The sequence below is a fragment of the Stenella coeruleoalba genome (assembly GCF_951394435.1).
Source record: "Stenella coeruleoalba genome assembly, chromosome: 16".
Taxonomy (NCBI): domain Eukaryota; kingdom Metazoa; phylum Chordata; class Mammalia; order Artiodactyla; family Delphinidae; genus Stenella; species Stenella coeruleoalba.
The window spans coordinates 14,009,255-14,151,686 of NC_137162.1; the positions used below are offsets into that span (position 1 = coordinate 14,009,255).

The following is a 142,432-nucleotide window of genomic DNA, read 5'->3' on the forward strand; positions in this document are numbered from 1 at the left end:
AGGGCTTGGGAAGCACCCTGGGGAGAACTTCAGTAGGTCTGGAGCCCTGGAGGGAAGTCCAGCCCTGGGTGTAGAGGTGGGCTTCCCTGCAGATAGACGGTGGAGCCTCCTGAGTACTGGGCGGCAGACAGTGTAGAGGGAGGAGAAGAAGAGAGGTGTGTGAGTATGCAGAATACCGTGGGAGCCTGGGGATGCGGGGCAGTGTCCTAGGTGTCCTTGGGCTGATGGCTTTGGACTGGGCCCTTGAAGGATGTCTGGATGTGGGCAGGTGGAGGAGGGAAGTGAAGGGGGTGCCAAACGTGGAGATAGAGGCAGCTTGTGACCATGGCCGAGGAGGGCTGGTGGAAGAAAGGCTTCTTGGGAAAGAGACTACAGAAGCGGAAGGTTGGGCTCACTAGTATTGTGAAACGTGTTGCATGTCTCTCTGAAAGAGTCAGGGCTTTTTCCCATAGATGAGGGAAGCCCAGCATGGTTTTGAGTACAAGAGAGACTCAATCAGAACCATGTTTAACAAAAAGCTCTTTCTGGCATCACTGCCTAGGCATGCGTCCATGTGACACTGATGCTCAGTGGAGAGAGTGCTGGTGACTGTCCCTGCCCTCTCATATTCCACTCCAGGGAGCCTCAGCCCGGCCATCTTCACGCAATGGAGACATATGAGCTGAACCGGGAAGGCAGCTCTCGGGTTGATGCGGGGCCAGTGGCGGCCCTTCTGCTCTTCATCCTGAGCCTGCTCATCCAGGTTGTCACCTGGACAGCTGCCTCAGCCCTTCCTCTTGCCTGTGTTTGGCCTCCAGACCATCTCCTGGGTCTGCCTCTGAGCAAGCAAGCCACCTTGGTAAGGAGAGGGTGCTCTGCAGGAAGACACTGTTCTCTACTCTGGAAGCCCCCCCTTCCATATGCCCCTACCGCCCACTGCCCCACCCAACTGGCCATTGTCCACTTTTTAAAAAGCTTATGACTTAATAATATCTAATACTTGTTGGACTGCATATCACACGCCAGACCCCAAGTGAAACATATTACACACATCATCTCATCTAGTCCTCTTCAGTCTTAGGAAGTGGGTTCTCCTGTCGTACCCATTTCACAGATGAAAATATTAAGGCTCGGAGAGGTTAAATAACTTGCCCGTGGTCTCACACACAGTCAGAGACTGTACATTTGGGATTTTTAATGCAGGCAGATAGACGACAAGTTCATCCTTTTAACTCATCACCCAGACCATTACCCTCTGAGCAGACCCCAGTCTCTGGGCTCTCCCTGTAGCCCTCTGCCCACCCCCTCTTCCAAAAACGGGCTGCACGATTACACCTCCCCTAAATGCCTTTTGGAGTTGTGGCCCATCTCAAGGCAGAGGGAAAGCTGGTGGTTTTGACCTAGGTGGGGATTCCAGCCTGGGCAGTTACTTGCTGTGTGTGTTCTTGGAATCATCACTTAACAGCCTCAAACCTCAGTTTTCTTATCTGCAAAATGGGGACCTGTGGTCCCCAACTCTAAGAGTTATTCGGAGAAAGTGAGATAAGGCTCTTAAGCTCTTAGCATAGTGTCAGGCACAAGGGAAGGATCCAGCGACTGTGATCATTAGAATGTTATCACGGCCCTGGTTGCCTCTTTGCACAGCGGACTCAGAAGCCACCTGGCCAGGACCGAACAGGTGCCCATGGCACGTGTGTGGTGGAGCCAGAGGACAGGGAGAATGAATCACTGACCTCCCAAGCCCTGAATTATTAACGTCGTTATTCTCAGACTTGTAAGGAGGGCCCGGGTGGGAGCCCATATATGGAAGGCTCCACGCAGCCTCCGCAGCAAGCGCCTCCCGGGTCCCGAGTTGCCATGGAGTCCGGCAGGCGGCCTGGAGGCGGACGCCCGCGTCGGTGCCCACAGCACCGCCCCGGCGCAGGTCCTCGGTCTGCGGCCCGAGCGCTGGCCGCGCCGGGTTCCGCCTTTGCGCGGGTCCTTGACCGCTCCTCTGGGACCCTAGGGGAGAGAAATAAACTGGAGCGGGCGTCCTCTGGAGAGTGGGGTGCGTGTGCAGTGCTTGCTGTAGGGCTTCAGCCCCCGGCCGTTCCAAAGGTCTGGCGCGTAGCGGGGCCGAGGGGGCCTGAAATCCAGTCCCCGCCGCTCGCCCATCCGAGCGCCCTGTGCGCGCCTGCTTCCGGCCGGCTAGGGAGCCCCCGGGCCCGGGCCGCGCCACCACCCGGGGTGCGGCCGCCTCGGGGGTGAGCCCTGGAGAGGAGGGGCCCGGCTAGGCGCGGCGGGTCCGGGAGGGAGGACCCGGGGCTCTCCGGCTGGGCCGGACGCCGCGCCTTCCTTCCCAAGCGGGCCGGCTGGGCGGGGCGGGGCGCGGGGCGGGCCCTGGAGGAGCACGGGGAGGAGCCCGAGCTGCGGCGGCGGCCGCGTCAGAACAGTGCTCCTGCTACCCGGCGGCTCAGACCCGGCCCGAGCGCCCGCGGAGAACACGGACAGGGACCTGCACGGCCACGGGCGCTGCGCCGGAGGCTCCTCTCGCGGGCGGGGGCTGCGCTACCATGGCGGACAAGGAGGTCGGCGGCAGCGACACTGGGCCCCGAGGTGAGCGCAGCGTGCGGGTCCTGCGGCTGCGGCGGGGCGGGCGGAGGAAGGGATGAGGCGCGCTCGGCGCCCCGCAGTCCCCTCGCGGGCCACGGAAAAGTAGGCGCCCCCACTCCATCCTTCCCTAGCAGGCAGGGCCGGGGTCAGCACCGCGGCGGGGCCGGGAGTCCAGGGGGCCAAGGGTGGCCCGCTGGTCACGTGCTCCGCTCCCAGCTGGGGTGCGGACACTGCGGCGAGGACCGCAGCCCCCGCCCGGACACCCCACTGTCCCCGCCGCGGGATGTCGCCTGCGGCGGGGGCCCAATGCACGTCTGGGTGAGGACCCTCCCCCATGTCCGTCCCCTGCGTGCTATGCGGGGACGCCCACGCTGGCCATTTAAACGGCCGGCCTCGGGGTGACCCGGTGTCCCCAGCGGCTCATTTTCGTGACTCAGCGAGGCGGGGGTGGGCACCAGGGGGAGTCAGAGGTTTGGACCTGTTCTCTCACCCGGACAGATGCACCGGAGTGGCGGCTGTAGCTCCGGGCCGAACTGCATCTCACTCTACATCCCCGCCCACCCCCGGGGATTCTCTGGGCTGAGGAGGAGGGAAGCGGCGGGGGCTCCTCTATCCCTTCTTGCCCGGGCTTGGGGGGAGGAGACGGCGCCCAGTGCAGGGGGCAGACGCTCGCATTTAGCAAATGTGCCAGGGCCGCTTTCTTTGGGAAGCGTGGTTCAGGCTCAGAAAGTGGGGGGAGGGAGGGTAAGGAGCGAGACTGGACCTGGGAGTGGGGGAAAGAGGAGGGGCAGCTCTTGGATCCCAGGGCTATAAATCATGGCTTTCGCCAGCAGAGGGGACAGGCTGGCCAGGATTGTGGGTCCCAAGTGGGGAAAGTTGGGCGCACGAAGGATGCCGCGCGTCCCTGACCTGCAGGGCCTTGGCAGTAGCAGCTGCTGGAGGGGAGCGTGGCCCGGGGGCTTCCTCCGCAGCGACAAGGCAAGCCTCCTAGCGGGGACGAAATTAAATGCCTAGGGCGTAAGGGAAATTCGTCCAGGAAAGGAGCGCTCGGCTGTGCGGGGACCCCACTGGAGCTGGGGAAACTGATTCAGGTGGCAGCACCACGAGAAGTGTACTCACAGTCTTGCTGTCTGTGGCCGCGTCCCCTCGCCCTCTGATGAGCTCGGAGTCGCACCTGCCCCCTCCCCAGCCCATTGTTCCTGCGGATCTGGGAGGTGCCTCCCGACACAGCACTGCAGTGGTGGGGGAGTGCCGGGGGGAGGGGGAGATCCTGACAAGGCTCATTCCTGGAAGGGACGTGGAGAGTCCAGGCGGGGCCTAAATACAGCATCTCGAATCTGCCCCCCTCTCCTGCCCTTCCTCAGCTGGCAAACACGGGCAGTGGGCTGGAGGCTGTCTTTGTCTGAACATCACTCAGCAACTGGATTGATTTATCTTTTCCCCACCCTTTAAATTGGAAAAAAAAAAAAGTAGGATGATAGGGAGGGACATCAGAACTGCTAAGGATTGCTAAAGCTTAAGTTAGTGAAGCAGTTTCTTGCCTCTTATGTTAGAACAGTGGGTGGCTATATCCAGTGCAAGGTTGGCCATAGGATTTGTCAAATCAGAAGAGTGAGCAACGATGTGTACCAGCCTCCTCCCCCGCTTTGTCTAGAAAAATGGAATTCAGCACCCCTACCCTGCACACACTCACAGGGGCACTGTGTAGTTGTCTCTTCTCAGGCTGAGAGAGCTCCCCATCCAGAATGGGGAGACATGCGGGGTGTGCTGGGCTACCTGCCACTGCTGCCTGCATCTATTCTAGAGTGTTTCTTCACTTCCAGTGATCTGTGGTTCCAGGCATGCTGTGACAATTCCAGGCACATGGACTTGGGACACAGAGCAGGCTGTCCCTGGCAGCTCACTGCTTCTCTCTGGCCTCCATCTCTTCATCTATAAAATGAGAGATATTAATAGTATCTCATAGGAGCCGAGCCTGCTCACCCACCACCTAACACATCTATTTCTAAGGTTTCCTCATTGCATATTCTGTGCTGGGCAATGAACATGCATTATTTTATTTTTTAAAGCCACACAAGAAACCTGGTACCAGCATTGCCCCTTTACTGGGTAGGAAATCTAAACATAGGTTGAATGACCTATCCAAGGTCACATATCTAGTGAGTATTGATTTGGACCTAGGCACATGGACTTGGGACACAGAGCAGGCTGTCCTGATTCCAGGGCTCCAGCCCTTCACCACCATCCTGCACAACCCCGTGGGCCAGTGATTACCATTCTGTTAGAGACATAAAAATGATTGTTCTTCAGGGGATTATTTCAAGGATTCTCTCGGTGCCAGAGGCATCAAAATGTGATGGGACTTGTGAGCAGTGGGAACCCCGGGTGGTGGGGTGTGCTAGAAGGGATGGCCACAAAGCTATAAAACTTTTCCCAGTAAATCAAGTGGGGGACGTGCCTGTGAAACAGGAATGGCAGGTTGGTAGTCGTTGAAGCTGGGTGGCGGGTACCTGACGGTTCATTACTATTCCATTTGCTTTGTATGTGTTTACAAATTTCGTTAATAGAACATTTAAATTAGTTACTTTATAAAATCAGAAGGTCCACCCTTTAACCCCTGGAGCTTTGGACCAAAAAGGCTGAGATGACCCTCAGGCTTGCCCCCACCAACACCTGAGTTGGTTGACATGTGGAGCCCTAGAAGGATGAGGTCAACTGGGGGGCTGGCGTGGTTCAGGCTGGACTAGCTCCTGTGGTGACCGAGTCAGGGCTAGGTGTGGGCAGTGGAAACCAGGTCATTTGCTCCAGGGTTGGGGGAGGGTAAGGCGAGGCACAGCAGGCAGGGGTTTTGCCTGGGTTGGGGGTACCTCCGGAAGCAGTACTTTGGGCTTTGGAGATGGGATTCTTACCATCCTGGCAGATAATTGTAATAAAAAATAAACATCTTAAATTGTGACGTTTATTGAGGACTTAGTTTGTATGGAAATCTGAGAATACTGAATTATCTCACTTAGCCCTGGTCACATTTGTTATTGGATGAATGACTCTAGGAAGGGGCACTTTCACCCCTATTTCACTGAGGAGAAAGCTGCCAGGCCAGCGTGGCACATCTGGAAACGGGCTGAGTGAGGGTTAGGAGGTGGTCTCGCAGCATGTGCTGGGCCCTCCGGGAGTTGTGCTGAGCATCTGCATGAATGAGTGCATGACTAATAGAGCGTGGCTACCCCACTTTCCTGTGGCCACTGAACTCCGGATGGGCGTGGAAGGGTACTGGTTGTGGCTCCCAAAGGAGCCAGGAAAAAGTCGAAGTGATGCTCTGGGTATCGCTAGTTAGGGCGGTGGCCATGGGATCCACTTGCATGTCCACACCTGCCTTGCAGCTCTGTCCCCTGTCACCGTGATGCAGCCCTGTGCGTGTCTCCTGCGTTTTCCATCTCCTTCGTTTCCCAGAGCCCTGTCATCTTTTGTGGCCCTCATGCAGTTCCCCCTGTCTGGAACATCCTCACTTTCTCTAGCAAACTCCTGCTCATCCTTCAAAACTCAGCTCAGGTATCACTTCTCAGGAAGCCTTCCTGGACTCCTCCATCTGGATGAGATCCTGCCTGTGTGGGGCAAAGCCTTTGGTGCTAACCATGGCTAATCCCAACTAGCGTTCATTCCAGTTTCCTATGGGAATATCCCACTGACTCCCCCAACAGCCCCATGAGGTTGGTGTTATTATTACCCCATTTTGCTGATGCGGCAGTTGAGGCCTTTGAGAAATTTTGTAACTTTTCTCAGCCAATGAATCTCTTCACCCAGCCAATGAATGCTGGAGATGGGGTATGAATTGGTCATGGAGCTTAAAAGATTGTGCTCTTTCTCTCACTCACTCTTCTCCCAGCAGGGGCAGGGACTGTGTCTTGCATTTCCATACTTTTAGGGAGGCACATAGTAGGTGCTCAATAATTGTCCTACTGTGTGTTGAGTGAATCTCAGTCAGCAAACTGTGAGGGAGTACAGCAGTGGGGAATGGCATCCACATCCTGCCCACTCCACAGGGAAGTGGCGCTTCTAGAAACGCTGATGCTCAGGAGTGGGCGGAAGCTGGAGGGGGAGGTGGGTGGGGTTCAGTCAATCGCTGAAGAGATGCGACTTTGATTCCAACAAGGCTTTGAGTGACGACTCAATCTTGTGGGGGTGAAGTGCTCTCTTCGCATAAATAAGCCTCTTTGGTGAGAGAGAAAGCTTCTTTATTATCGCTGCGCATAATTAGAATGGCAGGGAGGAACCAGCGGTTTAATGAATAAGCAGCATGTGGCAGGGAGCGATCGCCTCCCACCCGGGCCCCCGCAGCGGGCTCTGCAAATCCCTGCTGTGTTATGTTTATTGCAAATGACTCCCAGTCCTGCTCTTGGTCCAGATGTGCACTAGAGGTGCGGAGGGCTGGAGGAGCAAAGTGGCTTTGGAGCCCAAAGACTGCGGGTCAGCTCCACCTAAGGTTTCCTTGCCTGGTCTGTGAAAGGGGTGCATGATGCCTGCTGGGTCTGTTGTGGGAACAGTGAAGATAACGGATGGGCAGGAAACTGTTTTGAATGCTTTTGAACACCTTTCCCCATCTTTGCAGAGTCCACTGGTGGGAAGCAAGAATGAGGGCAGCTGTCATCCAGAAATGGTCCTGGAGTGGGTGGTGTCAGGAGCCACACTTTTTTTGTTGTTGTTTTTGTTTTTTTGCGGTACGCAGGCCTCTCACTGTTGTGGCCTCTCCTGTTGTGGAGCACAGGCTCTGGACGCGCAGGCTCAGCGGCCATGGCTCACGGGCCCAGCCGCTCCGCGGCATGTGGGATCTTCCCGGACCGGGGCACGAACCCGTGTCCCCTGCATCGGCAGGCGGACTCTCAACCACTGCGCCACCAGGGAAGCCCTAGGAGCCACACTTTTTGGCCACTGGACATTCCCTGGGGTTAGTTACCACAGTGGTTCTTAATCCTGGCTGCCTGTTAGAAGCATTTGGAGAGTGTTTTAAAATTCCTGGTGCCCAGGCCTCATCCCAGAACTATTATATCAGGACCTCTTTGGGAGAGTGGCCAAGTTTGAGAATCACTGAGTTTTCACATGTCTGCATTTCAGACTTGGGACCTTAGCACGTGGGAGTGGAGGGGAGGGAGCGGACACGGTCCACTCCCTGGTGCTGGACTGTCTGAGTCACCGGGGAGTCTTAAGCAGCAGCCCTGTGTTAAATACTTCACCTGTCTCATCTCATTAAATCTTCACAAGTACTCCACGAAGTGGCTGATTTTACACGGGGGGAAACTGAGGCTGAGTGGAATTAAATGCATCCCCCCGGGTGACCTAGCTCTTGGGGCTGGTGCTAGAACAGAGCTCAGGGCTGTCAGGAAAGCCTCCTCAGGCACCTCTTATCCTCAGGGAACTGCTTCTCCGTCTGTCTTTAGCTACTTGAGGTTCCCCTTTTTTGTACCGACCACCCAAACTATAATGTATTATTTAAAAAATTGACCTACTGTTTTTCTTTAATGCACTTATTTTAAGAGTCTTATTTATATCACTTCCATAAATAGAAAACCTGTATCATTTCCACAAACAGAAGGTAACCATAGCCCAAATGCATGGAACCCACATGAAGTTAGTACTTTAGACAGATCCTGCTGCCTGCAGAAGGTTTTCTGCTGAGGCTGCGCTCTGGGTCCAGAGGGAGACTAGAGCGTTTTAGAGGAGGTCAAGGACATGGGAGCAGCAGACTCTTTCACGGAATCAGGCTCAAGAGGGTCTTGAACAGGAAGGGAAAAGCTTTAGGAATCACCTGGGGGGAGGTCATTAAAATTCTCATTCCCAGATTTTCTGGAATTAGGCCCATCAGGGAAATGGGGCCTGGGGATATATTTGCAAAGCCTATCAATGAGTCTTATAATTGGTCGAGAATTAGTGTGAAACGTGACTGCCTGGTCCCTGGTCCACCAGGGGAATGGGACCCTCCCTCTGGGGATCCCTGCACTAACTAGAGTGCGCCGCTCTGGGTTGGCCAGGTGGGGAAGAGAGAATGTTCCAATAGGATTTTACAGGGGCACTCAGCTTGGATTCCAATCCTAGCTTCACTACTTATCAGCAATGGGATTCTGGGCAATTTACTTACTCCCCCCCCACCTCAGTTTCCTCATCTGTAAAGTGGGAATAGCCTATGCACCCATCCCAGAGTGGATTTTATTTACTCCCATAACCCCTGCTAAGTGCTGAGTACACTTCCTGGCTCATGGTGAGTACTTGCTGTTGTCCACTATTATTGTTTATTATTATGAATGCTGTGGATGGAGATAGGGCAGTTTTCAGAGGCTGCATTTCGTCCAGGAGGCTCAGAGGAAAGAAGGGCTGGACGAGATCCCACTGCTGGGAAGGGGCAGACACAACCTGAGCCTCAGGCGCCCGGGTTCTTGTCCAGCAGGCCCAGGTCTTTATTTAATTAATTAATTTATTTAACATCTTTATTGGAGTATAATTGCTTTACGATGGTGTGTTAGTTTCTGCTGTATAACAAAGTGAATCAGCTATACGTAAACATATATCCCCATATCTCTTCCCTCTTGCTTCTCCCTCCCACCCTCCCTATCCCACCCCTCTAGGTGGACACAAAGCACCGAGCGGATCTCCCTGTGCTATGCAGCTGCTTCCCACTAGCTATCTAGTTTACATTTGGTAGTGTGTATATGTCCATGCCACTCTCTCACTTCGTCCCAGCTTACCCTTCCCCCTCCCTGTGTCCTCAAGTCCGTTCTCTATGTCTGCATCTTTATTCCTGTCCTGCCCTTAGGTTCTTCAGAACCATTTTTTTTTTTACATTCCATATATATGTGTTAGCATACGGTATTTGTTTTTCTCTTTCTGACTTACTTCACTCTGTATGACAGTCTCTAGGTCCATCCACCTCACTACAAATAACTCAATTTCATTTCTTTTTATGGCTGAGTAATATTCCATTGTATATATATGCCACATCTTCTTTATCCATTCATCTGTTGACGGACACTTAGGTTGCTTCCATGTCCTAGCTATTGTAAATAGAGCTGCCATGAACATTGTGGTACATGACTCTTTTTGAATTATGGTTTTCTCAGGGTATATGGCCAGTAGTGGGCTTGCTGGGTCATATGGTAGTTCTATTTCTAGTTTTTTAAGGACCCTCCATACTGTTCTCCATAGTGGCTGTACCAATTTACATTCCCACCAACAGTGCAGGAGGGTTCCCTTTTCTCCAAACCCTCTCCAGGATTTATTGTTTGTAGATTTTTTGATGATGACCATTCTGACTGGTGCGAGGTGATACGTCATGGTAGTTTTGATTTGCATTTCTCTAATGATTAGTGATGTTGAGCATCCTTTCATGTGTTTGTTGGCAATCTGTATATCTTCTTTGGAGAAATGTCTATTTAGGTCTCTTCTGCCCATTTTTGGATTGGGTTGTTTGTTTTTTGATATTGAGCTGCATGAGCTGCTTGTATATTTTGGAGATTAATCCTCTGTCAGTTGCTTCATTTGCAAATATTTTCTCCCATTCTGAGGGTTGTCTTTTTGTCTTCTTTATGCTTTCCTTTGCTGTGCAAAAGCTTTTAAGTTTCATTAGGTTCTATTTGTTTATGTTTGTTTTTCTTTCCATTTCTCTAGGAGGTGGGTCAAAAAGGATCTTGCTGTGATTTATGTCATAGAGTGTTCTGCCTGTGTTTTCCTCTAAGAGTTTTATAGTGTCTGGCCTTACATTTAGGTCTTTAATCCATTTTGAGTTTATTTTTGTGTATGGTGTTAGGAAGTGTTCTAATTTCATTCTTTTACATGTAGCTGTCCAGTTTTCCCAGCACCACTTATTGAAGAGGCTGTCTTCATTGTATATTCTTGCCTCCTTCATCAAAGATAAGGTGACCATATGTGTGTGAATTTATCTCTGGGCTTTCTATCCTGTTCCATTGATCTATAGTTCTGTTTTTGTGCCAGTACCATACTGTCTTGATTACTGTAGCTTTGTAGTATAGTCTGAAGTCCGGGAGCCTGATTCCTCCAGCTCCGTTTTTCTTTCTCAAGATTGCTTTGGCTATTCGGGGTCTTTTGTGTGTCCATACAAATTGTGAAATTTTTTGTTGTAGTTCTGTGAAAAATGCCATTGGTAGTTTGATAGGGATTGCATTGAATCTGTAGATTGCTTTGGGTAGTACAGTCATTTTCACATTGTTGATTCTTTCAATCCAAGAACATGGTATATCTCTCCATCTGTTTGTATCATCTTTAATTTCTTTCATCAGTGTCTTACAGTTTTCTGCATACAGGTCTTTGTCTCCTTAGGTAGGTTTATTCCTAGGTATTTTATTCTTTTTGTTGCAGTGGTAGATGGGAGTGTTTCCTTAATTTCTCTTTCAGATTTTTCATCATTAGTGTATAGGAATGCAAGAGATTTCTGTGCATTGATTTTGTATCCTGCTACTTTACCAAATTCATTGATTAGCTCTAGTAGTTTTCTGGTAGCATCTTTAGGATTCTCTCTATATAGTATCATGTCATCTGCAAACAGTGACAGTTTTACTTCTTCTTTTCTGATTTGGATTCCTCTTATTTCTTTTTCTTCTCTGATTGCTGTGGCTAAAACTTCCAAAACTATGTTGAATAATAGTGGTGAGAGTGGGCAACCTTGTCTTGTTCAGACCCAGGTCTTTAGAGGAGAGCTGGTGTCTCAGGATGCTGACCCTGCTTGGCTCTCACTTAGCCCTTTGCCGAGCCTCTGAGCTCCACGATGGATTTCTGACTTGGGCACCAGTGGGGTTCAAGGTCTCTTTGCATACCTGGGCTCTATCCAGGGCTGCCCAACCTCTGCCCTCAGTGGACTTCCAGTCCACCATCGGAAAGACTTGGCCCGCCGTGATAACACCCCAGATCTGGAGCTTTGCAGATTCTGCTCTGAGCTCTGCCAGGACCACCCTCCTTTTCCAGCCTTGACGGTGACCTGGCAGCTGTAGATGTCAGGAGGGGCCAACAGCTGCTCCACAGCGCCCCTTCTGGGGAACCGTGACCTGCAGAGTATGCACCTTGATTTTAGTCCACTTATCTTTAGGGTGGCCATGTGTCTGGGTTTGCCGGGACAGTTCTGCTCTATGCCTCTTGCCCCAGTGAAAGCATTAATAGTGACTCCGTTCACTTTCTCAGTATCTCAATTTGGAAGATAAATTATGTGGTCGTGCTACTTATCTCTGTCCTCTTCTCAGCCATCTGGGCCTCAAGTGGGATGAAGGAGGCAGGAGGGTGTGTGGTTAAACTCGAGCTTTTGCTTCTGACGCTTCTAGGTTCAGATGTGTTTAACATCTGGGTGTAACATTGCTGTGCCTCAGTTTCTTCTGCTGTAAATAAGGATGAAAAATAATCCTGCTTCACTGGGGTGTTGTGACTATTAAGTGAGAGACAGTATGTCCAGGGCTGGGCATGAGCCTGGTACCTAGACGGGGCTCAGTAAATGGCTGTAATTGATTATTATCATTGTTGGTTTGATTTGGGAGATGTAATGGTTAAATGTGGGGTCTGGAGTCAGACTGCCTGGGCTCAGCTGTGGGCTGTGTCGTTTACCTGTTCTGTGGCCCTAGCGAGTTACTTAACCTCTTAAAGACTCAGTTTTCTCATCTGTAAAATACGGATTGTAATAGTCTTCTTCATATGGTTTTTGTGAGGATTAAATGAGTTTGTACAAGAAAAGCACTTAGAACAGAGCCACAAAGTAGACACTAAATTAACGTTGGCTGTTATTATTAGCTGTTTTTGTTATACGGATAAAAGTTCCAAGTTAACGTTCTTGTAGTCAGGAGGAATTCTCCAGTGTATTAGTTTCCTACTGCTGTTGTAAAAATGATCGCAAACTCAGTGGCATAAAACAACACAACTGTATTATCTTACAGTTTGGAGGTTGGAAGTAATTCCAAACTGGGTCTCATCCGTCTAAAGTCAAGGTGCTGGCAGAGCTGTGTTCCTTCTGGAGGCTCTAGGGGAGAACCCGCCTCCTCGCATTCTCCAGCCTCTAGAGGTCACCTGCATTCCTTGGCTCTCGGCCCCTTCTTCCGTCTTCAAAGTGCATCACTCCAATCTCTGCTTCCATTGTCACATCTTCCCCTGACTCTGCCCCTCCTACCTCCTCTTTTAAGGACCCTTGTATAAGGATCTCTTATTAGGCCCACCCGGATAATCCAGGATAATCTCCCTCTTTCAAGATCCTTAATTCAATCACATCTGCAAAATCCTTTTTTCATATACTCATGGGTTCCAGGGGTTAGAACACAGGCACATTTGGGGTGGGCGGCGCGTTTTTCAGCCTACCACAGTCAGAAAGATTTAGGTGCGTTGGTTACAGAGTCTTCTGCCTCCCCCAGGAGCAGTGTGACTGTTGGGAACTGTTCTCCTCTGTGTTTTACATCTGTCGGGTTCCTCTCGAACCTGCTGCATGATGCCTTCCTAGAGTTTGGGCTGTTGGTCAGCCCTTGGCTTTTAGTCAATCCTGGTAGGGTCTTTGGAGACACTGCCACTTTTGGGGCTGGATTAGATCCTTCTTAGGGGCCTGTGGAATCATTGAGACCTGAATCAAAGGTTTATTGGCTCCCAAGTGGGGGAAACTATTAAATTAATAAAGAATTAGTGAACTGTCTACAAAATATCACATTGTATCTGCTTCTGCTATGTGAGAAACTATCCCAGGATTTAATGGTTTAAAACAATAGCCATTGTATTTGCTCCTCATCCTATTGGCAGGTCTCTACTGGGTAGGTCTTTCACTGACTTTGCCTGGGGTCACTAATGTGACTGCAGCCGTCTGATGACTCAGCTGGGCTGGAGAGCCCAGATAGCCTCACTCATGGGCCTGGGGGTTGGTGCTGGCTGGCAGCTGGGTTCTTTCTCCATGTGGTCTTTCATCCTCAAGGAGGCTAGCTCGGGCTCCTGCACGTGGTGGTCTCAGGGCAGCAAGAGGAGGAGGCGGGAGGCTGCAAGGCCTTGAGACCTTCCTGAGAAGTCATTCTCCTCCTCGAAGCAATTCACCAGGCCGGCCAGAGGCAAGGGGTGGAGCAATAGACTCCACCTCTTGATGGGAGGTGCTGCAAAAAATTCGGGGCTATTTTTAATCTGAGTCAGCTTGACTCACATGATACAAGTACAAACCTTAAAAACTTGTCGTACGTTTTCAAACAACTTGTAGGCTGGATTTTCTTACTTTTTAAGACGTTCTGTGAGTGCACGCCAGTTGTCCAGAAATCAGCCCTTTGTAAACTGTGAGATGTTACTCACAGTTGAATTTTCTTCAAAGCCACTTCCCATTATCTTACACCTGAAATTATTTGTTTGTTTGTTACAACATGCGTTTCCATGATTGACGAATGGGGGACCGATGTGGGTGTACGTGGAAGCTGTGTTGGCTCAGTGGCAAATATTCCCTGTGTGCTTATGTTTTGGTAGATCAGGATGGGCTTTCTCATGATTAAAGATCAATAAGAATTAAGAAGAAAACGGGAAATGGGTAGATTCACCTTCCTTTAGTGCCAGTTGTGGCCATGTTTTATCTTTCCATCCCCTTAAGCTGTATGGGAAAGCTCAGAGGGCAGCTGAAGGAGCTGGAAGGCGTTGCCCCGGTAAGAAAGCAGTGGTGCAGGTGACATTCAGGATGGGGCTTTTCATTTTGATGAGATCGGTCTCTGTAGGAAGTGAGTGCCCCTGAGGTCCTTCATCTCAAAGGAGGAACAGGAGCCAGTGACTTATTCATGGTGTGGTCTTGGGTCCAGGGCCCGGTAGCCGCTGGACCAGGATATCACTCAAGCCGTTACTGGTTTTGGAAAGGCTCAGGTGCAGGGTTCTGTAGGTGTTGACTGATATGCAACAACCCTATTTTCCCCATGAATCCTGTTATTTTTAATAGGATTTTGCTGAATGTGAAGATTTTCAGGGAAATACCTGTATGTACAGCCCTCACCTAGGAACCATCTCCTGCAAATGACTTATTCGGGTTACTAGCACCATAACTACCTGTAGGAGACAGTTTTTTTCTTTTTTTTTTGCGGTACGCGGGCCTCTCACTGTTGTGGCCTCTCCTGTTGCGGAGCACAGGCTCCAGACGCGCAGGCTCAGCAGCCATGGCTCATGGGCCCAGCCGCTCTGCGGCATGTGGGATCTTCCCGGACCGGGGCACGAACCCGTGTCCTCTGCATCGGCAGGCGGACCCTCAACCGCTGCGCCACCAGGGAAGCCCAGTTTTTTTCTTAATAGCAGTAGATAACTAGTGCAGTCCTATTTTCCGTTCTTTTATGAATTGAATAAAATAGCAGATAATAGGTTTAATAAGACAGTTTTAATGTCTGTCCTTGGCAAAATAAAAACTTTATGACACTTTATTGGGCCCACATAGAGGGGATTTTATTGCTTGGTACATTGAGGCATCATGGAACCAGAATTGGTGGAGATCTGGGGGCAGAGTTGCTGTGCAGATCTGAGTCTTTATCAGCCATCAGCACTTGGTGTGACTTTGATGATCAGAGTGAGAAATGGTTAAAGCTGGAAGGTCCAATTGGGCTTTCAGCACCTATGAGCCAACCTCTTCATTTTCCTGATAAAGAAACAGAATCCTAGAATGTGGCAGTCACCTGAAGAACACACAGTGACCTAGTGGCCGAGTAGGGTCCTGCTGTCCCTCAAGGCAAGCGAAGACTGCTTGTCTGGGTTGCGATACTGAGGATGGGGGAGGCTGAGGATAGGGACATTGGGGTGGCAGCGCCCAGCTTGGGCCCTGGAGGGGACTTGGAAGAAAGGGGATTGTCTAGTCCGAAGGGGAGTGGTGAGCAGTGGTGCCAAAGACCCAGCGAAGACCTGATTCTGTTGGGCTCACTGGGTCCTTCCAGACCCGTCTCAGGACAGGCTGCTGGGAGTGTATGTGTGCGCGCGTGTGTGTATGTGTGCACACGTGAGTACATGTGTGCATGCAGGTATGGAGCGATAGGGAGAGGAAGCAACAGAGGGGAGGAAAGGGAAGGAAAGAGACAGACAGAGGAAGAGAGAGACAGAGACTGTGGAAGCTTCTCATAGGTCTTCCCTTGGAGTTCGTATGGTTCATTCAGACATGAACCCACAAGGACTTGGCTAGTTGTGGGCATTGATTTTTCCCCAACGCTGCATTCCTTGGGCCTTTCCTGCACATTCACCAGTGAGATCCCCAAGTGCTACATGCCGGGGGCAGAGCCTGAGGTTCTCAGGAAGGAAGGTGAGCCCGCGGGATGGGGTTTATCAGGGCACAGTAGGAATGTCAGAATTCACTTTGTCCTACTTATTTTTTGATCTAAACCTTGTATGTTGAATGAATAGTTCTATGGAAAAAACAGACTTCCTCAGTGAGCTATATTATATATATAATATATAGTATATATACTGCAATATATCTATAGTTATGTAGTTATATGTATTATGAAATGGACATGTATTCCTGTAGAGTAAGGCCTTAAGATAGAATAAAGCATGCTGAAGAATGCAGCTGGGGTCCTGTTAACACTGCCCCTCAAAAATCTTAGTGCGGGGGGAGCGGGGGAGGGTGGGGTCACTTGTTACTGAAATACTAGCAGTGAGGTTGAAATGAGCTGCAAACACAAACAGAAGGCGAAAATGCAATGACCGTGGCAGAGGGGTGGCCCCGCGCAGCCTGTGACTCATTAAGAAGTAGTCAGGGATTTCAGTCGCAAGATAGAGGCCCCTCCCACCTCCTTCTGCCAGCAAAGCGCCTCCCTCCCCACTCTTCTCCCCGTGCTCACACTGGTTTTGCCTCACCCTCAGAGAAGAATTTGTCAATTGGTTTCCATCTGTGAAGATGCTTACAATTCAAGGTGACCCCCCTCATGCCTCCCCCGACCCCCAGCTGAACCCTCAGGGCTCAGAGCCCATGGGGGGGCCCTGTGGCCGTCCCATGCACAGTGCCAGCTCCAGGCTTGTTCCCAGATTTGGGGACCGAACAGCAGGACTCCTACCAGGAGGTGCATGAGTAAAGCTGAGGGCAGTGCGGGTTGGAGGGGCTGGAGCCCTGCGGTGGAGCCAGGACCTAGGAGCTCAGGGCGAGGCCTGCGACCCAAGCAGAAAGCCCCCCCCCGCCCCCCCCGCAGGGTGGCAAGATTTCTGTCTCAGCACCAAGAATGGCCCACTTCAGGCAGGGGACAGCTGGGGACGTTTGGAGGGTCGAGTGTTAGAGCCAGAGCAAACCCACTAAGTAGAGCTCCTCTCCTGGGCCTGGAGGAGGCCAAGAGGTCAAGGCAGTTCGAGAGCTCCTTCCAGGTGGGTCCCTGAGCTGAGCGCTCAGCTCTGGAGGGCCGCGTGGTATGGTGGGACCAGCTCAAGTCCCGGGTGCGCGTCTCAGCTCTGCAGCGTACTCCTTGTGAGGTCTTGGGCAGGACCGGAAGCCTTCCCGAGCTTCTGTCTCCTCATGTCTAGGATGCAGCTGAGAGGTACAGCCTCCTCCATAGGGTCGCTGGGGAGGTTTGCCAGACACAGCGTGGCCCCAGGGTGCGGGAGCCGGGCGATCTCTGGGAGCTGGTGGAGGCTGGGGGTCCTGGTGTGGGAAGCAGAGGAGCAGGCAGGGACCTCGGGCAGGACCAGTACCGGGGCTGAGCAGTAGCGGAGAGGCTGCAGGCGCTGCTGGGTGAAGGCCAGCTTCACACCCTGCTCCCCCCACCCTGCCCAGTCTCCTCTGTCCTCGCTCTGTCCTGGGCAGGGACTGGGTAAAAACCAAGGTAACGTTGGTTCTCATGACAAAAGTGCTACATGTTCATCACGGAAAGTATAATCCAAAGGAAGAAAGGAGGAAACAGCGAGGGCCACACCCCTCAGAGCAGCCCCTGTTGACCGCTGGGTGTCCAGCCTTCCAGACTTACCAGGCCAGGTGAGACAGAACCGATAGATGTGCTTTCATAAAACCCAGTGCCTGGGGAAGGGGGTGTTATCCTCCTTGTATAGACAAGGACACAGAGGCTCTAAAGGTGGTGGTTCTTGGTTAAGGCCCCACGGGAGAGAGTGGGGAGGCGGCCTGATGGCTTCCGAGTTTAGATTTTTGTGTTCTTCAAAAACCCTTGTCCTGGATAATTTCTGTAACACTCCCTCACATGCTTTGCCCCCTCGGCAAGAAAGCCACGCCACAAGACCCCTTGGCTCCCTTACACCACCAACCATCCAGGGAGCAGGGTGGGCTGGGCACTGCCCAGGTGCAGGGCTCTGCGCGGGCATGAGAGGCGGGGGGACTGGAAAAGTAACCGAGCTGTCTCCTCCTAGAGCTCCCGGCGGGTGCTGCCTGAGGTGCCTGGGCTCCCAGCTGTGGATGGCTCAGCAGAGCTCTGCTTGAACCTGGACACAGGTGGCCTGGGCCCCAGCCATCAAGGTGCGGTCAGGGGCCCTCAGGTGGGCAAACGGCAAATTTGCCTGGAAGCCCCAGACCTTCTTTTTGCAGGTCCCTTAGTGGTGGGAGCAGCAGGGATCTCAGGAACAGGGCCTCTGGTCCCCGCTGGAGTGTGCGTTCCCAGCAGGCAGGAGGCCTCATTACAGCTGCCTCGTGGGCTCCCTTTAGGAGCGGTCAGGTCCCTTCTCACCGGAGCAGCTTTGTGTCCTTCTGTCGGTTTCCCCGCAGGTGCCCGTGGCCTGCAGAGAGCAGAGCAGGGTTCTGAGGGGCGAGGCTGCGGCTGGGGCAGGTGGGAGGGGGGCGCAAGGTGGCTGGCCGGAGGCCTGTGGACAAAGGTTTGCTCATCCATTTGAACTCTGCCTGTAATTAAAATGGATGAGAGATTTCACCTAAAAATCTGGATTTCTGATTCCTCTGTTGGGTGGACCCAAAGCACGGTCACCCCTCTGGACAGGGCAGGGGGTCTCCAGTGCGCAGCCTCCACCACCCCTGCTGTCCCTACCTTGAGTTTTCTTTTCTCATCCCACTGTTTTTCTCAGAACCGAGTTAGGGGAAAGTTCTAGTACTCACATGGCAATAACAATGGGGCATCAAAGGGCCTCTCCCGTAGCAGGAGTGTTCGGTGACTTGGGGGGCAGGCAGAGCTTGGATTCAAGCTGGCTTTGCCTCCTGCCAGCTGCAGGCGAGGTTTTCTCTCTCCTCACGCCTCCGTTGCGAGAAAGCAGTTGATGGTGCAGGGTGGGTATGAGGATTAAGTGAGATGGTACCTGCAGCGCCATGCCCGGGACGAGACATCTACAGCCCAGGTTATAGGTGCCCTTCTTGTTTGCTCTTTCCTGTTATAATTGGTAGAATTCACATACAGTAAAGCGTACACATGTTAAGTGCGTAGCTCGTGGATTTTACATATGTAAAATCCATATACTTGAAGGACCACGTCCTACTCTCCTGGAACATTCACATATGTTACCTTGCATGGCCAAAGGGACTTTGTAGAAGTGACTGCATTAAGGGATTTGAGATTGTCCTGGATTATCGGGGTGAGCTCGGGGTAACCCCAAGGGTCCTTATAAGGGCAGAGGGACAATGGGAGGCAGGAGGGCCAGAGTCAGAGATTCGGAGGCACTCTGCTGCTGGCCTTGAAGATGCGGGGAGGGCACACAAGCCAAGGAGTGCAGGTGTCCCCTAGAAGCTGGAAAAGGCAAGGAAGTGGATTTTCCCCTGGAGCCTCCAGAAGGAACGCAGCCCGGTCGACACCTTGATTTTTAGCCCGGTGAGACCCGTGTCAGACTTCTGACTTCCAGAACTGTCTGCTCTTAAGTCACTGAGTTTGTGATAATTTATGACAGCAGTAATAGGATGCTGATACGCTGTGTAACCACCACACTAGGCAAGATACAGGACATTTTCATCATTCCAGAAAGTTCCCTGTGCCCCATCCTGGTCTCTATCTACCCCCCCTGTGAGGTAACCATTGTTCTGATACGTTTCACCTGCGATGTTCTTGGACTTCATATGAATGGAACCTTAGAGCATCTGCTCTTTCATGACCAGGGTCTTGTATTCAACACAGTGCTTTTGAGGTTTGTTCCTGTTGTTGGGTGTAGAGGATTTTGCTCCCTTTTTATTGCTGAGTCGTATTTCATTGTGTGGCCATCGTATGACCGTACTTTGTTCATCCGTTCTCCTGTGGATGGGTGTTTGGACTGTTTCCAGTTTTTGGCGATTATGAAAAAAAACTGCTGTGAACATTCTGGAACAGATCCTTTTGGGGGCACGTACGTATTTCTCTTGGGTTGAATCCTGGTGGTGGAGTTGCTGAGTCACAGGGTGGGGATGCTCAGCTCAAGCAGAAATGCTGGGGCTGTGAAGCACGAGCGTGGGTCAGCCTGGCTGGCCTTGGGCACCGGAGGCTGATGGCCACCCTTCTTGCCCACAGTGGTTTCCGGGACGCACACGTGGTGGTAGGGGGCCTCCTCTGGTCCAGGGCAGGGGAGTAAGTGGCCCTCCGGTGGAAATGTAGGTGGCAAACCTCAGTCAGCAGGTGTGCGCTCTGAGCCTCAGAACGGTGGGTGGGCCTGTGCTTCCTGAGTACCTGCTCTGCACCCAGTTCGGGGCTGTCATTTTCTCCTAGGTCTTCCCTTGCCGTCTCCACGCAGCCCTGTGAGGGGGAGCAGTCGTTAGCCCAGGTTGCAGCTGTGGAGACTGAGGCCCAGGACAGAGTCCTGTCTGTGGCAGAGCTGGTGCGGGTGGAACCAGGTGTCCTCCTCCAGCCCAGCTAACTCTGTGTCCTTGGCCCCATTCCCCACTCCTGGAAGAGTAGTTCAAGGCTGTGCCTGGTGGGAGGGCAGCCATGAGGGTCAGCTCCCCCCACGGGAAGGTGAGTGGGACCTTTTCTCCCTGCAGACCGGTGCACGAGAGGGCCTGGGGGATGGCGAATGGCTTCCCAGATGGCAGAGAACACAGCCCAGCTGGTGCAGGGGGTTGTCTGGGGGCAGTCATGATGGGGCGGCAGTGGTGCGGGCGCTAATGGAGCTGTCTGATTGGTTAAAGCGTTAGATCTGATATGAAGGGCAGAGGAGCGCCACAGCAGGTGCTTGAGGCTGGGAGTAACCTGATGAAATTGGTGGCTGTGATGTGATGTGAGCTGGGGGCAGCCGGGAGGGAGGGTGCAAGGCCTCTGGGTAGCTCTCCACACTGCTCTCTCTGTCTTTGCTCGTGCTCTGCCCTCTGCCTGGGGTTCCCTCCCCATCTTGTCCACTCAGCAAACTTGCCCTTCGAAAGGCCAAACAGCATCACCCTGGGGCTGCCCACCCACCTCAGTCCCCCATGGCACTCACCATGGTGTCTAATAAAGAGTTCATGGGCAAGATAGAATTTCCCGGTGTTCTTAATTACAGTATTTAAATTGAAGTCACTTGCTCTGTAGTGGCCTGAGAACTCGTAGTCGGATTCTCATAAATTAAATACCCATGTGATGGATATCCACTAGACAAGACTAATGGAGCCCAGTGGGGATGGGGCAGAGGAGGGTGTGGGCAGGCACACGGGGGGTGGGGGATGGGACCCTCGTCCACTCCGCTGACGGACTTCCCAGGAAATGCTGAAGTGATGCCCTGGGCTCCTGCCTGCTTCCCTGTTACACATTTAGCTTCTGGAAGTCTTCTTGTTCACTAATGCAGACTGTCCCCAGACTTGTGTCCAAACCTTTGGGACCTTCCCAGACTAGGTATGTGGAGAGAGAGGGGCAGGGAGACGAGGCGGGGAGTGCGGGCCCAGGTGGGTGTCCCTGTGACCAGCTGCCACTTTCCCAGCCTGAGGCATTCCCGTGGGCCCCTCCTGGAGGTCACTGCCCTGTGCTCACACATTCCCGGCTCAGCGGGTGGGGCTGTGCCTGGGGGTGGCAGGCTGGTCACTCTGCATCTGGAGCATTCTGCTCTGAAGCGGAGATGGCCCCTGACTAATTGAGTTGCAGACGGAGCTGTTAAGGAGAACCATGAGGCCCGAAGCCCTCGTGCGCACGGTTAGACTTAGCGCAGTGGGCAGGCCTGGGTGCCAGGAGGGACAGGCCCGCGGCGCAGCAGCAATGGAAAGCCGGAGGAACACCGCCCTGGGCTTACGAAGGCCCAGACGGCTTCCTAAGCCCGAGGTTGGGCAACTGGCCATCCACAGGTAGCGGCTAGGGGGCAAAGTCCTATTCCTTGGACCTCGGTTCTTGCTTATCTGGGCCCTGCAGGGGCTGGAACCAGGGGTCCTGGGAGGTCACGTGTCCTGAATACTCATGCACGAATCTGACGCGCGCACCAGGGGGTGTGGGCACCCGTGATGCGTCTGAACTGTCTGGCATCTGGGGCCGTCTGCGTGGCCTCCCTGTGGGCCCTAAACATAATATGCATTTTATTTCCTGCGGTTCATATGGTTCTGAGGCTTGCCTTCCCCACCTCAGCTCAGAAGATTTGGAAGGACTCGCATTTGCTTTTCTGCGTGGTAGGGATGGGAGATACGGGGATTGCAGGGGATTGGCAGGGGTTTGCGGTCTGTCTTCTCTTACCCTGCTGTCGTGATTCACCCCAAGGGTTGGTTTGGTTTTCATTGTAGTTGACTTGCTTGAAGTGCAGATTAAAAAACGGATCAGAGTTTGGTGCTCAGCATCTGCTCGCTCTGGGACAGGAGCTGGGTCTGGTGTGTCGGTGGGGAGGCTCTGCGGGCCTCATCACAGCTGCTTGGCCTTAGGTGGGCCATGGGGTGCTCTGGGGGAGCCTCTGGGTCCTGGTGGCTTAGGGTTTTCCCCTGCTCTGTGGGGTAGCCTGAGGAAGTAAGCACCATTCTCAGGAAAGTACCTTAACGTGGTCTTTATATTCTTTTGGCAAAGGCTTTGAGCAAATTCGGTCCTGGGGGAATTGTCCACTAGTTTGCTTTGTTTTTATCTCCTGTTACTGCTTGGAAGTTAGATATTCGATTTCAACTCCTTTCAAGAGTAGTTACTCTTGAAATTTTGCCATGTATACTTAATTTAGCAAAGTCTAAAGTTAATCAATATCTTAACCCAGTTTACTAATTACATTTTTGTAAGAAGGTCAGTCCATCAGTGAAGGTTTTGATTAAAAAGAGTAAGAACTAGGGAGTTTAAACTCAGTCTTAAAAGTCTCTCAATGGACTTTCTTTCCTTCCAGCTGACATGAAGCCTTCGCCTAGTGTGTGGGGAATGGTCTGTGTACAGGTGTCAGGCTGCCTGTGCTGGAGGGCATTTGGTCGCCCCCTTGGAAGCCTCCCTTCAGGCTGCAGTGGATGGGCCATGCTTGACCTCCCCAGGGGCTCTTTTGAGCCCCTTGTGGCATTTCTCTTCTCTTTTCCTTTGTATTTTGGGAGCAGGAATTTCTCAGGCAGGTTCCTGAGCACCTCCTGGCCTGGGACCCAGGCTCAGGCAGTGGGCACTTGCAAATAATTAACAGAAGAATGTTTTAATGCTGATGCAGTTTGCCCTCCTGCTAAGATGAGGCCGTGACTCCTGCTGAGGGCTAGTGTGGCTAGGTTATCAGGCACCTTCTCCTGACATTTATTCCAGAATCCCTTGAAACTACTTATCCGGGGAGAAGCACCGACAAGCCCCCTGTCTGTAGCTCGCTGTCAGGACGCCTGGCCCTTGGGAGTCTCCTGGCCCTTTAGCTCTGGCCAGCCGGCTTCAGAGCATCTAGGGGAAAAGTGAAGACACAGCTGGTGACCTGAGGCACTGACGCTGCTCTGTGCCCACGCTCTTGTGTTGCTAAAGAGCAGGGTGTCTGGGGACAGGCCCGTGCCAGCTGTTGCCCCCGGCCTAGCTGTCGTCGGCAGCCATCCTGGCGGTGGGCTAGGAGATAGTTGTCCTTACAGTGTGGTTTCCTGCAGCTCTTTGATTTTTTTTTTCTTGAGATACAATTCACATATCATAAAACACAGCATTTTAAAGTCTACAATTCAGTGGTTTTTAATATATTCATGAGGTTGTGCAACCATCCCCGCTATCAAATTCCAGAGCATTTTCATCACCCTCAAAAGAAACTCATATCCATTAGTAGTCCCTCCCTATCCCCCCTCCCTCCAGAGATCTGATTTTTCACTGCTCTTTGCTGCAAGTTTTCCGTGGTACAGGCTCAGGCCAGGCTCAGGGCCCCTGGAACCTCAGGGCTGGAACGTGGTGGAGGGAAGGGACTTGGGCGTTAGAGAAAGGCACTTACTAGCTGTGAGATTTTAGGGAAATGCTTAACCTCTCTCTGCCTTGGTTTCCTCTGCTGTTAAATGGGGCTAATATCTACCGATCTCCTACCTCATTGGGTTGTTTGTAAAGATAAAATGAGACACTGTGAGGAATAATAGCTACACTTGTTAAGACCTTTGCCTGCATTGTTCTTATTGAATCCTCATTAATCTCAGGAGGTAAGAGTTATCATCTCTATTTAATACAGAAGGAAAATTGAACCACAAAGAAGCTTAGTAACTTGTTCAAGATTGCACAGCTTTGCATCAGTTTTTAGCTGCAAAGCATGGAAAAACTGACTTTATCTTGTTTCTAGAAAAAGGAAATTAGTTATGACCATGAATGGGAAGTCCAGAGGTCTGGCAGGCTCCAAGGCAGGTATTAGGCAGCTCATGGACCCACTGAAGGATGGATGGAGGGTCTTTCCATGCTGACTGCATCTTGGGCTGGCGGCAGGATGGCAGCCACAGGTGTTGGCCTCATGGGCTCCCTTGAGAGTCAGGATGTTTCTTTCCCAGGAGCCTCCGGCAGACTTCCCTTCATGTCCCATCAGCCAGAGCTGTGGGTCACAAAGCCATTCCCATGTCCATCATTGGAAGGGGAAGGGGGTTGCCATGATTGGTTCAGACTACTCAGGATCTACCCTGGATCTGGGGCAGGGTCACCCCTCCCCCTAGTCATGTAAAATAGGGTTTGGTTAAGAAGGGAGAAGTGGATTTGGGGTGGATGCCGCAGTATCCACCAAGATCAATAAATAACTGAGCTGGGATTTGAAACAGCCTCCCCAGGCCCAGCACCCCTGCGCTTAACCGCAGTGCTGCACAGCTTCTGCAGCTCCCGGCAGGCAGTGCTCAGTGAATCTTGGTCGAATGCCTCAATCCGTACAGCCTGGTTTCCACTCCTCCTGAGTCCCATCTCCTTCTTTCTGACCCACTGTTGCTCTTCTACAGCTAAGTGATTGCCTGGCCTCAACTCGAACTCCTCTAGTGATGGGGAACTCAGTACCTCTCCAGGCATTTCCTTCCTTTTTTTAGATTATTAAGCGCTATGGCTGCCTTTTATGGTGCTTTTAGATGAATTAGAAACAGATCTTCTCTGGGTGCAAAAATTGGAAAAAGGTGCTCACTCTAGGTGATATAGCCCTTTAGTTCATGACTTGGAAGGGCACCTTTGGGGTAAGAAAACGGCACCCATCCCTAAGGGTGGGTGCGGTCCTGCTTGGGTGATGGCCCTCAAGCAACTGCGCTGCTGTTTTGGGACATTTCTTCCATTAAGACGCTCCTCGGAGGGATCTGTAACGTGCACGAGCCTCAGCTCTCAGGCACCGGCAGGGTGCGGGAGGTTTGTGCTCTGGTTCTGGCTGGGGGTACAAGCGGGCTAAGGGCAACCCTTCCTGCCTGGAGGTGGTACAGCTTTCTCTCATCAGGAGGGTTCAGCTGAAGGGGGTGAACCAGCTGTCTGTGTCCCCATCCCTTATCTCCTGTTCTGCTTCTCCCTCTCCCCTCCCCAGGGACAGATGATGAGTGTTTGGGAGGGGAAAGATCCCGCTCCGGGGGAGACCAACAGGCTGGAATGCCATTGCCCCTGGCTTTAGTCTCAGTACGGTCAGCGCCAGCTGTGCCGTGGCCTCTGTGGGCTGAGCCATCCCAAGGCTGTTCACGGTAGAAATTGGGGAAGTCTAAACCCTGGCCTTCCAGGTGCCTAGGCAGGTGGAATCTTTTCCTTGGTGGGAGACTGATTCTTCATTTACCCGGTCAGTTCGAAAATGTGCTTCATCGCAGAGGACAGGAAAGCCTGAGTTTATTGCCTGGCGCGGAGGGTCACGTGGCTTCCCAGGGTCTCCGTGGTTATTCTGAAAGTGCCCCTGAGGCGAGCAGGTGGCCTGAGCGGGAAGTCAGGGCCAGACAGTCTCCCTCACCCACGGCAGCAAGGCCCTTGTGTTTCCCATCACTGAGTTTTCCTGAGGGTCCCATTTGCCAAGTTTCTGTCTGGTGAGACTTTTTATCCTTGATTAAGCAGCCCAGAGAAGCATAATGTAAAGAAAATGCATTTGCTGCCCTTGTGCGTAAGTGGGAGCTCTGTCCCCTGGTGTAAGCACGTGGGTGCTTTCTCTCAACAGCAGGTGGACCGATGTGGTGATGATGATCATGGTGACAATGATAAATGTCATCTATGATTTATCAGGTGCTCGCCATGCACCAGGTTTTATAGATATTGTTTCATTTATTCATGCATTATTTTACAGTGATCCTATGAAATGTATCACCATCATCATGATTCCCCTCCCCCCCATTTTCCAGGAGGGGTGGGAAAACAGGCTGGAAGAGGCTAAGTAGCTCACCCCAGGGCCTGCCTCTGGGAAGTGGCCATGCTAGGATTTGAGGCCAGGCTTTCCTGACTCTGAACCTCTGTGTTATCATGGCTCCTCCCCACGCTGATATTTGGATTTGAAGAATTATGGCATTTGAAATGGAGAACACTGTGCGGCTTCGGAGCCAAAGGAAGGGTGAGCCATGCCGTCTTCTGAGCCCAGACGCAGAGACAGCTGCTGGGGCTTGGGGGTGCCCTGTGATTGTGATCCCCTGACCTCCCCCGCACTATTTGCCCATCTGTGAAATGGGGATTTAAGTTAACACTAACACCTCTCTCGTAGTTTCATCTTTCAAGAGAAACAATACCTGCGCAGGACCTGGTGTTGGGTACTGTGTGGGGCACAGGCTCAGAGGTGGCGAGCTCCAAATCCAGCCGGGCCGCGTCCTAAAAATGTGGGCTTCTTTCTTAACCTTCTAGGCCTTATGTTTCTCGCCCATCCAGTGGAAGAATGCCAGTACCTCCAGCCCCTAACAGCAGGCTTTCTCAAGCCACACCTGTAAAGCTCTTAGCGTGGCATGAAATTCGCATTCAGTGCGTGCCGACCATGATAGCTTTCCTAATAGATTTCTGAGTTAGTACATTTCTAACAATTTCAAATTAATAATTTGAGTTTAATAAACTTGCAAAAGAGCCTAAACTAAAAAAAAAACATAAATATCTGACCCCATGAAGGAATTCAGCAAATGGTGGGTGAGGGCTGTTACATATTTCGTGATTTTTTTTTTAATGTTTAAACCAATATTTATTGAACAGATACACTAAATAACAATCACATGTAAATAGTTTGGTAATATTGACACAAAGCATGAGCTTTAATGGAAGAACTTGAATTTAGAATAAGACGTTTCTCCCTGGAATGCATAGGCATTTCCAGTTGCCTGAATACCTTCATTTGTGTTTTCCACGGTTACATCAATGAAATACGTTCCACGACAAATTCATCACCTTTATTCACAGACTTACTCCTTTTCCTCGATCCTTTTATCCCGGACTGTTCCATATTTCTGAGGGTTTACCTCTTTTGCTCATTGCAACACAGTGATTGAGGCCCTGAGAATCCAAATTCCCACTTCATGGAGGGAGAAGATGCGCCGGAGAGAGGTGAGGTAGTTTCTCCAGGCTCACAAGCCCGTGTCCAGACCTCCGCTTTCTCCACCTGCCACGCCATGTTCTCCATCATCAGAAGCCATTTTGCTTTCCTTACTTTCCTTTAAGAACTGCAGCTAAGGAGCCAGCTTCAGCTTTGCTCCTGTTCTCAAGCTGCCCCGGTTCTGGGGAGACATGGCCCTCGACCCTGCAGCCCAAGCTGGCTGCCCTGCCTGAGCATGGAGGGTGCTGCGCCTGCAGCCCGGTCCCCTCAGGACACCTCCCTTTCTGGAGGCCTCAGCGTTTGTTCTTTCAGTACAAAGGGTCCCAGGGTGACAGCTGACATTGGCACTGCACCTGGCCATTCTTCAGGGGGGTGAGGAGATGCCAAGGCCTTCACTGAGGCTTCTCATCCCTTCCACGTGTAGTTGGGAGCCCAGCGAGTCTGAACACAGCAAAAAGGGTGTGTCCTGGTCTTTAGAGAAACCCTGCCTGTCTGCAGGGGCATCTCCCCATTTCTCAGAACATGGAGGGATCCAGCAGTGGGTGGGGGACAGCCCCCTGCCTCCTCTGAGGCCCTGGGTTTACAGAGGTGGTTTCAAAGTCTAGGAGGGCCTCATATCTGAGGCTGGGCTGCTGGAGCCCGCCTCAGAGTTGGAGCCACTCAGCTGGTGGTCAGACACCTGCTTTGCTGCCTGCAAGGGGGCCAGGTGGGTTCTGCTGAAACTCAGACTCGTTCAAGAGCTGTCCCAACAGTCTCACCTCCAGAGAAGCCAGCTGAACCTGTACCCCTCACCCACCGGTGACCCAGGTCTGAAACCTTCCCAGGCCTTCAGAGGCCTCGTGTATCGGTTTAAATGAATATATATTCTTACTAGCGCATTCACTCGCTTGACAAATGTCTGGAGCACCTCCCTACCGTGGATGGGCCAGGTGCTCTGATTGATACACAGGACGAGAAAAATATCCTCTTGCCCTCCTGACAAGAGGGAGATGGACATGAAACTGGTACATTAAAACACCGACTCTTTTATCATGGAAAGTTCAAAGCATATACAAAAGTAGGGCAAATAATGGATTGAGCCCCGACGAATCAGTCACCAGGTTCAGTCATTATCAATCTGTGGCCAATATCATTTAATCTCTGTCCCTCCCCTCCCGTATTATTATTATTATTTTTAACATCCCGTATTATTTTTAACATTACTATTATTATTATTTTTTTTTAACATCCTGTATTATTATTATTATTTTTAACATCTTTTTTGGAGTATAGTTGCTTTACAATAGTGTGTTAGTTTCTGCTGTCTAACAAAGTGAATCAGCTCTATGTATACAGATATCCCCATATCCCCTCCCCGTTGCATCTCCCTCCCACCCTCCCTATCCCACCCGTCTAGGGGGACACAAAGCACCAAGCTGATCTCCCCGTGCTATGCAGCTGCTTCCCACTAGCTATCTATTTTACATTTGGTAGTGTATATATGTCCATGCCACTCTCTCACTTCATCCCAGTTTACCCTTTCCCTGCCCTGTGTCCTCAAGTCCATTCTCTACGTCAGTGTCTTTATTCCTGTCCTGCCCCTAGGTTCTTCAGAACCATTTTTTTTTTTTTTAGATTCCACATATATGTGTTAGCATATGGTATTTGTTTTTCTCTTTCTGACTTACTTCACTCTGTAAGACAGACTCCAGGTCCATCCACCTCACTACAGATAACTCAGTTTCGTTTCTTTTTATGGCTGAGTAATATTCCATTGTATATATGTGCCACATCTTCTTTATCCATTCATCTGTCAGTGGACACTTAGGTTGCTTCCATGTCCTGGCTATTGTAAATAGTGCTGCAGTGAACACTGTGGTACATGACTCTTTCTGAATTATGGTTTTCTCAGGGTGTATGCCCAGTAGCGGGATTGCTGAGTCATATGGTAGTTCTATTTTTAGTTTTTTAAGGAACCTCCATACCCTTCTCTATAGTGGCTGTATCCCTAACATCGTACACAAAAATAAACTCAAAATGGATTAAAGACCTAAATGTAAGGCCAGACACTGTAAAACTCTTAGAGGAAAACATAGGCAGAACAGTCTATGACATAAATCACAGCAAGATCCTTTTTGACCCACCTCCTAGAGAAATGGAAATAAAAATAAACAAATGGGACCTAATGAAACTTAAAAGCTTTTGCACAGCAAAGGAAACTATAAACAAGACGAAAAGACCACCCTCAGAATGGGAGAAAATATTTGCAAATGAAGCAATGACAAAGGATTAATATCCCATATTATTTTGATTAAAATCCTAGATATCATATTGTTTCATCTGATAATATTTCAGAATGTATCTCTAAAGGATAAAAACTCTTAAAAGTTACATAATTACACCACTAACAATAATTTCTTCATATTATCAATATCTGGTCAGTGTTTACATTTCCAGTTGTCTCATAAATGGCATAAATTTTTTTGTTCATTTGAATCATGGTCCAGTAAAGATCCAAGTGTTGCAGTGACTGGAGTTACTTTGTATTTTACGTGTCTTTTTAAGGTATAGCCTTTGGGGCTGACCCAGGTGGCCTGGTAACTCATTAGAAATGCAGATACCCAGCATTCCCAGACCTACTGGAGCAGAAACTTTGGGGGTGGGGTCAGCACATTTGTTTTAATAAGCGCTCCAAGGTGATTCTGATCAAAGTTCGAGAGACCCTTTAATCTATAGTTTCCCCTCCTTCTTTCCCCTGTATTTTCCTTGTAATTTCTTTCTTTTTTTTTTTTTTTTTGCGGTACGCGGGCCTCTCACCGCTGTGGCCTCTCCCGGTGTGGAAAACAGGCTGTGGACGCGCAGGCTCAGCGGCCACGGCTCACGGGCCCAGCCGCTCCGCGGCATGTGGGATCTTCCCAGGCACGAACCCATGTCCCCTGCATCGGCGGGCGGACTCTCAACCTCTGCGCCACCAGGGAAGCCCTGTAATTTATTTCTTGATGAAACCTGGCTGCTGTCCTTAGCATTTCCGCAAGTCTGGGTTTTGCCAGTCAGTCCCCAGACACTGACGAAGAAGTTCCTCTCTCCTCTGTACCGAGAGAGTAGAGAAGGCTTTTCTCCCTCAAACAGAGGGGACTGACTTTTGGAGGTGGAGTTCCCCGGAGGAGGGGGTGGAATTGGGGTGCACTCCAGGCAGGGGAACAGTGTGTGCAGGGGTCTGGAGGCTGGATTGAGCACAGATGTTCCAGGGCCTGTGAAAGGATTGGGTGGAGCCAGGGATGGGGGCGATGGAGAGAGATGAGGCTGCAGAGGGAGGCAGGGTGGACTTTTAAAGGCCTGGATGCTAGCTGTGTGCTAGGTTTATCCAGTGGGGGATGGGAATAGAAGGCCCTGGCCTGGTTGAATAACGTGAGCAGACCTCAGTTTTGACCGGATGGCTCTGACTGCGGAGGAGCGTGACTTGGATGGGGCGACTCAGAGTGGGGAGACTAAGAGGCTGTGTGGGAGCCCTGATAAAGGTCAGCAGGGTCTGGACCAAGGTTGTGGTGGTGAGGCTGCAGAGGGTGACTGTGAGAGATGCTAAGAAGTAGGAATGACAGGGCTTGGGAGTGCAATGAGAGGGGAGGGAGAAGCCTAGGAAACCTCCCTTCTGGGAGCTATGGGGGTTGCACCAACCAAAAGGGACATTTGAGGAGAGAGGCCGGTCTGGGGGTGATTTGAGAGCTGATCCCACGTTGTTGGAGGTAACTCAGGAAAGGTGTTACTAATATCCTGACTCGGGGGTTGATGCCTCAGTTGGGAAAGACCTCAGTGACCCTCCAAGTCTATGGATAGTCACTGAGTCCACTTCTGGGCACACGTTAGAAACATCCACCCACCCATCCACCCATCCATCCACCCATCCACCCATCCGTCCATCCATCTACCCACCCAACCACCTATCCATCCATCCATCCATCCACCCATCCATCCATCCATCCACCCATCCATCCACCCATCCATCCACCCATCCATCCATCCATCCATCCACCCATCCGTCCATCCATCTACCCACCCAACCAGCTATCCATCCATCCATCCATCTATCCACCCACCCATCCATCCATCCATCCATCCATCAATCCATCCACCCATCCATCCATCCATCCATCAATCCATTCACCCATCCATCCATCCATCTACCCACCCAACCACCTATCCATCCATCCATCCATCTACCCACCCAACCACCCATCCATCCATCCATCCACCCATCCACCCATCCATCCATCCATCTACCCACCCAACCACCTATCCATCCATCCACCCACCCTACATTTACTGAGTGCCTGTGACAAATCAGGAGCTGAGGAATCAAAGATGAAATAAGGCATGGCCTTGCCCAGATGAGCCCAGAGTCTGTGAAAGAGAAGTTGGGTGGACAAAAGTATCTTTATCCTGTGTATGGAGTGATCTGGTGGAGCCCCTTCAAATGCTGGGTCCCAGTGGGCAGAGGCTGTGTGGATCCTGAATATAATTCATGAAAATTAGTAGGAAGACCTGTTGGTCTAGAAAGCATTTCCTCACCGCCCCCAGCAGCTGCCTGAACATGCATGTTCCTGTGAACCTGTGGTGAAGAGAGAAATTGTGAACGGCCACCACACATGGACTGAGGTTGCAGGAACTCGGGGATCTCACTGTCTCCGGGGAAACTCCGATGCCCCAGTTCTCTCTCACTGGGGTATCTTATCTCCTAATCCATTTAGTGATGGGGACGGTAACTGGAAGTTGCCGTCCAGTGTCAGGATGGGCCTGACGCAGCCCCCTGGTGCTGATGCTGTGGTTTCTGCCACAATAAATGCTCATTTCCATAATTGTTATTTAGCATTTGGAGAGCAGCTATTTTATACTCAGTGTTCTTTGAAGTCAGGAGGTTCTCTCAGTTCACACCAATAAAATTTCCATTTACTTTGGACATCAACCATGGTGATTGAGCAAAAAACCCCATAAATTATTTACTGAAATGGGAGTTCAGTTTACGGTAATAATGCATTAGTTCAGCTAGCCATGCAGCCTGTTATAGGGTAATAAGAATTTAAAATTTTCCTTCTTAAAAGATATTTGCCAGTAACCTACACATGACCTTGAGCTGATCAATTTTCAAAGATGACACTACAGGGAGGGCATATAAGGAGAGAGAAAGGGAGAGCTTTTTTCAAATGGCCTGATTTTAGGCAACTGTCAGCAAATAACCTATTATCTCATGGCTAGCAGGAGAAAAGAAATGAACACATACACTGCATTTTAAAAATCATAAGGACCGGACCTTAAAAATCCTTTTGGAATTGAGCATTTGTTTGATAGAACATAAATCTGAAAGCTAGCAAGGAGGCCTATTTGAAAAAGCTGGGGAGTCTCCATTGTTTGAGACCACCTGTCATTTCACATGAGCCTGGAGCCTTGTAGAATAAAGTCAGCCCAATGGTTCCATCTTCATCTTTTAAAATGTTGTATTTATGGAGCAGGATCGAGTTGATATATATCTCAGAAAGTCCACGATTCTGCTCACGGCTCCTTGCTGACTAACGTCTCCAGCAGAGGAGAGCAACGAGCAAGTTCATGATTATGGCTGTCTCTGAGGTTCTCTTATTAAAACTACTTTTTATTTTAGGAGTGTCTGCTTTGATTAAAGCCATGAGAGCCAGGAGCAAATGAGAATGTGTCTGGATTTTACAAGTCTCACGTTTTATAGCAGGAACCCTGATGAAGCCTGTATTTTAATTATTACACTGTTAAGGCAGGTGATGAGTATTAACCTCACAAGTTCAACTAGTTTCTCCTCTGCTCTCTGCTTTGGGGTCTAAAAAATCCTGTGGCAGGAGACTTGTTGGTTGAATCCTATTTTTACTTGTTCATCTCCTCTACTTGGCTGCATAAATATTTTCATTTATTTATATATCCCTCTTTGCTGCAAAAATTATTTTTTAAATGACTTGGTTGAAGAATGTTTTGTGGGCTGAGTCCCAGGTTAAGAGTGAACCTAGGAACACCTGTATCTATTTCTATATTTACTAAACTAAAAAAGATTATATACTTCTATATAATAAAGATTACTTATTTATATACAGTAAGTATATAAGACATAAGTAATGGTAAATCATCTAAAACGAATGACAAAGAAGACCTGAAGATGATTTTCTATTGGTTTTCTAGGAAGCTTCCGGTCTCTTCCTCCTTGGCTTGATTCTGTGGCTGACAGTTTGCATTCTTGAAGTGTTCCTTGTTTTTCTGATTCTGTGATGTGAGATCATCAAACCCCTCTGCGTTACCGCATTTCAGAGTAACTTAGTGCTTGAAATGGGAAGATGCTTTGAGTGTCTGTTTAATCTTGTGGGAACGGCGGACTAGGTATTTCTTAAAGCTCCCTGATCCGTCGGCTCTGCCCTTGACTACACTTCTGGTAGAGCATTTTCCTTTCATCTCTTTCACCAGTCTTCTCTCCTTACCTCCGCAGGTGAGTATCCCTTTTCTTTTCATCAGCTTCCTTTCTCTCTTCCAAGCCTGGACTCTAAAAATCTCTCTTCTTCTTGGGCTTTTAGCTTTGCCTTTCTCTTCTGCTCCTCATGTGCCCAGGACACTCTGTGTACTGAACTGGAATATCACATAGGCGGGAGCAGTCATGGGGCAGATGTTATTATATTGGCTTTACAGAGAAACTTAAACAGGGTCACAGTGAATGACAGTTGGTGTTTCTTACTGTGGATAATGGCCTAGGTTTAATTGGTAGCCAGGACACACAGCATGTACCTTGTACATATAGACGTTCCATGTATCAACTCTCTCCTCTTGTCTGTTAGCTTAGATCTGTCAATTATCCATAGACCAATAGGTAATATTCTGTTGACCCTGCTGTGTTTATTCTTAATCACTTACCTGTTGAATGAAAGCTCTCAAGATTGGTTGGGACTATACGCACACCAGAAACTTCTCACATCCCGCAGGGGCTAAAGTAGGCTTTTCCATATTCTTTTCCCTAAAAATTTTTGAGCACCTTTTTGACATCTTAAATAGTTAAATAGAGAAATATTAGCTTGATAACAAAGTTATCACTGCAGGCTCTTTATATTTCTGTGATGGGTCAGCGCCCATTAACTGGTGAATTACCTTTGATTTGGGATCTGGAGAGCTATAGATGTGGGTGTGCATGATATGCAAATGTCTATAAAAATGTTACTCCTCCATACCTTCTGTGCAAATCAGTTTTAAATCATCGCACAACGTAGCTGCATTTTAATTTCTAATGGAGAAAATCCATGAAGTTCAATTGCCTCTAGGCCTGGCTGAGTGATCAGCAAGTCAAATGATTTATTTCGTACTGAACCAGAGGCAGGGTGGGAGGGAGGTACAGGGAGAACCAAAAAACATCCTTGGTTCTTGTCTTCAAATTCCCTGGAGTCCTCTGGGGGCCCAAGGCATGTGTTCAGTGTGTGGCCCAACACATGCTATTTTACAAGTCAGCAGGACATGCTCTGAGAAGGGCTGAGTGATGGGATAATTAGAACCAAGCAGACAGCGGGGTGGATGGTTTGTCTGCAGATAAATAGCTTGTTTGCTAATTGCCGGCACCAGATTTTCTGGGCAATTAGACATTCGGTGTCTTCCAAAACCTTCTGTGCAAATGTGGACACATGGCTGCAGGCCTTGCAGGTAGCGGGTGGAGAGAGGGTGGCTCACGGGCCCAGCCGCTCCGTGGCACATGGGATCTTCCCGGACCGGGGCACGAACCCGTGTCCCCTGCATCGGCAGGCGGACTCTCAACCACTGCGCCACCAGGGAAGCCCCGAGCAAGTTTTTTTTAATAAAATTTTTTTATTGTGGTTAAGTATATATAACATAAAATTTGCTGTTTTAACCATTTTTAAGTGTGCAAATCAGTGGCATTAATTACATTCACAATGTTGTGCAACCGTCACTACTTTTTCCAAAATTTTTCATCACCCCAAATGGAAATTCTGTACTCCCCATTCCTCCCTCTAGCCCCTGGCTACTTCTAATCTACTGTCTGTCTCTATGAATTTGCCTGTTCTAAACATTATATGGTATTTGTCCTTTTGTGTCCAGCTTATTTCACTTAGCATAATGTTTTCTAGGTTCATCCATGGTGTATCATGTGTAAGAATTTCATTCCTTTTTACAGCTGAATAATATTCCATTGAATGGATATACCACATGTTGTTTATCCATTTGCCTGTTGATGGATACTTGGGTTATTTTCACTTTTTGGTTTTTGTGAATAATGCTGCAGTGAACACGTACATACAAGCGTCCCTGTTTTCAGTTCTTTTGGGTAGTTACTTAGGAGTGGAATTCTTAGGAGTGGAATTGAGTCTATGGTAAGGCTGTATTTGACTTTTTGAGGAACTACCAAGCTGCTTATCACAGCAGCTGTATCATTTTGCATTCCCACAAGATATATACAGGGGGTCCAATCTCTCCACATCCTTGCCACCATTTGTTATTTCCTTTTTTTCTTTTCCATTAGAGCCATCCTAGTGGGTGTGAAGCAGTATCTCACTGTGGTTTTGATTTCCCTAATGACTAATGAGTGCATTTCCCTAATGACTAATGAGTTAAGCATCTTTCACGTGCTTATCGACCATTAGTGTATGCTCTTTGGAGAAATGTCTGTTTAAGTCCTTTGCCCCACCAGTGGATTCGTGGCCTCTGTACTTACTTGCTTCTGAACCTTTCTCCCAGAGGTTGGAACTGCGCCTTATCAGGAGGAGAGGGAGCATACGCCTGCAGATTGGGGAGGTGGCTGTGCAGATTTGAAGCTTCATATTCACTCTTTCATGATTCATTTTATTCCCTCAACCCATTTGGTGCCCACTGTAATGATGCTGTTCGAGTTCTCACTAAGCAGGAAAAAAAAAAAATCAGTAAGCGCGTGGGATTAACCAAAGTGATTTGGCAAGCAGAGGCAGACGGAGCCACTCCTAGTGCTTCCCTAGAAGCAGACAGGTCTTTCTCAGATACCTCATACCCTCTGGGTTTCCTTGACTACAGGTGTTGTTGTAGCACATTACCCGTTTTTTTCCCCGTCAGGTATTAGTCTATATACTGAATGGAGCAGTATTTGCAGAACGTACTGGATGGTACCTGGGATTTGTTGGTGACCAGGGTCTGGCCAGCACCTCTGCAGGGGGAGCCTGCAGTGCTTGTTCCGCTGCCCTGCAGGCCCTGCCGGTCCTGGGCAGCGGGCAGGGAGAGTGGGTGGAGCTTCCAGCACTGACCAGGGACAGGGCGACTTCTCCTTGGGTGCTCATCCCTGGGGGAGAGCCACGGGGCTCTGGCAAGGTTTCAGAACAAATGTCTGTGCCTGAGTAATTGCAAGAGCAGTAGGGGAATCGACAAAATGCTATTCATGCTGCCTGGCTGTTGGCTCTTCTCTGATTTGATCGCGTGTCTGTTGCAGGGCCCCGACTGGGGGACCCAGGAATGCTAATCTGTCTGTCTTTCTGCTATGTTTTTTGTTTTGTTTTTTTAAATTGAATGTCAAAACCCTTCAGCATCACTGAAGAGAGATGAGTTCCCCTTGTTCTGGCAGGGCCTCGTGCCAGAGGGAGGGAGGAGGTGTTGCATCCACAAAGCAAGGGAATTATTTCTGGAAGTCGCACTCCTGTCCTCTATTCTTACGATTAGGCTTGCTAATCTTTGGGGTGGGGTCCCATACTCCTTTGGGAACCTGACAGCTGCGGATGCCCTTCCAAGAAAATGCATGAAAAATTTGCACATCATCTCAGGGGGCTACAGGCTCCTCTGGTCCATACTGGCGCCTGGGCTAAGGACCAGCTCTGCAGAGGGCATGAGCCAGGTGCCAAGGCGATGTGGGGACTGGGCAGCCTCTCTGCTAAGTGGGAGTTGGTTGGCACATAGGGAGAGTCCTGGTGGTCACTGTGAGAAAAGGAGCGTCTCATTTGGTCAAGTTTTAAATATCAAATACGGGGGTGGACAGATCAGACACCCTACCTTTCTGGCTGGAGTTCAGCCTCGCCCCACGTTAGCTGGCTTTCCAGGGGCAACAGTCCCTGCAGGAGCAAAGCCACCCAGCCCGCATTGCTGCTGTCCGGCTCAGTCCACACCACCTCTAAGGAGCGCACTTGTCTTTCCTTTCAGAAATGGCCCCTACATCTGCATATTCATCTCCAGCCCGGAGTCTGGGGGACACAGGAATAACACCTCTGTCCCCTTCCCACACTGTGGTAAGAAATGTGTGTGTATGGGGAGGGGGGTATGTGTGCTGATTACTTTGCGTTCAGAGGCGCCTCTCACGTGATGGGCTTCTGAGCGGCTCCTCACGTTCATGGTGGAGATTAAGTTGTCCTCGTACCAGCCCCGTGAGCCTTACCAAGCCCCTTCGCCACTGTGGGTCAGCAAAGGCTTTCCACGGTGTGGATGGTGCTCCTGGAGCCATTGGCCTGGGTGTGGGTAACATGAGCAGGCAGGGTGGGAGCAGCTCTTCAAAGATTCAGGGCTCAGAGACTGCGAGGCATCCTCTTGGGAGGAAGCAGCCACTTTGGGCTGGCGGGTGAGTCAGTGAAATGCAGTGGCTTTTCCACTGTAGTTAACCGCCGTGACCAAAAGCTGTGGCTGTAATGGCTTCTGCACCAGCTTGCCCGAGAGAGAGGACCTGGGCAGCGCGGGGGGCTGGAGGCTGGGCATTTGCTCCCACCCTGCCCCTCACTGCAAAGGTGGATACTGTGGGGCAGCCATTCCAGGGATTTACATGTAGCCAACCAGAGAGACGTACCCGGAGGAAAGGGCGGCTTTGTACAAGCTGCTCAGAGCCTCAAAGCAGACCCTGCTGAGAAGAACTTCAGAGCCATCGCTAGGTAGGGACGCCAGCTTGTCTTGGTTTTCCTGGAACCATCCTGGATTCCACGCAAAGTCCTGTATCCTGGAACTCCCTCAGGCTTGGGAAAACTGAGAGGCTTGGTCACCTAACAGCTGGGTCCTGTGGTTTTCAAACTCTGTACCCCGAGGGTTCCCTGTAAAACTTCAGGATAAGCTGAACGGGATGGGGGGCAGTGTGATGAAAGGCCAGACATGTGGGGTTCTCACCCCCTGCTCTAACCAATACTCTTCAAATCCAAAAATTATTGGTATAATTTGAAGTTCTGTGGATGTTAAAAAAAAAAAAGTCTACATTTGCTTAAAGGATTTTTTGGAAGTCTGTCATGGCCTGACCAACTCACTTGACAGATGAGGAAAGGCTCGAGGCCCCAAGGGGGCAGGACTCAGCAGGGTCATATGATGTCTATGGCAGGACCGGGCAGGGTCCCTGGTATGCTGAGCCCCACATCCATGCATGACACGCCCGGGCAGGTGGAGGGGTCACCTGGCAGGTGCACAGGGCACAGCTGAGCAGGGTCTGGAGATCTGTGCAGGGACTGGGGGAGGGCAATGGGGGGCAGAGGGGGGTGTCACTCAGGGAACCACTGGGGTTCCAGCCCAGATGGAAGAGTTTCCGTAATTAGCCACGTTTGTGCACAGTTGATAAAGGGAGTGTTGGGCAAGTGTAGGCAGGGGCCCTCCCCAGTGGCCTGGCCCTTGTTCAGGAGACACCTCCATCTCTCCTTGGGTTGCTCAGGTAGGGGCTGAGAAAGCCTGCCCTCTCCCCAGGACTCACCACATGGCAGCCTTGAACCAGAATGTGCAGTATGCTTCTGTCTACAGTGGGCACACAGCAGGGCAGGGTGGAGCCCTTCTGAAAGCCTGGCTTGACTGCCCCACCCACTCCCTGTACCCCGCTCGGTTATCTGCAGAACGATGCCGACCCAAACGTCTCTGAGCAGCAGACGTTTCTCGTGGTGGTGGCTGTCGACTTCGGGACCACATCCAGCGGCTATGCCTACAGCTTCACCAAGGAGCCAGAGTGCATCCATGTAATGAGGTGAGTGCTGTGGGCAGGGAGGGGCAGGTGCTGGCGCCGGTCGCTGTAACTATGGAGACTTGGGGAAGGGCCTTGGGGGAGGGGAGAGGGATTAGTACAGTGAGCAGGTGAATGGTACGTAGTCAGCGGGTCCTGGATTCTGGCCCCGCTTGGCCCAAACTCACCATGCCACTTGGGGCAAGCCACTTCTGATCTCTGGGCTCCAGGTTCCTGGTCTGTCAATGTGTTGCTTTAATTCTTGGTTTGGGGAAGGACCTGGACAGTATGTTTGAAACCAGGTGATTCCAGCGTACAGCCTGGGCAAGAGGTGCTGACTTTTAAGGTGCTGGTGATGGAGGAGACCCAGGCCTCCACTCACCACTGTGTGACCTCAGGCAATTGCTGAACCTTCTAAAGCTCTGTTTCCTCATCTGTGAAATGGGGATAATGGCAGTACCTGCTTGACAGAGTGTGTGTGCAAATGTAACGAGATTTCCCATCAAGCACTTAGCAGGTAGTAAGATGTAAGCAGGGAAGGTGCTGGCTCTTTCAAGGGAAGTCCTGAGATGACAGTAATTGGAAGTGGGAAGCACCTGAGGAAAAGCAGAGTGGGGTGAATTTCAGCCAACTTCACCCTGAAGCTGCCCTGGGTCTCCTGGGCCACTCCCCCCGCCCCCCCCCCCCCCCACTCATGCACACAGCAGCCCTGGTGTCTACCCCATCCACGTGTGATCAGCTGTCTGCGAGGACCCTGGTCTATCCTGGCACCAGTGCCTGCTTCCCAAGACTGGCTCACGCCTTCTTGCAGGCTCTGGCCACTCAAAGCTTTGGGAACCAGGGATTTATCACCCTGATTTTCCAAATCCAAGGATGGCTCTGAAGATACATTGTGATGGGCTTTGCAATTCCTTCAGCTGGTCATTGTGGAATTTAGTTATCACTCCCAGAATAAGATCTTAGCATTTTTTATAGAGAGTGCCGTTTGAAACATAAGTCATGATAGATGTGATCCCTACCCCACTCTTGATTTAGGCCCTGCCTTTCCTCTGGAAAACTGGGTGTCCTAAGATGCTTCAGAGACCCGTGGGTGTCGTCTCATCAGGAAATAACAAAAAGCCATTTCTAGTAGAGAACCCCGATTGCAGCAGAGCCTTCGGTGTTCAGTCACCACCGAGATTCTGCCTCGGGTTCGTGGGACAGATGCTGTGCGGGTCCGCTCTGCCGTCTCCCGAGGTGGGAACCTCGGAAAGAAAAGAGCTCTGTATTAAAAGCTAGTGTCAACATTTATCAGCTTCTAGTTGTTTTAAGAAATGTTATTTCAAAGGGATAGTCATACAATGAAAACTGAAGGAAAAAAAAAGAGCAAAAATAACTTTGAACTTGCTGGGGAGGAATTCTCACAAAACACCCACAGATGCAGGGTCTCCAGGGACATTATCGTCGTTATCGTAGAGATTTCTGGAGGGAGGTTCTACCTGAATTTTAGTTCAGTCAGAACATATTAACATAACCATGATCCAGACGGACAGAGTTATGAATGAGAAAGTGTAAGTTTTTGTATTTAAATAGGAATGAAGGATTAAAAATTTGAAGGGCAAAACCTCAGGAAGTCCATTACCTACTGAAAATGTCAGTGTTAATAGTAATGGAAAATCCATTTCCGAAAGGTGTGGAGCGCGCCTCTGGCCCAGGCGCCAGTGTCTAGCTGAGCTGCTGCTCCCCCGTGCGTCTCGGTGGGGTCACCACGGGGACTTTGGCTCCCTGGGTAGAAGCCTGCATCCTCATGGGGCTTGACTGGGAAACCGGCCAGGGATGACTCCAGCCTCATCTGTGTGGCAAATCTAGGTGGAGGTTGGCGCTCCGTCTGGACTGTGATGCCAGGGGCAGGTGAGAGCCCATCCAGGAGTACAGCCACCTCCCCAGGAGGGCAGGCCAGGGAGAGAGGTGCGCTTCCTCTCGGGCATGTGTCTCCATCGGGGGCTGCTCGTAGGGGTCGTGTGCTTAGTGGCAGGACCAGAGCCAGCTGCTGAGCCAGGACCTGGGGGGGTCTCCTCGTGGAGCCTCTTGGCAGCCGGGGCGTCTCTGCCGTGGCCCCGAAGGAGGGAGAAGCATCCACTCTTTACTTTTCTCCTTCCTTCTATCTGCGAGAAGGAAGGAAGCTTTGCTGGGGCTCAGCCTACCCTCTGATTGCTCCATGACACCCATCCGTCAGTTCCAGGACGTAATCCCGTCGCATCTGCCTGCCTGTCTGTCTGTATCCACCCCTCCCCACTTCTGGGTCCTCTTCAGCATATAGATGTGCAGGATAGGATTCCTTCCCTCCTCACGGTTCCCGTCAGCACTCTCACCCACCTTGTTGCTGTGACTGTTCCCCCAGTATGGGGGTGCCCAGGTCTGTTTCCTGCCTGGATCTCTTTCTGAACCCCAGGCTTGTATCTTCAAGCCCCTCCTGGGAGTTCAATGCCGGAACGTTCAAATAAAGCTCTCCACGTTTCCTCCTGCCTCCTTCTTGGCCAGGGCTGCTGGCATCTGTGAGGGGCACTGTCTCCTCCAGGTTCCCATGCTTGAAACCTCTGGGGCTCCTTGCACCTGCTCACCACCGAGGCCATTTGGCTCGGTTCTCCGCTGGATGGCTCCTCCCCCGTCGTCCCCCCTCTCTCTTCCCAGGGCTCTCCACCCCCGTATGAGCTCCCTCACCTCGAGGCCTGAGTCTCCTGCTCAGCCACCTGGCTTCCCGTCTCCCGCCCTTTGGTCCAGTTTGCTGCAGTCAACAGTAGCTCTGATTTCTGTCCTGCCCCTGCTCTGAAACCTTCAGTGGTTCCCTATTACTCACTGATTAAATCTCTCACTCCTCAGGGTTCTCTTCAGCCTGGTTCCTACCACCTTCCCAGTCTCGTTTTTCACACATGTACACAAGCACCCTTCTCATTTACACGCTTTCTCCAACCTACACAGTCACTTAGCTTGCCCACCTCAGAGCAGCCTGCAGTGTCCTTCCCTCCTTCAACATCAGGTCTCTCCTGAGCCCTGCATTCTTTCCAAGACCCCAGCTCTGGCGCCTCTGTCTCCTCTGACCCCTCTGGGACATTTCCCTGGGCCCCTCATTTCCATCTGATGAGGCAGGTATTTATGTGTTTGTTTATACCCTACCTGTTTCAAAGAGGATGCAGACCAGCTATCCATCTGCTATTGAGTGCTTGCAAATTAAGGAACCAAAACCCAAGCCAAAAAACAAAACAAAAAAAACCATTACCTACTAGGTTGTGAGTTATTTGAAGGCAGAGACATAAATGTTTCATCTCTGTGTCGCTAGCAGCTGGCACACAGTAGATGCTCAGTAAACGCTGAAAGGATGAAGCAGACTTTGTTACTTAGCAAGAACCTGGTACTTGTCCCTTTCGTTTTTTCTTATTGACTGAAGTTGTGTCTCTAGTCGCTACTCAACCAGCTAAACCAGAGGGCGCCTTTGGCAGCCACCATGGGCACTCACATCTGTAACGGCCACGCACACAGTAGGTGCTCCCACCAGTGCCGCCTGCATTGGGATTACGCAAGAAGGCCCATGACCTCTGCCTTTCCTTGGTGGCAGGCGATGGGAAGGAGGCGACCCTGGGGTGTCCAACCAGAAGACTCCGACCACCATCTTGTTGACTCCGGAGAGGAAGTTCCACAGTTTCGGGTATGCCGCCAGGGACTTCTACCACGACCTGGATCCCAATGAGGCCAAGCAGTGGCTGTACCTGGAGAAGTTCAAGATGAAGCTGCACACCACTGGGGTGAGCCAGCCTCTCCCCGGCCCCACGTCCTCCACATTCGAGAGCCGAGGTTCCTCCAGCCTTTCCAGACCTTGGGGGCCCTCAGGTTTCTCCCAAGCAGAAATGAATGTCCATTCACCTCGAGTTTAGAAACAACCTGGAGCACATGACACTTTTGTGGAACACACAGCACTTTCTGACGTACACACGGGCAGGGAGATATTCAGAATGTTTAGCAACTTGTTTGCTTTGGGAATTGACCAGTCAGAGAGACACTGCCTGGATGGAGCACAGGCATAGGGGGCTGGGAGACCCCTGCTTTGCCAGGAGATCCCCCTTCACCTGCAGGATTGTTGGGAGATCAAGGAATCCTGAAGGAAGGACTCGGGGACGAGGGAGCATTTTGGGGGCTCAGGGTAGTGGTTATAACTAACCGGTTTGGAAGTAACAACCAGCAACAATGGCTCATTAACCTTCTCTGTGGGGAAGGAGGTAGCTCAGGAAGTCAAGGGCCCAATAATTGGAGGCCCAATGCCTGAAGTAGTTCTGCTTCCAACTTGCCAGGGTTTTGTAAGATGGCCAAGTTGATTAGCACCCTCCCCCAAGCTTCATCCAAATGTTGAGCCATAGGATAGAATTTTTTCAATTTAAGCATTTTATCCCTTAAATTTTCCTTAACTCTCAGTACTTAGAGATGCAGGATGGTGATAGTGTTTAAGACCACAGACCATGAGGCCAGATGGCCTGGGTTTAAATCCCACCTCTGACACCTTTGAGATACTTAATCCAAGTCACTTAGACTCTCCTTGCCTTGCTTTACCTTATCTGTGAAATGGAGACTTGGACAGTGCTTTTCTTACGGGGACGTTGTAAGGATTAAAGGAATCAAAATACACAAAGCTCTCAGAACCATGCCGGTCGGTCCTTAGTTAAAGTCAATTGCTAGCGTCTATTATTTATTGCTTTCATATGTCTGCTTGTTAAGTGTTTGCAGATGACAAAACAAATGTTACTGGGAAACGCTGCAGCCAGCACCCTGCCTTCCAGGGCTCGGTGCTCACCCGTGTGTGTGTCTCTCTCTGAAGCACACTGACTTCGCCTCAAAATGCACCCTTCTTGTTTCACCTGATAAGATTCAGCAGTGCCCAATAGGAATCTCCTGCAGGTGGAAGCCCAGGAATTTTTTCAATTTGAATTTTTCAATTCCAAGCTTGTGGCTTCCTGATGCCCGGAAGCCGCCTGGGGGCCACCACCCCAAAGCTGGGGTGTCTTTGCTGAGCCCCAGATGTGGGAGGAGTGAGCATGCGTAGAGGGCTCAGGATGATGGGCAGAGGCCCCACAAGGCCAGTTTAGCTGCTTGATACCCCTTCACAGTCCAAAGGCAAAGACCAAAGGCCAGCCTGGATCAATCCCGAGACCACACTGATTTTTTTCCCTGGCGGCAATGCGTCTTCTGCTTCCAGGAGACTCGGGGGTTTTCTCCTGATTTTTGCTCCCCTCTCTGCCCATTCCCACCCTCTGGGGACTATTTTCATCATTTTTTAATGACCGCAGTCCATCCGGCATCTCACGGAGCATCTTAACGCCCAAGGACTGCACTCAGCAACTGCTGTAGCTTCTGGCAGAGGAAGGAAGGCAATGATGCTGGGCTCCCAGTGGATTAGACCGCACAGTCCTTAAAATAGGAGCCCTTCTATTTTTGTGACCTGGTTGGCAGCTCATCGGGAAGTGAAAGCTTCGTGTCTGTTTAGCACCGTGCGCGTCAGTGATTTGGTATGATTATCTAGGCTTCCATTAGGGGGGCTCCCAAGGGTGACCATATGTGTCATGTGGAAATAGTATGTAAATTGCATCAGGAGTGGCGTCTGCTGCCTTTTTTTTTTCTTCCTGGGCTCTGTTGCTGCCCCGAAACCTCTGCCCCCAGAGGATCCAGGGGAGAGAGGAAAAGAAGGAGGGAGGGAAGGAGGGAAGAAGGGAGCAGTGGAGGTGGGGCCTGAGGGGAGCAGCCAGGGCCCCCTACACACTAAGGGGACATTGCTGCCAGCCCTGTCCTGGGGGACGTGCCGTCCTAGGCTGCCCCTCAAACACCAGGAAACACAGACATGGTTCACTGGGTTCCCCAGGTCTCCAAGTGACAGTGCTTAAAGCCAGAAGGCATGTCTCTCCTTCTTTTTACTATTTCATTCCTGTCCCGGCTCTAGGACCTCACCATGGATACAGACCTGACGGCAGCAAATGGCAAGAAAATCAAAGCTCTTGAAATCTTTGCTTATGCCCTGCGGTACTTTAAGGAACAGGCGCTGAAGGTAGGTACATGCCAGAGCCTGCGCTGGGGGCAGGGGGGCACCTGCCAGCTAGGGGAGCAGGGACAGCCTCAGGGCAGAGAATGTGCCCTTGTGCACTGCTGGTGGGAAGGGAAAATGGTGCAGCTGCTGTGGAGAACAGCCTGGCAGTTCCTCAAAAGGTTAAACACGGAGTGACCATCTGCCTAGCAGTTCCAATCCTAGGTATGTACCAAGAGAAGTGAAAACATATATTCACACAAAAACTCGTCCATGAATGTTTCTAGCAGCACTATTCATCATAACCAAAAAGCAGAAACAACCCAAATGTCCATCAGTGGATGAATGGTTAACTAAATGGGATTCACCCATACGCTGCAATATTATTCGGCCTTAAAAAGGAGTGAAGTACTGACACCTGCTCTGGCATGGCTGGACCTTGAAGACATTATGCTAACATTATGCTAAGTGAAAGAAGCCAGATACAAAAGGCCACACATGATTCCATTTGTAGGAAATGATCAGAAGAGGCAAATGCATAGAGACAGCAAGTAGACTAGTGGTTGCTAGAGGCTGGGGGAGTGGCAGAGGAGTGACTGCCGGGGGGTATGGGTTACTTTTGGGGGGTGATGAAGTTAGATAGCGGGGATGGTTGCGCAACCTTGTGAATATACTAAAACCCACTGAATTGTGCACTTTATTTTATTTTACTTTTCTGGCCGCGCGGGCTTTCTCTAGTTGCGGCGAGCGGGGGCTACTCTTCGTTGTGGTGTGTGGGCTTCTCATTGCAGTGGCTTCTCTTGTTGCGGAGCATGGGCTCTAGGCCCGTGGGTTTCAGTAGTTGTGGCACAAGGGCTTCAGTAGTTGTGGCTTGTGGGCTCTAGAGTGCAGGCTCAGTAGTTTCGGCGCACGGGCTTGGTTGCTCTGCAGCACGTGGCATCTTCCTGGACCAGGGATCGAACCCACGTCCCCTGCATTGGCCGTGAACCCGTGTCCACTGCACCACCAGGGAAGTCCCAAACTGTGCACTTTAAAAAGGTGAATTTTGTGGTATGTGAATTATACCTCAGTAAAACAAACAAGAGAAAGAAAGGCGGGAGACATGCAGCAGCTGTGCGATCTTGGGTGAGGTGCTCGTTCTCTCTGATGCCCACGTTCCTAACATGAAAAGGGGGTCAGATAACTGTGCCTCGTGGGTCGTTTGATAGTAAGTGAAATATTAGATGTTAACTGCCTCCCTGGGGGCTCAGCAACTATTTACTTGGTAAATAGTTGCTGTTGTCCCCCCTCTCCTCCATGTCCCCCACCCCAGGCCCCATGCAAGAAGCTGACCAGGTGAATAAGCCCCCTTGGTTGGCCCTTGCAAAGGTTTGTTCAGTGATGGCCCAGAATTAAGAAAATGGCTAATTTCCGAATGGAATAGAGCCATCCACTCGGTGTCCCCTCGCATAGCGTGGCGATGAGCGGCTGTAGATCAGATGATTCAAGAGCCTCGTGTATTAAACTCTATCCAAAAAGAATTGGGAACTTCAGAAGCATTTGGTATTATGTGATTGCTAGAAGAAATTTAGTGAATTCTAGAAATAGAGTAGAATAGAATTCTAGAAATAGGGCTAGAGGGAGACAAAGAGGTGAGGTCGTAACACTGCTTTCATCCATTCAGGTACCTCTTGTTTTGAGTACTTTTTGTGAGCCAGGTGCTATGCAAGTTCTGGCCACGTGGAAAGAAACCCAGTGCATACAGTCGATGGGTGGGTGTCATGAGGGGGTAACCGTGGGTGTTGAGTGTTCGGTGAAGGCAGAGGTTCTGCCCAAGGGCAGCAGCAGGGAATCCTCCCCGGAGGAGAGGGATTGCGGGCCTCTGACAGGCAGCAGCTGGAAGGGCAGGTGTTTTGCACCGGTGGAACGGCCCAGGCACAGCTCAGGGGAAAGAAAACATAGCAAACCGCTGTGGGAAGCAGGCAGCTTGGAGCAGGCAAAGGGCGAGGCTGCAGAGAGAGAGGGAACAGCAAGCTCCGACGGAGATCGTGTGAAGCCCCAAGGGCCAGGCCAGGCGAAGGAATTCTTCCTGGGTCGTGGGGAGCCCTCAAAGGATTTCTCACATGGGTTGCCATGGCCACAAGGATAGCTTAGAGGAGGGGAGACCACGTGGTCCCGAGGGCCTGCAGGTAGAGGAGAGTGATATGTTAGCACCTCACCCAGATCCTGAAGCAGGTCTGTCCGAGGGCTGAGGGCGAGGCTGAGACTCCAATTGCGGGGTCATTTGAGGAACATGAAAACCAGGGAGATAAAGGTGGTGGGGTGGAGGGAGGGAGTGGTTCCTGGGAAAAAATTCTTCTATGACAAGGGGTGGGGAGAGGATTCTAAGGAAGGAAGTGGGAGGGAGATGGGCTGGGTTCGCTTCAGGAAGAAGGTGGTGACCAGCCAGAGGCAGGAGCAGTAAGGCCGGCGGGGACCTGCGGAAGGGAAGCCGCCATTGGTCCAGGAGACGGCGAAGCAAGAGAGGAGGTGGACCTCTGTCGGCCTGAAGAGAAGGATCTCAGAGGGATGGGCTCAGCTCCTGGAGAAAGATGAAGGCGCAGAGGGAGGTGGGGGTCTCCGGAATAAGAGGAGCAGCCGTGGGGACTCAGGGAAGATGTAGAACTTGAGAAAGTCTGCGACACTGGAGTGTGTTTCAAGTTGGCCAAGAAGAAAGGCGTGAACAGCCCATCTCTCAAGGGAGGGAGGAGGTGGAGGGGGCAGAGGTCAGGCACGGGCGTGGGTAGGTGGGTGGTTGTGGACCTGTCGGCTCAGCCAGAAGCTTCCGGAACCTTCTCTGAGCAGGGAACACGTTGTAAAGAAATTCCATGCAGAAGAGCTGTTTGAGGAGGTGTATAGGAACTAGGCCCTGCATAAGAGGCTGGCTGGTGTTTGAGGGGCAGGTGGGTTCAGTGCAGAGGGGGACTATTGCATGTTGGACCAGAATAAGCTCAAGTAGAATATCTCAGAAATCACGTCCCTGGAGCAGTCTCACTATTCACGAGGGACAGTCAGTGAAAGTGCCTGACGTGAGATGTTCAGTCAGTGCCGGGTTCCTTCCCTTCCAGGCTGATCTCCACCCGTTGGCAAACAAACAGCTCATCAGACAACTTTCCGTACAGCCAGGGAAGCCCATCCTTCACCTTTGAGCCTTTTCCTGTTTAAAGAGCTTAAAATAGCCTGGAATGTTATAGGCACCACACTTAGAATCCCTCCCAACCCATCACATGCTCACCTGCTTTTAAAGCCCAGCGCAGACCTGCAAGGAAATAAAACGTGATTAAAAAAACAAAAATAAACACGAACAAAAAATGGCTCTTTCACCAGCAATCCCACTCCTGGACAAATATCTGGAAAAGATGAAAAGATACATGCAAATTCAAAAAGATACATGCACCCCAGTGTTCATAGCAGCACTATTTACAATAGCAAAGACGTGGACGTAACCGAAATGTCCATCGACAGATGAATGGATAAAGAAGATGTGGTACACATATACAATGGAATATTAGCCATTGAAAAGAATGGAATAAGGTCATTTGGAGCAACATGGGTGGACCTAGAGATTATCACACTAAGTGAAGTAAGTCAGACAGAGAAAGATAAATATCATATGTCATTTATATGTGGAATCTAAAAAAATGATACAAATGAACTTATATATAAAATAGGAATAGACCCACAGACATAGAAAACAAACTTATGGTTACCAAAGGGGAAAGGGGTGGGGAGGGATAAATTAGGAGTTCGGGATTTAAATTAGGAGTTTGACAGTACTATATATAAAATAGATAAACAACAAGGACCTACTGTATAGCACAGGGAACTATATTCGGTATCTCGTAATAACCTATAATGGAAAAGAATCTGAAAAAGAACATATATATATATATATATGTTCATATATATATTCATTCATATCTATATATATATTCATTCATATATATATCTGTATATATATCTATATATATCTATCTGAATCGCTTTGCTGTACACCAGCAATTCACACAACATTGTAAATCAGTTATGCCTCAATTTAAAAAAAAAAAGGTTGTTTCATGTTGGTCTAAAGCAGAGATGTTTTTAAAAACATGTTTATTAAAAAAAAGTTTAGTGAATGTACTGAACCACACACTTAAAAATGGTTAAGATGGTGAATTTTATGTTACGTGTATTTTCTCACAATGAAAAATGAAAAGTTTTTTTTAAAAGGGAAAAAAAACTTACCGATCAAAGAGGAAGTTAGTTCAGTGAGAGGGTGGGTCAGCCCCAAGATAACTATGTGAAACAATAGAGAAAATGAGATACCCATTAGGAAAAAAACCGCCAGCCTATTAATCTTCTGAAACATGTCCCCAGAGCGGACTTTGATGCAGAAGCACATCAGTGTGTGTTTAGGTTTGATTTCAGATTTGTCTGGTGAATGTGGCAACAGGAAGGGGAGGAGAAGGGGGGGACAAGCATCAATCAGAGGTCTTCTCTGGGCCGGATGTTCCCTGTGTGTTCTCATTTAATCTTGCCAGTAACGCTGTGGGTTAGTGTTATTCTTCCCATTCTACCGGTGGGAATACTGAGTCTGAGAGCTATTCTAGAGACATATTTTGTCTACCTGGGCCTGATGGAAACCTCTGATGCTTCCACCCGTCCTGTTTATCCACATGGGTCCCACTGATTTTCTTTTTTTTGAAGAAGAGTTGATTTACAGTGTTGTGCCCGTCTCTGCTGTACAGCACAGTGACTCAGCTATACACATATAGACATTCTTTTTTTTTTTAAATATTCTTTTCCTTTATGGTTTATCCCAGGAGATTGCATATACAGTGGGACCTTGTTGTTTAGCCATTCTAAATGCAATAGTTTGCATTTACCAACCCCAAACTCCCAGTCCATCCCTCTCCCTCCCCTACCTCCCCATCCCTCCACCCTTGGCAACCACAAGTCTGAGCTCTATGTCTGTGAGTCTGTTTCTGTTTTGTAGATAGGTTTTACATTAACTGAAAGTCAAGGGCAGCACGGTTCTTGCTTAGGTCATGTTGTTCCTACCCTTACCATCCTGCCAGGAAAACTCCACTGATGTGCTGGGCCTGCAGTAAGGTGGGTGACAGTGACACAACTCTGCTAACAAATGCTACCAGTCGTCAAGCATTCCTGTGGGCCAGGCACTGATCAGATACGAGACCAAAAGTAACAATTTAGTTAAGACCTTGGCCTTTCAAGTCAAGATAGACCTGCGTCTGGGTCCAAACTTTGGCTCTGCTACTTTCTAGCTGGGCAATCATCACAAAGATACCGAACGTATCCAGGCCTTAGTTTGCCACCTGTAGAAGAGGGGCAGTGCTAATCTCTTCCTAACAGGATTCTCAAGTGGATTAATGGCGGTTGAGCTATGGAAAGGGCTTAACAAGGTTGACACTGGAGCAAGCTGCCAGGAAGTGTAGCTCTCGGGAAATTATCAATCCTCCCAATAACTGTATGAGCTTACTGTTATTCCTACTGTACAGATAAGGAAGCTGAGGCCTGAGAGGTTGTCACTTGCCCTAAGTCACATGACTAGGAAGTGGCCAGAGGCCTCAGATCTGCCCATCTCCCACCTGCAGCCACATCCAGGGAGTGGAAGGAGCTGGGGGCTCCCTGTTTGCTGTATATTCGGAAAACAGACTCTTGTTCCTGACGCTGATAAGTTCGGGGGGGCCGCGGAATAGATGCCCCGAGAGTTCACGGCCAGGAAGCCTGGATTTTCAGCAAAGCCACAGGAGGACCAGCTCTGTCCACCTGACCTGCTGCATTTTCCTTGGCTTTAGGAGCTGAGCGATCAGACGGGTTCAGAGTTCGAGAACTCTGATGTCAGATGGGTTATCACAGTGCCTGCCATCTGGAAACAGCCCGCCAAGCAGTTCATGAGACAAGCTGCCTACCAGGTAAGTGCGGGGCTGGGGGCAGGCAGGGCCCAAGATACACCTGGCGGTGGCTGTCACTCCACTCCAGGGTCCCCCAGCATTCACAGGCCTCCTTGGGGAGGCAGCGAGGGGTCTCCCACAGGTGGGGGGCCAGGAGCCTTCCCATTCCTCAGCTTCCTCCTCGGGGAGCAGCGGGGGTCAGACGGACAAGGGGAGGGGCTGGGCTCAGTTTTCCTTCTGACTTTATTCATTTCCAGGTCTTGTTGCCCCTGTAGGTTCCTTGGGGCTAGGATTGCAAACTGAGGTTCAGAGGTATTTCTCTGTGGGCAAATGGAAGTGAGACCCTCAAGGAAAAGGCTTGGGGAACAAGAATATTTGAACAAGGAAGAAATAAAGACAATGCCGATGGCCATGGACCAGGCCCATCAGCCTGGTGGAGGCCGAAAGCTGCACCTATGCGGCTGGGAAATAAAGGGGGTACGGTTGTCCTCTGCACAGTTCATCTTAGGAGCGACACAGGAGCACGGCATGTACAGGCGCCCCAGACAGGGGAGGGGACTGCTGGACCTGCCTGGTGGAGGACGCCCACAGCGGGGTGAGGGCAGTGGTACAGTTAGGGAGCGAGCCAGTCAACATGGCGCCACGGAGCCAGAACATCCCAGCGTCGACGGCCAGCCCATCCCTCGTGGGTGCAGCGGGCACCCCTGGTGCCAAAACCCCCGTGGCCTCCAACCCTCACGTTGTTTGCGGACAACCTGTGCCACGATGGGGCTCCCATGAGTGTCTGACTTCGTGGCAAGAATGGCAGAGGCCGTCCTGACCTGCTGTTCCGGTCCCGGGGACAGAGCTGGCCCCTGTTGTACATAGTCCCCGGGGTTCATAAATGAAAGCCGACCCTGGGGCCTGGGTCGAGTCTGCGCTGAGACTCAGTTTTCAGAGCCTCCAACCTGAGTGGGCTGGGGAAGATCACAAAGGTCGTAGATGTCCCCTTGTCCCCTGCCACACCTCTCAGGAGAGAGCCACCTTTCCCTGGAGACACACCTTTGATGTTGAGTCTGTGGCCATATGTATAAATATAAATAAACCTTTCCTTTCAAAACGCCCATCTAATCAGCGCTGATCTCTGAACACAGTCAAATGGCCCCAGGCACCTTGGCGTCATGAATTGTCCTGGACGCTTGAGGCTTTACTCCAGGCTGCAGGTAGAGTTCAAGGAAGGGCAGTGTCGTCGTCCCCCCCCCCCCCCCCCCCCCCCCCCCCCCCCCGTGCTCTCCCATTCCCTTCCTTCCCTTCCCTGCCCCAGGCTGGCTCCTCTGCTCTCCCCTTCCTCTGTTCAGCGTGAGAATCTGGCTCAGTCTTTGTGTTTGCCAAAAATAGATTTGTTTTTATAGGGATGAAGGGAGAAGGTGGAAGTTCCAGAAAGAGGCAACTTCTTTAAAAAGGAAGAGACACAAATGCAGTTTCACTGTCCATGGGAGCCCTGGGCATCAGGGAGCTTTTCCTTGGTGTCAGCCTTCAGGCAGTGTCCAGAGACCCAAAGATGGGACACCGGGACATGGCTGTCTGCTAAGACACAGCCTGGGATCCTGAGTTTTCCCAGGAAGGATACTCAAGAATCATGGTTCTGACTTTCATTTTCCAGCCCATGGGAAGACTTCAGCAACAAACACGTGACCCGGAAAGGGGACAGTTCTTAGTTTTAGCCTGAAAAAGAAAGAGGTGCGGTGACTTGTAGATTTGTCGGGGCTCATGGAGCCCTGGGCCGGCTCTTCAAGGACTGTCTCTCTGAGAGGGTGGGGCCGGTGTGGGGAGAGGCCCCTTACACTGGGGAGGCCAAGGGGGAAACCAGGCTGAGGGGGGTGTGGCGTCCTCTAGGCTTTGGCACCTCAGGCAGTAGGAGGGCCGGCAGCTCCTGGGCAGGGCCCAGGTGGCCAGCATAGACGGAGGGGATGGGGGAATTTGCTTCCTGAGGCCCAGAGACACCCTGTGGACCGGCATGTCCTCTCCATGCCGGGTAACGTTTGTCCAGGACAGTGTCTGTGCAGCTTAATTTTGGGCCCTTTGTAGCTCTGATTTGATACTTGTGTTCAGTTTACAGTCACTGGATGGATTCTAAGATGGCAGGTACCATTCATTCATTCTTTGTTCACTCGTTCATTTATTCATTGAACAGCCTGTGCCAGGGGCCTCCTGTGCCAGAACTGTGGTGGGCGCTCGAGTCGTAGGACGGGAGCCCTGCTCTCAAATCACTTGCATCCAGGTGGTTCGTTGAAGCCATCTGTACTTCTGCCAAGGGGCAGGTGGCATATCAGGGCACCCTCTTCAGCCTGTCTTCTGGGAGAGTCTTCATGACAAGATGGAAATAGAGCTTGCTACTCTCCAAAATCAGCATCTCTCCAACTCTCCCTCCTCACCTCCCATTTATTATGCAGAGTAAGAAAGATGCATACCTGTGATGGTTACGCTTATGTGTCAACCTGACTGGGCCTAGGGATACCCAGATATTTGGTCAGACATCATTCTGAGTGTTGCTGTGAGTGTGTTTCAGGATGAGATGAACATTTAAATCAATTAAATAGAGCAGATTGCCCTCCCTAAGGTGGGTGGGTCTCATTCAATCAGTGGAAGGCCTGACTAGAACAAAAGGCTGAACCTTCCTAGATAAAATGAGAGGGAATTCCTCCTGTCTGCCTGCCTGCCTGCCTTCAGACTGGAGCCTTGTTTTCCCCCTGCCTTTGGACTCCAAATGAAATATCGCCTCCTCCTGCGTCTTGAGCCTGCCGGCAAGGGAATTATACCATCGGCCCTCCTGGCTGTCCAGCTTGCCGGCTGAGGTCTTGGGGTTTGACAGTCGCCATAATCGCATAAGCCAGTTCCTTATAATAAAGCTCTTTCTACATATGCATACATCCTACTGGCTCTGTTTCTCTGGAGAAACCTGATAAATACAGAACCTGAGCAAAAAACACAGTTCTTGGCCCGCCCAGCTTCTGAAATCTGAGAGTGCCCACCAGCCCTTCCACCTGATGTGCTGCTGCCTGTCGGCCTGGCTTCTGACAGATGAACAGGAAGGATGAGGAAGGAGGTGGGATGGTTCTCCGTCAGAGCAGCTGGGAAACTCGTCTGTCCACCCCGCTTGCCTGTGGCAAGTGGAGCCCCTCCTTCCGGGCTCATGGGAGGCCTCCCGAGCCCAAGTTCATGGCACGGTCACATGGAGGCTGAAGGTCATCCTCCACCGGCCTGGGGGAGGGGGAGAGGCCTGGACCAGAGCCAGGAGATGAATCTCTGGGCAGCATCTCCCGTGGAGAAGCAGGCCTGCAGGGGGTGGGCCTGGGGCCTGCACTTGGAGGACTGAGATTCACTGCCAGTGAGGGCTGCCCAGCACTTGACATGGGCACAGTTTCATCTGTGAAACTTCCAAAACTCCTCTTACGTCAGGTGATTGTTGAGAAAGTGGGTTAAGTCTCCATCTTTTATAATCCACAGCCTCGGGACAGCTTTAGACCCTTTAAGAACATTCAGTGAAAAGATGGTGGCAGAAGGAACGTCTGATGCCTCTTCTGAGGCCCTCAGAAAAGACCCAGAATGAGGAGATAGTTCCACTGCGTCCTGAGCACATCATGCATAGGAGGTAGTCCAGTGTATTTCTAGAGGCATTTTGCCTAAAATGTGTAACTCTGGTAGGTTTCAGAAACCTGTTAAATCAGTGATGTTCCCCCACGTACGCTGATCTCCTCTAACATGGAGTTGCAGCTTGCATTTGCCTCCCTTTCTGAACAAACTGCAGTGAAAAGTAATCATGTCAGGAAAGAAAGCCAGCCCCATGACGCTTAGGAGCCGCGCAGCTGCAGCTCTTTGCCGTCTGACACCAGGCCAGCTGAGTACTCCGCTGGTCCAGCCGTTTTTCTCAGCCGTGGACACAGCCCCTGGCGGATCTGCCTGGCTGACTGCAGGGCCAAGGAGCGGTGGTCGAGGTGGTCACTGCCCACGTCCTCGGCCTCCGTGGAGTGCGGTCTTCTCACCCACCCGCTCCTTTCAGGTGGAGCTTGTGACCAGGAAGCAGAGCGCTACAAACTACCACGATGGAGTTCTTGCTGCCCAGATTCGTGAAGTCAAATGGGGTAGCAACCTCCTTGTTCAGACGCTTTCTGATTGCAGAATCCTCAGGTCGTGTTTGAAATGCTCTCCTGAGAAGGGCCGGAAATTGCAGAATAAAGGCTGGCTGGAGGGATGGGTGACTCGTTCCTGCGGCAGCTGCTCTCTGAGCACCTACTGTGTGCTCCGGGGCAAGAAGACCTGACTGCTGCCCTTAGAAGATGTACCATCTTGCAGGAGAGGCTAGACAGGTCCCCATGGATCTATAGTCGGGGGCAGAATATGCCAGGTGCTGGGCCGGGGGCCGAGCAGAGGGAGAGCTCACGTTGGAACGGAACAGTGGCCTTGAGATACCGGCTCCAGAGGCAGAATTATTGAAAGCGGAGAGAGAGCTCTCCTGCCCCGGTTGACCCTGACCTGATCCCAGGAAAAGACCCCCAGGTCTCCTGCCAGCTGCCAGGCCAGAGGGCTTCTGCTGAGAAGGACGGCAAGTGTTTTCATGCGGAAACAAAGCTTACATTTCAGGGCACTGGATCCTTCTCTCAGAGATAAAGACATCTGGGTTTCTGAGAGTGTGGCAGAGACGTTCGCATTTCCTCCTTCTCTTGGAGCCCACCAGCAGCTCTGGGAAGCCTCCTGGTGACTGGGAATCTGTGCAGAGGCAGCTGCCTCCCTTTGCCTCCCCCTCCCCTCTCCCTGTGACGTCCATGAGAGTTTGCTGGTAGGGACACGGCCCCTCACTCTCACTGGGGAGTGGACGGGGGGCTGGCTTAAGCAATGGAGTGTTGTTACTTTGTCCTGGGTCTCCCAGGCACTGCCGGGGCCCCCACTGACCTTGCCTTTCCCCTCCCCTCTGGTTTGGGGTCCTCTTCACCTTTGCTTCTGTCTGCATCCTGAGCAGGGTACTGTGGGGAAGCCCCCATGGAAATGGGTCAAAGCTTTGGCTGTGGAGCTGAGGCCAGCCCAGCTGGGGAGGGACAGGTGAAAGGCCCCCCGAGGGGTGCAGCCCACGCTGTTTGGGGCAGATTCAGGTCAGCCTGATTGTCTTTCACATCTTCAGGAGGTGGGAGCATCCGGTGTGTGTGTGGGGGGTGGTCTCAGTCACACACCAGGTACCCTCGGATGCCCTTGAGTGAAGAGCCTGGAGGAAAATGTAACATTTTCCTCCAGGCTCTTCACTCCTCTGGACCTCTTGATGTGATTTTCCACGTAGATATTTCACATATAAGTTAGAGACCCTGCTCAGAATTTCTGGGTAGGCATGGAGGAGAATAAGGGCGTCTATTTTCTGCTCTCCTTTGTCCCCTGCCGTCCCCATTCCCGCTGGGCCCAGGCCCCTGTTGCTCTTACCGGCCACATGGGAGCTGCCTGGCTGGTTGACATCCCAGTGGGACACAATGACAGGAATGTGCCTTTTGAGTGGGCAGAGCCCGTGCCTTTCCTCCACACCGAGTCCCGGGCACCACTCTGCTCTGCCCGCCCCAGCCTCCTCCCAGTTTATCCTCCATCCTGAACTTTGGAGGAAAGGCTTGTACATCCAGGGCCCATTGTTGCTTTGTAACGCGTCTCCTTCTCCCTCAGCCCATGTTGTGGGAGCTGGGCCTATGAGCTTCTGTTCTAGGAGGGCCTTGGCTTTACGTACAAACCCATGAGGATAGAAGAACCAGTCCACGAGCGCTGTTCTATAGACGGGGCTCCTCCTGGTGTCACTTTGGATTTCCTCTTCTGGGATCCTGGGGATAAAGGTTCAGAGGTTTCACTGTTCCTGGTGGCACCTGACACGTGTAACCCATGTCCTATTTCATCGGGCATCTTAACCTTTGTCTGCCTTTGTGCTGAGGGTGTCCGAGGAGACACTATGAGAAAGTGAGGCTGGGGGAGGGGGCACCTTCATTCCCTTGGATGGGGAAATCTTGTTGCGTATCTGTGTCACTAACCTATTGACCCGTGTAAGCTAAGGGCAGACCTGGCCTCTTTGACCTGGGGACCCTGCTGATGGGCACAGATGCTGCCCTTGTGGTAGGCCTTAGCCAAGGGTACAAGGCAGGAAGGAGGCGGGTTCCTGGTGGAGGGTGTAGGCGTGTGCGGTTCCATCTGTTCTTGTAATTTGGTCCAGACGGGTTCTGCCCTTGTGAGGCATTCATGGTTTCGGTTCGGTCCAGACGGGTTCTGCCCTTGTGAGGCATTCATGGTTTCGGTTCGGTCCAGACGGGTTCTGCCCTTGTGAGGCATTCATGGTTTCGGTTCGGTCCAGACGGGTTCTGCCCTTGTGAGGCATTCATGGTTTCGGCAGAGTGGAGATTTTCAGTCACCTGCCGGCTGATGGTATCTCATTAAGACGTAATTAACTGGTTCGTTTGGGGTGTGGTTATTAGTGACAGTGAATGACAGCAGGTCTAGGCGGTACTGTCGCAGAGTGAATGAGTAGAGAGCGTACCTTCAAACCAGTTCGGGAGTATTAGGGGCGCCCGCGGGTTTTGTCAAAGTACAGAGGCCTGGGCCCTACCCCAGTACCTGGAATTACTAAGAGCAGGAGAGCTGAGAACCAATTAAAGAGCTGGTCTGCAAGGCTCAAGACCTGGGCCTGGGCTGCTCTGCCACTTCTCTGGGATACGCTGGAGCCTAAGACTGGCCTGGTTTTAGCACTGAAAGGCCCGTGCCCCAGGAAACCGGGACAGTTGGTTGCCCTACCTCTCCGAGCCTTGGTTTCCTTCTTCATAGAGTGAAGGGCTTGGACGAAAGGCATTTCTAATTTCTAACCTGAGCTCCCCTCCCCTCCTTGCCCAGTAACTGACCCTCCTAAGCTCCTTCCGCGCACGCCCGTGACTCTAGGCCAGCTCTTCCCCACCGGGTCATTGTACGTGTGTGACATTAGGCAGACCTTTGTCCCTGGTTGACGAGATGAGCCCACTAACCCCCCAGGGGCCTGGGGACACCTGGGAGCCTTCTCCAAAGGGGTACCACGTGAGAGCGCATCCCGGGTTTCCTCGGAAACGGCAGCAAAGTCAGCAAACGCAGTGCTGATCGAAGGAGCTAGTTTTTATCTCCTATTGTGCTGGCGACCACGGAAAGCCGCGAGCTTGGGCGGCTTCAACAAGCAAGCTAGATCTCGTGCTCCAGGTCAAGGCCGTGAGAGGCCAGTCCGGGCCGTGTCTCTGAGCACCCTCAGAAGGCTGGTCCCGGAGCCTCCTGGCTGCCCTTCGTGAAGCCTGGAGGGGCTGTGACTGGAGCAAGCCCGGTGTCATGGGGCAGAAGCATTTCTGCTGTGAAAGGGGTAGAGGCTTTGAATAAGATAACTGTCAGTGGCCTTTCCCCCTGCACTCTAGGAAAGGGGGACTCTGTGGGATTCCACGGGGGGCTTTCTCCTGGAACCTTCCTGGTGCTCTGGAGATAACAGATCAGATTCCCACACGACAAAATCAGACGCTTGCATAGCTGAGGCCCAGTGATGGCCTTTCTGTTTCCTAGGCCACCAAAGATCGGGGTTTGCTACGATCCGGTCAGACCATTTAGTCCTGGAACCGGAAACAGACCATCGGCCTTCCATCCCGTGGTGGTTTTCAAAGTTTTCGGTCCTTTGCCCCTTTGTGCTTCTCAGTTCTGGGCCAAGCAGGCCCCAAGTGCAGGAGGCCCTGAGGCTCACAGAGCCTGGAATTTCCCAAGGGCGCTTGTACATTTTCGTTCCCCACTCTGTGACGTTTGGGTACCCGGCTTGGGGACCAGCACCCGATCACCCCCGATTTTAGGCTCTGGAGAGGGCTGTGGAGGGAATTTCCCAAACAAGCAGCTTGTGAGTGTCCCTTCCTTGCGGGTGTCAGCCCAAGGCGTGGGTGTCCTTGGAGGGGTCCTGGCCAGGGAGCCTGGGTCCCAGCCTTGCCTTCTGTCTTCCAGGCAGGCCTGGCTTCCCCCGAGAACTCAGAGCAGCTCATCATTGCCTTGGAGCCCGAGGCGGCCTCCATCTACTGCCGGAAGCTGCGGTTGCACCAGATGATCGAGCTGAGCAGCAAGGCCGCGGTCAATGGGTACAGCGCCAGTGACACAGTAGGAGCTGGGTTTGCACAGGGTACCTCCTGCTCTCTCTCTCCCCCTCCCTGCTGTCTTCCCTCCAGCCCCCTGCATGTTTCTGTGCCTTGGAGTTTTAAAGGCACTCAGTGCGGTCGTGAGAAATCAAGATGCTTCTGAAGGAGGTTGGCCCTTAAGTACCTCTGTGCTCAGCCCCCTACCTGGCCCCTCCAAGGACCCCCGTAAACTCAGCAGTGGTTACCCTAGTTCGTCACCCACCCAAGTGCCTTAGGGGAGAGCACTTCTCTCCAAGAACCCAAGGGTGGCCTGAGAGCGGCTCTCGGCCTTGCATTTTACTGGGCGTTTAATCTCTCCTCTCTATGAACTGATTCTTAATCTCATCCCACGTGCTTGTTATTAATTCCTCCGTTAAGATTGTTGATTTATTGCTGACTCACTCACTGGGGCCGCTTCGTGTGTGATGAGCTCAGTATGTGTCTTAACTGTAAACCTGGCGAGAGTTGAAGCTAGAGATGGAAAGGGCTGACGTGTCCTGAGGGGCTGATGCTCGTTTAGCTGTGGGAAGGAGCATCGCCCATGGAGACCCGGGATGGGCATTTTAAGGGCCTTCTTCTCTTTAATGTTTACTATATGCAAGTTGCTCACAATCTTGTGCCTCAGGACTGTTTTCCCTGGAATGCAGGGTTCCGTCGGTCTGTCCAGGACCACGGAGTCTGCAGACACCCTGGATCACTCACAGCCACGTGAGTGAGCATGGAAGCTGATGGGAGCCGGGGAGGTGGCGCTGTGCGCCCCGGCTCTGAGCTCTGTGCCCGGGTGAGGGCTCCGAGGACAGAAAGCCCCCCATCGCCCAAGCCCGTCTCCATCCTGCCCTGCAAGGCCCAGGCCCAGGAGGAGAGGGATGCCATCAGTGAGAACGGTCACCAGTTGGTCCCAAGCTTTTCTTGGTCCTCTTCCCAACGCCTGTCTCTGCACTGCCTGGGGTGCTGGGGCCCAGGCTCACGCTTCGCAGGCACACATTCTTCCTGCCCAGACAGGCCTCTCTTCCTCTTCCCAGGGTGACTCTGCCCCGGCAGCCACTGCTCTTCATTTTGAACCCAGGGTGGAGGCGTCTGTTAACCTCAGCCACAAGACAGTGGCAGGAAGTTCGCTTGTCCCCAGGCTGCTGCCTCAGCCTGCTGGGGCCACGTGTTCACACCCTGGATCTGATTCACCCAGAATGAATGGAAACGGGCTTCCCCTCAAGTTTGAGGGCTTGATTTGCCTTTTTCTCACAATGCTTGGCCTCCCCATCGTGCCAAGGCTGGCCTCACCGCTAACTAAATCCAATGCATTCATGTTTTAAATACTCAGGATGATCTCATTATTTACATTTCCTTCTTCATTGTTGTAACTGGAAAAAAGAGGAGTGACTGACTGGGCTCTGTATTTCATATGCTGGTTCTTTCGCCATTGTTCATAAACAGCAGCTCATGTCAGAATTAGCTAATTCAACACGGCATTGACGCTTCTTAAGTATAACATTCACATTTGAGGGGGGAATTGTTTTGAATGCTTGCCTTCCCCAAGAGCTCAGTTTTCGCTTCCCTTTCTTTACCATATCCTACCTACCTTCACACTGCTGTGTCTGTGTCCTGTGCCTTGTGGGATTTACTGTTGTTTCCTGTGCTCAGAGGGGTGTCTTTGGTTTTTGAAATCCTCAAATTGTTGGCCACCATCCCTCAGAGGGGCAGTGAGACAGGGGTTCTATCTCAGCGTTGCTTTACGGTGGGAACCTGTCTCCCGGAAGGACGGGGTGCTTGCTATGTGCCGAGGCCTGGCAGAGCACTTAATCCGGGATACCCAGGATGGCATTAATACCCTGAGACCCCCTGGCTGTTTTCTGCCCTCCGATGCTCCTCCCTGATGGACTCCCAGTGGCCACCACTGAGGAGACCAGAGCTGGCACTCTGCCTCCAGCACTGCAGGGTTTGCTGTCGGTATTATTTTACTCCAAAAAGACTTAACGAGATTAGAAAAGGCTACATTTTTCTCAATCTTGGGCTTAATTTGCCCGGAAAATGAGATAATTTTTTGAAGCTTAGAACATGTTTTCTTAGCCTCACTAGGATGTTTATTATGAATGCCATTTCCTTAGTCATCTAGATTGTTTTAGAAAACCAGTGCCCACTACGAGGTGTGCAACATAAGTTCACCTGGAGCCGGTGTTGGGAACAGCAGAGAAGCCCTGAGTTTGGAGATCCCTCCCAGGCCTGCGGGAACTCTTTAATCGGGATGGGGGGGGCGGGGGGGGGGGCGGCCTCTCTGCTCTAAACCAGAGCCTGAGGAACTTAAGGCTGGCCCGATGTTTGCCATTCTAATCCCCAGAGAAGATGTTTTGCAAACACTGTGCTCCTTGCTGAAGGAGGCTGGAGGGTCAAGGGTTCTTTATTGGATAACCAGCAACAGATGGATTTGTAGGGCTTAGAGACTAAAAAAAATTGGTCGGGAGGACACTTGTGGGATGGGACAGCGAGTGGTGGACAGAGCCTTCGTCTGTAAAGCCAGGATTGCTCTAAACTGTTCATTGTAGTGATCATTTGTTGGGTTCCCAGTCTCACACTTGGTGCTTTGCCTTCCTTATCACTTGCTGTGTGCCTGGTGTCACAGTGGGTGCTGAGGATAAATCAGACGGCTGGTCCCTGCTCTGCCTGTGAGAGACGTTAAGTGATTTGCCCAAATTCCCATCGTGCCGGTGCTCTGCTGCTTCCCAGGCTCCCTCTCACAGCACCTTTCTCACCTCTTAACATTCGTATTCTGCTCTTTCAGACTTCACTCTAAATTGTTAAATCTCAAAGGCAGAGGGGGTCCGTGGCCTGAGGGTTAATTTCAGGCTGCAAGACAGAGTCGTGGGAACTGCAAGTCCCTTGACCTCCCTGACCTGGTTTCCTCGTCTGAACACAGGGCGATATGATTTGTGCCTGTCCGCCTCACGGGGCTGTCAGGAGGCCTGCGGGGCAAGAAATACCCATGCGAGTCACAGCCCCTGAGTACCCCGAGCCACCCCCAGGTTGTCCCGCGGTGTGCAGGAAAAAGGCAGCGCCGACTTTTCTAGGTTCAGCCGTGCCACCTTGCGGCTGAAGCGCCACCTTGTGGCTGAAGAGCATGTCGACTTCAACGGGGTCTGGAAAGGGCTCCTGGCCGTTTATCCAGGATCCAGATTAGGAAAACATACCCCGCATTCCTTCTATCAGACAAAGCTGCTTGATGTGAAATTATTTAGCCAAGCGCACTGAAGGCTGCTTGGCAGACAGCCTCCTCACTGGGGCAGCAAAGCCAGGAAATTGGCCTATTTTATGCGCATTCCCCTGAAAGTGTCCCTGGAGGAAGGGAATCTCATCAGGGTGAGCTTTTCAGCAGGGCATTGGCCAGAGCTGCCAGGCAGATGAATAGATGAAGGCTGGTGGAAATAGCTACTTGCTCTGGAAGAGCTGACTCTGTCATTCCCTATGTTGCATTTATGTAATCGTTTTGATCAAGTATCGCCAAATGTTCTGTTCCTAAACCCCCCAGGCTCTTTTACCTCCACTGACTGCCAGCTTTTTCATGTTTTCTTACCCGTCGTTATTTTCTTTCTGTTGGCCACTAGCCAAGGAACACACACGACGTAATCGGCAGAGTCGAACCTTTTTGGTGGAGAATGTCATAGGAGAAATCTGGTCCGAGCTGGAGGAAGGTAGCATCCTTAAACGTCCTTTGCCCCTGCTGGATTGTGTGTGTGTGTGTGGGGGGGGGGGGCGGGGACTGCTGGCAAAAATGCATTTCTATTTGTTCCTTTTGTACTTTTGGAAAATGTTCCAGATCAGTTGGTTTTACAGACCACTCACCCAGGGAGAGCTCTTTTTGGAGCTGTAATTTTGCATGTTCTAAAACCATATAGGTTCTTCAGAAGAAAAGTAGGAATTGGAACTCACCAGTTCCAGAGTGAGTCTTGTGCTAAACAGCAGGTCATTTGATGGTGCTATTAACTTGGCAGGAAGTGGTCCACACGTGTCAGGTATGCAGCAGCGCATGACCTGAATGCTTTAGTCCTAAAGGTTCACTCATCTGGGTTCATCATCCATGCTAACCGGCACTTCTGGGCAGACACTATCTCATCTCTTTAGTCATGAATAACTCACTGTGTGGCTAATTAGCAAAACTGTTGTACTAATGAGTGTTGATGGTGCTTAGCTGGGTGCACCAAGTCATCCTGGCAGCTTGTTCCAGGACGTGATGGACAAGTGGTCTGTATAAAGGTTGGCTGTTTTTGTACCAGGTGACAAGTATGTGGTAGTGGACAGTGGCGGTGGCACCGTAGACCTGACAGTCCACCAGATACGGTTACCGGAGGGACACCTTAAAGAACTGTACAAAGCAACAGGTAAGCCTGAGAAAATGAGAAAAATGGCTAATTTTCTCATACCTGAGCTGTTTTACCCATTTCAGATTTCTCTCAGTATCTCATTCTTTCAGTGCCATCAGCATGTGGAATTACAGGCAGTGGAGGATACGGATGCATGAGACCAGAGAGCAAAATGCAATTAAATGGGGCTTCCCTGGTGGTGCGGTGGTTGAGAGTCCGCCGCCAAGGCAGGGGACACGGGTTCGTGCCCCGGTCCGGGAGGATCCCACATGCCGCGCGCGGAGCGGCTGGGCCCATGAGCCATGGCCGCTGAGCCTGTGCGTGCGGAACCTGTGCTCTGCGGCGGGAGAGGCCACAACAGTGAGAGGCCCGCGTACTGCAAAAAAAAAAAAAAAAAAAAAATTGCAGTTAAATGGCCTTTAAAACACAAACCACCATAACTTGGGTTTGGGCATAAAGTGAGCCTGTTTCAGATCCTGGCCACTATCGTCACCTGTGATTTGGTTAAGCTTTCTAGGGAGGTCCCACGATGCCTGGTCTTGATTCAAGATCATCAAACCAAAGAACATTCTCTTCTTCTTGGTGGGGTGGGGATGAATCATTAGTAGATCACAGGGACTAAGTGAGGTCTGCTGGTTTTCCAGACACTGTCCTTGGATTTCCTGGGTGGGAAGACCATGATGCCCCTAGTTAGTTAAAGGTATTGATTTTATTTAAAATGTAATTGATTTTAAACAGATTGTTGACGAGTGATTTCTGTAGGAAAGTTTCTCCACGTGGAATGAGAAGAACCTAAGGGTTTTAAAGTGTAAGTAAAAACGCATAGCTGCGGTCTGCTGGCTAAGTGGGTCCAAGGCTGTGCTGCTGTCTTTGAGCAGAGCCCAGAACCCAGGGCAGGCTGCTTCTCAGACGCCGGCTTCCATTTCTGGCCGTTGTTAACAGTGGTCTCCCTTTGTGTCCTTGACTCAGGTGGACCCTACGGATCTTTAGGAGTAGATTATGAATTTGAAAAGCTTCTGTGTAAAATATTCGGGGAGGATTTTATCGAGCAATTCAAAATCAAGCGTCCTGCGGCCTGGGTTGACTTAATGATTGCATTCGAGTCTCGCAAAAGGGCAGCTGCCCCGGACCGAACTAACCCTCTGAATATCACCCTGCCCTTTTCCTTCATTGACTACTACAAGAAGTTCCGTGGGCACAGCGTGGAGCACGCCTTGAGGAAGAGCAAGTGAGCTGGGCTCATGTTTGGCTCGGGACAGTCTGGGGGGTAGAATGTGTTCGTGGGGAGGAGGAAGGTGGTGTGGACTCTGAGTTCCAATCCGACACACTTGCTGTGTGACCTTGGGCAAGTGACTCAACTTTTTTGTTCCTTGGTTTTTTCACCTGGAAAATGGGCATGATAATTGCACTTACCTCAAAGGGTTGTTGTGAGGATGAAATGTATTCATATATGCTTAGCACAATGCCTGAGACCTGGAAAATACTACCTCTGTGTCAGCTATGATTACGCACTAAAAAGATAAGCTGTGTGAAATCAGGGAAGTTTGTCTGGGGCCCCAGTGTCTACAACAGGACCTGATGCATGGGTAGTAGGTGCTCGGCAAATATTTGTTGAATTATTTATCACCCTGCCTTCTGCACTAGACTTTGGCTTCCACTGTCTCAGGGGAATGTTGGCCACAGGCAAAAGCAAAGAGAAACAAAAGAGGTTATGCCTTAGCTTTGAAGCTTCTAAGAGTCTAGGTCCTGGTGGTTTAGTGTATTTCTAAGGGTTTTTTGGACTTTCAAGCCCGCTTCAGCCCCCTCGGATGTGACAACCATTCTACCAGGGCCCGTGACTATGCAGGTTAGCCCGGGTATCCTTTATACACTCACCGCTCGTTCTCTCTCTGCCATGCCTCCACAGTGTGGATTTTGTGAAGTGGTCCTCGCAGGGGATGCTGAGGATGAGTCCAGATGCCATGAATGCCCTTTTTAAGCCGACCATTGATAGCATCATTGAGCATCTCCGTAAGTGATCAGCCAGGGCTCGGCCACTCAGTGGCCAAGAATGGGGACTGATGTTTCCAATATCACCAACCAGTGTATGTGAAGTCAGGATGGCAGGGGGTCTGGGTCTTGGAGCCGCAGGCCAGGGCCCCGGCAGGAGTGGGCAGGGCCTGGGCATGCATGAGGGCGGTTGCTGGGCACTGGCTGTGGATCCCTCACCTCAGGTACTGCAAAGCAGCCCAGAGCCTGTTCTCACTTGGGCTTCCATTTGGCTTCAAAAGTCAGAGAGGCGGGAGATCTAAAGCGATATTATCATCGAGTGACAGGCCTTAGGGAATGGATGGTCTTTGCTGTATCAGAACAAATTAGAAATCACAACCTCTGCTAGGGAGGAGGAACTGTTGTGTAAACCAAAGAAAGGTCTCCCACAAGAGAGCAAACGGAATCTGGCCGTGCACTTAACCTGCTCCCTCAGGGGCCCTCGCCCAGGGACAAACAGTAGGCTCACCAGGGGCCTCTTTCAGTGTCCAGGCCCTCCACACACTTCCCACCCTGCACCTACACAGTCAGAACTCCTAGAGGTGGGATGGGAATTTTATGAAAACCAAAGAATAATATTGATAACAGCCTGCCTTAACAGAGCCGCAGGTTTGGAGAGGGCAAGGGGTATTCATTTATGTGTAACAAAGAACTACGTAAACTGATCACTGTCTAGCTGTTAAAATAAGTTTCTGCTTAGCAGTAGCTTTGGTTTTTATTCCTGAACATATTGATGTACAAACCCCTCCTTTCTTTAAAAGATTGGCTCTACAAAAATATTCCGTTCAACAAGGTCAGACTAAGCCTGTCCTCCAGCTGGCCCAAGCGGCTTTGTCCATTCTCCACATTCTCAGGCCACCCAATCCCCCCCTGGCTTTTGGTGACAGGTCTCTGTCCATTACTCTTCCCTTTCAGGGGACCTGTTTCAGAAGCCGGAAGTGTCCACGGTCAAGTTCCTCTTCCTGGTGGGCGGCTTCGCCGAGGCGCCCCTCCTGCAGCAGGCGGTGCAGGCTGCCTTCGGCGACCAGTGCCGTATCATCATCCCCCAGGACGTGGGCCTCACCATCCTCAAGGGCGCCGTCCTCTTCGGCCTGGACCCCACTGTCATCAAGGTGCGCCGGTCCCCGCTCACCTACGGGGTTGGGGTGCTGAACCGCTACGTGGAGGGCAAGCACCCGCCCGAGAAGCTGCTGGTGAAGGACGGCACTCGCTGGTGCACTGACGTCTTCGACAAGTTCATCTCCGCTGACCAGTCCGTGGCCCTGGGCGAGCTGGTCAAGCGCAGCTACACCCCGGCCAAGCCCTCCCAGCTGGTCATTGTCATCAACATCTATAGCTCTGAGCTCGACAACGTGAGCTTCATCACCGACCCCGGGGTGAAGAAGTGCGGCACGCTGCGCCTCGATCTCACGGGGACCAGCGGCACTGCCGTGCCCACCCGCAGGGAGATCCAGACGCTCATGCAGTTCGGGGACACTGAGATCAAGGCCACGGCCGTGGATGTAGCCACTTCCAAGAGCGTCAAGGTTGGGATCGACTTCTTAAATTACTAACTGGCCCTCCCCGCCGCCTGTCCCCCTGGGCTCAGCTCACCTGCATCTGCTGACCTCAACCCTGACTGTTCTTTCCCTGCCCTTGACCCTAGCCATCACCCGTCTGAATTTCAGCAGGGAAGATGAGAACAGCCAGGGCTAGAAATAATTAGGGATTTTTGAGGGCACACTGGAGTCAGAAAAACTGTTGGCAGTGAAGATGGAGGTGGGGAAATAAGGAATTTGAGGATCCCAGAAAAGCAGCTAGTGTTCATAGGTACGAAGTGGTGAAACCCCCACCCCCACCCCCCGCCGCCCCACAAGGGAATCAGTACATTTCTGCAGCAGTGATCGGGCTTGGGTCGAAGAGATCTCCCTTATGGAGAACTTAGGATGCCCTGTCGTGATCCTTCCAGATTTGAAATAAGATCTTTGAGCCAGGAGGAGATTCTTCATCTCTCTTGAGACTTTTCTTTTTTACATGTTTTGGATGGCAGTCGCTTATAAAATGCCATCCATCTGCAGTTAATTTCTTTTCATCATGGTGTGATTAAAAGTGATGATTCACCGGGAACTTGGAGGGTTTTTAGCTGGTGGGAGAAGACTGCCTACACTGGGCGCTATTTTAGGTTCTCATAATTTAAATTCCAGAAAGGGTTAGTGAAGAATAACTGTAGCTTCAGCTAATCTACTAGGATTTGTGAGTGGGAGAGCTGACACCTCGACTTTTCAGCAGGTAAAAATTTGCTTCGAGGGAAATGGATATTGAGCTAGTGACATATCCCAAATTATATGCTGTGATAGAACTCCCCAAAGGCCAAATCCTGATTTCTGAATTCATAAGTAATCTGCATTAACCTTCGTAGGATTCTGTGTGAGAAAATGAAGTTGCAGGTTGCCTCCTTCACATCACCAAGCCCGGGAGTCCGGAACAGCCCCTCCCCTTGACAGGCACACGTATCTTAAACTAACTCCCTCCTCCCTGCTTGCCCTCATCTCCCTAAGAGATTTGGCCATTTATTTCCACATTTTGAAAAGAATACATTGGTGATACCTGGGCAGAGAATCTGTTTAACGAAATGTTTCATTTAAAATCTTCAGTTTTAAAACTAGAACTGAAGATTCTATCTAAAGGCATTCAGAGATCTGTACTTAGTGAATGAAGCTGGGTTTTTTCAAAGCAGATCTGTGGATCTCCCGCGCAAGAACTGCCTGGGCGCTTCTGAAATACAGGTTCCTGGATTCTGTCCCTTTTATGAACTCAAGTCTTGGAGAGGGGAACCAGAATCTGCAATTTTTAGTAAATGCCACAGGGGACTGTGGTTCAGTTGGAATTTGAAAACTCCTATCTTTAGGGTTTTGGAAAGCTGGGGCCCAGACCAGAGCCTGCAGCTTCCAGTTGGGTTCCCTTAGGGAGTGAGTCTGCAAGTGAAGAACCACAATCCCACACGTTGCCCTCTCGTGAGTGGGGCTGGAGCTCCAGCTGGCTCGGGGAGGACGCTTTTAACCTTCACAGGAAGGGCCCGGGGGGGAAAAAGATTGGAAGAAAGGCAGCCTCAGAATGGGGCTGAGGAACCAACGGGTGTGTGTGTCCGCTCTCCATCCTTCCCCACTTGCAAAGCCAGTCTTCAACATTCAGGAGCCAACTGAGGAAAAGCATCAAGAACCTGACTCAGCCCCTGTGATCTGTTCAAAGCTGTCTTTTCCACCTGCTGGAGTTAACTCGATTTTAAATCACCAGAGGCATGCATAACGAATGAGGGGAGGGTGGATGACTCAGCCACTAACTTTGAATACTTGGATTCACAAACCCATTATCATATGCAGATTTTAAGTAGCATTTCCAACTTCATGCTAAGTGTCTTCTTTTTCCCATCGCTTGCTGCAGAATTCCCTACTAGAACGTGAAACACTGACAAACCCAGAACTAGAGGATGCTGGTCACATACTTAGTAGCGGGGTTTCGCATCGAGACACAGATGTGGCTCTAGGGTTCTCTCGCTGCCTGCTCGGCTTCAAAAGCTAAATGTCATGGGTCTGTCTTTGGTGTTGCCAGCCATACTCTACAAACAAGACTTTTCCATTCAGTTATAAGTAATATAATTTTATGTACATATAATATTAGAAAATTGTACAGAATCTTGATTTCTACAATGCGCTCTTGTTAAAAAAAAAAGGGAAAATGCTCTTTGAATTTTGTTGATGACATTGCTGCCTTTAAGTTTCCATGGTTTCATTTCTTAATTGTGCTTACTAGACATTGATTTGTACTGATGCTAAGCTATGGACTGTGTGCGCAGACTGAGCAACAGACAGAGGTGCCTAGGGTCAGAATCCTCTACGAAATAGACCGGCTGGATTGACAGCTCCATCAGACCTTCCTACACACACATCCTTCCCAAAGGTTCACAGTTTATATTTAAAGGTGCATAATAATGTATCGATTCTCCTGAACTGTCTTTGAGAGCTGAACGTTCTGGTTCTGTAAGCCATGTGACTGTGCAGAAAAACCTCCGAAAACTCTGTGTCCCTGCAGGGTTGTCAGCGTCTCCTTGTGGGGCGAAGCAGTCACTCTGAAGGCAAAGTGTGATGTTTTCAGGACACCAGCATCAAAGGGAGGAATCAGGTGGTACACAAATCCAGCTTTTCTACTGGATTAAGTGTAAGTTGAGTAATAGAGTCAAGTCCTTTTCTTGCCTAATGTAAGGCCTTTCCCATCTTGCATTAAGGACGTCTCCTTGTCTATTTCTCTTAAATGAAACGGTTGAAATTTGCAATGTTGGCAAAAAGATGATGGAGAGGGGGTGATGATTTTACTGGATTTTCTTCTGCTCCAGAGATGCAGCCCTGATAGTCAGACTCTTAGAGGGAATCCTCAAATCCACCCCTTCTCCCCTTCCCCCCCACAGAAATATTCTAGAGTAAGAACACTGGATAGGTACATGTGGACACATTTTCTAATCTTAGAAAGTTTCTAAAAGGCCCGTTGTCTTAACACATCACTCAGTTGTCCCTGGCGTATTATCTGAGGTTCAAGTTTCTTGGAAGCAGAACTGTCAAAGGGTTTCCTTTGTAACTTCCCTTTCTGTACACAGCAGGCATTAATAAATGTTGAATGTCAGACAAGAATGTCACATGGACAAGAGAGGAAAGAGGAAACATACAAGCGTTTCTGCAGACCGATGGCTAAGATGAATCCAGATTACAGAGCCTGCCCTACCCCTAGAATGTTATTTAGATCAAGTTTAGCTTTTAGAGTCCAGGTCTGGTTAATTGCCAGGGTGGCAAAGAATCGCATGCACCTATATAAACAGGAGTCAAAATGCATTATTAGCTGAAGATCGAATCACACATTGTAGAGATGAAATAGCTGTGATTAAGCTGCGTATTTATGCTGGGAAATGGCTGAAGTGGGTGACTAGTATAAAAGTTGTTGGCCATAACATCGTATCTCTTATCGGCTTGGAATATGGAAATATATTCTAAAATAACAGCCACTGGGGTCTTGTTCACTATAAATTCGAACTTCACAGAACGTGGCAGCAATTCACAATCTGACTGTATCTGCAAACTGTCTTCACAGATGTCTAATAAAGCAAAACTCTGGATCTCATGTGGCCCAGACTTCTTTTGTGCACTCTGAATTTGTAAATGGAATTATAGATACATTACTGACTTTCCCCTCTGCCCCATCTCAGATGGAAATTGATTTTCAGGTCTTTTCCTAGGTGTTGCAAGCTTTATTAACTTTCATTCCAATAAGACTGGCTCCTCTGTTCACTGGGAACCAAGCCTCCATGGACATCCACGAACCCCTTTTCCCTTGAAGCCAAAGAAAGCAGCCTTGCCAGAGAGAAGGCAGATAAGCCACAGTGACAACGGACAACTCCACTGCACCCAAATGAAGGTCATTAAAAAAAAAAAAAGCAGAAGGCCAAGGACTGATGCCTTGTCCTCTGGTATCCTAGCAGGCACAACTGGCTGGCCGCTGCATCTAGGGCCTTGGGTTTATTCCAGGCTCTACGTCTGGGTCACCCTCCAGAGTTGGCTCTAGGAGTTTCTGGATAGTCTGAGGCGGGCCCTAGGACCTCGAGGGAGGTATAAATGGGTTCTTCCCAAGTGGGTAGCTACACCAGCTTTCATCTGAAGTTTAGTTCCCATGAGGAGAGGTCGGGAAGGCCAGGATGTACAGTCAAACAAACGTGTATTGCAGAGTAGAGCCAGCAGGCAGTGTGGCTGCCGTTTCCTCATCTGTAGGGAGCGGCTGGGACTAGCCGTCTGTAAAGGCCACTCAATCCCTGGATCTGGGTCACACGGTGGGCATCTTGGTTTTGTCGACTTAAAAAAAGTGCACAATGTGAGAGTTGAGAGCTAAGTTTCACTTGGGACAAAATGAGGGCTATAGCCCGGGGGACAGCATTTCAGATAGTTCTGAGAAACTGCTCTGAAGAGGTGGGGGGGGGGGGGAGTCAGTATACATGTGATTCTGGTGAAGAGGGAGTCCATGCAATCAGGCACATATTTTTTGCAGGTTTCTGCTAGTCGTGAGGAGCGGACGTCACCATGAAGGATTTTAGTGCTTTTCTAAATACGAGGAGATGCAAGAATTAGGCTCATAAAATAAAATCGGCTCCTGAAAATATCTAACTCTCTGAAGACCTGTTGGGCCAGTTCTTCCCAGAGCACAGAGGGCCTCTTTTCTGCTCTCCACCCTGAACTCCTTTCAGGGGGTGTTGAAAGTCAGCAACTTCAGCAGCTCCTGAATTAATCCTTGTGGATGGCAAGTGCCCATGGCAAGTGTCAATTTGTAGTTGACAGTTTCAGTCCACTGAGATGAAGGCTCATCTCCCATAAAGTGAGGACGGTTAGGAGTACGGCACCACCTTCCCAGCATCCTTCATTTTGGTGCTTTGTCCCTCTCTGCCCGGCTACCTGTCCTGGCCATCTGGAGATTCTCCTAGTAAGAGACACGAGGCTAGGAGGACAGGGGTGCGAGAAGCCCAGGGGAAGCCGTCTGGGACACAGGCCTCTGCTTCCCTCCCAGGCTGCTTCCCCCGCCCCTGCCAAGGCCTGTTCCCGCCAATCCTCTCCCCCCAGCCCAGGCCTCCCCAGTGTCTACATCAGAAAAGGCGGCTTTGACCCGGATCCCTTCGTGTACCCCTCCCCACAATTTCCAAACCCAGAGCGGCCTCGCCTGGGTGAGACCGTGTATTCAGAACGGAGAACAGCTTCGGAGGCAAAATATTTTCCGGGCAAATCTCTGCATCTCACCCCATAGACCGACGCTGAGCGAGTTCACTCGGGTTCACCAGTGGCCTCTGGCTTCCGGGCCGGACTTCTCCAGGAGGCCAAAGGGTGATGAAGGCGGGAGGGGCGGGCCCTAGGACCCCGAGGGAGGTATAAATGGTCCGACTCCGCCCCTTCCCCCCCCCCCCCCCCCCCCCCCCCCCCCCCCCGCCCCTCCGCGGTTGAGGTGAGCTCAGAAAGGCCGGGAGCCCTGGTGGAGGCCGGGCCAGGGCAGGAGGTCCGGCGGGGCCAGGATCCAGGCCAGCCCAGGTGAGGACGGGGCGGGGCGGGGCGGGGCGGGGCGGGGGGAGGGGGCGTGCCCACGCTTTCTGACCCGCTCCCCGGCCATACCCCCAGCACACCCCCTTTCTGCGCTCTTCCCTTCAGCCTCCTCCAGGCAGGCCTCTGGGCTGGGTCTGCGGCTGCGCAGCCAGCCACGCACCCGCGGCACACTTCTGGGCAACATAATCCTGCCCCCAGAGTGTAGACGTCTTTCGGTCACACCTCCTTGGACACAGGGACCTTCAGACAAGTTACTTAACTTCTCTGTGCCTTATTTTTCCATCTGTAAAATAGGGACTCAGGTAGGAACTTAGCCTTAGGGCGGCCGTTAGCGTTTCACAGGAATACAGTCCTGTCTTCAGCCGTGTTGTAGCAGGTGTTCTTCAAATGTCTGAACTGTTTAAAAAATTTCCATCACTGCTGAGTAAACCTTGCCTGAGGCCCTCCCCTCCACCCCTGAGGCCACTTGTCCTGGCCACAAGGGCATGACTTTTGAGAGAGGAACTGGCTTGGTAGGGTAGGACTTGGAAGCATCAACAGATGCCAGATGCAGGACCTGGTCCATTTGGGGGCACCACAGGCCATCCCAGAAGGGAGAAGGGGTCTGGCTCGGGAGACAGCATCCACGTAAACTGGCCCTGTTCGGTCCGCCCCCCGCCGCCCCCCCCGCCCCATCGTGGACTCCATGCCAGCCTTTGCAACTTCTGATCCTTTCCAGCCACAGTTTACTCTAATTCTTTGCTATGTCCTGTACATTGCATGTTTAACAGCATCCTTGGCGAATTGTGGTGCTTTCTCTCTGTCCTAATCCCCGGGCAAGGTTATTGACGCCCAAGGGCTCTAGCACATGCGCAGTGAGTTCTCCAGGCAAGGACTTCCCTTCATTAACAGAGAGCAAAATCATGGGGTCTTCCAAGACCTTCATGAGACACCTGCCAATCACACCAGGCTACAGTGGTAAGTGGTGATGTGCCCTGCAGGGGGACCATGGTCCTGATTGCTGTCCCTGCCTTGCCCTCCTGTCCATGTCCGACCGGCTTGTTGGAACCAGTACAGGCACTTTAGCTTTAAAGAAATTTGCTGAAAGTGTTTCATTGCTGAAGATGGCAGATAACTGGGTTCTGAGAAGTGGGGAGATATAATCTAGGCAGATCTCCCAGGACATGGCCTGGCATGTAAGAAGCGCATAATTAATGTCTGTTATATACATTTGGACCAGGATAGACACAATGCATAAGCTGAGGCTCTGTCCTTCTTCCCAAGTTGTGCTGTTCTCATGAACTAGGGCTGTCCTTATGGTCCCATTTCTTCCTGTGTCCCCTAGAGGGATGGTGACCAACTTTTTTGGTTTGCCGGGAATGGTCCCAGTTTTAGCACTAAAAGTCCTGCATCCCAGGAAACCCCTCAGTTGTTGGCAAACCAGGACAACTGGTCACCCTACCTAAAGGCTTTTCCTCCTCAGGCTTCCGAGAATTTACTAAATCACATCCCTGTGGGTAACAAACCTGGTGGTCCCCAGAGGCCCTCTGCTCTCACATATAGGTATTCTCGGTGGGGAGAGGCATGGAGAATATTCCAAGGTTGCCCATCCTCACCCTGGTCCTACTGGTTGGTTAAGAGAATAGGCTTTGGATTCTAAGAAACTGAGATGCCAATCTCTCCCTGGCTATTATCTATGTGATTGTAAGTAAGTTACTTACCTCTCTATGGTAAGTAGAAAGTTCTATTAAATGGTTGTATTAGTTTCCTAGGGCTGCTGTGTAAAACAACAGATGTCTATTCTTTCACAGTTCCAGAGGCCCAGAGTCTGAAATCAAGATGTCGGCAGGGCCGTGCTCTCTCTGATGGCCCCTGGTGTCCTTGGTTTGCGGCAGCATCACTCCGGTCTCTGTCCCCATCTTCACATGGCTCTTCATGTGGCCTTCTGCTCAGTGTCTCTGTGTCTGTGTGTCTCAAATCTCCCTCTCCTTTTTCTTATGAGGACACCAGGCACTGGCTTTGGAGCCCACCCTAAATCCATGATGATCTCATTTCCAAATCCTTAGTTACGTCTGCAAAGACCCTATTTCCAGATAAGTTCACATTCACAGGTACCAGGGGTTAGGACTTGGATAGGTCTATCAATTCAACCCATTACATGGGGTAGGGATAGATTCCTCATAAGACTGTTGTGAGGATTAAAGGAGCCAGCACACATAGCCTGTTTAAAATATCTTGGCCCTTAGCAAGACTCAGTAAGGGTAGCTTGTATTCCTATGTGTGTGTGTGCATATATCAGGTAAAATCTATGCAGATCAAAGTAGACCCTGATGGAGAAAGACCTCTGTGACAGGGCCCCTGGGTGTCTACGATCTCCTCCATGATGTGAGGGTATCTTTTAATTGTCCCAAAACTGGGGAGACTGGATAGTGGGTGGAAGACTTCCAACACTGTCAAGAGCAGTTTAGTAATTGGATTCTTCCAGAGGAGGTTTCTTGCAGGTGCACAGGGTGAGGGTTGCTGCTCTCAACCCTGGGGCCAGGTTTTCTGGCCCTGGGGACAAGGGCAAAAATGGTGGGCTTCAATAATGGGATTGACTTATTTATTTATTGACAGTTCAAAGCCAAGTCTTAACGAGTTTTTCCCCCTTTGTTCTTTTAAAAACTGGTCCTATCATGGCAGCGTTATAGTACTTAGGATTCAGCATCCAGTTTAAATAAATAGTTGTGTTTTACCCATACTAATTGTAATGATTACATGTTATTTTGTGGGAGATGGTGAAAAATTGTGCTCGGGGTGGGTCTCACAGATAATGAATTTACCTTTTTGTGTAATAGGTCTCTGCTTTTAATAAGCCCGCAATTTCCCGGTGGTCTGACAGAAAAGATCCCCAATTGCATTTGGGAAGTGTCAAAGAAAATAAGCTTTCTCTCTAAAAAGATGAATAATTTCAATTACTCCTTTGACTAACATTTTGGTCCATTAAATGCTTTCCCCGTTTGCCGTTTGGGCTGACATCAGGGGCTTTGCTATCAAAGAATATTACTGTCATTGCCTTTGTTGAAAAGGGCCTTCCCTCCCCGCTCTAAGGTCAGTTTTTCATGGCCTTGGGAGGGCCCGGCCGCAGTGGAAACAACAGCGCGGCTCGTATTAATGGCCTTTGGGAAAATGCAGTGTTGCCGGCCAAGGAAGAAACGGCAAGGGGTGGGCTGAGATTCTTGGGGCTTTGGGCAGGTTCTGAATCCCTCGCTGAAGGTCGTGATCGGCTCTTGCAGGCTTCGTGCCCTACCTTAGCTGCCAGGGCAGCTGCAGTGAGGACAACATGTCCCACTGTCTGAAAATCTTCCAGGAGAACACAGCGGAGTGAAGACCAGCTGGAGGACTTACGCTGCACAGTGGCCACTGCCCCGAACTAAAGCCCGTCTGCCCAGAGGAGACGGTCCTGTGGACCCTGCACCAGTATTACCGGCGGTACCGCCCCTTGAGTCGTGGTACCGGCTCCCAGAAACCAGCCCCCCTTCACCCTGGGCCCAAGCACAGGGCCTGGCCGTCTTGCTGAGCTGCCACTGAGGGCACTGGGTCCAGCACAGTTCCAGGTCCCCAGGCGTCCGTGCAAAATGGAGAGGCTCAGTTTCTTAAAAGGAGAAAGAAACATTTCCAGGGGGAGAGGGAGACAGGTGGGGAGGAGGGTGCTAGGTACTAAGCTCCCTGGGCAGTCATCACAGAGGTTCAGAGAGCCGCTGTTGTCTCAGTAGGTACCGCTTTTAGTTGCTTTCTCTGTGCTGGCTACTGTTATTTCATTAACCACCCACGATGACCCTTTGAAGTCGATACTATTATTCCCACTTTAGAGCAGTGTCCCTTGTCTGAGGTCAGACCTTGGTTTGAACCGAGCTCCTTCAGGTGCTGGCTGGGCGGGAAGGGGTTTTACACTGAATAACAGTCACAATGACAGTGACAAAGACAACTGACAGTATGATTGTATAATGTGAATCATCACAACAATGATTTGTCCTAGACTATTTTTAAGGCCTAAAGGCCTATAAGAAAAGTAATGGACCGATTGTCTTTATTATTATTACTGTAATTGGGGACTTTTCGAGAACACACGCTGACCCACATGTTTGGCGTGCTTTAAAAAATTTCCAAGTCATTACAAGGAACATCTGCCTAAGAGGTGGGATTTAGCCCAGCTCCATGAGTATCTGCTATGTGACCTAGGGCAGGTTGCTTCCCCTCTCTGGGCTACAGTTCCTTCATCCAAGGCAGGGAAGGATGGACTAGACACTCCCTAGGGTGCCTTCCAGCTTTTAGGTTCTGGGACTCAGTGGCCTAATTCAATTCTTACAGCAACTGAAGGGCAGTTGTCTCACATCTCACAAATGTGAAATTACCAAAGGACAGCCAGCCGGGCAGCTAGAGCCGCGTCTGCTGTGCTGTCTCCTGACCTGCGTGCTTCTCTGGATTCCCTTATTCAGATGGTCAAAGAGCATTGTCCGAAGCTTTTTTTCTTTTTCCTTTTGTATTTAGTCTGAGAAAAGAGTGGGATCTGTTTAAGAGCAAGAACTTGGGAATCAGAGAGACCTGGGTTTGAATCCTGGCCCTATCCCTTCCTTGCTATGTGACCTTGGCCAAGACTTTCTTAACCTCTCTGAGGTCTCAGTGTCCTTCTCCACAAAGTGTAGGTAATAAAGGCACCGACTTCTTATGGTTTGTAAGAGAATAAAATGAGAGCCTATGCAAAGCCCTACCAAGGTGCTGGCACGCAGCATCAACCAACCATTGGTAGCTGCCCTCACCACGTCTAGGGGCCTAATGCTTCCCCTGGGGCGATTGTTGGGATGCCAGCTAGCTTAGGAGCATCGCCCACTGTGTGGCTTCTCAAAGCCCTCAGGAAGCATGGCATCTTTTTACAGAATGCAAATACATAAAGAAACCTCTTCAGGAGCGCCCCCATCCCCGGCTGGGCAGGCTACCTACCGAGAGCCAGGGTCACTGAATTAGGCTGTGCCACGCGGTACACCGTCATGGCCAGAAACTGCTACAGGGACTTCCTGGACGTCATGGAGCAGACCAAGAGAGCACACCTGAAACCATATGAGGAGGAAGTCTGGCTTGTAACTCAGGTAACAAGAACGAGGGGAAGAGCAGATCTCAGGCCAGGGGTTTCCAGATGCCCCCAGCCCAGCGCTAGGACTGTTTTTTTTTTTTTTTTTGATGTCTCTTTTGTTTTACAGAAGGCGCTGTGTTTGTAATTGCAGGACTTGCCAAGTAGGCAGCCACGTCCTGCTCCCAGCCTGTGCCCAGCAAGTTCCAGAAGCCTTGCTTCTGGTCTTTGCTGGTTTGCAGGGAGAGGCTGGCAGTAAAAACCAACTGGGGCCCCTGTCCAGGCAGCAACCTAAGGCTCAAGCATGCTGAGGAAGGGAGATGGTAGGGCACTGCATGGAGTGGGGGGCTCTCGTGGCCTCAGTTTTCCCTTCTGTAAAATGGAGATGATGATCCTTTAGGATAAATCGTAAGGATCAGAAATAAACACACCGTGCTCATGCGGGACCTGCACAGATTATATTTATTTTTATTATTAATGAAAGGAATAGCTCTATGACTTTTGTTCTTACTTTAGAATAGATTGAGTTAGGCCTGCAGCACCTCCTGTTACCCCTTCTCCAAAAATGTTGCTGCATGAAAGGCTGCTGCCAAAGTATCCGGATTTCTCTATTCCAGGTAAGGGAGGACTTTCCTTCCTTCCTGCTGGTTTTAAAAAGGGGATGGTTCCAATTTCTCCACATCTTTGCTAACGCTTTTTATTTTCTGCTTTTTTTTTTTTGATATTAGCCATTCTAATGGGTGTGAGGTGGTATCTCTTTATCATTTTGATTTGCATTTTCCTAATGATTAGTGATGTTGATCATCTTTTTACGTGCTTATTTGCCATTTATACATGTCTTTGGATAAATGTCTATTCAAGCCCTTTGTTCATTTTTGAATCAGTTTGTTTGCTTTTTTGTTGTCAAGTGTTTGGAATTCTCTATATATTCTGGATACTAATCCCTTATCAGATATACAATTTGCAAAAATCTTCTCCCATTCTGTGGGTTGCCTTTAGATTCTCTCGTACACTGTAGATGGGAATGTAAAATAGTTCAGCTGCTATGGAAAACAGTATGGTGGGCTCTTGAAACAATTAAAATTAGAATGACCATACACCCAGCAATTCCACTTCTGAGTATATTCTGGAAAGAATTGAAAGCAGGGTCTTGTAGAGATATTTGTACACCCCTAATTATAGCAGCATTATTCATAGTAGTGTAACCCAAGTGTCCATCTAAGGATGAAGGGATAAGCAAAATGTCATCTATATGTACAACGGAATATTATTCAGTCTTAAAAAAGAAATTCTGACACAACCTACAAGACAGATGAACTTAAAGGACATTATGCTGAGAGAAATAAGTCTAACAGAGAAAGAAATAACATATGATTCAATTTATATGAGGTACTTAGAGTAGTCAAAATGAAAGACAATAGATTAACAGTGATTGCCAGGACTGAGGGGAGGGGAGAACGGGGATTATTGCTTGATAGGTACAGAAGTGCAGTTTTACAAGAGAAGAAGAGTTACGGGGATGGGTGGTGCTAATGTTGCACAACAGTGTGAATGGACTTAATACTGCTGAACTGACACATAAAAATGGTTAAGATGGTGAGGATTAAGTATGTTTTAACACAATAAAAAAATTGTTTTCTAAGTAGAAAAAAAAAAAAGCGGGTGGGATGTTTGCAGCAGCCCCTCTGCCTCACTGGGCCACCTGCCTGCAATTTGTGGGGCTGGTTTATCTTCCAGGTGCTAGGTGTCCTACCCTTGGAAGAGTCCTGATGGAGGACCCCAGACGTCCGGTGAGGTGTGGCTGCGCTCAGAGGCCAAATGTCTTATGCAACGGGAGGATTTATCCAGAGCCACTCTCTTCAGTAAAGGGCGTGGAAGGGTAGAAGTGGAGAGCCTCCCAAGGAGAGGCACACACTAAGGGGGGCTCAGAAGCTCGCCATTCTCACGTGAGAGCCCCTCACACACCCCAACCGGCACGAGGGAAATTTCATAAGATAAGCATCGTTTTCACTGCCACCTGCACCGTGACCGGTTGGTGATAACATGTCATTCACAATAAAGGCTGTTTATTGTCACGTGAGCGTAAAGAGGATACACCTCTCAGCATGCTGAGGCTTCTGTGGATGTTTTCCAGGTTATGTTGACCTTGCTGGGTGGGGCCCAGCTCTTCTCGATGCTGAGGTAACATTGCACACCTGGATCGGGCGCTCACTGAAGCCCTAGCCTGGCCGTCTAATGAGTCGGCCCCCATCAGCCACCTTGGGTTGTGGCATGGCAGTCCCCAACATTGGCACAGGGCCATGCCCACCCCAACCCTGGTGTTTCAGAATCCCAGTCCCCAGGAGAGCCCTAGCACACCAGCTGTACTGGTTTCCTAGGGCTGCTGTAATGGTACCCCAAACTGGGTGGTATGAGACAGCAGAAATTTATTGTCTCATACTTCTGGAAACTAGAAGTCCACGTTCAAGGTGTTAGCAGGGCCATGTGCCCTCTGAAACCTTAGGGGAGAGTCACCCCTTGCCTCTTCGCCACCTCCTGGGGGTTTACTGTCAATCCTTGGCAATCTTCCGTGCATAATTCTAATCTCTGTCATCATGTGACTTCGCTGTGTCTCTGTGTCTTCACATGGCTGTCTTCTAATAAGGACACCAGTCACACTGGATTAGGGCTCACCCTTCTGCAGTATAACCTCATCTTAACCAGTTACACCTGCAACATCCTAGTTCCAAATAAGTCACATTTTGAGGTACTGGGATTAGGCCTTCAATATATCCTCCTGCGGGGGGCAGAGTGGGGGGGACACAATTCCACACATAACACTGGCTGACCTTTTATCACTGACAGGCACTCTCTCTGACTTCACTCTGCAGCCACTGGCATGAAGAATAAATCAAAAGCAGCTCCTGGGGCAGTGAGGCCATTGTTATCAAAAGACTCAAAACTGCCGGGCCGAAAGATGAACTGAGCCACACCTGAGCGTTTTTCCCAAGATGAGAATTTTCACCTGGGCTCCCTGGACCCCCAAGTTTCCATGGGTGGAAATCAGGAGTCATATCTTGGATGAGAAAAAAGAACTGGAATGAGAAAAAAGTTACATGTTTGTTTCACTAACCTCCAAGTGAAATATAATATTTCCTTTTATGAATGTAGGCAACAAACCCCAGCTGTACCTGTCACCTTAACCCAATAAAAATCCCAGATCTTTTCACATCATGTGACATTTGTTGCAAACAGCTTGAAATAATGTTAATGTTGATGAGTACTTTCTAATCACAGTTGTCATTGGAGCTACTATGTCTGCGCTCTAACATTCTTCAACATATGTATAAGCAAACACTTATACGGCTATTTCACAAATTTGTTCTTTTTAGTATTTTGATAGTATTTCAATATAATTAGCTCCCTTTGTAATCTCATGTATTATACTTTATGCCCTTAAACACATTGTTCTGAGAAGAGGTCCATAGGTTCATCAGACAGCCAGAGGGTCTGGGGCACAGAAATGGAAAGGAACCTGTCCTGGGAAACAACAAAAGGCGTGTGTAAGGGGTGGTTTTCATACCAAACAACACCCCAAACCCAATGGGGTGTGGCATTACAATGCATCCTGTTATTAAAAGATAATGTGATAGAGGAATGCTATTGTGGAAAAACATTTCTGATGCAGTACATGAGAAAAGCAAGACCGTGAGACAGGACAATAACAGCAAACCCATGTGTACACACACACACACACACACACACACACACACACACATCACTATGATCCTGTTTTTCTGTTTAAAAACAAGGGAGGAGTGGTAAAGGGAGCCAACCCATAATACTAACAGTGATTATTTGGATGATGGGGCGATTGGTCTTTTTTACTTTCTTGTGATTTTTTCAATTTTCCACAGCCAACAGGTATTGTTTTCATAATCGGGGAAAAATGTTATTTTCCTTATTTGAATTGATAAGATCCTTATTTGAAATGATTAAAAATCTCTTTTAGAGATTGCATGTTTAAAGAAAAAAGCCATGACTCAACAGACGTTAGCTGCATTCTCTTTAAAGGGCCGGGACCAAGCTCAGTGAACAGGTGGGATTTTTTCCAGCTTTCCTAACACCCTGGGAGAGTGATCCCACAGCCTCAGGACGGAAGCCAGGAGACAGATCCCTCACCTGCCCAGGGCCGTGTGGTCCAGGCTGCTGCATCTCTGCTGGCCCCTCAGAAATGAAGAACACAGGAAGCAGTTCTGCCTGCTTCCCTCTCCCACACCCATAGAGTTTGCAGATTACTGCTCTAGACCCAGGGTTTTTGAAGTCTTTGCCCATGAAATTAGGGGATGTCGGGAGCGAAACCACTTCATGCAATTGCCTTCATCTTGATTTCACTCGCGGGATCGAATCTTGTCAATATTTAAGTCACTAGCTAATTCCTGGCACTGACCTTTAAGAAATGATTTGAGCAGTAAAACAAAAACACAAAACAACAACCCAGTAACAGAACTAACAAAATCGAATAAAGGCAATTAAAAGATTGTCTAATAGTATCTAATTCTTCTATAACTTCATGATTAAGATTATCAAGTTCAATGTGCATATCAAACTCCTTTTGTTGAAACAATTCCACATTGCAATTCTTTTCCTTAATCTTTATCCTTTCTGTTTCTCCCTAACCTGTAATTTCTAGAGGGTCGTCTGTCAGGGGAGGGAGAGAGGTGACTTTACTGCACAGCAAATTATCATTATTAGCACAAGATGCATCTGTAATGAGCTCATTCTTGCTGCTAAAAACAATTCTATTACCTGATAAGACAAAAATTCCCTCCATCTGGAAATGCTGAAGAAATGGAGGTTGTGAGTTTGTATGTTTTCTTATGACAATGGGGCCTTTTGTGGGGATAGTTTGAATTCTGTGGCAGTTAAAGTGCTCCTTTGGGGTCCCTTCTCTCTCTTTGTATTGGAGAATTGACAGTTTCCCCAGAGGTGGGATGATGGAAGGGGATGCCTTGGTTCCCTGTCCCTGTCCCACAGAGTGGTGACTGGTGGTTCTAAACAGGATCTCAGTTACGGCTTTAACCTTGTTCCAGCGCAGCTGTGAAGCGTGTGGCCAGGAGTCAGACACTCCTTGAGTTCAGAGCTCAATTCTGCTTTCTTCTGGCTGTGTGACTCTGGGCACTTTCCTTAATCTCTCTGAGCCTTAGATCTCTATTTTGTAAGGTGAAATAACAGAAAAGCCAACCCAGTCTCATGAGTTAAGAAGAGATTAGGCATGTAAATCTGTGCTCAGTAAATACTATCAATTACCATTGGGGTAAAGGGTCTTGGGGACATTGCTAGAGCTGACGTGGGTTGTGGGTGGGAGCGTGATGAGCCCACACAGTGAGCTCTCAACAGAAAAGGGTTCAGAACCAGGGCTCCTGACCCCTACTGAAGAGTTCTTTTCACTGCTGCACTTTTCTTCCAGGGATCCTAACCCTGCGAGGCAGGCAGAACAGGTGTAATTGGCCAATAATAAATCTGTAGCAGCAGCCCCGCTAATGTGCTCGCTTATGTCAGACTCTGTCCTTCACCTGGAATAGCGCATTTAATTAGTATTACTTAGTATAAATACTTTCATTTAACAGATGAGGAAACTGAATCACACAGAGGTTAAACGATTCACTCAGGGCCATTTTTCCCAGAAAACAATACAGATGGCTCCTTCAAAGGCATATATATCCCCGACAAGAGCACCATGTCAATAATTGGACTCAAACTGGGTCTGGCTTCTCCAAAGGCCAAGAAGAAGCATGTTCTCCACCTTTCCTGACCAGCCCAGGGAACCATCAGGAAAAGGCACTAGGTACTCCATGACCCAGAGGAGCTGGCCACTCAGCCCCAAGGTCTTCAGGCCTTGTTTCCGGTTTGTGTTCTGCTGAAGGTCATACCCAGGGCAGCTCTCCCCAGATCTCTCTGTCTGCCTGGGACATCCCCCTGCCCTCCACACTCCCAGACCCCAGCTTCGGTTTACCTCCAATCGCTCCTATTTGCTTAAACTCAACTCAATTTTGGTGCATGCTTTAAGTATTTTAAAACCTATTTGTCGGGCTTCCCTGGTGGCGCAGTGGTTGAGAGTCTGCCTGCCGATGCAGGGGACACGGGTTCGTGCCCCAGTCCGGGAAGATCCCACGTGCTGCGGAGCGGCTGGGCCCGTGAGCCATGGCCGCTGAGCCTGCGCGTCTGGAGCCTGTGCTCCGCAGCGGGAGAGGCCACAACAGTGAGAGGCCCGCGTACCGCAAAAAAAAAAAAAAAACCTATTTGTCTAAGGGCATTTCTGACTTATGATTTGTGTGCACATTCATCACATCCGCAGCTTTGTGAAGTTTGGAGGTGTTTTGTTTTCCTTGGTTGTCCTTCTTTCCCTCATTTTACCTACTTTTGAACATTTTGAGGATCTCTTAGCCAGTGTCTGAAAAAGCTTTCTGTGAGGTTTATTGTCATGAATGCAGCCTTTTGTCTGAGTGCCACCTCAGCCTCTTACCCTGAAGGTGCTCACCCTTTTAACAGGACATAAATCACTAAAGCCCTTCCTTCTAAACCGGGGGCTGAACACTTTTTCTGTAAAGGCCCAGATAGTCAATATTTTAGGCCATATGGTCTCTGTTGCAACTACTCAATTCTGCAGTTTTAGCAGGAAAGCAGTGATAGACAATATATAAATGAATGTGTGGCTGTATTCCAATAAAATTTTATTTATAGACACTGAAAATTTAATTTCATATCATTTTCATGTATCACGAAGGATTATTTCTTTGAATTAAAAAAAATTTAAACGTGAAAACCATTCTTAGCTGGAAGTCTGTGCAAATCCAGGTGGCCCATGGGCCCAGGTCACTGACCCTTGCTCTAAACCAGAACTTAACCCAAAGGGTTGATGCTAGCCAGGATCTAGTTGTAAGTGATTTATTTTGTAAGCAGTATGGGTCAAGCAATTGCCCTCTTGAGAGAGAGACCCCTTGGGAGGATCTGGGGAACAGAACCCCCATGCACCCCAGGAAACTGAAAATGTAGCTCAAACCCACTGCCAAGAGGGAGAGGGTGATGTGAAGCTCAGATTAGCCGGGAGAAAGCCTGCAATTGCTTGAGAGAAAAGGTAGAAACAAAGGCCTGTAGAGGCTTTTCATACCCTGCATTAAAGTTAAAATCTAATTTAGATGAAAATGGATGCACAGAAATTAACTGTGCATGTGAGGCTCTTGTTGTTAGGCTGTGTACCCTGTAATGATAGCTTTACCAAATTTATTCCCTTGGCTTGAAAACAAAGATGCTTTTTGAAATTTGATTTTGTTGTTTTACAAATCGTTTTAGATTTGGGAATCAGGCAGACTCCATTTCTGATCTGCCTCAAACAAAAACAGAGCATTAAAGTGTTTAAGATTCAATCAAAGGCTTGCTGTGAGCGGCACACTATTAAAGTAACAGAAAAATCAATTCAATTTTTATTTGGAACGTGATTTGTCACAAATAGCATTCTAATAGATAACACCGATTATATGGTAGCAAATGTAAATTATATATACCGAGCTTACAACTTTGTCAGAGTCATCATTAAGGAATTTGACACCTAAGCAGGGGAACAATAAATGTCAACTGAAATATGTATCAGTTAGGTACAAATGGGTTGCTGAAATGAGTGATGCTCGCACACGCTTATACTTATAAGTAATGATATGCAGTCTAAAGTAGCTTGCGTTTTCAAACAAGATAAGTTGTCATTTAAAATATCTCATATTTCTGAAGGTCAGGAATAAACGGCACTATTAGCATTCAAAGCTAGTAAAAGAAAAAGTAATTTGGTGTTCGTTTAGCATAACATTTTATGAAATAGCTTTGTAAAGTATTCACATTATTTTTTCCCCTATGGAGTCTGAGAAGACAGGATGAAGATGCTCCGTTCTTAACGAAGAGCTTTGTATTGCATCTTTGATGCTGTTAACATCTTGGTTCAGTAAGATCTCTGTGGAATTACAAGGTTTGTGCCTGGGTGGGTAAATGCTGAGAAATAAAGCTGTTTACGTAAGGGTGGTCTTGGCTGGCTCCAGCAAGATGCTGCCAGGCCCTGGGTTTGGTCCTCATCAGTAGTGCCACTGACACAGGGACGACAGCAAGACACTGAGGACAAGTGGCAAGACTGTCCGAGACTGAAGATGGAGAGTTTTGATGTGACAGACACAAGTCCCCATGAGTAAGAGGAGAGAGGCTCTTGCTGTGTGTCTTGGGAACAATGGCAGATAAATCAGGATTTGAATTCAAATACAGATGGGGACGATCTTGGGGTCTTAGAAACCTTTCACCAGTGACCCCTCCTACTAGCCACAGGTCCCGAACTCCAAAGTATTGTAAACCACCCCCCTCTCTCCTTTTTCTCCTAAATTTGGATAAAAGATCAAAACTACCAAGAAATAACATTGACCAACACCATTGGTCACCTTGAATTAGCAAAGACGAACATTTTGTCATATTTGTCATATTTGCATTTTGTCATATTTGCTCCAGATCCTTTTGTAATGAAAAATAAATATAACACCACTGTTAGAGGATTTTAAACGTCCTTCTTTTGATATTTTGTATCACATCTGCAGTGAGTAGCAGTATTTTGTGAACAGAAATGTACTTACATGGTAACCTCTCTATCTAAGTGGCATCTTCCTGACACTTGCTTTTCTCTTCAACAGGACTTTTGGAAGGTCTATTCATGGTGATACATATGGACCCTCGCTCATTCTCTGTCGTTGATGAAGTTGTATTTTGGGTAATCAGGATTTCATGTGTATTGCCTCAATTACTAGTGAGATGAATCTCAAACATTTATGATTCAGGTGTCTCTTTGTGTGTTGCCTGCTCATATCATTTTGTCCACTTTTCTATGTGGCTGTCCTTTTCTTTATGCACTCTGAATACAAATCCTTTGTTGGGTCCACTTCAAATACCTTCTCGGAGGCTGTTCTTGTCTTCAGTCCTGTCCTTGGTGTCTCTGTTACTCTTAAAGAATAGCTCAGGCCTCCCTGCCCCTCCTGCCTCCTTTACTGGCTATTTACCATGTGCCTGGCACTGTACTAAGTGCTGTGCATGCTTTGTCTTATTTAATCATCACAGCCACCCTGTGAGGGAGGGATACTGTTATTCCCAGGTGTGCTGAGGTTGAGAAGTGAAGAAGCCAGCCCACGTAGTACAGGGAAAGAGACAGCTGGGGCCAAGGCCGAGAACCTCTGTTCTATAATTTATATTAGTTTTACGGAGATCTAGGAAGTCTAGAAGGTCTCAGACAAGGACCTATTTCACTGCACCAGGTCGAGATTTTACATGCTGTATAGGGCTTCAAGAAAAAAAATTTAGAAAACATAAAGAAAAAAGAAGAATGAAAGAAAAACCCCGAAGTATTGAGCTCAGGCGCTTTGGTTCTGCTGTGAATTCGAGGCATTCCTGTAAAGGGAAGGGTGGGCTCCTTCTGGCCTCATTCTCGGAAACTCAGGGGCTGACTCACCTGCTGTTCTCCTCGAGCCCCAGTCCCTGTGGCCATGACGCCATTCACAGAGTTGCTCAGTGAAGCCATTTCCGGATTCTCAGAATCGAGCAGTGGATGGATACTCCCACTCTGCCCAACAGGTGTGCCCTCCACTGCCATCCTAGGCCCTGAAAGTGCCTCCCTCTGCTTCCCACCAGCCTGTTTACTCACTGGGGCCCCAGGAATGAGTGAGCAGGTCAGCTGGGAGCTATTGGGAGGCCATGAGTGGGCAGGAGGCCAGCCTGGAAGGGCCACACTCTGCACAGGCCACAGCAGCTCTGCCTGCTGTGGCACCGAGCCCCCCAGGAGCTCAGCACAGACTCCTACCCGCTCATTGGGCTTGAAAGAAGACCACGCAGGCTGAGGCTCTATCCTGCTCAGGAAGGAAAGCCGAAACCTAGCGCTGACCAGGTGTGAGGTGAGGTGGGTGGAGCCCTCCGGGCAGCCCCTGGGGTTACAGCATCTGCAGAATCTTTGTATGAGCTGGGGCCCAGGTCGGGGTGTAGGCCCTGCTCCAGGCCCTCCCACTAGCTTTCTGGTTTTCTCCCAGGGAGAGGGATAAGTTGGGGAAAATATCTGCATACGACAGAACATTGCAATTTTCTTAATATTAAACAGTTCCTTAAAGTAAAAATTATATCTGAAAGATGCCTAAAATTGACACACAATTTGGACAATTCACAGAAAAAGAAATACAAAAGGCCATTAAACACTGAAAAGATGTTCACTCTCATTCATAACAAAACAAACACAAATCACAACATAGGGAAAAGCACTTTTAGCGCCTCATTGACAAAAGGTTTGACAATTTGCCACATTGGTGAGGGTGCAAAACACTCTCATGTTAGAACAAACCATATGAAATTGTCAATATTTGAATTTTTGGGCCCCCAAGAGCGGCAATTTGAATTTACAGTTCAACCTACCGTGTTGTTGGTTGGAGTGTAAATTGGACTGTACTTTGGCAATACTGATCAAAATAAACATCCTAAACATTTCTTAGACAAATTTGTATCATGTTAGAATATCATAAAAGGATAGTAGTTGCATGAATATTCATAAGAGGAAAATTTTATATGTCCATCAGCAGGGACAAACATACCACATCACATCCCTCAGTGGAATCTGTGAAGCCACACAAAGAATGAAGCAGCCCTTTCTGGACCATTAGAGAATAATATCAAAATTACCGTTAGTGAAGAAAGCAAGGTGAGAACGGTGCGTGTTGAATGCTTCCATTTGTTTGAGAAAAAAAAAATGGTGGGGTGGGGCTGGGGTGTGTGAGATGGGTACATGAATATTTATACATAGAATGTTTCTGGAAAAAACTTAAGTTGTCTCTGGGAAGAGGAACTGAGAGGCCCGAGGGCGAGGCTGGAAGGAAAGTACCCTGTGTATGAGCGCTCTTCTGCGTTGTTTGCATTTTGTGCCGTGGGCATGTAGTAACTTCTTTTTTTTTTTTTGCGGTACGCGGGCCTCTCACTGTTGTGGCCTCTGCCGTTGCGGAGCACAGTCTCCGGATGCGCAGGCTCAGCGATCATGGCTCACGGGCCTAGCCGCGCCGCGGCATGTGGGATCTTCCCGGACCGGGGCACGAACCCGTGTCCTCTGCGTCGACAGGCGGACTGTCAACCACTGCGCCACCGGGGAAGCCCTGTAGTAACTTATGTTAAAGCCCTTCCTCCATGGCGCAGGCAGGTTTCACCTAAATAATGCTTAGAGCTTGTCACTCATGCCACAGGCTGCTCTCACATGGGGTCTGCTCTCTCCCGCAGGATGCTGAAAGCTGAGTGGGCAACGTGTGGAAGCAACCTTTTCAAACAGGACAGAATTTCACTGTCTAAGGATGTAAAATACATTAGGACAGGCCACACCAAGTGCCCTGAGAGAGATGGTGGCAGAGGCGGACCGGTGGGATGTTCTAGGCATTACCTGTGGCCAAGTGGCTCCAGCCCCCCAAATCTCTTCTGAAATGTGACCCCAGAACATAGAGAATGTCAAACTAACACCTCAAGATCAAACTAATACTTCAACGTCAAAACAAGCCCATTAAAAATTTTATTATCATAAAGATAGAGGCCACCACATTTTTTTTATCATTTCTCCTTTATTTTTTTATTTTTTAACATCTTTATTAGAGTATAATTGCTTTACAAGGGTGTGTCACTTTCTGCTTTATAACAAAGCGAATCACTTATACATATACATATGTCCCCATATCTCTTCCCTCTTGCATCTCCTTCCCTCCCACCCTCCTTATCCCACCCCTCTAGGTGGTCACAAAGCACCGAGCTGATCCCCCTGTGCTATGCGGCTGCTTCCCACTGGCTATCTATTTTACGTTTGGTAGTGTATATATGTCCATGCCACTCTCTCACTTTGTCCCAGCTTACCCTTCCCCCTCCCCATATCCTCAAGTCCATTCTCTAGTAGGTCTGCATCTTTATTCCCGTCTTGCCCCTAGGTTCTTCATAACCATTTTTTTTCTTTTTTCTTTTTTTTAGATTCCATATATATGTGTTAGTGTACGGTATTTGTTTTTCTCTTTCTGACTTACTTCACTCTGTATGACAGTCTCTAGGTCCATCCACCTCACTACAAATAACTCAGTTTCGTTCCTTTTTATGGTTGAGTAATATTCCATTGTATATATGTGCCACATCTTCTTTATCCATTCATCTGTCGATGGACACTTAGGTTGCTTCCATGTCCTGGCTATTGTAAATAGAGTTGCAATGAACATTGTGGTACATGACTCTTTTTGAATTATGGTTTTCTCAGGGTATATGCCCAGTAGTAGGATTGCTGGGTCATATGGTAGTTCTATTTTTAGTTTTTTAAGGAACCTCCATACTGTTCTCCATAGTGGTTATATCAATTTACATTCCCACCAACAGTGCAAGAGGGTTCCCTTTTCTCCACACCCTCTCCAGCATTTATTGTTTGTAGATTATTTTTTGATGATGGCCATTCTGACTGGTGTGAGGTGATACCTCATTGTGGTTTTGATTTGCATTTCTCTAATGATTAGTGATGTTGAGCATCCTTTCATGTGTTTGTTGGCCGTCTATAGATCTTCTTTGGAGAAATGTCTATTTAGGTCTTCTGAGGCCACCACATTTTTAACAAGGGTACAGAGTTTGTAAAACGTCTTCTTGCACCATGTCGCTGCTGCAAAAATTATACCTGTGGAAGAAAACCTTTCCAGCATGAGGCTCGTTTGCTCGTGGAAACGTGACCTCAGATGAGTAAACGGCTTTTGGCCCGCTTGCTGGGATTTGGACCTCTCTGAGTGAAAAGCTTTTTGCTACACCAGGCAGAGTCCAAGTGACTCTCACCCAGCAAATCCACTCAAAGGACCTCCTCCCCTCCATGGGCTTTTAATGAGCTGAGAGTGAATCAGTGGTCAGACCAAAGATTTTCAAAGTCTAGGGGGTTTGGGGCTTAGCAATGAGGATCTCCTTTTAAGGTGGATCATATTTTAAACACAGTTAGGAGTTTCCATATTTTAAACACAATTAGGTACTCTCCCAACTCCTACCAAGTAAGATTCTATTCCCTCCGAATGAGAAGAGCTCGCCCCTGTAAGCTAGATCCCAACACATGCCGTAGTCTCCAAACAAAACAATTTACATTAATACCTGCACCCCAGCTGAAATTAACTCAGAGATTTCCTGCAAGTACTGCACGTGTCTTCCTTATTGCTTAAGGTAAAAGAGTTTCATATTTGCCTGGTTCTTGAATCGATGCCTTACCACTGAGGCCTTGCTCCTGTCAAGTTGAATTTGGCTTAAGGAAAATGATTGATTTTTCAAAGTAAATTGGATGGATAGATGGAGAGTTGAGATGAAGAGTTGGGTAGATGAATGGACGGATGGCTGAACAGCCAGAAGGGTGAGGAGACAGGTCTGGAGAGATGGCTGGATGGATAAGTGGATAGGTAAGTGGATGAGCAGAAAGGGCTGGACGAATGGATGAGTCGATGAATACCTAGATGGGTAGGTAGGTGGGTGATTGGACGCATGGATGGATTGGTGAATACATTGATAGCTAAATATAGAAAATAAAACTTAGATGGAATGAAAGATACTCACTCAGCCCTGTCTTCACCACTTTGCACTGTAATTCGGGAAGCCCCCAGTTTGGGCCGGAAGAGATTTATCACATTGTTGTTCCAGAGGAACTTGACCTTCTGGACTTTTCCTACATTGAAGTCCACATCAATGTCATGCATATGACTTGCATCTGGTCGGAGGGATCCTCTGAAAACATAGACAGAAAATGTTATATCAGCTGGATATATGAATACATAGGATGACAGCAATTTATTTTTTCTTCAAACAACGGCTGCTGTTTCTGGTTTTCTGCAAATAGGTTGTATGACTTCATGCACATCCAGGGGTTGCTAAAACACAAATGTATTTGTGAAGAACAGACCTTTAAAAAATACTGGACTCTAGATTTCCACTCTCTTAGTTTGTCCCTAGAGGGAAGTTAAATATTTGGGGTGGTGTATTAACCCTATTAGTTCACTGCAGGACTATATTAATGCAACGTCTTATGTTAGAAGATGCCTGTGGGTCAGCCGAGGTCATTTGTTAGCCCCTCATAGGTAGCACAGGAAGTTGTCAAAGAATTTTAACTTAACACGAAAATTATTATGTAAAAGTTGGTGCAAAATCCAGAATCTAATTTTACAGCACGGTTATGCATTCATCCAACACACATTTACCAAGTATCTCATATGTCCAGCAAAAGTAGGTGTGAGGCTACCACAGCAACGAAAAGCTGGCCTCAGGCTTCCTGTGTGTGTGTTGCCGGGAAGGGAGTTCCCATACAAACGCGCCTGGCCTAAGGAGAATTTGATTTTCCTAAAACCTAAGTCAGGAAGCAACGACTGACAATCCAAAAGGAGTTAGCATTTGTCTCATTTTAAATAGCCTGTTCCCCCTCTGGGCCTCACTCCTCTCATGTGTAAAATGGGGTGATTGAACCAGATGCTAAGCCTTCCTTCCAGGTTTGACATTCCAGGATTCAATGGTTCTGTATCATAGATGGCTAGATTTATAAAGCAGTTTATACCCAATCTTGTATGAAGACTCTATTATGGAAAGTATGGTCATTTCACTTTACTATCAAACTTACTTGAAAATTTCATATTGTTTTGAGTTTCCATTACTTCCATACAAAGCAATCCTGATGTACCCACTCACTTTCTTTTTTCCAGCCAGTGTGACAGATACCCTATATCTCCAACCTGTTGAAAGAAATACAATCATTCGAATAACTCCTCTTGTTGAAAAGAATGACCCCGTGGACGCAGCCTTGTTCCAAGCTCTACGTCCCCTGCGGATGAGAGGTAAGGGTGAATGTGAGTAATGATTTCCTTAAACGAGGTTTGGGGTCCTGGGATTCAGATTCTAGGTGGGGGTGAGGGACTCCAGAGGAAGTAAATCTTCAGCACAATCTCTTGTCGATACAGCAATGTATGTGCCCTGATGGATGCAGGGCAGCCGGTTACTGCACCTGTGTACCGTGGGTACACATCACTGGCCATCCCCAGAAAGGCCACAGGGAGAGGAAGATGCTTGTGGCTATAATGTTTGGATAAATCACCTACTGCTCTTTTAGTTTATTGCTGTTTTCACATGCAACGGACATATTCTCAATAGAAAAACAACCCAGATAAATTAAAAAAAGAAAGAACCTTCATCAGCACCCCATCTACCGGCCCTGCATCCCAGGTCCTTCCCTGATGTCATCACTTTGGTCTCTATACTTAATCAAGTCCAGTGGTTCCCAATCAGGGGGAGATTTTGCCTCCCTGGGGACATTTGGCAATGTCTGGAGGCTTCTTTGGTTGTCACACTGGGGGTGAGGTGGGGTGGGTGTGGGCATCTAGTGGGTAGAGACCAAGGATCTGTTAAACAAACTGCAATGCACAGGACAGACGCCTACAACAACGAATTATCCAGCCCCAAATGTCAGTAGTGTGAGGTTGAGATAGGCTGATCTAGAGCTTTCTCTTTCTCTTTCTCTCACACATCTATGTATATAAAAGAATATGGGCTTCTTTTCCCTTCTTTAAATAGTATGTGCTGTTATTCTCTATTCGCTCCACCCATCCCTACCCCAGAATGATTCCCTTTCTCCGTCCTGCCCTGTGTTCCGGAATGTTTGCCTCCCACCCCAGGATCCTTGCTGCTGGCTTTTAGCTGGGTTTAGCCAATACGAGGTGTATGCAGGAGGGCAGAAGGCCAGAGGAGAGAGGTGCGGGTGTCATCTCCCTGGCCCCCACCTTGCTCCAGAACCATGAGTCTGTCAGAAACTCCCTCCTTCCCTGTATTCTGAGAGCTGCACAGCCACCAGATTCCGGGGGCCTCGGCATCCCTTGCCCTTTTTTTTCTTGTTACAAAGAAAAATATTTTATTATAAAATTTTGGAAAATATGAATATGGGTAAGTAAAAATTTAACATGAAAACCTTGCTTGTTCCTTTAACCCTGCCCACACCTCTAACAGGAGGCCCTTCAGTAAAACCTCTCCATTTGAGCCACTTGGATGAGTTCTGTCTCCTGTTGGGACCCTGACTGATACATGACATGTTGCAGGCTGTTTTGTCGCTTGCCTTTTCACTAAATATGCCTTAGAGATCTCTCCTCAGCACATAGAGCTATCGCCTTCTTTTTAGCGGTTCTGTACAGTATTTGGTGGTTTACCAGTTGGTGGGTATCCAGGTTTCTCTCTCCAATCTTCTGGTATTAAAAACAGTGCTGCAGTGAACACCCTTGAGCACTTTCTCATGCAAGTATTTTCCTAAGGTACACTCTGAGAAGTGGAATGACTGGGTTAAAGGAATATACATATAAGACTTTATAGAGAGTGCCAAACCGTGATCTTTCATGATAAATATTGTGAAAATCACATGAAATACTGTAAGTGAAAAGAGTTTTGTGAAGTGCTATATAAATTTTTTTTTAATGTAAAAATCCCTTGAAAAATAATTGCTCTTCTATTCGGCTACCGTGTGATATTAATTTTAACAAAAGAATCTTGATCGTTTCGCTATCTTGTACTTTTTTAATGAGAAGCTGGGCAAAACAACAACAGAAATGCAGCGTGCTTGTGTGTGTGCAGGGGGACTGGTAGAAGAGGTATTTAGCTGGAGACTTCTTGACTTACAGGGACTTTGCCCCGCCTTGCCCTCTTCTGTTAATGGATCCATCCTTCCTGCCACCGGGGTGGGTGGACATGTGACCCAGCCTGGGCCAATCACTGTACTTTATTCCATTGATCAGGATTTTTGGTTAAAGGGGTGAACTTGAGATCCAAGACAAATGCCATTCTACTGCCTTTCCATTATAGCTTAAACTGGTTGGAGGTGAGTTTCTGTCAATTGCTACCAAGGGTCCTAATAAGGCTGATACTCTGAAATTATTTGCAAGAATTTTTAAATGAGTAAAATGGAAACTTACGAGTAAAGTTACCACTGCTTCCTGTGTTCAGGAAAAAGGTTTGTCCCACAGCACTGGTTTTCCCCTGAAATTGGTCAGCATAGTGCCCCATTTTGGGGCATCCTTCAGCAGGACAAGGGAAACAGCCACTCTAGTGAAAGAAAACAGTCTGTCTGTGAGTCGTAGGCCTTTGACTCACCCATTTTCCTTTCCATCCTCCTGTCTATCCATCCATCCATCCACCCCTCATCCATCTTCTCATCTACCTATTCTTCCTTCCACTCATGTGTCCATTCTACCCCTTCTCCCCCATCCACTGACCCATGCAGGCACGCATCCATCTACCCATGCATCCCTGCACACACTGGGAATTTTCCAGAATGAAAAGTTGGGGATCTAGGGAAGGCCCAGCACAGTTCAAGTCTGCTGTCCCCCTCCTGCCCATCCTATTCCTGGGAGGAAGGCTCTGTAAGCCTCAGCATTTCTAGTGCCTCCTTTCATTAGCCGTGGAGTTACATCTCTGCTCTGTTCCAAGCCAAAGGGACAACACCACCATCACCACCAACTTCCCTGGGCCCCTGGTGTGACCTACCTCCTGAAACTCATTGTAGGACGCACAAGGGTAGCCTAGGAAGCCATCGGGGCTGAGGATACTGCTTGAGTAATACTTGTAGCTTCTTATGTGATTGCAAGCCACAAAGTCTTGGGTTCCTGAGAAGGCAAAGGCCAAGGGCGCTACCAAGAGGCATTAAACTTTTGAAGCCCGAACCATTCTGACCCAGCGAGGAATCACCTCTGCATTTCACAGGTGGGTGTTGGTGTCCCTGAACCCCTTGGTCACAATTCACAATTTCTGTCATTGACCTTGACATACTTCGGGGCAAGTAGAAAAGCTGGGGGCTTGTTTAGTAGTGGTGGTTGGCTGGAGTCGCTTTCCTCTCGCCGGCACTGTCCATTTTCTGGGGTGGCCCCCCTCAGGGCTAGGCAAGTGTTAGGGAGTGAGAAGGTCTAACAAGCACCTCTGTCTAATCCTCGGGGGCCAGGCATGTAACGCAAATGAATAACGAAGGCTTGGGGGAGTGGGGAGCGTTGGTTAGAGATATATCATACTTCACCTTTCGCGTGAACCAAGCTTTTCTGTCTATGGTCTCAGGCTGAGAAATTCTTCCTTCTTACTCCTCCAGGCATGAGGTAAAAGCAATGGAGAGCAAGGTCACCATGGCCTCTGGCTACTCTTTCACCGTCTTTCTCTTTAAACCAAAGTCCTCTTGTTTGGGAAATTGTTTTTTCCTGTCTCCAGCTACTAGGTACAAACTTCCCATGGAGTGATCCACAGTGACCCTGGCATACCTGGGGACCACTGCTTGGGGGTCTGCTGGGCTCCATCCGCCACCCGTGGGGAAAGGAATGTTGCCCTTTGTGCTTGGGGGATTAGCTCTCTGTAGCCCCCCAGTCCCGTGCACCCCCACACCAACACTCATTACCAGACAATAGGACCTGTTTCGAAGTTAACTGTCTCTTTCATCCAAAATTGCTGACCAGGGATTCCATGTTAGAGAAGCAAGCGGATGTAATTGCTCCTCAGCGGCCAGGGAGACTCTGCACGCACACAACAGGAGCACGTTCCAGCGACCGGTCACCTCTCTAATTAAACCTGGGCTCCTTCCTATTATGTGTGCCCTGCTCGTCCCATCGGAGAGGGGGCAGCCCTCACTGTGACTCTGGTGTTCTTTCAGAAATCAGACCAGCCAAGCAGCCCTCCCTCGAGTTACCTGGTGCTGAGCAGAGAGGAGGGGGATGTTGGCTATTGTTTTATCGACTCTGCTCTTTCACATGAAGCACATGCAAGATCAAAATGCCGCGGAAGGCCGCTCAGCTCAAGGTAACAAGCTGGACACAGAGCTTGCTTTGCGCCAGGCCCTGCGCAGGGTCCTGAGGAGTCCGGGTCACCCAGGCCACAGCCCCTGGCCTCGGGGAACTCCCCACTCAGGAAAAATAAAGACTACAATGAGACGATCACAGACTCAAAGCCTCCACTTTTAAGGAGGAGAGTGACGCCTGTTCTCAGGGGAGGGGCAACAGGAATAGCCCCGGGCCAGAACAAGGGACGGCTAATGGAGATGGTACTTTAGGTCACCTAACATTAGGGGTACTGAGCCTGCTCTCTCAGATAAATGGAGACACGTACAAGGCTCGTCCTCCAGACCCCCAGGCCTCTGCCTCCATGCACGTGCCCCTCAAACCCACAGGGCACGTCCGTCCTCCCCCTTCCCCGCATCGTCTTCTTACCAGCTCAGTCCCTTTCCATCCCTAGCACCTGACAATAGCAAATGGCAAGAAAGTCAAAACCCTCCAAATCTTTGCTTATGCTCTGCAGATCTTCAAGGAGCCTGCACTGAAGGAAGGATGGGGGCCAAAGGCAAAGCTGGGTCCTAACTGATGCGCCAGTGCAGCCCATGTCTCAGCATCCTGCTAAGGGGGAGAAGGCGCAGGCTGGGCATGGGGTCGGGCTTTGCAGCCAGAAATTGGGCTTAAATATAAGGTGGCCTTGGGCAAGTTTTATCACTTTTCTGACCCCATTTCCTCATCTGTAAAATGGGGCTAATCAGAGTAACTATCTCGTGCCACTGCTGTGAAAATGCCCGGCACAGACCACACCACCTGCCTTCTCCCCAAGTGGAGCAGCTGCTGTCTTGCTTCCCTCATTTACACACCTTCCCATATTCCATTTATATCAATGATGGTTGACAAGGCATTTTTCTGACATCCAGGCATTTCCCGTCCTCCATTTGGGTAGAAATCCAGGTGGCCCACCTTTTGGCTCATTCCAAAACCTGAAACATTGGCAGCAGAGATGAGTGGGAGGGAAGTGGTCCCAGAGTCAGGTGGTGGCCACGAAGAGCGTTCAGCTCCTTCCAATGGGAGGAAGAGCCTTCTTGGCAACTTCTCCCCACAGTGCAGCCACCCTGTCTCTGGCTCTGCGGAAGTTCTCAGATGAGCACTTGGCAAGACAAGAAAGGAGGAGAGGGCTTCCCTGGTGGCACAGTGGTTGAGAGTCCGCCTGCCGATGCAGGGGACACGGGTTCGTGCCCCGGTCCGGGAAGATCCCACATGCTGCGGAGCGGCTGGGCCTGTGAGCCATGGCCGCTGAGCCTGCGTGTCCGGAGCCTGTGCTCCACAACGGGAGAGGCCGCGTACCACAAAAAAATAAATAAATAAGTAAAAAATAAAAGAAAGGAGAAGGCCCTGAACAACAACGATACCATCATCGGTGTCCTGATACCATTATGCACCAGAAGACACATGTCAGGGCAGGGCTGGTGCACTTTTTATTACTTTATTCATTTTAAAATTTTGGTTTCTACATTATAGTGTTAACTGAGACCACATAAACTTTGTTGTTGTATTGAGAACCACAGCATAATGGCTAGGTGGTTTGGATTTTGAAGCACATAGACCTGTGATCACATCCTGGTTCTTCTTACACATCTGTGATCTTGACAATTACTTGATCAATTACTTTACCTTGTCGAGCCTCAGTTTCCTCAGCTATGAAGTGGTAATAACAATACCCACTTTTCAGGGTTGTTACAACGATTAATGAGCTAATGCATGCAAAATGTTCAATGCAGCACATGGTAAACACTTCATAAGTGATAGGATCATCAAAACCATACCTTTTATTGGTACATTTCATGAGTGGTTATACAAGAAAATATTGAAAACAGAATGTTAATTTTAGAAGAATTCAATTAAGGGCTATATTTAATCTCCAACAAAACAAACTGTAAGCAAAGCTTTGACAAAAGAAGAAAAAAAATGCAAAGATTACCTTTGCATTTTGCAAGTACAGGTCAAACATCAATAATAAATGCCACTCTGGATACTGACAGACTAGGGAAGGATGCAGAGTCTGGAGACAGAGGGAGCCTTCCACAGGTTATAGAAGCCTTTCGTCCTACCTGGGGCCTCAGGCTGACATCACTGGCACTGAACTTGCTGTTTGTTTGTGGCTGACACCCGTTTTGACTGGTTGGTTAACCATTTTGAATACCACCCTGTGGTATGTGTGTGCAGGTGGGGGAGGGTGGCAGGGGGCACATGCCTGGATCTGCTCTCATCAGTTACAGCCCTGGTCCCTGAGAGGTGGGGTGAGGAACTTACCCAGGAAAGGGATTATGGGAGCAGAATCCGTGTGAATCACATCCACAAACATGGCATCGGACGGGTCCAGCCGAACCTCCTCTGGCGTGCCCTGGAAGCATGGCTGTGCCGGGTCCAGCCCTAAGAAGGGGGAGGTGGACAGGGAGGCCGCACTCTAAGACCACCCAGGATCTAAACCCTGTACGCATAAAATCCATGGGGATTCCTGGGCGAAGGATCCCACGCCCCAGCAGTCATAATTTGGAGAACTGAGTCTGTAGGCCCTGATCTGCTTGGGAGAGAGGCTGGGACAGAAAGGCTGCCAGTGGGGTCGTTGCCTGTCACAGGACATCCAGAAATCCCCACTGCCTGGCATCATGGAAGATTGGGATGGTGCCCTTGCTCCCCTCGTCTCCCTTTTCCTTTCTTCCCTCACACACGTTCTGTTTGGCCACGGCCCTCCAAGACTGAGCTCCCGGGCCCAGCCCAGCTCCTCCACAGTCTCCGAGCCCTGCATGGCCCATTCCCCTGCGTCTGCAGTCATGGCCCCCGGCCTGCTGCTCGCTCTCCCACACTCTCCCCTAATCTCTCTCCCCTCCAAGAGCCCCTCAAACACGACCTCTTCATGGAAAGCGTAGCCTCTCCTTTCTTGGGTCATTCCCTCCTCATTGCATAGGATTCTTCTGCATTCGTTAATTCTGCTTTGACTTTTACTTGTCTACTTAGTTGTCTGCCTCCTGCACTAGACTGTGGATTTCCTGAGGCAGGGGCCGTGCCCAGTTCATCTTCAAAGACAAGCAGAAGGTGGAAGGAGCAGGGCACTCAGGACTCGGTGACCTACATCTAGTGCTGGCTGCTCAAGGCCAGGAGCCTGTCCTCCTTGCACCCGGAAAGTGGGGATAACAACAGTAACTCCCCTGGCAGGGTTACTGTGAAAATCCCATGGAAAGATCTAAGAGAAAGGACATTGCAAACTGAAAAATACCCTTTATCCTTCACCCGAAGCCTAGCCTGGTGCCCAGAGCAACAGATGCATTCATTAAATGCTGACTTGAGCAGTTTGCCTAAGTTACATACTGATGTGGTGCACCAAACGGTTGTCTGTGTCTATGTCTGTGTATTCATTCTGCCTGGTGTTTCCTTCCTCCATTCATTCTTTACTGAGCACCTCCTATGGCAGGTCTCAGCTAGTCACTTTCATTTGCTGCCTGTCCTGGCACAGGGAAGACATTCAGTAAATATTTGTGGAACTGATGAATTGATTTTTTTCAAAAATCAGCTCACTTTTTAAAAAACTTTGCCATACTCTACCAATAATAACCCTGAAGTCATGTGTTTAATGTGTTAGTTATATTTTTCTTTTTTTATAAATGTATTTTTGCTTACAATCGTGTATTTTCTAGTACACATGAAAATATATGAACAATTATTTTTCAAGTCCCCTGCACCACCTAAAACCAGTTCCAGGAGAACCGGAAGGGGCGCCCTTGGCCGTGGGAAGCGCGCGGGTCTCTCCTTCCACCACCTGCTCCCCTGGCTGGGCCGGCGTCCGCCCCCAACCCCGGCCCAGAGCCCCTACCTGTGATCCTGCCCACGCGGCCCCCCAGCCTCCTGCCCGCCTCAGCGGCCGTGTGCGCGCCCAGGCTGTGGCCGATGAGGTGCACGTTCTCGGGGCCATAGCCCAGCTGGGTCTGCGGAGGGAAGGAGCGTCAGGTCCCAGAGCACCGGGTGGGGACGCGCTGGCTCTCGGGGAGCGGGGATTGGGGCAGGACCCAGGCTGGAAACTCGGGAGGAACGACCCCCGGCTCCAGGCCGCCGCCTAGGACAGCGCGACCCGGCCCCTGGCTGGCCACAGTCTGCAGGTCCCGGGGTCCGGCTGGCGCGCCGGGTAACGGTGCTGACCAGCGGCCAGCGCATCACCTGCAGGCCGCCCTGGCCGGGACTGGCAGTGCTCTGCCGGCTCCCACACGCAGCCCACCGCGGACCTCCCTCCCCTCGTCCCCGGCAGGGGCTGGGCCAGTGCAGAACGTGGTAATGGGCCCGGCTCTGGGGGTCTCCAGACTCGACATTCCTGGAGGCCGTAAGGGACCTTCCCTGAGAGTGAAGACTCATCTGGGCTGAGAACTTCAGGGCAGCCCAGCCTGCTCTACAATTCCCAGAACAGCCTGCAAGGAAGGCTTATTTCAAAAGGGGAAACTGAGGCCTGAAGAGGTTAGTCTGCCTCAGGCCCCACAGCTAGGGATCTTCAGGACAACCCCGGAGGGAGGAAGTTTGCAGCTTCATGTAGCAAAGGCCCTTCTTGGGCTCCCGGCTTTCAGGCTCTGCCTCTACCCATGGGTCCCCAGGCTGCCCCTGGGTGCCACGGGGTGCTGGCCTGCCCCTCTCCCTGCCCCCTACCCACAGGACGTGGCCCAGGCGGGGGTTTACCGACAGCCCTTGTATTAAGTAAGCTATCTCCGCTCCCACGACCCGAGTGTTGTGGACAGCTTGGGTGTATCCTGTCCTGGCCCCGCGCTTCCAGTCCACACACATGCAGTTCACCTTCTCCACTTTAAACATTTTCTGGGAAAGACAAACATGAGGGAGAAACCAGTTTATTAACAGCCACGGGTTGCACACTCCACAGATAGGCGTTCACAACCGTCAAGCATCTAGCTTGTGTCAGAACTTTAACATTTCTCTCACTCGTCCTGATCCACACCACAGTGCTGTGAACTGGGTATACTTACTCCCACTTAGCAGATGTGGAAACTGAGGCCTGGAACAGAGTGACTTGTCTAAGGTTTTACAGATGGTCATTGACACAACCAGGTCAGAAAGATGACTTATGAGGTCAGGGGTTAGCAAACGACTACCCGAGTGCCAAATCCACTCGGGTAGTAGTTTGCTAACTGCTTTTATGAAGTTTTATTGCAAACAGCCACACCCATTTGTTTACAGATTGTTCGCCTCTGCCTCATAGCTACAACAGAAGCCATATGAGCTGAAACCATATGGCCCACAAATGCTACAATATTTATTACCTGCTCTTCTACAGGAAAGTTTGCAGACCCTTATACTAGATAGTTGAAGCCACAGAGAGGCTGCTTTTATGTTCCCAAAAATGCTTTGATGGGAGATATAAAGTATTGAGGGACAAGTTTAATAAGATGAAATTTAGACCGAGGTAGGAGACAACTCTCCCGGATACATGCATCTTTTGTATCATGTAGTGTGACCCAAGCACAGATACTGGTCCCTTGGGGGCTGGAGGGAAGAAACATCAGAAAGGGCTACACTATATCCTTTGTTCATCTGGGGAGGTCCTGGACTGCATTTTGAAGTTGGGAGTGGTTGGCTGGGGGGTCAAGGCATCCTGGTGGACCACATACACTTGGCTCTCCAATACCCAGGTCCGCGTAGCCTCCCTCTGGAACTCAGGAGGCACGTGTGAAACCCCAGACCAAGAGGAACAAAGAGCGCTCCGGCAGAAGCTGCTCGAGGTCTTATCCCACTGCAGCTTAAGCCTCTAAGAGCCGTGCCACGGGCACCTCCTACAGGCCAAAGCTGTAGACACACGGGATTGTGGTATCTTGTGGACAGAAGACCTCGTTTCGCATTCCACCTCTGGATTCAACTTTGGGCAAGTACTGAAGTTTTCTTTGCCTCAATTTCTTCATCTATAAAATGAGAACCATAACGCCTCACAGCGTGGCTGGGAGGGTGAAACGGGACAAGGACTGTGGAATGATTAGCACAATGCCAGACTCACAGTAAGTGCTCAGGAAATGGATGGTATGAATAATAATTCATTCCTAATATTCATGATCACTATAGAGCTGCACTGTCCAATACTGTGGCCAGGAGCCACATGTGGCTCTTTACAGTTAATTAAAATGAAATAAAATTTAAAATTCAGTTCTTTGGTCACACTGGCCACAAGCCGAGTGGTCAGTAAGCACAGGTGGCCAGTGGCTCCTGATCCGGTAGTGCAGATATAGAGCATTTCCATCATCACAGCAAATGCTTTTGGATAGTAGTGCTGCGGGGGGTAAAGTATTTTTTATGACATACAAGGGTTTTATATAAACCATCAGAGACAAACGCCAGGTCATTTGCTGTTGTCTCCACCTCTGGGACTTTCTGATTGGACTCTGGGTCTTTTCAGCCTCATAAGGAGATGTTTGACTAGAGGTTCGTGGGTTGGGAGACCTTGACATTGGGTAGCCATGAGAACCCGCGTTTTCCTCAGTGGTTTTAGGATGGACCCGTCTCTCCTGGGAAGTTATCCTTTCCCAGCCTCAGGGGATGTGGAGTTTGCCTCCATGTGCTGGGCGCTGCTCTCACCAGGTGAGGAGGGTGAATGCCTACCTTGCACAGGTCAATTATCCAGTCCTCCTCCCCCTTGTCTAGGAAGCCGTGGATGACGAAGCGTGTCTTGCGGTCCAGCTGGAAGTTTGAAGCCTCGATGGTGCTAAGGTCAGTGACATTGATCCGCTGGTTAAATTAGAAAAGATGAATTTGAATGTTGGCCTTTCCAAGCCACAGACCCGTTAGAGCCCTTTCCCGTAGCCAAGGTGACAGATTCAACTCCCACGAAGTTGGATGAGGCTAGAACAGGAGTTCCTGACTTAGGGTTGGAGGATAGAATTCAGAACGTCCAAGTTTATTGATTTTTCTATACTGAAATGTAGCATTTTTGTTAATTGTGAAATTGAGCAACAAACATAGCAGACTTAGCAATACACTGTCACCAATAGAGGTGGCAGATATTTTCATTTTATATTACAGTTGTTACAGATATTTAAAAATATCATCTGTACTCATTACTATTAAAATTACAGAAGTTATTAGACCAACTCCTAGACCTTGTTCTTTAGTGAGATAATAAAGCAGCATATTTATCTTTTTAAATGTTCTGATAACTGCTTTCCAGTATAATTAGTGTCCTTTTTAATCCAATGTTTTTTATTTTATGCATTTAACCCTTCCTGCTCCGTTGAGGTGCATCTCCCCTCTGCCTGATGCTTCTGGCCCAGGGGTTCCTCAGCTTTTCTGTGCCAGGACCTCTTTGGCCATCTGGGGAACCCTATGAGTCCCTTCTCAGGATTTTTTTTTTTTTTTTTTGCATAAAATATATTTTATTTTTTAAAATTATTTTTTTAAATGGGGACTCTGGGTGGGTAGTTTGTCACCTAGAATCCGACAGTAGGTGACCTCGGGGACCTATAGACAGACACCCTGCTCTCTCAAACTTGGTTTGGGGTCAGAGCTGTGAGCTGCTTGAGTTCTGAGCAAGTTCTTCCTGTTCACTTCTGAGCACCTGGAGGAAGCCTGCTGGCCTCCACCTGGCAGGCCTTCTGGGAACTGAAGATTGCTCCAAGGGTCCCCAAATTTCTCCTTTGTCATTAAATGTCCCCTGTTCCCCTTCTAGCTCCTGAGGAAGGATTTATATTCCCCGACCCCTACTCTCTGAGGGGCTATGCTCCCTCCACTGCCTGGTTTGGAAAGAAGCCAGACCCTCTCAGGGATACATAGGTCTGGGTTTCTCCATAAGAGCTGCTCACACCCCCTTCCTCCCCAAACAGGGTTCTAATCCTGGGAAGCCCTGCAGTTCTGTGCACAAGTGTGTGAATGTGTCCGTTTCCGGGTTGGGCGCCCATAGATTTCATCAGATACTCGAAGGGATTTATGATCCCGAGAGCTAAGATGGCTCTAAGTCTAACACTGGTGAGGGAGCGTCATGTGAAAAGTTCCAAGGCAGTGAATTATTCCTCAGACAACCATGTGAAGGCTCCAGCGTGGGCGCCCAAATCCCCCACCATGCGGTCATTCTATGCCCCTCTTACTTGGTAGTTATTTGGATTCTCATTTGTATACAGAAGAAAGTGGGTGTCAATGTCCTTGGGAGACCAGGGAAATAACTTTAAAGGCCGCTGAAAGATGCTGGTCCATGGTTTTTCATCGGAAAAGCAGCCGAAAGGTTTGTAGCAGATCTCCTTTCCTGGGGCAGGAAGAGGAACAAACAGGACACTTGTGAGGGTCTGAGAAGGAGCAATGTCACCTCAGCTACTCGGGAGGACTCTTCAGGGTACAGCTCAGGGCTGGTGAAGGCCGCTGCTCATCTTTATCTTTGCTGTCAGTGTTCCTCAGACTTCTGTGGTGATAAGAACCACCTGGGGGCTGAGGGTGAATGAGCATCTTCACACTCCCAGGCCCCTCCCTCAGAGATTCTGATTCAGAGGGTCTGGGGTGGGGCCCGAGAAACAGCATATTTAATAAGTGCCCCTGTTCATCAGGCAGGTTGGGGAATCACTGAGAATTCCTGGGAACCTTCAGCCTTAAAACTACCTCTTGCAGGAAACTCCCAGATGGCCCTTTACATCCACTCATCAACCATCATGTATTTATCAAGTGTCTACGAATGCCGTAGTACAGAGATGCTATTCGATGAGTCTTGAGGTCTCTCTTACGTCCAGCACAGGCCATGCACACAGTAGGCATTCCTGGGTATCTGTCCAGTCCACATGTCTTCACGTCATCCTCCTATGCACCTTTGTTTTTTCCAAATTATTCTCTGCCATTTCAGATTTCCCTGTTGTTCTTTGAAAAGGTAAATGTCTTAAGAACAGGGAGAATTTATTTTTGCATCATACTGTGTATAGTAGGGGCTCAGTACATGCAGTTGATGACCTAAATAACCCCATCTAAATCCGAGGGTCCTTTCTCTAGTCCATGATATATTTTCACAAATATGTCACCCCCAGTATAACCAGGGGTGACATAATTTCAAATCCAGAGGATTACGATGGATTTTCTCTCTTAGTCTTCCTCAACTGATGGAGCCAATTATTAGTCATTCATTCAAAAACTGGTAATAGTTAATACTTGTTGTTTACTATGTGCCGGATACCACACTAGTGTTTTACCAGTATTGGCCTCCAAACAGCCCATGAGGAAGGAATGAATATTACCTTTATTTGACAGAAGAAGAGCCCAAGGCACGGAGACGAAAAGTCAGCTACCCAAGGCCACAGCCAGTGGTGGAGCCGCGATTTGAACCCTAGAAGCTTAACTGGGAATAAAAGTAGGAACTGGGGAGCCATAGAGACAAATCAGATCGAAACCCGGCCCTGAAAGAGAGGAAACCTAACTGGGAAGGAATAATGACAGCGTTGAATTCATTCTGGGAAGAGGGAACCGTCCCACAGGAAAGGCCACAGGAGGTTAAAGCAACCTTGGCTTCAGATGGTAAGCGCAGGGGCTTCGATGCCAGGTTAAGATACCTGGGTGTTAAGTGGGTAGTGGGGAGGTGCTGGGGGTGCTGAGCCGGTGACTGGGGTGGGAGACAAGAGTAAGTGGCTCAGAGGTGGGGGAGCCTGGGGGCAGGGCTGTGGGCCTGGAGAGGGGAGAGGCCTTCTGACCTGATGGCAGAGGAAGTTAAGGAAGAGGCGGGGAGATGGGGCGAGGGGGTGCTGTCCAAGCCTGGTGGGGGACAAGTGTGTTTGAGGCATGGTGGGAGGCCCTGGTGGAGCTGCCTGGAACTTGGGAGGACTGGGGCTGTGCTGCTGGGGACTGGACAAGGGGGCAGTCCTGAGGAAAAGACACATGAGGAGAGCACCTGGAATGACCATTGAAAACGCCCGTGTCTGGGGCAGGAGGAAGCAGCAGATCAACGAAGGAGACCAAGAGGGGTTGGAAAGGCCGAGGAGCAGCCAGACCCCACCCGGGCTCTTCTGTCGGGGGCCGGGTCTGGCGGCAAGGCTGGGCTGGAATTCCAGAAAGGCAAGAGGGGGCTGGGGGCAAGCTGAGGAGACAAGGGGAAAGGGTCCGGATGCAGAAGCAAGCCCTTGCAGGGACTGGAGGAGACTACGTCTGTTCTTGGGGAGACTGTGCTCAGCAGGGTTTGGGGGCCTCACGAGCCAGGCAGTGAGGGGTTCTGACTGATGGGAGAGGAGGTGAGAAGACCCGGCAGTGTGGGAAAGAGAGCACCTGTGAGGTACACCTGCGAGGTACACGTGTGAGGAGGTGGGGGGATGGGCATAAGCAGATTTGGGCTCAAGGGGGCTTTGGTAACAAGGGAGGTTTCAGGACAAGTAGAACGTGGGTGTCTGCATCTCCTCTGGGCAGGAGGCCGGGCAGGACGGGAGTTCACAGAGGGACACGTCCACAAGATTTTAGTCTGCAGACGTGCACTTGTCTATGCCTAGGAACTGAGGGTATTGGGGGCCTGACAAGAACGTCCCACTCTCCACCTGGCCCAGCTGCCTGCCACCTCCGTCGCCTGCTCCAGCCACTGGAGCCTTTGCAGGAGGACGGAAACCAAGCTGGACAATGCTGGGATAATCCTTGTTGAGCACGGTGCCCTGTCTCTACCACAGAGTCATCACTCCCCGACTGGTAGCGATTGCTGTTTCATGCAATAATGATAATGCTATTAATTAGGGAGAAGGTGATGAGGATGCCTCTGTCTGTCTCACCCAAAGGCCAGCCCAGGCACGGTCACCAAAGAGATGGTGACAGCATCCTCACCTCTGACTGTGGCCAGCAGGAGAAGGCCGATGGTCCAAGAGGGCAGCATCTTCGGGGATGAAGACAGAGACGCACGGACACCAGGTGCACAGGCACGAGGCTGGCGGACAGGACAGGCGGCCCTCAGCACACATGGGGCTCTCCCTCGAGGTGGGGACCCTGAGGCTGAGGCCTCCCCGCACACAGGGAGTTGGGCAGCGCCTCTCTCGGACCCTGCACTCAGGGTCTTTGCACTGCTGTGCTCCCCTGTTCTGGGCCACGTCCCCCTGGCAGCCCTACCCCTACCCGGCTCCCTGCCCGCGTGGGGCTGTGACTTACTGTGTGGCCCCAGAGCTTCCACCTGCAGCCCAGCAGGTTGGCCATGGCCTTTTATAACCAGACTTTATCCTTTGGATTCCTCAGAAAAGGACGGGGGTGGGGGTTAGATAGGGCTCTGTACATGCCAGGTTTGAACCTAGGTTATCATAAATACATAAAGCCAGCTCAGCTGGGGAGCAGGGCTGTTTATAAAGTGGGATTTGAGGAAAGGGAAACTGACTTTATAGGATGGCAAAGGGCTCTGTTAATCTGAATTTACAGGTACAGTTGCCAAAAGATCGTGTTCCCCAGGTGATAAGAGGGAGGCTCCAAGCTGTAGTGCCACCCACTCAAAATCCTCTTGGAAACAGGAAGCCCGAACTCATCTCATTGCCCTGCAGACACTGGCAGAGCCGTGCAGGAGTGGGCAGTCCGAAGCATCCGTTCAGTGGAAGCATCTGTTTATGAAGACAGCCCTTGGTTACTTTGGGGGTGAGGTGGGTGGAGAGCATCCTTCCAAAGATGCTGGACAGAGTTGTAAAAACCCTGCTGGTGGAGGCACTCAAAAGAGTCAAATAAACACTGTTCAGACACAGCTTTGTTGGGAAACAATGTAGTTTAAGACCCGGGGATAAGAAAGATGGAAGTGTTTGCTTTCCTTCAGGGCTGAGGGGTGAAAGCCAGGTGCTGCCCAGCTGTTTTTAAAATTGACATATGATTTAGATGCTCCAAAGTGTATACATCTTAAGTTGAAAACTTGAGTACAGTTTAATGAGTTTTGACAAATGTATACTCCTGTGTATACGCCCCAGATCGAAAAGCATTTCTAGCAGCCAGAAGTATCTCTGATGATCCCTGTACCACCACCCGCACAGCCATGCTCCGACTTCTATCACCATAGATTAGTTTGGTCTCTTCTGGGATTGCATATACGTGAATTATACAGTATGTGCCGGTTAGAGTCTTGCTTCTTGCGCACAACACGGTTTTGAGATTCGCCCATGTCGTTCCATGTATCAGTAGTTGGTTCCTCTTTATCGCTGTGTTATATGGTACATTTCTGTGTATCTATCACAGTTGGTGTATCCATTCTGCCTTGGTGGACACGTGGGTTCTTTCTAGTTTGGAACTGTTATGGACGATGCTGCTGGGAACTTTCTAGTCTAGTACCTGTCTTTCGTTAGACTTGCACTCGTTTCTCTCAGGTTTGTCCCCAGAGGTAGCATTGCCGGGTCCTGGGGTGTGTGCGTGCTTAACTTTAGGAGCTGCTGCTAAACACTTTCCCACAGCGACCGCACCTGCATGAACTCCCGTCGGCAGCTGGGTGAGAGTTCCAGTTGCTCCGTATTCTACTCCTGCCCTTCAATCTATCCCACAAGGTTGCCGGCAATTTCCGGAGGGTTTCAAGTGTAGAAAATGTCTTCTTTTTTTTGTGAACTTCCCTTCTGAGAACTCTGAGGCTGGAGGTGAGCAGGGTGGTGCTGAGGGAAGCCCAGGAATGAACTTCCTTATCTCAAGTGGGCTTAAGAAAAGTCAAGCTTTGTGGAACTGGTAAAGTGCTGATGAACCTGAGTGGGGTCACCTATACCTCAATGACCCCAAAGCCCAATGTTGCCACCCCACAGCTCCTGCGGGTGTCCTGCAGCTGAGGAAGGAGGTTAGTCCAAGGCCTGACACTCATGCTTATCAAGAGCCCTACTGAGGAGCCTGGAATGGCAGTATGAGGCTGAATGGAAGCCCTGGACCCATGCCACGGGGCCGGTGGCTGCCCACCACTGTTGGGAAAACATACAAACTCCTCACCAGGGTGCAGCGTTACCTGGACCATGCCTCTCTCCCCTCCCTCCCCTTGAGTCTCACTCACTGAACTCCAGGCACACGGGCTGTGTGTGGTCTGTTGAAAGTGCCCATCTTGGAGTCTTCGCATACTCTGTTTATTCTTCCTGGAACACACTGCCCTCAGTCTTTCCCTGCCTAAACTGAAGTTATCGCTCAGGGCTCAGCTTAAATGTGACGTCTTCAAAGAAGCCTTCTCCAGTGCCCGTGGAGAAACCAGACCTTCCTTTACATCTCTTATCACGTTCCTTAGTTTTTCTTCCACGGAATGTATCCCAACCGGTAATTATATTTCAGGGATTATTTGTTTAGACCTTGCTTTGGTGGCAGGGTCAAGGTCTATAGAGTCATTTATGTGTCACCAGAGCTTAGGACAGTGCCTGACAGGTACTAGGTGATCGCTAAACATTTGCTGGATGAAAGGATGAAGCATTGGAAGCTAATGGTGAGCTGGATACCATCCGGATCTCTGCTGCCTTCTCCTCCCTGCTCCGTGCCCAGAAGCTGTCTCTATGGACAGCCTCCCTGCACTACTTGCCCTTGGCCTTCTGGTTGGGGTGTTTCTTCCCCAGGCTCCCTCCCTTCTGTGCTGTGGTCGGGTGGTGGCTGCACTTCTCTCCTGACAGCTGCAGCCCCTCTCAAGCAGCTCCTCCCCTGGCCCCAGCTCCTTCCAGACTCTCACGACAGCTTCCTCCCTCCAAGCTTCAGATTCCAGGGAAGTTAGAGCTCCCAGCTGCTGCTACATCCCTGGTGATTTAGTACCCCTAGTGGATTCCCTTAACCCTGTCCATAGTTCTGTAAACAGTCCCTTGGATAAGCCCTTGGACTGGGCCATCTTTTGTCACTGGGGCCCTGGCAGGTGCGTCTAGCCACTGGACATCCCCTGAGAGAGGTTGGTCGCAGTGGTTCAGAGGCCTGTGGTCCATCTGGTGGGTTAGCTGGGCCTTGGGCACCACGCTTTCCTGACTCTATATTCCTAATGAGGACATTTCCATCCTCGTTAGGAAAGGGTTTGGACTGTGTAGTTGTCTGGTTTCACCACCCATCCTAATAGCTGCCAAGCCTTTCTGTGACTTGTCTTTTTTTTTTTTTTTTTGCGGTACGCGGGCCTCTCACTGCTGTGGCCTCTCCCGTTGTGGAGCACAGGCTCCAGACATGCAGGCTCAGCGGCCATGGCTCACGGGCCCAGCCACTCCGCGGCATGTGGGATCTTCCCGGACTGGGGCACGAACCCGTGTCCCCTGCATCGGCAGGCAGACTCTCAACCACTGCACCACCAGGGAAGCCCTGATTGTCATTTTTGACAAAGATTTAGTGAGACACTTTCAGATAATCTGTGGTTCCCATTGTCTATGCTCTCCTGGCTCCAGCTACAGACTGGTCAAGGAATCTTGGGAAAACTTCTCACCTGAGTGGCCAGTGGTGTTTCATCTGGTCAACAGTCACCTGGGAGGGCAGAGCTGGAAAGAAAGGGGAGGGTTATAGTTCATTTAGGCAAGAAGTGATTCTTGTTATTTCCAGGTCACCAGGCTCTGTTCTAAATGCCAAGGGCAGGTCGTGGTCACCCCTGTCCTCAAGGGACCCACTGAGGCAGATTTGCTCAGTATGAGGAAAAGCTTTGTAAAGGTTAGAATCACTGGGAAGTAGGATAGGCCGTTGCTGGTGGGGCATGACCCCTGCCTTACTTGGATGACATGGTGACTGAGTAGACATGGACAGAAGCCAAGCATCAGATGAGGGGTGACTTAAGCGATGTACTTCCAAGGTCGTCTTCGAATCCGGGATCCCACAGGAAATTTTGGAAACTGCAACCTAGAGAAAGGACTCACCTTTCAATTCAAGCAAGAGTCACCCTGAAGGAGCGCAGCATCGAAACCCCTCTTTCAAAGTGGATAAGGAGTCATCCAAGAGGTGACAATACCTAAGATAATGAGAAATAAGCTGAACACACACGTCTCGGGGATACAATCTCTGGAAGAGGTGCTGAGGGCGTGAGAGAGCTGAATATCAGAGGAGAAATAGGTGGTGTTGGTTCAAAAGGTGTCTTGAGAGAAGACGGCGGCCATCAAATCGTAGCTCCTAGAGCGCCTTTTTTATTCCCATTCTACAGCCAAGGCAACAGAGGCCCTGAAAGTAAGGGGCTTAGTTGGGGCGAATGGAGGAGGAAACCTTGATTTTAGGCGCCGCCTCCTACTGTGCAGCTGCTCTCTCCTGGAGGCCTCAGTTTGCTGCCCTGTAAATGGGGGAACCTCGGTGGATTTAGGAACACTGTCCCTGCACCAAGCTGACCCCACGGGGCTGGGCACCCCTGCCACAGTCACCAGTGGCTGGGGGCAGACCCACTGGGTGCTCTCAAGCAGTCCCGAGCCTGCCTGGTCTCTGTGACAGGTGACCCAAGGCAGGGCCCCATGCCGCCTCCCAGTTGGCTGCCCGTGGCTGGGGCAGCTCCGTTCCCCCTTCCTCTCTGGGGGCCTGAGGTTCTGAGGTCCTGCCAGCTGTCTGCCCTGGGAGGGAAGGGAAGGCCAGCACCTGTGGGAAAAGTCATTCACTGGCCACATGTAGGCAAGTGGCAGGGTCAGAGCCTGGGGAGCCCTGCCAGCTGGCGCAGCCGCTGCCCGGGGGAGGGGGTGGCTTGGGTTCTCCTTCGCCTGCACCCTGAGGCCTATTGAGACCTGTTCATTCCTTACCTTCATCACCTCTTTTATCTGTTCCCTCCCCTCGCCCTCGAGGGGCTGGCATCACGTCTCTCTAGGGCACCGCATCCGCCTCCCCCAGAGCTTCCTCCCAGCTCTGATCCTGTGGGTGGCTCCTTGACGCCCTCAGATGCGTGTTTCACATGTCTGTTCACTCTTTCGTGTTCATTTTTATGCGGCCAGAGCGTGCTGGTTGCTCTTCCAGCCTTGAGGGTGTAACAGGGAGGGAACAGAGTATCCTACTGCCCTGCCCTCATGGAACTGATGGTCCCTTGGGGCACAGACACTGATTGCCTAAAAGAAATACAATTTCAACTGATTGAACAAGCTAACAAGGAACAGCACACTGAAGAGGGCTTGTACCAGGGCTACGTAATTTGGGCTTTAACTAAAGAGAATAGTTTGCGGGTATCTGGTAGAGAGGGATCCAGTTTAAGTGGAGTCCAAGCTCCTAAGCTGGACATGCGAGGTTGGCCACTGTTATAGGTTGGGTTGGGTTCTTTGCAAAAAGATATGATGGAGTCCTAAACCCTAGGACTTCAGAACATGACCTTTCGGAGTTACGGTTTCTACAGAGGTAAAATGAGGCCATTCGAGTGGGTCCTAATCCAGTACGACTGGTATCCTGATAAAAAGGGGAACTTTGGATACAGAGACATGCACAGAGGGAGAAGGCCATGTGAACATGAACGAAGAGATTTGGGTGATATATCTACAAGCCAAGAAATGGCAAAGATCACCAGCAACCACCCAAAGGAGAGAGGCGTGGACAGCGTCTCCCTCACAGCTGCCGAAAGGACCCGAACCTGTGACAGTTTGGTCCTGGGCTCTCCAGCCTCCAAAATCGTGAGATCATAAGTTTCTATTGTTTAAGCCATGCCGTATGTGGTACTTTGTTATGGCAGCCCGAGAAAATTAACATGGCCACCACGTGGCCTCGCCCAGCTTCATTTCTGCTCTTCCCTGATGCCTTCCCACCCTACAAGTGCTTAGATGGAAGGACACACAGTTCTGGAATACACCTGTTCTTTTCCTCTCCTGAGCTTTTGCACCTGTGGGTTCTGCTGCCAGGGATGTCAGCTGTATCTCCCCACTGAGGAGCCCCCTGGGGTCCCCGCTACCACCCCCGAGGCTCATTCCTCCCCCACCCCTCCCTGCTCCTCTCTGGCCACATTTGCTCTTCCGTTCCGGGTCCCAAAGCCAACTCTCTGCTCTCAAAGCCTGTGACACTGGACATGTCTTCCACATTTTCAGTCCCAGACCATACTCTCCAAGGTTTCTCAGACCTGAGTAAATAGAAGGACACCATCCTCACTAAAAATTTTCACCCGCCCCCCGGACATTCCCATTAACATCATTTCATTGCACATCAATTTAGGAAACAAAACTCTTACTGCAAATTACCACAACAAAGAGAAAACCTTGTCTCTGTAACTGACTGAAAAAAAATAGATTATCATCTAGGTGAAAACACAAAATTAATAATTCCCTTGGAGAATGAGGAATAAGTTCACTTGGAAGCCTGGGATGAGAAGACTCGCCTTTAGAGGATTCAGGAAATACTGTTTCCTGAGGGAGCTTCACCCAGCTGCACGGGGAGAAGTACCCGAGGACTTTTTAAAAAGGCCTGTACATGGGATTGTTCTTGAGTTGGTCAGGGTGGGGCCTGGGACAAGACCCCCCCATCTTTTTTTTTTTTTTTTTGCGGTACGCGGGCCTCTCACTGTTGTGGCCTCTCCCGTTGCGGCGCACAGGCTCCAGACGTGCAGGCTCAGTGGCCATGGCTCACGGGCCCAGCCGCTCTGTGACATGTGGGATCTTCCCGGACCGGGGCATGAACCCGGGTCTCCTGCATCAGCAGGTGGACTCTCAACCACTGCGCCACCAGGGAAGCCCCCCCACTCCATCTTTTTTTTAAGCTCCCAGTTGATTCTAGTTTGCAGGCTGGTTGGTGCAACCCTGGCACTCCTGGAGCTGCCTCAACTAGTCCCGTGAGCCCCTGGATGCCCAGCTTCCTGCACCTTGGGGTGAGCATGCAGGGCCTGAGTTGGGTGGGTCTGAAGCCCATCCTAACGAGCACTGCTTTGCGTGCCTGCTGCCTTCTGGTAGCTTTGAGTCTGGGGTCAGACTGTGGCCATACTCCCTAAGGAGGCTCCCTCATCTTACAGCTCCCTGACTTAAGGATGGAGCCTTCTGTTCCATTTTACAGATGAGAAAGCTGAGACCCAGAGAGGTGGAAAGCCCTTGCCCAAGGTCACCAGGCTTGACTAGAGCCCTGACTGCTGGCTCAGTTCCTTTTCCTATTGCTTCCAACCAGACTGAATGTCCCCCTAAGCTTTATGTTAACAAACTGACTATGAATGGGGTGTATTTTCATTGCTCCAAAGGCCGTATTCATATGCATTCTGAAAAATGCACCACCTCTGTTATTTAAAGAACAAAAAAGAACAAAGTCTAATCAAGCTGGCCCCACGCAGCTGCTGAAATCTGGATTTCAGATCTGCCGGGGCCACATAGACACTGCAAGTGTCCCCCGGAGTAACCACGGAGAGCCCTAATCTCCCCATCCATCTCGCAGGCGGTGCGTTAAGGTCAAGGGTGTGTGGGGACAGGAAGTGGAGGCTCTGCAGCCACACTGATAAGTAGCCAGGGTGTTATGATGTGATTTCTTCTGTGCTACGGTTCCTACTTACCTTGTGTGAAACGTATAGGATTTAAGCTATTGAAATAGTTCAAAATAAATAGTTCAAAATAGTCACAGTGGCCAGTGTGAACTTCCATATTAGCTGTCTTGGAACGTCCGCTGTAGGACTGCGAGTGTCTTAGAGTGATAAACTGAGTGGTACTTTAGATAAGACATTTGATGGGTAACATACGTCACTAGAACTGAAGGAGCAACTGATAGAGACAAGGTACCCTGGGTGTAACTGTTACACCTCCTGACCCACTCCTTGAAAAGAGACACTGAGCCCAGCGACTAGAAGGCTCTCTGCTGGAGGACCCGATCCCCAGGTGCTGAGCTGCTGCAGGTGGTCGCTGCCCGAGGCCCTGTCAGAGCAGAGGGCGACTTCCCACTCATGCTTGTCTGGAGGCCTGTGGCAGGACCAGGACCTCTGCTAGTGCCGAGATGCCTGCTTCCCTACTTCTTCTTGGGGTGTTCATTTACCACCTTTCTGATTTTCCCTGCTCTGACTAAGCTGTGTCGTGTGCTGTTTGTGTGCAATAACAAGTGATTCATGAATTGAATATTGGCTACGTTTCGTGTATCTCCAGCCCCTTGATTCTTACCTGGCTTTACCGCTGGCCCCTGCGACACACACGAGGTCAATGGTGGTGATCGTGGAGCCACCTGTTCTCTGCCCTCCTGGGAATTTTCTCAGGCTGTATATCCGATTAAAGGACTTACGCCCATTCTAGGAAAGGGACTCGGGAGGAGCCAGCAGGAGGCTGGCCCTGCTCCGGCTCGGGTCTCCATCAGCTGCCTTCCCTGTCCCTGGAGCAGGTTACCTGTCCCAGGTTACCGGTGCACCTGCTGTCAAACCCAAGGTCACCCAGGTCACCCGAGGCTCAGGGCAGAGCCTCCGCTGTGTGCTTATGGTGTGGCCAGCAGATTAGGGGAGCCTCGGCAACTGGCCTCTTCTGTCTGCAGTCTTTTTTCAGCTTCCTCCTTGTTTTAAAATCCTTTTCTCCAAGTTATTGGCCGTATCTGTCAGTCTGGGGAGCAGGTGAGACAGGCTGTCCTTGAGCAGGAAGGACCCTCTCACCATGGCCGACCAGTCCCGCCCCCCTCATTATACCTGGTTCCACCCGCCACCCTCATACATCTCATCACTTCTTGCCTGGATGTCTGTGGGGGCCTCCTCCTCCTTGCTGGCCTCCCAGCCTGCAGTCTCAGTGGGTCGTCTTCCTGCAAGCCTGGGCCTAGTTCCCACGGCTCTTCGGAGCCTTCCCCATCTTACTCCTCCTTCTTCTGGGCCCCCCTGGCCTGGCATGTACCTTGCTTTTTGCCCTGGTGGGCAGCATGGTGGTGTTTATTTAGGTGCCGGCCCCCTACCACCGGGCACCCCCCGGGCGCCGAATGGAAGTCGGCTTCCCTCTCACTCCAGTGCCTGCACGAGAGGTGGTGTTTGGGAATGTCTGCAGAAGCTCCATTCTGTTGATTGGATGTGCTGCTTGCCCGGGGCGCGGGTTCACGGCCAGCGCTGGGTCTCTCCTGCTCGGTGCGCCCCACCACCCCCATCACCACGGTTTGTGAGCGCCCACCCTGTGCCCTTGACTGTGAAGCCTTTATTACAGTCGCTTGGGGAATCCTCGCCACACCCTCTGCTTTCACGGAACACTCTGGAGCCCACTCGCACTCAGGTTGGAAGCTCAGTGATAGCTTGACGTGCCACTGGGCTTAGGAACTGCCATGGTGGGTGGGTGACCAAGAGGGGAGACACTCAAGGGAGGCAGGGCCCTTCCTGGTCCCTACAACCCCCTGGGGATGATCACGGGACAGGCTGGGCCACCTTGAAAACTCCCCCACCCCCAGGTAGGAACACCTGTGTGGGCGGGGCCACGGTGAGGTCGGCTTGGCTGAGTCTCTCCGCCCCCCCAAAGGCAGAAAAGTCCCCCCTCAGCCAGGCCTGCATTGGGCACCCCCTGGACCCCTGCTCAGCGCCCGGCCCTGCCTGGGATGAAGCTTGCCCGGCAGGTGGAGAGAGGGCTCTGAGGCAGCCCCGGCCCAGGGCCAGGGGGCGCGGGAAGTCTGTCTGTGCTCTGCAAATGTGCCCACCACAGTCTCTGGGTGCTGGAGCCCCTTAACCTCACCAAGCGCCGGAGCCCCCAGGTGGTCCCATCACCACACAATTTACCATCACAAAGGGGCCACATCCTAGCACGGCCTTCCATGATCTCAAGGTGATGGCAGAGTCAGGGAGGGGCCCTGGAACCAGAGTCAGGGGCCTGACCCTCAGCCCCGATGGGGCACATCCGCTCCATGTGCTGCAACAGCGAGCCCGCACACCTGTTTCCTCACCTGCAGGATGAGGGGCAGGGCTAAAGGCTCTGCCGGGGCCCCAGCTCCACTCTCTAGTGTTGCTGTCTGTCGCCGCGCCTCGGGTGAGAAGACAGTGGGCACGAGGACCAGGGAAACTGGGGGGAGCGGGGTTGGTAACTGGAGGTCAAGGGCAGGAAACCCCAATATACGGAAACGGGCAGGGCATTTTAAAATAGTCAATTCCCAAATGTCCCACTGGGGGCAGCTGACACCAGCGACAGATGCTGTGAGCAGATAGATGCATGTACGGATTTTATTAGTGTTACACGGCGGCTGCATCGCACCCGGAGTTTAACAGGGCATGAGACTGAGCAAGACGTCTTCTCTCACGGTTTCTTCGCTACAGAAACTGTATCTGTGGAGAGAAAGGAATCTTTTTAAGTGCTGGGCGTTCTTACCTGGCAAAGGTAATTGCTGATTTACAATTCAAAAGGATGAGGGCTGCACTAGGGTGGTAGCTTCAAAAAGTCCCTGGAGGGCTGATTGCCTGGGGGCTTCCAGGGGGAGGGGCTGGCTGGACCCCAGGACAAGGTCAGTACATGCGGGCCCCCCATGAACCCAGCAGAGGGGTTTACAGATGGGCTCACTCTTGCCCCAGCCATTCTGGGGACCCGATTCAGCCTACAGCAGCTCAAGAAAACACAGCAGCTACGGTAGATGGAGCTCTCGCTAGCTGTCGGCAACCACACTAGCTGATCCACTCACGCAGTGCGCACTTCGTCCTCACCACACAAGTGTGAGGAGGTATCGTTAAGAGTCCTACATCACAGGAGAGGAAACTGAGGCACAGAGGGCTCTCAGTTAATACGTAGAAGAACCAAGATGCAAACACACGTCAAGCTGACGTTGTGGCCTACGTTTTCTGTGGTCAACTTCAAACCTCTCTGGACCTTGTCTTCCAAACCTGGAGTCAGGGGCCTGGCTCTCCCGTTGGGCTGCCCCCTGCTGCCTTCCAGCCATGATACGGGGCTGGTTACTCGAGTCTCAGCAATGGAGTCTTTATTTGTAGAAGAGGGCTTAGCTCCCTCCCATGATTGGTGAGAATCCCAAGTCAATAATGTAGCATCTCATGACAATAAATATAAAAAAGCTTTATAATTAATTTAAAAACAATGCAGATGTAAGTGGTTGTGGTTACAGCTCTTCCAGGAAACATGGGATTCTCTCACCACCTGTGAGCTCTGAAGCTTCATCCTCTCTCCTCACCTTCCCTGGCCCCTCCCCACTTTCTCTTTGTACCTCATTTGTCTTTCCTGGAAGCCCTAACCCTAACCGCCAATCGAATTCCTGTCCTCTGCACCGGAGCCCCTCCCTCAGCAGCCTGGCCTCCCTGTGCCCCTCACATACCTCCCCCCGTCCCTCTGCCCGTCTCCCCAGCACCCTCTTTGGGCCCCTCACGGGGAGTTCTTAGTCTGTCATTTGACCTTTCCAATGAACCATAAGTCCATTTTTCTCAACAGCTATACTGTAAACTCCTCAGCAGGCTCTGTCTTTGCATCCCCTCCTATACGCCAGGCATACCTGGTACTTACTAAAGTCAGAGAGGAAGGAAGGAGGATGGTGTGTGGGGAGAGAGAAATAAAGGGGGGAAACTACATTTTTCTTTTGATACCATGTCACTGGAGGAATTCCTGTCAGCAGGTAGGACTTGAAACCCCAATGAGATGACTAAAAAAATTTGAGGGGGATATGAGAGGAGGTTGGACCAAACTCTTAATATTCTTTAGTCTCCCGCTTATTATTTTTTTTCTTAAATGTTACTTATTAGCTGTTTTCCTAACAGCAAATATTTGAATAAGTTGACGAATTCAGTATTTTTACTCCCCAAACTATTATAGTTTGTGACGCTCTATCTTCCCATATTTAAAATTTTTGAGGTCCACCATCTAGCTTCTCTTAGATCGATTCCCTCCAGAGTCGGCGGGCGGGGAAGCTGCCCTCAGGTCGTCGGAGGGTTGAGGTGACAGCTGAGGCACCTAGAGGGTGCAACGCCCTGGGTGATTTGGTCTCCTACTTGTTTTCCTTTCTTGAATCCACCTGTGAACAAGGCATCTCCTTGGGAATGCCTCTCATTTTAAAGATTCCAATGAGACCACCTTCTTCTGACATGATTTTAGCCACATCCCAGGATCCAGGAAACAGGTCCACTTCCTAATGGGACCTGGGCCACTGACCTTAGAGTCCCAGTGTCCTCCGATGGCAGAGAGGAGGCCTCGGCTCCACCCCCAGCCTGCATAGGGCTCCCCACTGGCCTCCTCGACACTGTATTTTCAGTGAGAGGACCTTCTTGTTCCGCGGACGCCCTGCCTGGGCCAGCCCCTCGGTCCTCCCGTCACAGAGACAGGGTGGACCCCACAGGGGTCATCCAGCTAATGAGACAGCTGTGAGGTCTGCCAACCCACGCCCCTGCCCGGGGGTGTGACATTCCCTGGGGCCTGAGTTTAGTGACCCCACCTAACCTCCAAACCTCAATCAGTGACCAAGAGCCCAGGATCTTCTTCTCGCCAAGCGGCACGGGGGTGTCCTGCTGGCCAGACTTGGGGTCTGAGCTTTGGTCATTACCCCCACCTCCCCGCAGATGCCACAGCCAGGGATGCCAGGGGTCAGGATGAGGATTCTGCAAGTATTGCCACCTCAGCCCTCTCGCCTCATCTCAAATTGTATATCTTTTGCTAAAACTGATTTTCTTTTCCTTCAATTATCCTGAACTTTCATTGATCTTCCCCTCTTTAACTTGTAGCCACTCTCTAACGGATACTTATAACTTTATACCCTTCAGAAATTATTTCTTATTTCTCTTTCTTATTTTTCCTCCTTAGTTTTCATGGAAGGCAGGGCGGTATCATCTGTGCCTGCCACAGAGAGTGCTGAGGACACTGGCTGAACCTCAGCTGACTTTCTGGGGTGAGTTTCCATGACAAATGCAAGTCTCTACAAACATCCTTAGGCACAAGCTGCAAAGACACGTACTCTGTCTTGTCCTCTCCCTGCTGCACGGTGATCTTGGCTGCCCCCACTTTGGGGAGGGTTGGATTTACCACGTTGTTGTTCCAAAGAAACTTGACTTTCTCAATTGTTCCGACGTCAATATCCGCGTCAAACTCATTGGAGTGGGTGGAGCCTGGTGTGATAATCCCCCTGGAAACAGAGAAATAGAAACGTTCCCATTCACTGAAACAAGTTCTAATGACCATAAAGTCCCTGCCTCTCTTTTCTACTCTAGATTAACAAGATGATTTTTTTTCCAAATTAATTCTCAAATAAAGGTTAAAGAAATGAAAAAGTCAGCTCTATGCCAGCAGCCTCAAACTACTATTTATTTTATTTTTTATCCAGCATGTGGATCTTGGTTCCCTGACCAGGGATCGAACCCGTGGCCCCCTGAAGTAGAAGTACAGAGTCTTAACCACTGGACAACCAGGGAAGTCCCTTAAACTACTATTTAACTATTATTTCCTCAAATGTAAGTTAATTTACCCTCAAAACTTACCTATAGAAAACTATATAATTCCTTCATATTATTTTTTTCTGGTAGAATTATTTGTACAATAACAAGTTATCCACTAGTTTAACACAACAAATACGTGTGACTAGGCTAATCAGAAAATATGATATCTGGGCTAACATTAGATTTATCTTTAAAAATCTGATCTATTGAGAGAGAAAGAATAAAATGCCTGGATTTATAATCGAGAAAAGAACACGTTAGCAAAAATCTGAAGTTAACTTCAGTACATAAAATAAATAATTTAGAATCCATTGATAAAGAGACGACAAGTATGTCAGTGCACGGATGTGAAGGCCGTGTGTATCAAGTGAGAGGTGGTACCGAAAAAGGAAATTTACTTGAAGACATTGTATTGGTGAGTGTTTCCCTTATTTCCAAACAAAGCGACTTTGATTTGACCAATGGCTCTTCTTCCAGACAGTGTTATAGAAACTCCGTATCTCCAGCCTGCACAGGACATAGAAAAGAGTTTTTATTCATGCACAAAATAGTTGACAGAAATCTCAGGTTCTTGTCACATCCCTTACACTGAGGCATCGAAGTAGAAGTTCTACATGTTAACCTACGACTCAAACTAGGCCTTAAGGAGAAACACGTATCTGGCAGTGGACCCCTGTAGACTTGCCCGCCCAGTAAAGGGGTCACTAGCCACATGTGGCTGCTTAAATTTAAACCCAAATTAAATAAAACAAAAATCAATTCCTCGCTTTCCCTAGCCACCCTTTAAGTGCTGAATTGCCACATGTGGCTACTGATTACTGCATTGACAACACAGAGCATTTCCATCATGGCAGAAAGTTCTGTTGGACAGCTCTGTTCTCGAAGGACAGTACTATGAGTTGAGGTGGAAAGAGAAGGAACAAGGGCTGGTCCCCACATTTGGAAAGGTAGTTCAGGGGTGCAGTCCTGGGAGCCTCAAGGGCAAGGTCTGTGTCTTCCCTCTGCCTCTCCAGGGCCCTGGGCAGTCTCCAACACAGTGGTCATCCAGATTGATGCCTGAAGGGCTGTCTTGGCGCCCAGGAGCTCACACACATACACAGGAACCTATACACACATGACCACACACTCATGCGCACATAAACACACACACACACAAACACACATATACACATGCACACACATGCATACACACCACATACATACACATTCACACATATGTAGGTAAGCTCACAGACACATCCTTTGCCTAACCCCTACTTGTCCGTTACATGCTCAGAGGTGTTTTCCCTGCCCCTTCCTCTGATCAGGGCCAGTTCCGCTGTCCTGCCGTGTCACAGCAGCAAGCCGTCGAGCCAACACACTTGTAGCTAACTGCTTGTTCAGTTTCAGTTTTCTCTGCCGGGTTATAAATTTCATGCTAGGGTGTCTTGTTCATCCCTGCACCACCCCACATCTAGCATAGCCTGTGGCCCATACATAAATGTTAGTTGAGGAATGAATATATGGTTTTGAATGTTTAATTTGTTGTTTTAAAATATTGGCAAGTATTTTGTGCATCACTACATCAGAGGAAGGATTGATTAACCAACGCCTTTTTAAAAAATATGTAAACAGCGATGGAAATGTTCTATATCTTGATTTTGGAGATGGTTACATGACTTTTTATTTATCAAAACTCAGAATTATACACTACAAAGGGTGACTTTGGCTGTATACAAATTATACCTCAATAAACCTGACTTTAAAAACTATGTGAGACTTGTATTATATTTATGTATTTATATAAACACAGTCTCTTTTTTACAGTACAATATCTTAGGGAACTGTCATAAGGCAGGTTGGCACAAAGGCTGAAACATGCCTGACTCTACCCTATGTCCTAGCCCATTCAGCAGAATTTTGAGAGGAATTACCCCATTCTGATCCCCTCCAACACTCCACCAGAGAGGCACCCGCCATCAACGGGCATGAGGGACACATGGACAGAAGGCTGGAAATTGAGGAGATTGGAACTGGGCTTCTTAAGTGGGCTAGATAAGCAAAGAGTTGGTACCAAATAAATTTTGAATGGATAGAACAGGTGCGGATGACACAATTTTTAAAATGCATAGGACAAGGAACTGTGAGGTGGTGAAAATGCAGAGAAGATGGCCACAGAGACAGGTAAATTGCTATTATCCCATTAATTATGCTGTTTGTGTCCACTCATTTCATGCCATAGAAATAAAATGAAAGTAAAGCAGACCCTTTCTAAATCCTTGGTTGAGTCTTAAATGGGGTGGTTTGGGGGGATGTGTCCTTTTACTAAGATGAAATGTACCCACAAATATTTCAGGTGAGAGGCCACCCCTGTATGTAAAACAGAAAGGAAACCTCTTTTACTTGGGTGGGAAATCACAGCGCAACTTACGAGCAAATGTGCTGGAATCTCCCGTGTTCAGGAAGAATTTCTGCTGCTCCTCACGTGTCTTGCCAGCAAATCTATCAGCATAGTGGCCCATCTGCGGGCACCCTTCATCTGGACAGGGGAAGCACTTGTTCTAATGAGAAAGATGGATCCAGCTGTAAGGTGTGAATTTGTCTTTTTATGATCCACACGTCTGGGGAGCAATTTTCCTATAGTCTCAGTTTCCTCTTTCATAACTGGAAAGAGATTGGAATAGATGGTCTCTAAACTAACTTCATCCAGGATGTAGTTGATGCACATCACATGAGAACTATTTGGGGAGCTTCAGAAAATATTGATGCCTGGGCCCCAGGTTAGATCAAATATGCCTTCCATCGAGTGGTAGGCTGGTGAATGACTAACAGGCAACTCTGGGACAAAAAGTCCTGTAGAGTTTACCGATTTCTGTGGTGTAAATATGCTGTGGCTGGGGCCAACTTCAGGCTATCAACACGATGTCATTGAATGTGGGGTCGGGAATAGATGTTCACACCGGCTCTAGTGAGCCCGCATAGGCAGGCTCTGGGGTATCGTTTCGTGCATCTCTCTCCTTGTTGCCGGCTGCACACGGCACAAACTCCCAGCCCAGCGTGCAGAACCCCAGCATCCACCTTTCCTTCTCTCTGGCATGTAGATTCTTCTCTCCCACATTCCATACTTGCTCCGCCCCTGTCAGAAATGTGCACACTTTCCCCTCCTTCTAAACTCTATGATTTTCCAGCCAGATTCTAACTTTGCCCCTGCAGGAAGCCTTCCTAGATCATTGAACTGACTGCTCTACTCTCCGATTTCCCAGAATCTTCCGCTCCCACATGACTCTTCTAGAATTTTAGCTACCGCCTGCCTAAGGCTTTTTTCCCCCTCCACTCTACAGGACCGTGAACTCTGACATGCGGTGCAAAACAAGTAGGGGAGAGTACTGCAGATCCCAACGCAGCAGGACAACAGCCCCACCTTGGGACGCAAGGTGGCATAATAGCTTACAGACTCAAAGTCCTTGTAGGAAGCGCAGGGGTACGCAGCGAACCCATCGGGATTGAGGATGCTCTCCGAGTAATACTTGTAGCTTCTCAGGTGATTGCAAGCCACAAAGTCCCGGGTTCCTGGGTAAGCAAAGAGGGAAGTCTACACAGGTGGTCAGGACCCCATGACAACTTCTCTGCCTCTCTCTCCAAGTGGGATGGTTCCAAAGTGGGACCATATTTTCAGAAATTGAAGATTAGTCCAAAATCCAGCCACAAAATGACAGTTAACATATAAAGGCTGCTTTCTGTGTGCCGGGCAATGTTCTGAGCACTTTACATATATTGTCCCTGTAAGCTTCACCTTTCCTCAGAGGTGGGTAACATACCATCCCTAATTACAGAAAGACATACAGGCTACAGCCTCAGATTTCAGATTTCAGCTAGGAAGTGGTGGAGCTGGGATTTAAACCCAAGCCCGTCTGGTGCTTGAGCCCAGGCCTCTAACCTCTGTTCCATTCTGTGTCCCAGGCACCAGGCTGGAGGTCCTCGAAGACACAACCAGATGTGACTTGACCTCCTAGGCATGACCAAACCCGGGCAAGGACACTGTCATGCCATGTTTAGGTGAATAAAAAGGAACGTCAAGTAGCTTTAGGTGGCTTTATGTGAGCATGCCTTTCACTCTCATGTCTTGTTCCTTCTTAGAACCTTCCTTGGCTCCTATAAATTCCTGCCAAGGGGCAGATGTCGCAGCACGCATTCCAGACCTGGCCTGAACTTGCTTGGCCGTTACTGATGGGGAGTCTAGGCTACTGGTTACTGGTTACTGGTTACTGATGGGGAGTCTAGGCTACTCTATCCGCGCAAAGCCTCCTAAAGCTGTGAAAGACACACACATAGGTCCTCATCCTTAATAGTTGCTTTGATGGTGTCCGTACTTGCCAAGCCATTACGCTCACGTTCAATGAAAGTCTTTACTCATTTGAGTTAAACGTGTGCGGTGCCAAATGATGAGTCTGGCTGAAAATCTCACCTGTTCGCTGCCATTTTGACCTTATTAGATACAGAGTCGGAGCTGTATCTGAAAGATGCCCTTTATCCCAGGTGTGCTGATCAATGATGAAGAATGGCCACCTTGAGTAGCACAGTCTCTGCTCTAACCTTCCTTAGCCGTGATTGCTTCTCTTTCTTTCCCCAACATAGAGGAGTGGTGACTCTCACGCGAATGGACTGCCGTGGACATGATTGGGAATCCTGCCTATGGAGTTGTCTATGGAGTGGAAGCCAGTTACATAAGCTTGGACCCTATCACTGACTCCCAAGGGACAATTGGCAGAAAAATTCTCTTAGATTCAGGATATTTACTTTTATGGTATTTCCTTCCTTTATTAGGTAGCTATCAACTGATTGTTGGAGTTACAGCTCTAAGCAATGGTTTTGTAATTCTTTGTTGCTTGTTCACTCCAGGACACCACACAATGTATAAGGAAGTAAATCAGCAGAGCTGAGATATAACAAATGATACGTGGCTATATTTCTAAGAAATAAGGTCTAGAAGGGGGGATTGTATATTTTCAAAGAGCAGTGTGTTTTCGTTGTTAAGATTTGCTGTGGGAGTGGCGTTGCTCCCCCAGGGAAGTGATGTCCCCACTCTGCTCTGGCTTTACCTGCCCAGATGCCATCTATGTCCACGATCTGTGACAGGGCATTCTTCTTGCATCCGGGCATTTCCTCTCCTCCGTTTGGGAAGAAATCAAGGTGACCCACCAGTTGTTTCGTTCCAAAGCCTGAAATGTTTAGAACAGCAATGAGCTTTTCATAATGCAGGGCTCTCATTAAAAGCACATGCTCTCACAATCGCACGTGATTGCAGCTGGAACGTGGAGGGGCTCACCCATGAATGGGATCAGGGGAGCTGCATCCGTGTGGATCACATCAACAAAGTCAGCATCGGAGGGATCGAGTCGGACCTCTTCAGGAGTACCCTCGAAACTTGCTTCTACAGGATCCAACCCTAAAAGAGATGGCCAGCGTTGCACACAATGGGCCTGGCTATAGGTGCCAGCAGGATTGAGGTTGTACAGTTGCCCAGGCTGTGCGCTACCTAACTCAAGGGATGCCATACCCTGGAGTTGTGCAGTGCCATGGCCGGGGTATGGAATATGGAGACGTTGAATCTCAGTCATGCTCATTACATTCCAGTGGAGTGGATAGAGAAGGGCAGGTGAGCAAAGACATTTAGATTTTGTTTAGGCAAGGGTTTTTCTCCACATCAGATTCTCCCACTTACTTGTATATCTTTCTCCTTCAACATTCTCTTTCTCTTCCCAAGTTTGAAGGAAAAAGGGGCGAAATAGTATGGTATCACAATTCAAAACACAAATTCTGGGACTTGGGTACCTTGCTCCAAATCCCTACTCGGCTATTTTTTGAGCAAGTTGCATGACCTTGGATGAATCACTTGACATCTTCTACACCTCAGTTTCCCCTTTTATAAAAGGGGGTAATAATAGAGCTATAAGATTAAATGAGATAATATATGTAGCATTTAGCACAGTGCCTGGCACATCATTATGGGTGTATAAGTAAATATTTAGAATTATATCTCTTATATCTCTGTTGTTTCGTTCCAAAGCCTGAAATGTTTAGAACAGCTATGAGCTTTTCATAATGCAGGGCTCTCATTAAAAGCACGTGCTCTATATTTCCTTCTTGACGGGACTCCTAGATTTAACAATTGTTTTTGAAGGTTTCATCAGAGCAGATGAAAAGGCACGAACATAATTGTCTGTTGAAAATAAAAGGGAACGTTCTTATAAAGGTAGAGACTTGAACCAAAAGACAGCAGAACCGGGATTGAATGTCAGTCCTACCACTGATTAGTTGTGTGACCTTGGGCAAGTCATTTGCTTCCCTCAGCCTTTTTCTTTAGTTCTGAGGATTAAATGAGAAAACGTAAAGCACTTTGCACAGTATTTGGGATAAGCAGGCACTTAATCTATGCTTACTATAATTATTATATTAGCATTATAATGACTATATTGATATACTTTGTGGATATAATTTAAAGGCTTTGCTTGGGTTAAAAGGATGCTTTTGGTGTGATGGTGTCTCGGTTTCTTCTACCAACGAAGGCAGTGGAAGCAAAATTTTTGTGTTCTATTCTGCCCTTGATTTCAGAGAAGGGGGAAAGGAATGACATTATGGACCTGTCTTAATTATGTTTGCTCACGTTCATGCTAGCCTTACTCTGCATTTTCCTGGGTGTTCAGTCCTGCTGAGAGACCCACATCACCAGAAAATGGATGGGGACAGAGTCGGAGGAAGTAAAGAGAACAAAGACACCACTTCCCCTGCCACAAAGATAGGCTTCTGGGGGGGGGGCTTCCTAAAATGCTCTGTGCAGACTCTAATCTGGATGGACTCTTTGGGCCCAGCTCCAAGCTAGGCTGCAGTCTTGTATACGCTCCGGGGCTACTGGGGACCAAACCTTGGGCCCCAGCCCTCAAGTCTTACCTGTAATCCTGCCCAGGCCTGGAGTCTTTCTCCCTGCCTCTCCTGCCACGTGGGCCCCCAGGCTGTGGCCGATGAGGTGGACTTGGGAAGGTAAGTAACTGTAGCTCGACTGGAGAGGGAAGATTGTCTTTTCAGGACATTTCTGTGCTGTGGTTTTTGCAAACCTAATGCCGGTACTCCTCTGCTGAAAATCTACCACTGCCCGTAAGATCCAGCCCAGCCCTTTACGAAAGCCTCAGAGCTCTTCTGACTCAACACCTGTTTTTCTAGACTCTTTTCTAGCTAGACCCTTAGTGGAACTTTCGGGCCCTCAGATATGTCGTAGTCTCTCACCTCTGGGTCTGGTTTAGCCTCCTCTTCCTGTTGTCATGTCTCCCCAACCACGAGTCAGTCCAGTTCACATCGACACAGCTCAGCCATTAGCTCTCAACTTAGACGTCTCTTCCTGAGAGACATCCTTAATCACCGACCCCCGCTCCCCAGACTGGATTAGCTGCCCCCTGACCCCCACACACGCTCCTATAAAGCCTGTAACCACCCTTCCCCCTCCCCACATCAGAATCCTGATCACACTCAGTGGTCCCTGTAAGCTCCCCCAGGGCCTTCTCTTTATTCCCTAGCAGAGCTCCTGACAATGTGCCCCCAAATATTGGATGAACAAACAAATGACACAAATTCAAAGTATTCACACCTGTTGGTCTCAGAGATGTTCACCCAGAAGTACTCATTTATTATAGGTGTACAGCGCCTTGAGAACAAACACCATAGGTTTTGATTTGAGGTGAGTTTTAGAAGTAAGACTCCAAGAGAAATATCAATTCTTTCTATTTCCTCTTTAAACATGTAACCCTCAGCTGTGTCTTTACCCAACAGAGACCGGTGGGTGCCGTGTGTCCCCTCGCAGCCCGGCCGCCACTCACCTTGAGCATGGCCAGCATCTGGGCCACCTGGGCGCCCACCACACGCGCGTTGTTGGCAGCCTGCGTGTAGGTGGTCTGGGAGCCTCTTTTCCAGTCCACGCAGATGCAGTTCACCTTCTCCACCTTGAACATGTTCTGGTGTTGGAGAGACACCAGGGGGTTATCGTGGGGACTCATGAAACCGCTTCCAACCAGAGCTCAGAAATGGTCGCTGAGAGTTACCACTGGCTGTCCTTCTGTCTCTTCCTAGCTGGGGCACTGGGATGAACTCGACTTCGTTAGGAATCCCGTTGCCAATAGGAGTTATCCCTCAGGGCAAAAGCTACAAGCAAGGCAAATCGATTCCCTCTCTAGTTCGTAGACTAATTAAAAGCTGACCACTCTCTGGTTTTCTTCGACCAGATTCAATCAGGTTGATTCAATAAGGTGGCTGAAACCAGGGCACCATTCAAAGAATCCTATTTCGAAAAGAAAAGGTCTCAAGCGCATTCTCCGGCAGCCAGGGTCTAAATGACCTTGTGGATTTGACTGCTAGGGGTCCTTTCAGCCTCTTGGCAAAGGCTGCACTTGCTTCACCCCAGGCTGCTGGGTATTTACAAAGTTTTAAGGTGGGAGGGAAGTGTCACTATTTTTACAGTCAGGACAGCACAGTATTTCATGGAGGAAACACACTAAAGATATTTTAAAAATAGAACTGCACTGATTTAAAAGATATTGAAGAATTCTGAAAGGGAAACTTCTTCTTGGATGTCAAAGGAACTGATATATCCTTAGAAGTTCTGCCGGGCAGGACGTATGACCAGCTGGAGTCTAAAATGGTACTATAAATTTAAAATCCACCTAGAATCTTTTCACATATACAATGTTAATATGTGTGATCACACACACACGGATACCAAAAACCGTTTTCTCAGGACTTTTATTTTTAAAGCAGCCCTGAGGAATCTCTTACAAACCTAGAGAATTTGGGATATAAACTATATCTTACAATTTATACATGAAGATACTTATTAATGATGGGACAGAAGCGATACCAAGAGTTAAATGGCTGGTACAACCAAGGTCAAATGCAGAATGACTTTAATTTTCAGGGTTTGTAACTTTTCCTGTTGACATTTTAAGTCGGAGGGTGGAAGACAGGCTGCTAGGGTAAATTCTTAGGTGTCAGAAAAACGTATTGAATCAGTGAACACAAGAAAAGAAGGGACGATGGTATACCATGTGTATTTGTGTGTGCGTGCCTCTGCACATGTGTTTTTGTGTGTATGTGAACATGTGTTTGTTATTCTGTTGTCTATCGTTCTGAGCCAAAGATGCTCTATTACAGTGGGTTTGGCATTTTCTATTCTGCCATTTGGGGCACCCAGTCAGTCGAAGCTCTCCGTATCTCAAATAAATGGTCATAGCACACATCTCTGACTCTCAGGGAAGTGGGAAACACTTGAACAAAAAGAACATAATCCTGCTTTTATAGGAACACAAAGTAGCCTCACTGAAATGGAAGCAGACCATATTTAGGCTTCATTTAACCAGAAATGAGAGGACAGAAGTGTTTGTTCACGCAGCAGATGCCATTGCTTCAGGCTACAGATGTAGTCTAGAAACTTGGAAGGGGATTTTTATTTTGGTGAAGAGGCATTTTTATTGCATAAATGTACCTCGATACGTGAGGATTTCCTGTTCCGAGCTCGCTAATTGAGATTGCGTAAAGGGAGGTGGAGACATTAGTGGGAAGCAGGGGCAGCTGCCCGCAGCGCAGGCCACAGGGCTTAGAACCAGGCCCTACCTTGCACATGTCCACCAGCCAGCTCTCATCTCCCTTGCCTATGAAGCCGTGGATGATGAACCGGGTCTTCCTGTCTGTTTGGAAATTGGATGCCTCAATCGTTGATGGATCAGAGGGAATAAGAATCTGTGACAAACACAGAAGGGTTCCGTGTTTTTGCAGCCCAGCCACTTTAGCCTGTCTCTTTCTTCCCCATCTCTGCCTGTTCCAATGCACAACCTTTCAAAGTTTAGCAAAAAGCCACCTCTTTCAGGAAGTCTACCCTGACCTCTCTTTCCCTGCCCTACCTTCCCAAGTCAGGAATCACTACCTCTACTGGGTCTGGATTGTGGCTCATGGTCTTACACCTTCCATATGTTCTTCCATAAGCTCTTTGCCCAACACCAGAATCACATAACTAGCTAGAGGTTCTGACAAATGTGAACCATTCACTCATTCAAGCCAGCTCTTTTACCGGAGACCTACTCTGTCCAGGTCTCGCTAGGCCTGGGGGCAGCTGGCGGGATCGGGTAGAGGCAGAGGGTACAGAGGTAAGAACTCCTGGTCCCCCGGTGAGCACAGCCCCTCACCAGTTACAACAATGTTAAAATGGCAGAGGTCTCACCTGAAAGTTGTTTGGGTTCTCGTTGGTGTAGAGCAGGAAGCGAGTCCCGATGTCCTCAGGGCTCCAGGGGAGAACTTTCAGGGGCCTGATGGCGGTCCCAGCCCAGGGCTCAGAGTCAGAGAAGCACCCAATGGAATCATAGCAAACTTCCTTTCCTGTAAGAGAAAAGATGACCCTGCTCAGGGGTTAGCTCCCAAGGCTGGCCTGGTTGCTCCCCTGCTTGGGGACAGGCTGAAGACCATGCAGACACTTGCCTCTGTCCCATCAACTCTCTCCTTGCCCCCCCCCCCATGCCCACCTTCTGATCAGGGAACAGTCTCACTGAATCCCACAGAGACCTCTCTGCTTCGAACCACCATCAAAACTTAAAAGTCCTGTGTTCCCTGCCTAGATCTTCCGATAGTTTTATTTGACTAATGTGATAATGGGCACTGGTAAGTCAATATGTTAACCCAGGCAGGTGTCTAATGCTTTATCTGGAAGAGTCTGGCCTCAGGCCTCCTGGACATGAAGGCAGGTTGGTGGGGAGATGCTCTGAGACGGACCCGCACAAACTGCAGCCCCACCCGCGTCTCTGTGGAAACTTGGAGCTGTCTGCAGCCGCTGGAAGCCCTGCCATGGCTGAAGCTTTCTCCGGCCAGTGCCGAGATGATGGGTTTATGCCCTTCCCAAGGGGCAGGTGGGATGTGTTTTACCTTTGGCTGCTCCCAGCAGGAAAAGAGTGAGTGTCCAGATGCTCACCATCTACAATAAATTCAGATATTTGGCCTCACCAAAAGCATGACCAGAGCAGTGAGCAGACTCCAGAATGCAAGGCTCGGGCTTCCCTGGTGGCGCAGTGGTTAAGAGTCTGCCTGCTAATGCAGGGGACACGGGTTCAAGCCCTGGTCTGGGAGGATCCCACATACCACAGAGCAACTAGGCCCGTGAGCCACAACTACTGAGCCTGCGCGTCTGGAGCCTGCGCTCCGCAACAAGAGAGGCTGCGATAGTGAGAGGCCCGCGCACCGCGATGAAGAGTGGCCCCCGCTTGCCACAACTAGAGAAAGCCCTCGCACAGAAACGAAGACCCAACACAGCCAAAAGTAAATAAATAAATAAAATTTTTAAAAAGTAACTGTACCATTTTTTTTTTTAAAAAAAGGAATCCTAAAACAAAAAAAAAAAGAATGCAAGGCTCTTTGCCCCACCTCCCTCCTTCACAGCTGGCGGGAGACTTACCCTGTTGGATGTTCTAGGCCTTCCTTCTGGATCAAGTGCCCAGGCTGTTTTCTTATATTCGAGCCTTATCAATTGTACACTGCTTCGAGGAAACAGCAGGTGATTATAGAACATACTGTGTGCACTTAATAGTTTAATCTGCACAAATACACAAAACAAGATTAATAATAGAGGTCAAATCTTCCCACAAGTCTGGGAAGATGAAAGAATGCTTGAATAAAAGGAGGTGAAAGGTCTCTAACTTTGCGCCTATGTACATGTGCCTGTAACTATGAGCTGAGTGGGCCCCACTTTCCAATTTTTTATTTTATCACCTAGTACAAGTCCCGCTGAGGACACTGCAGCAAACTCTAATCGTGGAGGGCTGTGTTTCTCACTTAGAATGGCTGGAAATGCCCTTGCAAATCGCTGATAGTGAAAGGAAGTGTCTAAGAAAACCTCCTCTTTCTTTTTGTCTGTCTGTCTGTCTATCTCTGTCTCTGGCAGTCTAGTAATACTTGAGCACATGAGCTTTGGAGACAGAGTCAACGGCCCCCATAATAGCCTCTGACCACAATCTCCCACTAACTAGTGTTCCAGTTACCTATTGCTATGGGATGAACCAACCCAAAATGTAAGGGTTTAAAACAATAACAATTATTATATTATCCTGCTATAATTTGGAATAGCTGTGTTCAGGAGCCCATAAAACCCATGTCACCAGACCACGTAATGTCTGTCGAGTTTCCTCAGACCGTCCAAAGTTTGCACACCTGTCCTATAAGACTCTACCCTCTGAGGCTGTCATGAATTACCCACTGACCCAAACATCTGTGAGCAGCTTGTCTGGTTCACACAACAAGCAGATAAGCCTTCACATGGCAAATGCCATTGGTGCCCTACCCCGCCCCCAAGTTAAATATGCCTCCGTGTCAAAGTTCACTCTGCTCCTGAATAATCAGGACACTGGGGTCCAGGCTGGAGGGCCCTTCTATGAAGAAAACGGAAAAGACTTGCCCTAGAGTCATAAGGAAGAGCAGACAACAGTTAGTGAGGCTTAGTATGTGCAGTCAGAGTACTTTCCATGTATTACCTAATTTAAAGTCTTACAACAACCCCAGGAGGTAGGTACCATTATTTGCCTCCCTTTACAGATGTGGAAACAGAGGGACAGGTCTTTCGTTGCCTATAAAGTCACACAGCTAATGAGTGATGAGATGGGATTTGAATCCAGAGTGAAATAAGGAACTGCTGAATATCAGTTGTTCCGAGCAAGTTATCAACAAGGTTTGTTGAGTGTCAATCCACCGTGAAGAATAGGGGAAGTACTTACACAGAATAAGTTGAAATAGAAAATAAATGTCCCCCTTCTCCAGACTTAAGCCATCTGGTTGACCTAAATGATGAGGTATTCAAGCTTTGGAAGTCTGTTCATATGGTCCAGGCAGGTGCTGGAGCACTTGACAAAGACCATGGAGAAGACAAAGGCATTTATGCTTTCCTTTGGCGTTGCAGTGCTGACGCAGGACGAGATTTGTGATAATCTAACAGTGGGTAAAATAGGTAATTTGGCTGATAGGAGATGTCAGATGACTCTGTCTGCCTCCTGGACCTCTTCTCTTCCTGCTGTCCACTTGACCTTCCCCACATGACCACAGTGGCCTCCGTCAAACATGCCAAGTTCTTTCCTACTTCAGGGCCTTTGCACTTACCATTCCAGTGGCCTGAAACTCTCTTCCTTAGACCTCCATTGGGTTGGCTCCTTCTTGTCATTCAATTATTAGATTAAATGTCACCTTTTCAATGAGGCCACCCCTGGCCACCTTCGAAGCCCCTCCACTGCCAGCCTCCCACCCAATCCCTAGCACCTTATTTGTTTCCTTCTCATCACTTTGTCACAAGTTATAATTATCTCTCTTGTTTTTCTATTTATTTGCAATCTTCCTTTTCCCACCTAGAATGCAATTCCATGTGGACACAGACCTCATTTACTTTGGCCACTGCTGTGCCCTCTGCCTTCTGACACTGACACTGCTTGACACTGAAGTGGTTATAAATTAATGAAAGAAAGAATGTACATATGAATAGAGTTCATAGACATTTTATCCTTATTCTCCGAGTGGATTTCAGTCCTGGGAGTGGTGAGAGGGCACAGTTCTAAGGAGGAGAAAAGATGTTGTTCTTCAGAGAAGCAAGAATATAAACATCTGATTAGATTTAGGAGAAACAATCATCACATGATCTGTCACAGGTTCCCCAAAGGTCAGGCGCCCATGCCTACTTCCCCCTCAGCTCACCTCACTGCCAAGTTCATCTGTGGGTTCCACGCTCACCCCTGCAGAGCAGTTCAACGGTTGAAACTGCCTTAAGGTGATCAGAGCTCATGTGACGTCCTCTGGGCAGGAAAGGAAGGTTTAATCTCCAACAGCCGCTCGTGTGGGGTGGTGAGAGCAAGTGTGGGCTCCAGACACTCAAGGGGAGAGGCATGGGCATTTAGGGCTTAGTTTTTCCTTCTTAAAAAAATTCTTTTCACTCATGTTTGTAAATAGGTAATATATGCCCCTCTACATCTGATACAATACAGAGTTAAAAATGATGCTTCACCAGCTCCTTGTGTGTCCTTCCAAGATATTCTATCCACTATGAGTATATATATATTATATTTTATTTAAAAACATACAAAATATAAATGATTAACAAATCCTATACATTATTTTGCAAACTGATTTTTTAAAATTAATTAATTATTTTAGTTTTGGCTGTGTTGGGTCTTCGTCGCTGTGCATGGGCTTTCTCTAGTTGTGACGAGCAGGGGCTACTCTTCATTGCGGTGCGTGGGCTTCTTATTGAGGTGACTTCTCTTGCGGTGGAGCAGGGGCTATAGGTGCACGGGGTTTCAGTAGCTGTGGCACGTGGGCTCAGTAGTTGTGGCTCACGGGCTCTAGAGCACAGGTTCAGTAGTTGTGGCACATGGGCTTAGTTGCTCCGTGGCATGTGGGATCTTCCCAGGCCAGGGATTGAACCCGTGTCCCTTGCATTGGCAGGTGGATTCTTAACCACTGCACCACCAAGGAAGCAATTGCAAACTGATTTTGAAAATTAATTATATGTCTTGAAAACCATTTGTTATCAGTGCATACAGATGTGTTCCAATCTTTTGACCCGCTGCACAGTATTCTGATATTTGGATATTCACTATCAGTCCTCTACTGATGAGTATTTGGTTGTTTCCAATCTTTTACTATTAAAAAGGATGCCTTACTGAATATTCTTTTTTTTTTTTTTTTTTTGTGGTACACGGGCCTCTCACTGCTGTGGCCTCTCCCGTTGCGGAGCACAGACTCCGGACGCGCAGGCTCAGCGGCCATGGCTCACGGGCCCAGCCGCTCCGTGGCATGTGGGATCTTCCCAGACTGGGGCATGAATCTGTGTCCCCTGCATCGGCAGGCGGACTCTCAACCACTGCACCACCAGGGAAGCCCCCTGAATATTCTTATACATTTGTCTTCTGGATGGATGGTGTGTCTGTAGGATAAATTCCTACAAGTGGAATTTAAGGAGCAAAAGATATGTACATTGAACATGTTGATAGTGGTTTCTGCTCCTTGTGTATGTTGGCTACTCTCTCCACCCCACCCGTGAAACAACAGTGAAGGAGAGATGATTAACTATTTAAACAGTAACTTTTTAGAGGTATGTTAGTTATGGGGCTTTTGTTGTAAGCAACAGAAATCAATTCTGGATAGTTAATTTTTTAAAAAAAGGAGAGATTTGTTGGGAGAATATTGGGGCATCTCATGGAATCCATGAAGTTGTTGAACTGTGACACCCAGGGAAACCCAAGAAATGAAACCACTCTGGAGACCTCGGCAGGTCATCCTCAGATCCCCTCTGCCCCTCTGTCCCTGAATTAATTAGCAATGGGATATGGGTCCTATTAGGAAGGCCTGGATGTGCACCAAAAGAGGGAGGTGAAGTTGTGAGCTGGGCACCTTCAGCAAGAAGTAAATGGTTCTGCAGTAGTAAATTTAGCAATCCTAAATCAACTGACTCTACTTAGTTTGTACCAAAGTGCACAGTTAGTGGCTCAGTGCCAGTGGGCAGGGGATTTGAAATAATGAAGAGATGATCTTCTTGAGTTATCAAGAGTGACTGGCAACACTGGGGAGTGGATTTGCTGATCAGGAAAGCTGATCAGGACTGTTGCATTATGTTGATAAGAAGAAGCAACCCTGTATTCATCAGCATTAGTTGTTCAAGAATAAGTGTGTTGTATTGAAGCACTTTGTTTTCTACAAACATCAAAAGCAAGTGAACCAAAAGGGCACCCTCACTTCTGATGACAGCAGTGAGGAAAAGGCAGTATAAGAAGGCCAGAGGGCTTCGCTGGTGGCGCAGTTGTTGAGAGTCTGCCTGCCAATGCAGGGGACACGGGTTCGTGCCCCAGTCCGGGAAGATCCCACGTGCCGCGGAGCGGCTTGGCCCGTGAGCCATGGCCGCTGAGCCTGCGCGTCCGGAGCCTGTGCTCTGCAACGGGAGAGGCCACAACAGTGAGAGGCCCGCGTACCGCAAAAAAAAAAAAAAAAAAAGGCCAGAGTCTGGAGCCTGGGTTGACCCCTTGCTGTGAAAAGCCTCCTGACACCTGACCTGTTCCTTCCCCAGCCCCAGGCTTCCCCGGGTGGAGAAACAGTTTAGATGATGACAGACGGATTGTGAAAATGGTCACAGTTCTTTACCCCCTCCCCTTTCTGAAGCTGCCCTTTGCCATGTGATCTTGCAGCTTCTTCCATCAATAACTGGAGTCTATTACGCCACCACCTGAATCTGGGCTAGCTGTGTGACTTGGTTTGGCTATTAAACGTGATGGCAGCAACATCTTGGAGCAGCTCAAATCCAGCCGACCCCTAAGTATGTGAGAGACCCAGACAGGATAAGCTGCACTTCTGACTCAACCCACTCTGCAGACTGCAGACACATGAGTGAATCCAGTCAAGACCAGAAGAAACACCCAGTTAACCTGGAGATTTGTGAGCAAACCTGTCTAAAGCCAGCGAGTTTAGTGATGATTTGTTATGCAGCAGCTAACCAATACAGAAACTCAGCTCAGCCAGGCCTGGGATTCAGAGAGAGCAGCTCTCATTGCACTCACTGTCGCCATTCTCGGGTACACAGAATCAGATGAGCGTCTATTCTTTTCTAAGACAGTGAGAAAACTCCCACGTCTGTCAATATACACTGTGCTCTAATGCACTGGCTCTTGTTTAAATGCCCTGAGGGATTTAATTGGACAAAGCCCCTAGCAAGACTGGGGTCTAAGCTGCTTCTCCTTTAAAGCCTCTTCGACGAGTTCATTCACTCCACACTAGATGGAAAGATTCCTGGGCGAGGCTGTTAAATAAGAATAACAACTGAAATATGTTGAATGAACTGATATCCTGGTCAGATTCAGGGAATTAAGGCGGGACTCATGTGCCTGCAAATCTGTGGATCTCTTCTGAAAATGCGACTTCATTTCCACCAGACAGCTCTCCTGTCTTCAAGATGTATGACTCCTTGAAAGTCACAAAGGTGAAGAATGAGGTTGCCAGCCATTATCTGCCATGTCCACACATCCAGATGGAGCCGAGTAGCTGCCTTCCTCTAGCCAGTCAGCTCTGTCCTTGTTTTCTCCTTCAATTTCAAGTTCACAATGTATAGATGTCTTGTCATCTTGTAAGAGAACGATCTTGTAAATTTGAGGGGAGGAGTAGGTTGGCTCAAGCTGGGTTCTAGCAGCCCCTTAATTCCAGAGAAGTGTTTGCCCTGAAAAAGCTGTTTTCTAAGTCTTTTTCACAGCCTGGACACTCACCTGCATTCGTTTGAACCACAGCTCTAAATATCCCTTGAACTGGTTGAATGTCTCCCTGTGTTTGTAGTAACAGAAGTGGGGGGTGCAAAACTTTGCCTTATCATCAGTCAACCATTGACTTCTTTCTTTTTCTTTCATCAGAGATGCCCTGTCTGTGGGATGTGAATTCAGGTTCTGAGTGTAGCTCAGACTTCCCAAAGTCCTTGAGGGCCGTTGGTAGATTCCACCCGTTCTTGTGGGCTGGCTAACAAGTGAAAGTCTCAGGGCAGACAGACCCTGGTGCCAACTGGGGAGAATTAGGCCCAAAAGTCTGCACCCTCTATAGGGGGACCTGGGAATTTCCAGAACAGCCCCAGCTTTCAGGATCCCGGAGTACCTGAAAGTTCTGGGCCAAGTAGAGCAGGATTTAGATCAAGAAACGGATCAGAACTTGCATTCCATGCAAGTACCAATTGGACTGATTTAAACCCCAAACATGGGTCAAGTCACTGCCCTTCTCAAAGCCCTTTGGGGGTCTCTGCTCATCACTTAGAGAATCTTCCATCATCTGATGGTCATGGACCTTCAGAAGCAGGCACTGGGTCCCCCTTTTGCTCACAGTGTGTTCTTCGTGCCTAGCAGAGTGCCTTACACACATTAGGTGCTCAACATGTGCTTGTCAGAGGAATAAATGGTCAATCAAGCCCCATCTGGTCCCATCTCCTATGACTCCCCTCTCTGAACATGGTCTACAAGATGTAACACACTGCAGTTTGCCAAACACTCCATGCTCAGGTACTATACTTTTGGACAAGCTGTCCCCTCTATTGGAATGCTCACCCCTGGTCTTATTTTAGGCTCCCCTGAATACAGAGTCTGAGATAAGGGCTTGGGTGCAGAGAGTTTATCTGGGAAGTGACTCTAGGAAGCACGAGTAAGGGGAGTGGAGAGTAGGAGGAAAAGTTTTACTGGGGATTGACTCTGCTGCGCAATCTGAACCACAGAGAGAAAGTGCCAGAATTGTTCATAGGATGGGTACCTGGGGCACAGGCTACCCTACCCTTGGCCCCCTACACTCCTTGGGGAGGCTTAACCCCCTTTTCTTTCCCTTTACTTACTTTATATAGCCTTTCTCCATCCTACCCCTGCTCTCAACCTCTCTCCCCAAATCAAATGCCAACGCTTCTTTCCTCCCAGGATAGTAACTCATACTTCCTGACACTGTTTCATGACTGTTTCCTTGTCCAGCTCCCTCATCAGACTACAACCTCCTGGAGGGTGAGAAATGTATTTTATTTATTTTACATCCTTCTCGCCAACAGCAGTGTCTGGAATATAGTAATGGGGGCTCCATAAATGTTTGTTGAATTAAGTAATGTATTTAATTCAGTTCCAATGAGGAAATGACCAAGCTGGTGTCATTTCCAGAGAAATCCAAAAAGGAACAAGGTGGGACACTGTGGTGGCCACAGAGGTGTGCCGCTCAGATCCCTTCAGGAAAACCTGCTGCAGGACCAGAGATGACTGGCAGCCCAGCTGCCGCCCCTTGGATCCGCGGGGCACTCACACAGAGGCCACGCTGCTGCCGGCTGCATCAACCCATGGCTGAGCACGGCATGGGTACAAGAGCCCGTCTACTCCTGCCTGAAGTAGGATTCCTGCCAAGGGTCACCTTCCCTTGGGGACTCCCCATCGACCTGGCCAAGACTTTCTCAGACATTTGCTGAGGGCTGGGGCTCTTCCCACCCAATCTTTCCTTCCTTTCCCCTCTCATGGGTGTTAGACCTGCACTGAGGTCTGAAGTGTCTCCTGCCTACTCCTGCTCTCTCCTCTTTCATCCATCACAGACATTTCCCTGGCGTCTGATTCTCAGAGGGCCCAACTGACACAGACACAGAAATAGACATGGCCAAGGATTTGAAAGAGAAAAGTTCAGATTAGAACTGGAGACTCCCTATGTGTCAATCCTCCTGAGATGTCGATTAAAGATGATGGAAAAAGTGGCAAAGGTGGGTACTTATCATGTGTGCCCACCACCAACAAGAGGGTCACTTTGGACCTGGAAGCCTGCCTTAAGTGATCAGAATGACATCAGTAATAGTAATGGGCATGACGTCAGTATCAAGTAAACAATATTCCCAAGTTCAAATGCCAGGTAACATGTAGCAAAATTCAACAGTCATTTGTGGGTTTTCAGACCAGCTCCAAATATTGGAACTTAATCACATTATCCAAACATTTCATTGGAAATAATGGACATGATGGCAAAGAAAGGAATGTAGTGCTTCACCACTAGATTTTATTAGCAGTAAGATTCAGTGTTCACATGTCAGCAGCTCCTAACACAGGGTGAGGGTAAGCAGAATATCTTCCCTCACAGTTTCTTCGCTACAGAAGTTGAACCTGGGGAGAGAAAACAAAAAGTCAGCTCTTCCTGACACACAGTTGGTGTGTGGAGTTTGATGACAGCCACTTCCTTCCCCTCAGGCTGAGTGAGTGGCACACTCTGTGCCCCAAACTAGACACTGGCCGAGTGAATACCTCTTGGGTATAAAGGACTGCATTTTCCTTTCTAATTTTATCCCATGGCTATGCAATAGCAGAAAGAAGAGGTATCATTGGACACGCCAGAGGACACGGAGGGTCCATCTGTCACATCCCCAAAGCACCTACTAAACACGGCACACCGTCAGTGAATGCACCTGAGGAAGAGTAGGGTCAGCGGCATGACAAGAAATCAGCCAGAGTAAAGATCCTGAGGTCCTGGTGTTACAGTGGTTAGGCATTCTTATTTTAATTCAGTATTGAATTCAATGACTAATTTACTCATTAAGACTGAGCAATACTTAGGAGGCTTTGGAGCTAACGTTCTTTAATAAGATACAGAAGCATATATAAAGTGCCTGGCACATAAAAAATGCTCAGAAAAATGCTCTTTTCTCTTCATCTTCATTTTCTTCTCTGTAATCTAATGGCTAGCCGATGTGCAAATAGCAAATTAAAGAAAGGTTAGGGGCAGGACAGGAACAAAGATGCAGACGTAGAGAACGGACTTGAGGACATGGGGAGGGGGAAGGGTAAGCTGGGACAAAGAGAGAGTAGCATGGACATATCTACACTACCAAATGTAAAATAGCTAGCTAGTGGGAAGCAGCTGCATAGCACAGGGAGATCAGCTCGGTGCTCTGTGTCCCCCTAGAGGGGTGGGATAGGGAGGGTGGGAGGGAGATGCAAGAGGGAGGGGATATGGGGATATATGTATACGTATAGCTGATTCACTTTGTTATGCAGCAGAAACTAAAACAACAAGGTAAAGCAATTATACTCCAATAAAGATGTTAAAATAAATAAATATTTTAAAAAAGAAAAAAATAAGAAAAATATTGGACAAGATGAAACTCAGTGCAAATTAGTGAAGGACTTTGACTAAAAGCTCCCTCTCATTTGATGGCAATCCGTAAGTTAATGTTGTTCTTCATTTTTCCCATTAGAATATAATAAATTAAAATACACCATGAAAAAAAACCCTAATATTGAAAAGGGTCACAAGAAGTGAAGGGCACACAGTATATATAAATAAAGGTGATCTGAATTTCTATTGTGGTAGTTAAGGATTTGCTGAAGTCAGATTTCCTGCACATGAATTCTGGCATTGAGCTTTCACTGAATTATCTGTAAAATGGGGATAATAACAGTACTTATTTCCCATCACCACAATCAAGAGAGTAAACATATCCATTATTCCAAAATTTTCCTCCTATCCTTTGTAATCTCTCCTTCCCATCCCTTTCCATCTTCCCTTTCCCCAGGCAACCACTGGCCTACTGTCGTTATAGACTACTTTGAATTGTGTAAAATTTTATATGAATGGAATCAAAGGTGTATGCACTCTTGTTTAGCTTCTTTCATTCAGTATAATTTTGTTCAGTATAATTATTTTGAGATTCATCTATGTTGCTGCATGTATCACTAGTTTGTTCCTTTTCACTGCTGAGTAGTATTCCATTGTACAGAAGACCACAATTTGTTTATCCATTCCCTTGTTGGTGGACTTTCGGTTATTTCCAGATTTTGACTATTGCAATAAAAGGTAATATGAATATTTATGTACAAATCTTTGTATAAATATATGCTTTCTTTTCTCTTGGGTAAATACATAAAAGAGAAACACAGCTGAATTTTAGGCAGGTGTATGTTTGGCCTTTTAGGAAACTATCAAAGAGTTTTCCAAAGTGGTTGCATCATTTTACATTCCCATCAACAGTTATATGAGAATTCAAGTTTCTTCACATCCTCACCAGTGCTTGATATTGTCAATCTTTTAAATTTTAGCCATTTAAATAAGTTTATGTTGGTATCTCATTGTGGTTTTAATTTGCATTTCCCTAATAATTAATAGAATACGATTTTCTGTTCTTTCACTTCTAATCTATTTGTGTCTTTATATTTAAAGTACATTTCATGTAGGTA

General features: G+C 49.3%; 4 protein-coding genes across 4 annotated transcripts; 2 read left to right on the forward strand and 2 right to left on the reverse strand.

Annotated features, from left to right (window-relative positions):
* Positions 1–2,235: 2,235 nt before the first annotated feature.
* HSPA12A (heat shock protein family A (Hsp70) member 12A) lies at positions 2,236–70,992 on the forward strand. Its single transcript, XM_079899230.1, has 12 exons — positions 2,236–2,574; positions 37,324–37,409; positions 38,973–39,100; positions 42,669–42,855; positions 45,036–45,140; positions 50,936–51,052; positions 59,018–59,189; positions 62,778–62,864; positions 63,447–63,551; positions 64,503–64,761; positions 65,440–65,543; positions 66,477–70,992. The coding sequence occupies exons 1-12, from the start codon at positions 2,532–2,534 to the stop codon at positions 67,112–67,114; spliced, it is 2,031 nt and encodes a 676-aa protein (XP_079755356.1). The 5' UTR covers positions 2,236–2,531; the 3' UTR covers positions 67,115–70,992.
* Positions 70,993–73,563: 2,571 nt separating this feature from the next.
* Positions 73,564–79,697, forward strand: SPMIP5 (sperm microtubule inner protein 5; the record flags this gene model as incomplete). The annotated part of the gene is given in 10 exon segments (XM_079900031.1): positions 73,564–73,618; positions 75,916–75,994; positions 75,996–76,048; positions 76,051–76,131; positions 77,557–77,588; positions 77,590–77,755; positions 77,758–77,766; positions 78,287–78,364; positions 79,485–79,615; positions 79,617–79,697. Coding segments are annotated over 10 exon segments (765 nt in total).
* Positions 79,698–90,398: 10,701 nt separating this feature from the next.
* Positions 90,399–107,432, reverse strand: LOC307174824 (pancreatic lipase-related protein 2; the record flags this gene model as incomplete). The annotated part of the gene is made up of 12 exons (XM_079899235.1): positions 90,399–90,462; positions 91,371–91,538; positions 92,422–92,533; positions 94,751–94,880; positions 95,322–95,440; positions 97,444–97,563; positions 98,894–99,013; positions 100,452–100,563; positions 101,300–101,434; positions 103,223–103,348; positions 104,701–104,855; positions 107,384–107,432. 12 exons carry the CDS (start codon positions 107,430–107,432, stop codon positions 90,399–90,401), a joined length of 1,410 nt encoding a protein of 469 aa, XP_079755361.1.
* Positions 107,433–117,516: 10,084 nt separating this feature from the next.
* On the reverse strand, positions 117,517–131,679 carry LOC307174823 (inactive pancreatic lipase-related protein 1; the record flags this gene model as incomplete). Its single annotated transcript, XM_079899234.1, has 12 exons — positions 117,517–117,605; positions 120,221–120,388; positions 121,097–121,205; positions 123,109–123,238; positions 124,129–124,247; positions 125,777–125,896; positions 126,004–126,123; positions 127,626–127,734; positions 128,546–128,680; positions 130,332–130,457; positions 130,936–131,090; positions 131,631–131,679. 12 exons carry the CDS (start codon positions 131,677–131,679, stop codon positions 117,542–117,544), a joined length of 1,404 nt encoding a protein of 467 aa, XP_079755360.1. The 3' UTR covers positions 117,517–117,541.
* Positions 131,680–142,432: the final 10,753 nt, after the last annotated feature.

Excerpts from the sequence above, each read along its gene's own strand:
- HSPA12A (XM_079899230.1), top strand. The coding sequence starts at position 2,532 with ATGGCGGACAAGGAGGTCGGCGGCAGCGACACTGGGCCCCGAG. Across the intron at positions 2,575-37,323 it reads CAGCGACACTGGGCCCCGAG|AAATGGCCCCTACATCTGCA; the intron begins GTGAGCGCAGCG and ends CTTTCCTTTCAG. Across the intron at positions 37,410-38,972 it reads TGTCCCCTTCCCACACTGTG|AACGATGCCGACCCAAACGT; the intron begins GTAAGAAATGTG and ends GGTTATCTGCAG.